We start from the raw sequence: 123022 nt of genomic DNA, 5'->3' as shown, positions 1-123022 counted from the left end.
AAGAATAAACTGTCAACATTAGTTGCAGAGGACTTAAATAACATGACACATTTATGGACACACATCACCGATATGACAGTTCTTGTAATTACTGAAAGCTAGTTAAACCGATTAACAACTATTGAATAAATCATGATCTCCCAGACTAAAGTATCAATCAATGCACATCTAAAGAATTTAGTCTCAAAACGACATCATTAGTCTGAGAACCGCAAGACCTTATTACTGTCCTTATGCAATGGCAAAATATAAATTAACAGTAGGCAAAGGATCAAGGATCGTTATATAATTAATACTCATAACTGCACATACATTGTATGTATCAATATTTGGACGACTACTTGAGGAACAAACGTCGATTAGAGGCCGGACGGCGATCTAAGTCTAACATATATATGAACCAAAATTATAAAAAAAACACGCAAGACTAACAATCAGTTACACACAGTAACACGCAGTGAAATAAAGTCGGAGTCTTATACTAGAATATGTAACAGAAGCAACTAAGAAAAGGTGCAGAGATCAACATATAAAAACAAAGGACTACTAGCACTTACTGACATTTCAGCTCCAGACTTCGATCAATCAAACTATATAAAAGAGTTTGTCTTCATCATATAAAAAAAAACACACTTCCTGCTAATACGGGTTTATAATCATACCATCATAACATATACGAGAAAATTAAACTTTTTTTTTAAAGATTATCATAATCCGTACAATGCCAACAACTGGGTTAAAACATTTCTTTTTCATTTTCGGAGAAAATACCCAATGAGTGAATCAATACTAATTCCAAAACATGTCATCTTTAATGACCTGAAAACAGAATGTAACAATAATAACTTTATCCCTTCTGCATGGATAAGACTGTTTAACGGTTTCGTTTACCTTGGGGTGAATGACGACATTTTTGTGTTTTGTATAGAATATTACCAAAAAAGATTAGATTGAAATACCCCCACGTATGAGATGTATGTTTGTTGATTTATATTTTTCGAATGATGTCCGTGTACTGAAAATAAAATTTAGTAATCGTTTTACAGGTTTGTGATATCGGAAAACGTGGTGTAACTATATATCTTTCAGGAATACATAAATTTCTTTCGTTTAAATCAAATGTGTTACAGTACATACTTTTTAGTATTAAATTTGACTTTTAAGCATCCCGTTAATGGTATAGATATCAAGATCTTAAGAGCCAATACGTTGCATATCATCCACATGTTAAATTCTTGTATCAGGTATTGTTTCGATGTTAGTCACAAATTGTAACTACAATTTGGAGTTGAGTATGGCGTTCATTATCACTAAACTAGTATATGTTTTTTTAGGGGCCTGCTGAAGGACGCCTCCGGGTGCGGAAATTTCTCGCTACATTGAAGACCTATTGGTAAACTTCTACTGTTGTCTTTTTTATAGTCGGGTTGTTGTCTCTTTGACACATTCCCCATTTCCATTCACAATTTTATTGTAACACTATAGAAACAGGTCCGCAATTTAAGTATGTATGTTTATATAGTTTGTAATTCATTTTCTCTGTTGGTGATATATATCTTCAGAGACAAGTAGTGACGAACAAAATATGAACACGAACAGGAGTCTATGCATGAAAAAGACTATAATAAAAAAAAAACTATAATAAAAAAAAAAAGAGACTATGATAATAATAAAAAAAACTCCATTATGTTTCATTTTGTTAACGATGTGTTGCAACTATGTTTTCCACTATCATAGTTGTTGCCTGTTGTTTTATATTCTTTAACAAGGTTGACTTCTTCAATTTTTAGTCAAACAGCTTGATCTGTAATCAGAAAAATAAAGCTTTTTTTCTGGTAAGTGATGCGTTTTGCGATCTTTTAAGATATGCCTTTTAACAGACTCAATAAAAAAATGATAACATATAACGTAGCACAGTCTTGGCATTCTAAAAATATACCTGCTTGATAATCGTTCAATGCAGAATAATTGTTCAAATCGGTCCATTACAGAGAGATGTCATTCATGATTTATAAGTTCAAGATAGTGACAAGGGTATCTCTTTTCCTGTTTTCCTTGTATTCGAATAATTTAGAAGATCTATTTCCAAGGAATAATGACTTGGATCTTACCACAGTGGTTAATGAAATAGAATTTAAAAAATAAGCACTAACCATTCTATTTATTTTTCAATAACTAAGTGACAATATATATACTTTATTTTAAATATCACTTGAAGGGTTTGAGTTGTTCAATCTTTAGTTTTCTGTATGTTGTTTTATGAACTGTTGTATATAATAATATTAAGAATGGGGAATGTGTCAAAGAGACAACAACCCGACCAAAGAGCCAAAAAACATCAGAAAGCCACGCATGGGTCTTCAATACAGCGACAAAATACCACACCCGGTGTGCCTCAGCTAGCCCCGAAATAAAAGTGTGTACTTGTTCAGTGATAATGGACATCATTCTAAACTCCAAAATATATATAAATGAACTAACATTAAAATTCTTACAGAGGCTCTTGACTTGGGATAGGCGCAAAAATGCAAACTTAAAACATGTTTTGTGTCAGATGTGTTTTTCTGTTTTCTTTTTTGCGAATTTCTTTTTCTTCGACTAGTTTTATTTTCTATTTTTGCCATATTGAGTCCATATTGGTATTTTCTATTGATATCATTTTGCTTTAATAAGCCTGTATGCTACCTTGCTGATAAATACGGGTTTAATGTTGTTATTTGTTATTTTTTTCAATGTTAATGTACATGTAGTACTGTCCAAGAATGTTTATTTGATCTTGATATGACCTTTTTCATCGTCTGCAGCATATGTGCAAATCATATGGAAACCATTCATTTGATAATTAAGAGTAAAATAAGCATTAAAACGGTATCACACATGTGCAATACAATGTAGGGTTATTATATTAAAATTAGAAACAAGGTTCACTTACCCGAGACGCGCATTAATATAAATTGTAACTGGTGTCAAATTGCTCAACCAAAGCAAACGCGAATGTGATTATTTAACTGTGTATTCCGAATAACTTAAATATTGCGTCAGGAATTAAAGAAGACACTACGGAAACTGAAATTTTCGAGCAATTTTAAATTCAAAGGACAACAACTTCAGAAAATTTCACTCAACTTTGATATTTTACGATCTTTTACTTCTACGGAAAAAAATCGGAAAAGTAACAAGACTGACAGACGTTCTGACGAACAGATTAGGTGCTTTGCTTAATTCTAAAACAAATTCTGGACACTGCGGTATGAATTGTGTTCATTGTTGACGACCGTATGGTGACTTATAGCTGTCAATTTCTGTGTCATTTTTGTCTCTTTCTGTGTCATTTTTGTCTCTTGTTGAGAGTTGTCTCATTGGCATTCATACCACATCTTCTTGTTTATATTATGTATATATCATTACAGAGGTAGATAAAAATTGATACTATAAATCGTGCACCTTCATATCTTGTCCAAGGTTGTAATCTAATATACGTAAATTAATTCCTATGTATGTATGTTTGTGAAACCAGCACGCAAATCAACATTAAAAACAAAAATTTAAAATAAACAAATCAATAATGTGTCCTAAGTACACGGATGTCCCATCCGCACTATCATTTTCTATTTTCAGCGGACCGTAAAAAATGGGGTAAAAACTTTAATTAAAATTATAAAGATCATATCATAGGGAACATGACTGTGTACTTAGTTTCAAGTTGATTGGACTTCTACTTTAAAAAAAAAATACCTTGAACTTGAAGCGGGAAAGACGGACGGACGAACGAAATTGCATTTTATTGATAAATACAATAATGACATTGAAGACCTGTTGGTGACCTTCTGCTGTTTTTTTTTATTTGGTCAGGTTGTTGTCTCGTTGACACATTCCCCATTTCCATTCTCAATTTTAATAATACTTATCTTTATCTTTATGTATTTGTTCGTTGAATAATCAAGAAATTCTAAATCATCACTTGAAAATTGACCAACGAAATAGAAATTCATGTCTTCTGAATTAAAATCATTAACAGTAACATTACAGGTTATTTGTAAACTATTTTATCGTAAATAAAAAATGCAACATATACCACATGAATAATATTATCGACAAATAACTAGGATATTACTTTCAATGTTTTCCCATGCTTTTGGGTTGTTTTGGTCATCGGAAATTAATCACAGAAAACAGCTGTATTGTACAAAGAAACAACACAACCGAAGTATATAGAATAATAATTGATTTGGTATCAAATTAATGAAATAATATATGACAGTACAATCATATTTACAAGCTGTTACAAATCAATGTAAAATTAATTTTTAAAATAAACAATTATGTTCAAAACGTCATAAAAACTAATAGTAGTGGTATAACATGATACGTCCCATGACAAACGTAGCAATGTAATGTTAGTTTGTTATAGTAATAACGATTTGATTTCTTGTACAATGATCAGATATCAATAAACTCATCATAGATACCAGGATCAACTTTTGTTTTTACGCCAGACGCGCGTTTCGTTTACAAAATACTCATCAGTGACGCTCGAATAAAAAAAAAGTTTAAAAGGCCAAATAAAGTACGACATTGAAGAGCATTGATAACCAACTAAAAGTTTTGCCAAATACAGCTAAGGTGATCTATTCATAAAGTAAAAAAGGCTTAGTATTTCAAAAATTCAAAAGTTTTGTATACGGTTAATTTATGAATATGAACATATCAATGATAATTCATGTCATAGCACATAAGATAGAGATATATGTAAATAGTTTGAAATATAGGAAATATTGTCTATTTTTCTCTTCTATCGTGTTAATGAAGTATCTTCGGGCTGTTAAGCCATGCCCCCAAAGATTCTGTCATGTAATATAATTGAAAAGTTCTTACGAAGTACTATCCATTTTTCAACAACAATGTTACTGCGCTTTGTCTTTCAAGAAATCATTACTAAACACTTTTGCTGGGTGAATTTTGGTAAAATTTTATCACCAGGTTAACTGGGAAGGGTTATTATTTACACCCGGATAGTTTACCATTCAGATTGCGAGATTCATCCTTTATAAGAGTTAATTTAAAATAGAACACAACCATCTTTGGTAACAGAAATAATAACTGCCACTGGGTCGATTAATCATATGGTGGACTGTTAGACCCATAGTTATAACTACCCTTGAAGCCAGATCTTTTGAACTGAAATGCAAATACAGATATTGTGTCATTAAAATTGTTGTTGAAACTTTTTGAAAATTATAACAAATTAAGGAAAACATCTCTATAACTCAAAACTCTGCTTCATTGACCCTCTTTATCATTTTTTTTAGTAAGGCCTTAGTTTTTGTAATTTTCAAATATGTGGTCCTTAATTATCATTTAAGAGACATTTATTGTGAACATGTACAATTTGTGCAGGAACTTTGGTACCGTTAATATGATTATGTACAATTTTAACACTATTTATCTTTGAAAGAAGATGTTAAGTCTAATTAGCAATTTTCTCGATTATATAATAGAAATGCGTACTAGTATCTAAGACTTCGATAAATTAAAAACAAATCGACTAACTTTGATAAGAAATCATTATACTATACATATACATGTAGTTATAATCATTGATTAATCTTTTACACTTCTCAGTAACCAACGTGGTAATGAATTTCATGGAACAGTTACGTATTGTCACCAAAATTCCATGTAGATGGTCTGCATACATGTATAAATAAAGCCACATTATCATATCATAGAAGCTCCTGGCATCATGAAAATTTCTGCATTCCTAACTACAGCAATTCTGTTTTGCGTTGCAACTCAAGGTAATATATTTTTCTTCAGTCTAATATAATTATTTCTATTCAAAGATGGAATGTGGAACATGCTTATATAAATAATGTAGTCATCTATACAAAAAAGGTGGTACCATATTCTACTTGTTTTACTAGTAGAATTGAAAAGTTTCTTAAATAGAAAAGAATCAGTTCTTTATATCTTTTTACAGTAAAAAATAGAACTAAAGCTTAAAGGAAAAATTCAAGATAGCAGTAATTTTGTTTATAAACTGAAACTTTGTGGTTTCTTTTATTGTTATCAAATATGGCTTTAAACAAAACTGGTTTAAACATAAATGGGGTGTCATACATGACTTTTTTTTAAACCATGTTGTAACTATGTTTGTGAAATATTTCTCCCCATTCCCCCACCCGAATCGTCTAAATGCACATTTGGTTAAAGAACAGCAGTATACAGTATTAGGTACGACCTGTTTTTGTGTAAATATATTCCCATAAAATTGACGGTAAAGTTAAACCGAAAATTTCACAAATAGTTAGGAAACTAAATTTACCAAATCACAGGAACGGAGTAAATTCGTCCGTATTACCGGAGCGAATGCTTAACTAATGGTATTTGTTTAAAAACGAGAAAGTCCATTTACATGCAAGTACAAATAAGCCATGCCTAAAAAAAATCAAGTCACACAGATTCGTTTGTACTAGTAGTTATCAAAAGTACCAGGATTACAATTGTATACGCCAGACGCGCGTTTCGTCTACATAAGACTCATCAGTGACGCTCATATCAAAATAGTTAGAAAGCCAAACAAAAACAAAATTGAAGAGCATTGAGGACCCAAAATTCCAAAAAGTTGTGCCAGATACGGCTAAGGTAATCTACTCCTGGGGTAAGAAAATCCTTAGTTTTTCGAAAAATTCTAAGTTTTGTAAACAGAAAATTTATAAAAATGCTATTCACATTTGTAGTGTAAATATGGCTGTATTCAACAAAAGAATATGACGAACAGTTAAGTGGTTTAGCAGGTTGTTGCTGTCCATTCGCTTGGTGTGTTTAATCTTCTGATTTTGTCATTGATAAGGGAAATATCTCAGGCATGGATTACCTTAGCTGTATTTGGTAAAATGTTTAAGAATTTTGGTCCTGAATGCTATTCAACTTCGTACTTTTTTGGGCCTTTTTAACTTTTTTGGATTCGAGCGTCACTGATGAGTCTTTTGTAGACGAAACGCGCGTCTGGCTTATATACAAAATTTAGTCCTGGTATCTATGATGAGTTTATTTGCACTTAGAGGCTCATACAAACCTGTGTCGCTCACCCTGGTCTATGTGCATATTACACATAACTTTCTTTTTTGAATTTTCCTCGGTAGATTTTTACTATTTTACTTTTGTGTCATATTGATATAATTTTGATATGGTTACAATTATAAATTAACTGTTAACAAAATTTAGAATTTTGGAAATACTAAGGCTTTTCTACATCAGGCATAGATTACCTTAGCTGGATTTGGCAAAATTTTTAGAAATTTTGCTTCTCAATGCTCTTCAACTTCGTACTTTATTTGATCTTTTTAACTTTTTTGGATTCGAGCGTCACTGATGAGTCTTTTGTAGACGAAACCCGCGTCTGACGTATAAACAAAATTTAGTCCTGGTATCTATGATGAGTTTATTTTGAACCGACAAGCCTGAACACAATTTAACCAATCGTGCCGAGATCATTACAGGTTTTATTATGATATGGTGGTTGTGTGTGTGTGTGTGTGAAAACGCCCCTGGCCATATGATCAACAGACGTTGTAGTTAGAAATATATACGTACGAATAGTATAACTATTTTCAACAATAATGGAACATAACATATTTTCTTATGATATTTGAAACACACCTTAAGAAAACCAATTTAATTATCCAATAACTGTATATGATAGCGTTCATGATCAAAATGAAAATAAATTTTGGTCACTAATATCTCTAAAATAATACGGTCTTATAATAAACATGTATTTAAAATATACGCATCGGGTTGTTAAAAGAGGGACGAAAGATACCTAAGGGACAGTCAAACTCGTAAATCTAAAACAAACTGACAACGCCATGGCTAAAAATGAAAAAGACAAACAGAAAAACAATAGGACACATGACACAACATAGAAAACTAAAGAATAAACAACACGAACCCCACCAAAAACTAGGGGTGATCTCAGGTGCTCCGGAAGGGTAAGCAGATCCTGCTCCACATGCGGCACCCGTCGTGTTGCTTATGTGATTACAAATCCGGTAAATAGTCTAATTCGGTAGGTCAAATTCATGAAAGGGAAGGGGATTGTAGTTACGACGTAAGGAACATATCCGATATCATTTGTGAAACGGTTATTCCATAACGGTCAACCAACTCGTGATGGCGTCCGTAAAATTTACGAAGGGATGATTTCAACTTCACCATTTGGAACTCTTGGTTTAATAGCTTCCTTGTGAGCAGTAACCCTCTATCAAGAAAATCATGATAGGAAATGCAAGCACGGGAATATCGTATCAATTGGGAGATATATACCCCGTATGCAGGTGCTGCTGGAATGTTGCTACTTAGAAATGGAAAGTTCACAATTGGAAAGCTGAAATCATCTCTTTTGTCGTAAAGTTTTGTCTTCAACCGACCCTCATTGTCAATTTCTAGATGTAAGTCAAGATATGAAGCCGACTTAACTGTATCTGTAGTATCCTTTATCTCCAATTCGATGGGATAGATGCGATCCACATATTCACCAAATTTTGAATTGTTTAGTGAAAGAACGTCATCAATATAGCGGAAAGTAGAGTTAAAGGATATTGCTAACTTCTTATCTTTCTTCCTAAGAAGTTCCTGCATGAAGTCAGCCTCATAATAATAAAGAAACAAGTCAGCAAGTAGAGGGGCATAGTTTGTTCCCATTGGGATGCCGACAGTCTGTTGAAAAACACGTCCTCCGAACGTAACAAATATGTTGTCAATCAAGAAATCAAGCATCTTGATAATGTCGGTTTCAGAGAATTTTTTGTTTGAATCAGAATGATTCTTTACAAAGTATGATTTATCCCTCCCTAAGACAAGATACGGACTGCTGGGCATTTTATATGCATGTAAATTATCGTTTAAGAACGTAACTGCTTTTACTTAATTTTGTTCCTTATTTACTGTGTGGGAGTTGCATAAATAAGTCCATTTATAAAATAAATGTATTATATCATCTTTAATCATAGTAAAGCATGTCAATATACATGTATGTATATCAATCAAATCACTTGTAAACAGAAGAGTTTTTTGTGTTGTTGTTATTTTAAATTCTGCTTGAAGAAGTTCAAAACAAGTTTTTGTCTATTTTATTGTTGAATCATACTAGGTGGTTCTCATATAACTGGAATACTATTGATGGTGAGCATCATGTGCCCTATCGTTGTTACATCATAATATATCCTGATAGTTTCGATTATGAATTTCTGTTACGTCACACCATGTTGTGATGTTGTGGTTATTTTTTAGTTTTGTGGTATTTTGTGGAAATGTTTCCTCTCCTTTTACTTACCTTATATGGGATAGAATCATATAGTGTGGTAATTGATTTCATGGAAATTCCATGACAATAAACTGCTTGTACGTATAAATTAAGCCACAATATCACATTCAAAGAGATGCTAGCATAATGAAGATTTCGATAATCCTTACTGCAACAATTCTTCTTTGTGTTGCAAATCAAGGTAAAAATAATTTCAGCTACAGTTTTGTTTTTCAAACTATTTTTTGGGACAATTGAACAGTGGTATACTTCATCGCACTGTTTGGTTTGTCTGTCAAATTCCGTTCAATACGTCATATTATTTATAATTTGTTAAATGAACTACTGTTACAATTTGAAATCGCATTTTGTTTTATTATGATAGTGAATTGATTCTTATTCATATGATTTGAACAAATCATAGTAATTTTAGAAGGGAATTTATTTTAAAATGTTTGTTCATAGTTTTTATATTAATTCACTTAAATGCAGATAGTCCATTTAAAGTTTTGTTTAAATTTCTTATAGCTACATTTATTTTCATTTTTAAGATTGGTAGATTTCGTTTTTCTTAATGGAAATATTCACCCAAATACATCTTATTAAAGATCAATAATGATTATAAAATTGCGAAAATACACTTTAAATTTCCTTATCTCTCAGTTTAACTGTTGTTATTTGTTTTGTCTCTTTAAATACTAAACACGGTGGGTATGGTTGTCCTGCGAGAGAACGTACTGTGCTGGTGATTCGGTCCTGACGGGTGCTGGTGATCAATGAAAAAATGTAAACAAAGACGAAAATGAAAGAAAACAGTTGAGATTTTAATTTTGTTTCTTATGGGTTCATATGTAAACCATTGAAAAGTTGACCCTCTAAACTGTTTCAGTAAGCGTAACACAAAAATGCTCATTTTCAGAAAATCTCGAACTGAAAAAATGAAACAAAAATGCTTATAAAGTCCGCTTTCTATACCGCAATCCATACGACATAACTATTTTGTAAAAAAAACATTGCAATTTATAAAAATTTAGCATTTTCTCAATTTACTCATGTCCTGATACTGTGCTGGTGGGTCCTGATACGGTGCTGGTGATTTTGGATTAGAAGTTGGTCATATTTGAAACAAATGTTACAAAATCAATAAAATTGGGCAGATAATTGTTGTCAATAGGATCTATTACTCCTATTTAGCTATTGTGCATCCATTTGGCTGTTTAATATGTGTTTTCAAATGATCGTAACTTGTATGACGTTACGCACAGTATTGGTGCCACTTAGCGTTACACGACGTTCCTAATAAAACGACGATTTCCACGTTGTTACAAGGAAAGTTTCAAATGTTGACCTCATTTTCTACTTATGTGAAATGCCGCTTAAAGTACAGAGATTTTCGAAGTTGCTTCTGTATATAGTTTTATTTTTTCAAGCCGGTGCAAATACAAAATTTCATTGAATTTTAACAAAATTTTAATTACATGAACAATTTTTTATTTTTGCGAAGAATTATATATGCAACAATAACACAAAATAACAATTTGATGTCTTGTTAAATGATTGAAATATATATAAAAAAAGATGTGGTATGATTGCCAATGAGACAACTCTCTACAAGAGACCAAAATGACACAGAAATTAACAACCATAGGTCAGTGAACGGCCCTGAAAAGCAAAGCCCATACCGCATAGTCTGCTATAAAAGGCCCCGAAATGACAACGTAAAACAATTAAGACGAGAAAACTAACTGCCTATTGTTTTGGCTTAGGAGGATAATAAAGAAGATCTCACTTTTGTTTGCATTTCCCTTTTCAATGTATCTTGTTTTTATAAAGTGGGGGTGGGTCAATAGTAAATTTTCTCTTTGTTATAGCTCCGGAGCATTGTCTTTTTGGAGTATCCAAGTTAAATATTTCGACATCTTATATCCTTGAAACAATGCAGATTTGCATTTTAATGCATATTAAACGAGAACTTTATTTTGTATAGATTAGACCATTTCATGAAATTATGTTATGCCTAATATGCAAGAAAAAGTCGTATACAGTTTAACGTTATTATAACGCGAACGTCAAATTACGGTTACGGGGACATTTCATTGGACATCTTAGATCGTTTCGGATTTTCTACCTGCAACTCAAATTAAAGTACATATCATATCATTTTAAAGGAAATTAAATGTATTTTCCATTCATATCAGTTACCAGGTGATAAAAATTTGAGATATAGTAGAATTTCGTTTGATAAAAAGCCTCTGAATTATTTTTTGTGTTATTTTGTCAATCGGGACATTTTATTGGACACGGGAAAAATGACGATGTTTTTAAAATAAGACCGCAGTTACATAATGATGTCTTCAGATAGCTTCTTCTGAACATGTATAATTTTTCTGATATTATTAAATTCCATTTTCGTATGTTATATATTATGAAATTGAAGACAGAAAGTTTTTTTACGGGTTGAGCAGCAAATTGGGACATTTTTTCTCTTTTTTTATTCAAACTTTTCTGACGATCTTCCTACTCTTATAGTTAAAAACGTCTATCACTTCATTTAACGTCAAATGTATACAATGTAGTTGTAAAATTTTAAACCATTCTACTTACTAATGAGACCGCACTGGGATTTCAAAGACGCACATAAAACAAAATTGTAACAGCGGGACAACCTTAAAATGACGTTATAGGCATCGAAATGAGCATTTTTTTTCATAAAAAAATAGACAAAACACAAATTCATCTATGTTATTGATTTCTATGGGTTATTGCCTTTCGAATGATATGCATAACATGGCTATTTATTGTATAGGATAAGAGCTTGAACTTGAATAACCCGCCATCTAACCCATATTTCCAAAGTGACACCAATATCGTGCGCAACGTCTAAACATAATTACATAAAAGGGCAACATCTTTCGTCCAATATCAGAGAACAGTATCTAAAATAAGAATAGTTTTATTAAGATAATAAATGCTCCTCACATTGATGCCTCAACAATGATCAAAGCCCATGCCGCATAGACATGTTTGTCAGTGCTTCGCATACGCCTCCCCGCTTCCACCCAACCAACCCTCCTCATTTCCTCCTTCATTGTTACAGTGGTGTACCAACAAAACAATTTATCACATTAAATAATTACACAAAGACACACATTATTGAACAACGAATGCTCGCAGGTACTCAAATCTAGTTCAAATCCGCATTTTCAACTAATAGATAAACCATGTTCTCATATACAAAAATCTCAATCGTGTCGATTAAAAATCTCAAAACTTAAGATCACATTTAAATGTTTGAAGAAGCAGAACTTTAAAAGTGTGCAGTGAATCTTGTGCTCACAACAGTTATTGTCATAATTATGTTTACATGAGACTTATAAAGGAATTAAGAAGGTACCAAGAAATGTTTTACAGTTCAATTTAATTATCATGAATGAAAGGTGAATGGAAACTGTGAGGGTCAAAATCTTAAATTGCTTATAAATGTTGCTGGACCCAGTTTCGTTGTCTGATATGAATGTTCTGAAATGTGCAAGGTAGAAAGACATTTTGATTTTTTTTACTCGGAAAGTTTTGCCCTAATTGCTTCAACTTTTGCAATATTAAAGCCGATTTCAATGAGTGTGAAGACAAAGGGAATATCTTTGGTTATATTGCTTGATGAACAGAAAAGTCATTGTTAGGTTATGTAAACTACCCTACTTTAAGAGTATACTAGTCCGACAAATGACACATCTTTCTGTCTGTAGGACCAGGCTACTTCGAAAGGAGGGTACGGTTTAGCTTAAAGCAAGCTAACCAAAGATATTATGTTTGCCTATATACTCGATGGAATCGGCTGTAACTAAAAACTCGAATACATTTTAACAGACAGTGGTCATGTTTGTTGATGAATATTGTTTTTCCTAGATTCACTCTTGAAAAATCATTTGGTAACATTTGGTCAAGTAATTTCAGAAAAGATCTTTTTGTAATTGCGGACGCCAAGACAATACATGAACCTCACACGACCCCTCGACACAGGTGAGCTTATATATGATCTTATAGCGATTCAGGTTGATAACCATTTGAAATTAAGCTAGTTTTTGTATGTGTGTAGATTTGTATTGTTTTAAACAGTTATGACCTTTTAAAGTTTAAGGTAGGTGTTTAATCTAAGAATTTCTTTTTTAAACTCAATTGGTAGTATGAAGCTATTGATTGATTGATTTTTGTTTGCTTAACGTCCAGTGGCAAATATTTCATGCATATTCAGGACGAGAACAAGTTCACAATAAATACAATAGGTAGGTCTTGTCATAAAAGAGGCCAATAGTCGTGGAATTTTGGACTGCCACTGGAAAATGAGGATGTATTGGATAGGAACAGAAATTTTGCCTTGCAGCAGGCCACCTACGGACCCCTCAAAGAGTTGCTGCAAGGGTTATTAACGTGCAAAGAGCGTGGCACTCTCTTTACACGAGACTTTTCTTCTAAAAACAGTAATGAACTATAAATAATAATGCTTTGTAAGAAGTTTCCCCTTGATATATGTACAAAATTATGTCTCTATTATTCATTGTCTGTGCTGTTTTGATTCTTAATCAAACATATTTATTTATTTTGGAATTTTGAAATAAAAAACTTAGAAATCTTAGTTTTGTTAGTGGTCTCTAGGTTATCTCTTCATTCATTCTTCATTCTCTGACATATTCTAGTCTGCCCTTTAAAATAGTGATTTGTTTAAGTGTTCTATCGAACTTTCGAAAAAAAAACCTGATAACCGTTCAGACAAAAAAGTTATGTTGTAAAAATCTTACAGATACAGCAAGTGATTCTTAATGGCTATAAGATACATTTTTCTTTTAAAAAACAACTTTTTAATCTTACGGAAAACTATTCCAAGCTTAAAACTTTTACCGCAATCTCACTCTTACCTATCCCCCCCCCCCCCCCACCCCAAAAAAAACCAACAACAACAAACAAACAAACCCGCAATACTGTTGTCATTCTTTAATATAGTCAGCACTCAATTGTTCACACAAAAATGTGATTTAAGCTGCTAAAGACATATGATTCAAACGCTCAGAAAGTCCTTTGTTCTATATTTTTTCTCTCCATTTTTATGCAAAACGGTAACCTTATACATTTTTATTTAATGGGTTATTGTTAAAGGTATTACGATGACGTATGGTTTTTAACACATACTTCCTTTGGTTTCTTCAGGAAACTTGTCCATTGACAACAAACATACCACATCATCTACTTTATATAAGTATTGTATAAATTACAACGTATTTTGGTGATCTTGCAAAATAATCGTAATCCCGAAAATCGTAAACATATTTTCTTATCTTAAAAGGGGACAAGAAGAGTTCCATTAACAGGCCAATAAATAAGATTACAGTTAATTTAAAAAAAAATAAAAAATAGGGATATTTTTTCTTGCATAATAACAGTAAACGGATTCAAAACAATGTCAATTTCAAGAAAGCAGGCAACAGTTAATTAGTCAATAACAGTACAGCATCGATGATCTTGAATATATACCACTTTTAACTAAAATATAAAGGCACAGAACCAGGACATCGGAGCACAGAACCAGGACCGTTTTTCTTATCACCAGCACCGCGTCAGGACAATTCCGTTAAACGAACTTGTACGACTTTTGCAATATAATATTGTTGTCATATACTTTGCATGGAACTTATGACGCATCAGAGAAAAATTAAGCAACAAAACAGTCGTTTTATTGCCGTTCTGATACAATGTAAACAAACCCACCAGCACAGAATCAGGACCCACCAGCACCCGTCAGGACCGAATCACCAGCACAGTACGTTCTCTCGCAGGACAACCATACCCACCGTGCTAAAGCTCAAATGGACGCATTACCTTTGCATAGAGGCATCTTTTACCGTTTCGTTGGATTTGCTAAACACATTTACCGTTTTATCTTAAATTATTGCAATTTGATTGCTGATATAAAGTAACGTTTATTTAAGTGTTTATTCAAGCGATGAACATTTATTTGTAACCTTTGTTTGTTAATTTATATGACACCCTGCCTTCGCAATGTTTTTGGTAAACATAATCAATCAGTGTATGTAAAGTGCGGATCCTAAAATATCATTTTTACTGTATATGCCATAAATGTCTACTGTAGAATGATAAATAAACAGACGAACTTTTTTTAATTTTTGAAGAAAATCAAGAAAATTAGTTAAAATGTATATGTTCAGAAATACATAATACTAAAAAAACAAAGTAAGAGATGCGAGCGGGGTTTTATCGCGCCTAAAGCCATCCAGTTGTGAAATATATACCAAAATAGGTGAATATTTAGGACATTTCACGAACAGATCGTGCAGATGCTTTATAACTAACAGGTTAGATGTTGTTGCAGTAAAAAATATTCATTTTAATACAATTATTAAAGTTGTATAACGTAGAATATGTTTTGTCATTCAGTTTCTTCATATTTAACTAAATTCCACTATGATGATTTCGTAATGCTAGTCATGTTTACTGTCGAATAATGATACTTTTCTTTCATTTTCACTGTGGAGCGAATCATTATTATTGTATATGCGGTGCATTTTCACTGTATAATTTTATTTTTTTTAATCTATTACAGCTCATTTCTTTAAGCATGTAGAGCAAGACTTTAGTTGATTTGCTTGCTTTTTTTTATTTGATAATCATTATGATAACACCCAATTTAATTCAAATATTAAAAATACAGGTTAAACTATGCCTATTCATATTGTTTAAAAATGTTAATCTTATTTACAAAGTTTGTATAAACAATTATACAAACAAAGCAAGCCAACCAAAGTTGTGCTTTACATGCATTAGGTAATTAGCTGTAAAGCCTTAATTTAGCCGACTTGCTCAAAAAATAGATAAAGTAAGAGAAAGATTTGATAAAAATTAACTTACGGATGAAAGTTTGGTTTTAAAACACTCTAATAAATTCAATAGAAATAACATTAATTTCAAATGTATTCCATTTAGTTTCTTATAAAGCGTATAGGGATCTTTATCCTTATTTTTTTTTATCCATTTCCATGACACTTCACCACTAATTACGTACATCTTGATATAGATTGCACCTTTGTTTTCCCGTTTAAAAGGTTTTACACTGGAGTCCTTTATAACTTGCTGTTCGGTGTGAGCCAAGACTTCATGTTGAAGACCGTATTTTGACGTATAATGGTCTACTTGTATAAATTGTGACTCGGATGGAGAGTTGTCTCATTGTCACATACGACATCTATATATGGCTCAAAAACGAAACGAGACGAGATAAAAAGGGATAAAAAAAATCTACGCTACTTTTTTAATATATTTATAATGGGCTTAATATGAGTCAAAATAGAGTAAAATAGTGGGTCGCATTTGGGTATAAGCGTCACGCCGGATTGCCGATTTTTTGCAAGCGTGACGGGTGAAAGTCAAATGATTGTGTAGTGAAAAACGGGAAATGAAGTCTAGCGGGACACGGATAAAAATTAGAACTGCATAGTATAAGCGGGATACGGGAATCTGACAAAACAATAATCTGAATACGGGAATCTGACAAAACAGTAAGTGGGATCCGGGATCAGAACCCCCCAATGAGACCCAAGAATAAGATATTTTTGTATATTCATCCTATTGTTGCAGTCATGCCTTCAAGAACAAATGTATTTTTTTATATATTTTTGGTCCCTTTTTCAATTTTGTGGGGTCCAAATTTATAGACAAAAGTCCTTTAATATAGATATTTGGAATTCGTTGACATGCTGAATCTAACCGTGTATCTAGTTAAGGGATTTTTTTGCCTAGTTGCTGAAATAGCCCACATAGAGTTCCAAAGGGTGTAAAATCACGAAAATGAATTGTAGCATGCATTTCGCGTACAATAACCCAAATGTGCATGGTTTTACCTCTGCGGTAGTATCCATTCCCGGATCTAGAATTTTTCATAAGTATGGGGCCCACTGACTGCCTAAGAGGGCCCGCTGCTGTCACCTTCCAGTGATTCCCTATATAAGTTAAATCAAGGAGAGACGTAATCTGAAGAATACAATATGACATTTTGAGAATCGCTTTTGTTACAAGTTTGAAAAGCTATATATTTGATGAAGAATGAATGAGGAGTTTGTATTTCAATTTGAAAATACATGTTTCATAAATCCTAAAGTCATCAACTAAGTTTTTTTTCATTTGTTGCAAGTGCATTTATCACATAATTCTACAATAAAAATTCCTCGCATCTTTGAAAATTCTACATTAATAATGACTGCACTAACAGTGATAATTCATCGCATCTATAGTTAAAATGGATCGCTTTCAATAATCGATATGCTATATTATGATGCTTTTATAACACTTATTTGAACTTTAATGCTATGTTTGTTTATTATAAAGACATATCACAATGAAAATATGTTAAAACTTAACTTAAAATCCTTTAACTTGATATTTTCAAAACGTAAACAAATACAGTTTTCCCATGATCCTTTATTCTACAATAGACATACCCGCATATAACAGTAAAAATGAACTAGCTGGATTCGCACTTTATATACACTGATCAATGGACGATGAACAACCAACAATCAATCAATTCAATAACAAAATGCAAAGGCGTATATATTGAGGGATATTTCAGATATCATGACAAGATTATCATCATCATTATAATTATTACCGATATCTTTATCTTTATCTTTATCTTTATAATTATCATTATCATTATTATTATTATTATCATTATTATTATCAATTGTTTATGTTATTATTAGTTTCAGCATGGTGGGGAGGTGGTAGTAGTAGCAGTTCGTCACGTTCTAGTAGTGGTAGTGGTTCCAGTCGGTCAGGTATGACATTCTCTTTCAGAAATACTATTATTAATAAACATCAATTTTCTTAATTTCATAACGAACTTGAATGGAAGATGTAATGTATAGATGATTTAGGACAGGCCCCTACGGAATGTACCGGCATTGAGCTAGTTTGCTGACTATAAATCCTCCCTTAACCTGTGATAGTTGTGTAATAGTATAACTTTTTAAATAAGTTGAAGCAAACATACTAATTTAGACACAAAGTGTAGATGTGAGAGATCTCGAAGTTTCTGACAGCTAGGTCACAACCAAAAAAACTAAAATACCAATATTTTCCTTGATAAAGGCACGTTCACTTAAACATACGTTCGGTACGGATCTTTCATGATATACATCCTTAATATAAAAAGGAGGCGAATGGATGAATGTGAAAACTATCTAACATATGAATAAAATATTAAGATATTGACTACCAATGCACATTCTTTCGTCACTTGTTTAATTTTTGTAAATCTTAATGCATTACTAAGAAAAGGGTACTCTTCTGATATTTTGATAAATTCGGTTAAACGTTTTACCCGGTGCAATTTGAATACTAGTACATGTTCCTGTTGTAAAACTATTTTTCAATGAACTAAAATGTATTTTTTTACGTATTTTCATTGTAGGATGGGGTTGGGGAAGTAGAGATTCAAATAGAAGTAGGTATATTCTACATTGCTTTTTATGTCTTTTTTGTTATGATGTGGCTTTATATGTTAGCTATTTGTGTACAGTAGGAAGTTGTTTTTACAAAGAATAATACACAAGACATAGCTTTTTTTGTAGAGCTTCGTCTGACGTGGTCGGCTATCGGTTGAATGACATTCAAACAGAGAAAAGTATTCTTAGATTCTCAGAAAATTCGAAGAAAGTTATTAATATTCAAATGTCAACATTTTTAGATAAGTTTATTAGATTAAATGATATGATTATTACTAACATTTTAAAACATTATGTATATCGGTGTCTGATTTTTCTTTATTCCAAGCAATATATGTAATAAGTTTTTCATCATTTGAGACAATCCTAAAACAAACATCAAAATTTAAGTACACGTCTGATATTTTAAAATTTTATATTTGTACACTTTAAAGGAGTATCAATATCAAGACCGGCTCCTAGGCCTAAACCTGCACCAAAACCTGCGCCCAAACCAAAGCCGTCGGGAGGTAAGTTATAAAATAAGCTTTATTAAATTATGAAAATAAATGTTCACACTTTCTTTATGCATACATTAGTCTGAAACGGTCATTTTGATCGTAACAGGATCTGAAAAAATTGAGTCATATTCAGCTTCTTGATTATTTTCAAACTTATACGTTGCGGAAAATAAAATATGTTGGTTTCCTTAACAGATTGTGATAAATAGGTAGTATGGGGCTCCAAATGGTACTCTTATGGTTTTGTACTCCAAATTCAATTTTGTACGGACAAAAGTGACTTTTGTCCAATCACTTTTGTCCAACTAAAATGAGTTCAGTTTTAAAAAAATTGTAACATAATTTAAAATTTTGTCATACAAAAATATCTTTCAGTGGTGGACAAAAGTCACTTTTGTCATGACCAAATTCATTTGTGTTACGCAGACTTTACTTTTGTTACCTTTTTGAAAATTGGGCGACAAAAGTCAATTTTGTATGCAAATTAGTTTTGTTTGTATTCTTTGAACTAATTTGCATACAAAATCGACTTTTGTTACACAAAATTGACTTTTGTGAGACAAATTTGACTTTTGTGAGACAAATTGACTTTTGAGAGACAAAATTGACTTTTGTGAGACAAATTGACTTTTGTGAGACAAAATTTACTTTTGTGAGACATGGTATGGACTTTGCTCAATGGTGAAGGTCGTGCGGTAACCTAAGTTATCTTGTGAAGAGTTGTCATATGGATAGTCATACCTCGTCTACTTTTATATATTAGTAGTAGATTATCACTTATCAAGGTTAACCATTTCTAAAAGGTATCGTGTATGTTACAGTATCTTGAACTACAGGAGACATACCACATATTCCTATATCTATATATATATATAAAATGATATAATATGAAGATGTCGAATGAAACTTATAGATTTGCACCGTGATGCCAAATAACTATAACATTACCAACGTACAAGATAAGCCTTACATTGAACCCCCGGAATGCAACCAAATTGATTCAATTTATATTTTGCAGGGTGGTGGAGGTCAAGAACACCAGCTGTTAGCAGTGAGTTCATTTTGCAATTTAAATAATAATATGTCCAACATTTTACGCGGTTGTTGCAATCAAAGGTTTAATGATCATTTAGAAAAGTTTATTTTACATACGTTTTCATTTCATGTGAACATAAATATTTTGTCCATGTGTTTTAGCAACTGTATTACCAAATGTTAATATTTTAAATAGAAATGTGAGTCTGCAGCAGATAAACAAAAGGGGTTAAATTCTGTTACCTTTGAGCATTCCTTCAAATATTTGTTTACAAAATGTTTGTGTACTTTTTGGCTGTAGACAATGAAACAATTTGATCAGGTAGAAATAAATCCGGAAATACGATGTTCTGACGTTATGCACCGACATTATTGTTATTATCACTCAAATTAGTTAAAATAAGGTCATATTCTTTTATTCTTTTTTGTTTGTTTGATGAAACAGTTAATCGCTATACGTTTTTAACTTTTATCCTGTTGCTATATATATAGCATGTATCTATATATGACGGGAATCAAATTGTAATTTAAGTGTTATTGTATTACTCAAAATGATTGACTTATTACCAATCTGCACAACACTTCATTGATTAAAACTTAAATTTCATTTTCAGGGAATCCAGTGCCAAAGCCAAAACCGAAGCCTCTACCTACACCAAAGCCATCAAAAGGTAAGTAGCATTGACACAGAGTAGAGCATTTACGCACTTTCTATGGAACTTTTCATAACATTTATATTTATATTCATAATGATTTTCTTTTATCTAAACCTGGACTTTTAGAGCAAGCAGTCAATAAACAGAGCTGTCTTTTTTTTTTAATGTGTAGTTTGTACCATCTGCTACTACATTCTGAAGTTACACATGCCTCTGATTTTCAAAACATGTATGACACTTTTTTGTTGTGCAATTGAGGTGGATACTTTACAACAGCTTGTATTGTATTACGTCTATCTGAGGTGACCAAAAGGTTCAAGTGAGCTATTCACAAAACTTGGCAATGTCGTCTGTTCAATTTCACAAACATTTACTATTTTGAAACTACTGTGTCAATTGGATCTATGCTTGAAAACAATCATTATAGGGGTATAGGGTTGTTCTATGATTCTTTCTAATAATTAACGAAATCGCCTATAATATACAGTAGGAAAATGTTGTAACGTTTTTCTATTAATATGAAAACCTCTTCCGATGTTGAAAACCTGACATAGCCGGATCTAGGTCTATTTAAACAAACAAAAATTACAAACAGTGTGTAATTTTGTCTATGAAGTTGAAAAAGAAACTACAAATTGCTCAGTTCAGTCAACATAGCTGAAATCATCGTTGAATACTTATTTTTGCCCCTGAACTACAATTTTTATCTTGTTTTGCATTATTAACCAAAAAATAATTTAAAAAAAAGCACAATTACGATGCAAACAGGACCAGATCTACTATTAATTTTGTATGGCACAGCTTTTTTATTCGATTTGTTAAAAGAGTTATATTGCCTTTACATTCTGGTCTGTATCTATCCAATTCTTGCAGATTATTGATATAATTCAAATACATTGAATATATAAAGGTAAACTGCAATAAAAAAAAATGATGAGCAAGACAATTATATGTATACAATTATTAAGTCATATTCGTATAGGCTTAGTTATGTGTTTTATTTAATCACGTTACAGCGAAACATAGGGTTTTCAACACACAATTAAACACATTATAAATAAAACAAAATGGAGTCCTTAATTTGTACCTTCCTTATTTTGATAAACATTCAAATACACTTTTAAAGTAAATATTATAAAACATTCTTTCCTTTATCATCGACTTTCGTTTACTTACACTGTTATGAAAAATTGTAGATAAATCGAATCAACAAGGAAAAAACACGGCTATACTTATATTATTTTTATTCTTCAGGATGGTTGTGGTCAAGGAAACCAGTGAACAGTGAGTGCATAATTGCAATTCAAATAATTGAATGTTCAAGTTGATTTTAGCGGGTTCGTCACTATCAAAGTAAAAATAAGCCATAAGAATGAGTTGTTTGCAATTGACACTTGAAGACAAACTCTCTTAACTAAGGCAAACCAATGTCAAATTGTTAGTTTAACCAACTAGCACCAATTATGAATTGAAAATTCAGTTTAATGTCATATACAACTTTGTTTATCAAATAATGAGTAATATGCTAGTATGGTTTTAAAGCAGATATTTGACACATACGATTTATCTCTTCTACTGTTACATGCGTAAGCCTTTCTTAAAATATGATTTATAAAGAGAGTGAGAAGTTGTTTCCCTGCAATGTTAATTTGAACAGAAGTTAATGCATTGTAGGAAACTGAACATTATGGTTTAAATATTATAGTTAGGATACATATGTTTGGTAATTTTTTTTATCAATTTAAAATGTTATAAATCAAATTCATACTAAATAAAGGTAGAACTGGATATTTTTTTTCTAAATCTTTCATCTTATTTTTAGGGATACCAGTGACCAAGCCAAAACCTAAACCACCAGTTGGTAAGCTTTTTGACATGACACTACTTCTTATACAATTTCAAGTTGTTTTCATTTAGCAATATTTTTCCCGGTACATATTCATCATTACAATTCTATATTTGAATTCTGCAGTATACGTAAATTCTATCAATATTGAGCTTTTTGACACATGCAAGTGGATTTTTAAATCGTTAACGACATATTTCTTGGAGTGTGACTGAGATGAATACTATATTAGAAATTCATACATTCCTGGATTTAACAATTCCTGATGAAGGTATATGTAAATCATAAAAAGCGCTAAGGACGCATCTTGATCAGACCACATCTGTCTATATCTTTGTTATAACTATATCATGTGATTGAGCATTGATTATTTTATGTCTTTATTTATTCACATAGTTTCCTCCATTAAAAACCCGAACTACATACCATATAAAGAGAAAACATTTAAGCATCCAGAAAGTAAGTATGCTATCTATGAAAATATTTTTTAAAAAAACAAGAAAGATCTCATGACACTGAAACATTTTCTGTACCATCACACAATGATTAAACTTTTGTTACGATTCCGCCAAATTTATACGCTTTATTCCTTCATTTTTTATAAGATTGTTAAGTTGTAATACCAATTTCTCGAAACTGTCTTAAGTTTCATTGTATGTACATGTACAGCAATTTAGAGCTCAGCTTATGCTATACTTCCATTTGTTAGTCCTATTTAAGAAATAGTCCATGTTGGAATGCGTAGATGTTAGGTGTAACTTTTATACAAGGATTAATGCAAACATTAATATAGATTTTTCCCGTCAGTTAATGTGATTTTCCAGATTTTATCAAAATACCCGTTGGGATGAGGTATTTTCATGAAGTTTTTTTATTCCATAATTTTTGGTGTAAACGTTTGATTTGAATTACGTAAGGATTTTGAAAGATGTTTATGCTGGGTTCCATTTTAATTTCCATTGATATTTGGATTCAATAGGGAAAACAGAACTTTTGTACTGCGATGCAGATAAATGAGACACATTCGAAAGCAGCAAATTCTGGTCGTTGAAACAAGCCAAAAACAATATTTTACCTCCGACCGTTTCAAATGCTATATTGGAGAATTAAAAAAATAATCTTTCATTAGTTTATTAGTAATCTCATTATACATGCTCTGCTTGTTTTACAGATACAAAAGATGTTATTAAAGCATTTGAAACTCACGGTGGAGAACCAAATTTGAAAATGTACAATGCAAAGACAAAGGGAATGAAAAAAGACCCAACAATAGGTACACCTTAATGTATTCTTCTGCTTAAAGAAACTTCACGACTTTTTGTTTTCGACCTTTTGCAGGATTTAGGCAACACAAATATTTCCCTTAAAAAGATTGATCAGTGGTAGTGTGTATGCAACGATCAAGTAAATAAACGGCTAGTTCTGATTGCGGTATCTTTTATTTCAAACACAGTGCTATAGTCGAAAATATAATGGCATTTCATTCTTAATGAAAAATAGCAGTAGTAATCATGAAACACTATTGCCTCGACAAAAAACCAGAAAAAGCACCAAAAAACCTTCTTCTTAGATAAAGTAACACTCTGTTGGAAATCAGTTTTTTTGGAATGTTTTAATATTTTAGTAGGGTCTTAGTTGATATGTTTTTTTATAATGGATATGTTTAAAATTTTCACGTAGAACGAATCAAATGCAAAAAAAACGATCACAAGAATCCGTATAGTTGTAACACATCTGAAACATGTTTACTGCGGCAACTAATCAATTGCCCTTTATATGTTTGTATGTGGTACTTCAGATAAAATAAGCTTTTAAAAGTCATACACATTTTTACTTTTCTTTCCAGAGAATAAGTGTGTTTATAATTTAATAAAAACTTGAATGTATAATAACTTTCATAAATTTCATGACCCAATATAGGTGAAATGCCAATAACTCTGTTATTTTCACAAACGTTAAACAAGACATATGTGATATCTGGATGGCCGGCACTAATTGGAGATTTTATTTTTAGGTTATGGATTTAGCTTAGATCGCAAGGATGCCCGTAAAACATTTAAGACCGTTTTGCCTGGTGTTGATTTCGATAGGGTAAAAGCTGGTACAGCGTCTATCAAAAAAGAAGATGCAAGGAAATTGTTCAATGTGAGTTTTATCACCTTTTTAGGAAGATTGCAACATAAATGTGTTGTAAGATGAGATATTTCTAGATCGGATTGAATGAAATTAACCTAATATGTGTTTTTTCAAACCTATACCTCCTATAAATGTTGATTACATGACCTTTTTTATTCGAGTACAAGTGCTTGGCCCAAACATAAGTCGCATTGATGTTTTCTCAATAATTTTCATTTTTTAAAGGGGCATTAGTTGTCTAATCCATGTTCAACGACTTGACTCAAACTCACATATTTGATTTATAACCATGTTAAAAAAATTATCCAAATTGTAAAAAGTATAATATAAACCTGGCCTTGATCCAAAGTAGCTTCGTTTTGTGTGTATTTTAGTCTTGACACCATCTTATTATTAATAGAGTTGACCTTCGAACACCTCCGATGGTCATATCAGCAATTTAAACATAAAAAGAAAATATAGATGTTCCAAACCATATGAGTAATTGGAATGTACGTGTACGATCTGGACCGTATGCATACTTTTTCAAAATATTCACACGGTCTGCCTTAAATAAGATGTCAAGTTTATTAGATAGCATTATATATTACTGATCATCATATGAAATCTCTAATTAATCTAAAAAGTTTAAATGTTACTGAAATTAGAACTTAATTAATAACTTAACTACTATGGATTCATTTATTTTCGTGGGTACCAATTTTCGTGGTTTGAAGAAAACTTACATACTCTTGGATATTCGATTTCGTGGTTTAGGCAAAGTCTACACTCATTCCTTTAGAAAATTTGTAATTCGTTGAACATTTGAATTCGTGGTTCTCCTGTACCCAAGAAATCCACGAACATTAGTATCCAACGAATATTAATGAATTCACAGTATACACGTTAATTCAACCTGTTTAGCTGCTGCATTTATCATGTCAGTAACACATGATATTTAATTTTGCTCACTGAAATTGAAGTTATCAGAGTGTTTGAAGAAAATATTTTTCCTGATTAGTGTGTAGGGTTGATGACATATTTCACGTTATTCATCAAATTGCCAAAAAATAAATTTGTAAATTTGATAAAAGAATTTTGATAAATGTTTATCTATAATTAACCCATATTGTTCAAATACATATATTGTTTAGTTCGTCATAGACCGTATGTGTATACTCATATGGTCGTACTGTACGCGTATGGTCGGACCGTACGAGTATATGCAGATGGTCCGGACCGTACGCGTACAGTCCAAATACTCATTTGGTCTGAACCATAGATATAAATAGAAAGCGTACTCGTCTGATTGATTTTTTTTGTGGATCGAACCAGTCGATCAATGAAATGATTGACTGTTTTTTTTCACTTTCAATGTGGACATTTGTGGACATTCTTTGTCTTTATATAACAGAACAAGCACAATGCATGCGTTATCCATATCTACCTAAGGGGTTAATTGAAGTTCATATGATTACGTATTCAATGAGGTCAAATTATTCACTTGTAAGCCAATAATTCATTGTAAATGTTTATTTGTCTAATTTGACAAAATTTAACCATTCTGGCCTCTAAAAGCGAATTACAATTCTCATAATATCATTGTCATTAATGATTGAACAAAAATAAAATCATACTTTAGATTTTTTATATATATATATCTCGTAGCTAGTGTCCCTCTAAAATTTTCAATCATGTACTGTGGTTGTTTATTCTAGTTTAAAGAAAATTAAGAAATTTAAGATAGAATCAATTGAGTATGCATTACCTTTCAGCATGACGTCGACAAGATTTATCAACCACGGGCTAGAAACAAGCTTGGTGCTAATGTTTTCGATAAATTACCGGCTAATGTAAAGACAGCTGTAGTTAATGCCCAATACAGAGGTGACCTTGGACCAAAGACCATTGGCTATATGAAGAAAGGGGAGTGGAATAAAGTTAGCACTGAATACCTTAATCACAACGGTTACAAAAATGCCTCTAAGAATAAGATGAATGGAATAGTGCAGAGAATGAATTGGAATGCCAAACAATTCGACTCAATGTCTAAAAATGGTTAATGAATTAATGTTAATTGACGAAAATTTTTCGTCAATCGAGATATATGACAATAAAAAGTCCAGAAAACAACTGGTTTTGTTCTGTATTTCACCCATGTAATTTTTCTTCATCAAGTGTAGTAGAATAAAAAGTTATCAAAGGTACCAGGATTATAATCTGAGAGACATAAATAAAACCACACAATTTAACCAAGGTAAAATGTTTCCAACTTGTGATCACAAGTGTGAAATACTGCATTATAGAGAAAACGATATCTGAATAATTTCTTTTCAACTCCCTCAGGCAAAATAAAAAGATTGAGAATGGAAATGGGGAATGTGTCAATGAGATAACAACCCGCTCAAAGAAAGTTGGTTTTATGTAAATTTGGCCATTTATTTGAGGTATTTTTTACATATAGCTCTTCAATGGTATCGGTACTTATACATCTTCGGATTTCAAATGTTTAGCTTAGAGCGTTCATGAAGATGGTAAATCCAGAAAAGTGCCTCGGACGCAAGAACTTAATAAACGTGATTTTTTCAAAACATTTAATACAATATATAAACTGCTAGCGCTGAAACATTGACATGTTTCACTTGTTTATAATTTCAATAGTATAATGCAACTGTTAAAATTCAAAGGTCACATTTTGATTTATAAACAATACACATTTCAAATCTTATGGTTTATTCTCAGGAAGCTTTTAAATAATATTGGAAACACTGTTGATGTGCAAGATTCATTTAAGTCCGTTTTGAAATTGTAAAAAAGGGCGAAATATACCAGAGGGACAGTCAAATTCATAGATCGAAAATAAACTGAAGGCACCATGGTGAAATCAGGAAAACAGACAAATAATAGACAACACACAACATAGAAATCTGACTCAGCAACACAAACCCTAAGAAAAATTGTGGGTGATCTTGGGTGCTCCGGAGGTACATGCTGCTCCACATATTTTACCCTCTTTTTACAAAGCCGAATAAGACATGTAATCTAAGCAAAACTTTCGAAGTCAATATACCATGACTGAGAGGTAAGAAACAAATATTCTCCATGGACATGATATGGCTAATGCTTTAAGTTATACAACTGCATACCAAATACGATTGAACTATCATTAATTGATTCTCTTTAACTGAACTAATACATGTCAACTAAGTAAAAGTTTCAGCATCAATAGAACATGACTGAGGGAGGAGGGTCAAATAATTAAGATATGTCGACGCGTTTATTACTGCATAAAAACATCATCGACCTTCCACTAGCAGTAGTAGTGTTTCCCCATAAACTGACCGAAAAAAAGGGTTACAAGTTAAAAGACCATGACTGAATGGGTTGGACCAACTAATCTCCTTGAATATTAGATGTACCATGTCTTATACAGCTGCATACCCCAAATCATTATTTAACCTTCCACTAGTGGTTCACAATAAACTAGACCAAATCACAAAATAATACATAGTTGACGACTCCACCTCTGGAAACAGCATACCTGTGTCCGTCAAGGCAAGACAAAAACTAGTCAAATGAGAACAAGTGGATGGAGATTTTTCTCTGTTAGGGAGGATTCTATAGACAGACAGGGTGATTTTTGTCAAGTTTTTGTTCGATTGGCCAACTAATTTTAGAAGATATATTTGCAAATGGCAAATGACCCAATGATTTACCTTCTTTTTTCAATACTTAAAAAACTTGACTAATGGAAACCATTGAAAATGTAGCTAAAACTTTTTTTTGTACAATTTATTTCCATTTAATGCCAAACTATCTTGTATTCTGCATGGATAATGACAATACATCTGCATAATTTTAGTTCTACTTTCAGCCTCATCATTAACAAAATGTTTTGGTTTTTTTTAAAGGTCTTTAACAAGGTTTTTATATGAAAGTATAAGCAGCAAATCCAACAAAATAATAAAACAGGATTTTATTTTTCAAATTGCACAAAAGATTTGTACACACACAAGCTGACAGAACATCAACAATACAATATATATATAGAGAAATAACAATAACAAACGGAGTATCTACCTGACAGATGATATTTCTAACCTCCTATTTACTACCTAGTAAAACCATGGGATCATTTAACATTTCAAATGAATACTGTAAAACTCGGAAACTAATGCAATGTTTATTTTAATGCCAGTACTGTGACTGAGTGAATGTTACAATAATAAGGATTCCCATTGTGATATCCCATGCATATGTATTTATGCAGCTTTTTCAGAAACTAATTAATAATCTCACATTTTTTTTTTGAGAGTTCTTGAATAATTGCAATAATAAATGCATGCAATAATTTATGATTTTACATTTCTAAATATATGATATGTACAACTGCATGGAGCTCCTCTAGACTGATTAGAAAAATACAATGTTTGAATGTTTTGAACTATATCTCCAGATTGGTTGATTGCTGTTTGCCTAATATCCAGTGACAATCTTAATTGTTGAAATTAGTATCAAGTTTTTAGGTTCTTACATTTTTACTGTAATATTTATTAAAATTGAAGTTGCCTGAAGAAAACTTTAAAAATAAGAAAAATAAGATTAATAAAATAAAATTCATAATTCTGAACAATGTTTCCCCAAAAAACAAAAAAAAATGTAAGTAAAATGGACCTTTTTTTAAATATTCGAACAGTTCATAATATCCACAAAAAATTGTTAGCTCTAAGAGTTTTTATCCCTCACCAGTTTCCATTCCATACTAATTTTAAATATAGAATTATACCCCAGTCAACAATCTAAATATACTTAAAATGTAAGGATTTCATGCCCAAGTTTTCATATGAAAAGATATCAAAAATGGATTTTTACAGTAAAATATGGAAAAGAGTCCACAAATTCCGTCATGAAGTACAGAATATATAAAGAATAATAGTGGTTTCGTTTCAGATACTGACTATATCATGTGGAATATCTAGACGAGCCCATTAGGGCGAATTAAGATATTCCACATGATATAGTCAGTATTAAAAACGAAACTACCTATTATTCTGTTTATCGGTAATTATGACGTCACACAATGTATTGCCTTATATTTTCAGTTGGTCTCGAAAATATTAGACAGTAAGATCAAAGGGAAAATATAAGTATTACCGATAAGTGAAAATACTTAAATTTTAAGTCGGTTTGCAACGGTAACAATAGGTAAAAATTAAAAGTTTTCTATTCTTTTAGCCTCACGACATAAAGCGTTTAACATTTAGACCAAAAGGGATAAGACATTTGATTATCTAATCTTTGAACTACACGTGCTTAAACATTACACAAAGAATCCTACCCTAATTGCATCAAAAAATAAACTTCTGCATGAAGGTCATCTCCCTTATACGGTTTTAGTTACACATGCTATAAATACTTCCAACATTGAAGCTAATACTGAACATTGAATTACAAAATCTTCAACTTCTTTTTTTTCTTCATGTTTTTCTTTAAACATTAACCCTCTCCTCCATAGTGACGCCTTTCGACGCCACCCCCTTTACTCCATAATGACGCCTTTTGACGCCTGTGTAGTACCTCAGTTGAAACGCTTAGACTACACATTGTCTGCTTCTTAATAAAATTTGTATCCAATATGAAAAGGATATTTATAAGAATATCTGACTTGAATTTATTTGATGAAATATTTTTATTTTTGCAATTTGTTTATACTTTAAAGCATATTTTTAGCATTTCATTGAAAAATCCTATGCAAATTAAGTATGCCAAAAAAAAAAATGGCAACCAACAATCAATCAATCGATGTTTTTCTTTTTGACAATTCAGTAATGTGTTGAATAGCATTAGTTAGTATTTCAATGCATCATATTCATATTTTGATATGTAAGAAGCATAAGAAGCAAAATTTTATTTTTATATCTAATACCATCTTATAAACTGTTGAGAGCTAAGAAGCAGAAGATAAACCTAGCTACCACAACAGAGCTTTGCACAAGTGAAATTTTATAATAAAAAGCGTTAAAACCTTTTTCTAATTATATAAGAGGGGGGATAGGAGGGGTACTGATCCCGAAATCCAAGACATAAAAACACGAAATCCTGAAATCCCAGACTAGAAAATACAAAATTCCAAGGTCCCGAAATCCGAAAAAAAGAATTCTAGGATCCGGAAAGGGTCAATCCAAAAATCGCTTAAAAACACCTGATCCCGGAGTCCCGATAAAAGTCCTATCCCCCCTCATATAAGGGTTGTTTTTCTAATTATATAAGGGTTATTAACAAAATTTACAATTAGATTACAAATCTTATCTTTTGCAAAGAGCACTACCCGACATGTCAACAACATTGTAAACATATATTTGAATTATTACACACAATTGATCTAATCTTAAGATGTATGAATCTCAAATAATGAGTATATATAGATGGCGATGCTGAAACATACTATATATACTAAAAATAACTTTCCACAAAACATATATTTTATCTCGTTTAACTATTTTAAAAGAGCACCTACATAATTTTTATGGGACTAAATAATAATAAATTTCTCTAATAAATAACAATAGCAAGAGGTAATTAAGAGTTCAATTAGTGTACCAGTACAATAATACAGTAGAAATACATTTCTTCAAATAATCACAAGACTAGTTAGAAATAAAATATAATAAAATCATTTGACATTCATATAAGTATATAATAAATTTTAAATAAATAAAAATCTGTGGATTTCAGTGTGAGGATTTGTCATCATGTGACCTGATCTTATTTGAATCATGTGACCTGATCTTATTTGGCATCATGTGACCTGATTTTATTTGAATGGGAACAGAAGCTAATCTTGATAAAAAAAAAAAACCTGCCTTGGAGATGTTAGCTGCTCTGTTTAAAATAACAAGATTTGTATTAATTTTTTTTTTTAAATAAACCAGATATATAAGTAATAGAACCCAAAAAGCAGAAAAGTCAAATAAGGCTGAACATTAAGTTGCCACACTTATTTTATGTGTGGAACTTTTTGGGGGGATGGGGGTGGGTGGGGGTAGAGATCACATCAAATTAAGTCCACTGGAAGTTAAGCAACCAGCAATTCATCAATCAATCAAATTAAAATATTCAAAAACAGCATTCAAGAGATATTTTTTAAACCAATCAAAGACCTAGTACTATTCATGTGACCTGATTTTATTTGAACAGGAAAAGAGGCTAATCTTGATAAAAAAAAGAAACCTGCCTTGGAGATTTTAGCTGCTCTGTTTAAAGTAACAAGATTTCTATTAAAAAACACAGCATTCAAGAGATATTTTTTAAACCAATCAAAGACCTAGTACTATCCAGTGGCATGAGTGTAAAAGTTGCATATAGGACTGGTTAAGATTTCTATAGATCAATATTGTATTGCAGACATATGTAGTACACAAATTTGCACCACTTAGGAGGAGTAATACTTAGATATGAATTATGACCAGTAGTAAACATTGTATAGATTTTATATAGATTAGACCGTTGGTTTTCCCGTTTGAAGGGTTTTACACTAGTAATTTTGGGGCCCTTTATAGCTTGTTGTTCGGTGTGAGCCAAGGCTCCGTGTTGAAGGCCGTACTTTAACCTATAATGGTTTAATTTTTAAATTGATATTTGGATGGAGAGTTGTCTCATTGGCACTCACACCACATCTTCCTATATCTATTGTGATTGGTACTGAAAAATGTATTAATGTTCATGACATCAACAAAATCAATAAAAAATATACTCAACAAAAAAGAAAACATAATTATAATCAATACATATTTCAAATGGAAACAAAACAGTTTCATGGTTCACATATGAAAGATAGTTCACATAATTTGTAAAAGTTCAAAAAAAAAAGCCTTCAATCCGTCAACAAGAACATCCAATTAATAAAGCAAGATTTGCATTTTTCAGAATGAGTCAAAATTACCTAAACAAAATAAATGATTTACCGATCATCTTAATTTTAGAAGCAAAATAATAACTCCTGGTAAAATCTTATGAACATAAATTATCATTCTTTAACAAAGTAGGTAAAATTAAATATCTGAAAAATGTAAAGCAAGTACCAACAAAAATAAAATTACAAAACTACAGGTAGTTTCATCATAATTAAAAAGCTTCAGAAAATAAAGTTTGGGCTCAGAAAAAGGACAAATATATATAAAACAAGGGACTAGGGTGTAGAAAATAAAAATGTAAAATAATACATGTAAAAGAAGGATTGAAAAAAGTTAATACTGGTGAGACAAAAGTAAAGCAAATAGATAACTGTTTCAACTACTCTGTAATACAATCAAACATGGAAATCTCCAATAGGAAATAAACCATGTGAGAAATAAGAAATAATAAACAATTCTTTGATTTGTAATGTATTAATAGCATCTCACTAAATTGAAATCATTGGGATAAAAAAAAAATATTGAAAAATTTTGATAGTATACGTATGCTTCCACATATAATTTCTCATGCAAGATGAACTTAATTTAATAACTGTTGCAGGCAATATAAAAAATATAAAAGAAAAAATATAAAGAGAGACAAGACTAGGACTTATAGGAGGCCATATAAAATACATTATCTTCTTTCAAAATACCACATCTTTTTCAAAAAAATTGAAAAATAATTGTATCTCCTTTTTATGTCAATTTTATTTATCTTGTTTTTCTTCAGAAAGATAATAAATTTTACATGGCCAAATACTTATACAGTTATAATTCAATAACCGTATCAAAATAAACATAATAAAAAATTTATACAGGAACTGTTACAGTAAATGGATTTCAGATGTTAATTAGCATACGGTGGATCATTATATTTGTTATAATTCAAATTTTCTGTCAATTTCGTAGGATCAAATTTATTGTTATAATTCAAATTTTCTGTCAATTTCGTAGGATCAAATTTAATAATTTCAAATGGATTGCATATTTTCCTTTGGCTTGTACACAGAATTTGGCAAAGCTTAGAAATTAAATATCCAGGAAAGTGTATGGTTCCACAATCTGTGAACATTGGTACAAACGAAGAATAAATTAACCCACAATACATGCATGTATATCCATATATAGTGAATGCATTTGTATAACACTTGCATTTTTCATAATATTATGCACTCTTTTTTAAAACACATTTTAATCTACAAGTAAATAAACATGAATGTTACACTTCAAAATACAGGACAAACGAGGTACTAAAAAAAATAACAGTATAAATATAGGAAAAGTACTAAAATAAGAAAATTTGAATTTACCCTTGTTGTAAATGACCCAGACGTTCAAAGGTTAATATATGGAACTATTTGTTCTCAGCGTTGTCAACTTTGAAAACGCCTTGTCTGATAACATAAATTTTAAATAAACATTATCTCAAAACCTGAATTGGTTCATTTGAGCACTTATTGCTTCAAATAAGATTGTGCCATCATGCGTTTTAACACACCTTTTCGCTATTTGTCTTCCATTAATACTGTACATCACAGAGGTTCCTGTTAAGTTTTGACATCACACTAGAAAATCTTACGCCACTATGGAAAAGTGATAGTTTTATGACGTCAAAAATTCAAGTGGCGCAGATTCTCTTGTCAATCGGCACAGACTCTCAAATATTGATTAGGTGTATAACAATTTATCAAAATTTGCCAAATATGGCTACAAACTAGTAACAATTCCATGATGTATTGCTAAAAATTTTTTTTTTTTAAATCCACTGCATGGGACCTAAGATTCTTATTTCTTAATTACAAAAAAATCTTATTATTATTTTAAAAAATAACAACTAACAAAGTTTGAATAAGCTTGTTTTCAAGTTTAAAATCCTTATTGTACCATAAATTAAACAATCTTAAACAATAACAATTTCATCACTATTAGTAAATTAATAATATAAAATGTCTCATTCAATTAACAGAAGATTTATCATAATATACTGTTCACATTAACCCATCATGTAGAATAGGTTCACATTATTAACCTCCATCATGTAGACTAGTTTCACCAGACTTCACATTTATGGACTGGGTTCATCCGAGAATTCTTTGCACAACCATAATTTTCAGCAAACTCCTTAGAGTTGGATAATGTCCCTATTACTCTGTAAAAAAAATATAATCTTATATATAATTTTTCATAAAATAAAGCAAGATTTTATTTTTGGTGTTTTAATGCCACTTTTAAGCATTGTATTTAGGCTATTTCGTAGCGGTTAGTTTTTATTAGTGCAGGAAACCGTAGTGCACGAAGAAAACCACCGACTTTAGACAGGAAAACTGAAAATCCTAGTCAATTCAGATTAAGAGTCAAGTGCATCTGCATGAGCAGGGTTAGAACTCACAATCAGTGTTGACTGGCTAGTAACTACAGTAGTAACTACTTAGACCACTCGGCAACCGAGGCCCCCAAATAAAACCAGAAATAACACATACAGGTGTAAGGAAAACATTCACCACTGTGAAATATCTAATTATAGCCATGTTATTGCATAACAGTAAAGGATAATTCAGAAGTTAATATGATCCCTTTCACTTCAAAAATGAATTAAACCTAGGCTATTTTTATGAATCTCCCATAAAATTTACCCCCCTTTTTATAAGATTAAAATTCCATTTAGTGGCTATAATACAATTTCAAACTTTTTTCAAAATATTTGATGTGCGTTTGAAAATCCCTTTAATACTTGTTAATTATTATAAATTTCCAGACCAAATATGAAATCATTCCATAGTCCCATCAAATTATATCAAATAACTCCTTGCTCAATGAGAACAATAAATTTTAAATATTCTCATTAGTAATTGACTGTTAAATCTTTATAGAATTTTCAATATTTAGTTTAATATTTCGTAAATCGGTGTAACATCACTTCTTTTGGTAGTAACTGTGGGTTTCGTATAATTTACCATAATATTACAAGATTTATAAAAGTATGTATGTTTTTCGCTATTATACGAAATTTCCCTTTGATCTCACAGACTGACAATTTCCTTTCTCAGCACAGTAAATTGATACGAAAAATTACAGCTAGAAACCAAGGTATCGAATTTAAGAGAGTCGTCATACTGTGGACTCATTATTATTCGTTGGATACCAATTTTCGTGTTTTTCGCTGGAACAGACGAACCACGAAATTAAATGTTCAACGAATACCCAATTTTCTATAGGCTTGTATGCAGGTTTCTCCAAAACCACTAAATTAAATATCCACAAACATGTAAAATTTCCTCAATCCACGAAAATTGGTACCCCGAAAATAAATGAATACACAGTAGATAAAATAGCAATAAACAGAATATCATTGGTCATCTCAACTTAATTGCTTTTCTCACTTTCACAGTACAGACTCATGCTAGAAAATCAATTTCTTTGGCCTGACTGTCGATAATCTATAAATATACATAATATACCTGTATTTTGCTGGACTATGAGGATCAGTTAATATCTGTAGGTGATCTGCTTCAGCCGTACTAGACGAACACCATACCTGAAATAAAATTGGGAATCATAAATCTGTTAACTCAAAATTTTTGCAAATGAATTATATCTCAGGATTTTTCATTGGGGAATTTTGAAGGTATTGAAATGCATAAAATGTGAAGGAATATATTATTAAAAATAATTCCACACATACATTTGTAATACATGTATATGTATATATATTCATTAAATAAAATAGTAAAATAAGTAAAAAAGTTAACAGTTCCATTCAATCAATTTCATCCTTCCATTGGGACTCTTTAGGATAACTGTGGTTGAAAGTTGTCTTGTTAGCAATCATACTACATTTCCTCATTTTAATAGTAATGCTATATTTGAGACAAATCTTGAATAAACATACCTGAGCAAATCCTAGGAAGAAAAGTTGTTGATGTGTAAGGTTTAACGTGGGTAGAGGTCTCTCGGGTGTGTGATGACCTACCCAATCAAGATATGCCTGTGAAGAAATGTAAAATAATAGAAATGTAGAATACAATTCCTCTAACCACTTAAACAAAAATCAATAATTATATCTTGATATAACTGAGTTAAAGTGTAAATATATAAAGCATTCTTTAAAATGAGTCCATCACATAAAAAACCAGAATGTGTCCCAAGTAGGATGCCCCATCCACACTATCATTTTCTATGTTCAATGGACAATGAAAATGGGATAAAATCTCTAATTTGGCATTAAAATAAGAAAGAGCATATCATAGGGAACATAATTTAAAAACTTCATCAACAACCACCTTGACCAAAAACTTCCTGAAGCAGGACAGACGGACGGACGAACAGACCAGAAAACATAATGCCCATAAATGGGACATAAAAATAAAAATTAACATAACTCAACATTAACATAACATAACATGCTAGCTTTAGTTACAATATCAAAAATATCAGTTGGCAAATTTATATCTTTTCCCAGCAGAAAATTCTGTATTTACTGTAAAGTGGAAGGGACTGTTTTCAACAAAAAAATATTTCATTATATAATAGCATATGGAAAATTAATTTAAAAATTTGGCTGTAATCAGAATAACAAAATATTCTAATACCAAGGCTATATATACTATATACATGTAACAATTTAATTGTTTGCTGCAACTGATTATAATTGCTGTGTTCTGAGAATTCAAGCATCAACAGAACTAACTGATACTCAATATTCATAAAATGCAAGTTTTCATGTCAAATTTATTCCATACAAATGAAATCTTACTGTGCCTATCCAATAAGCTTTGTGATAGTGAATTACCTATTGCCTGACCAGTTTAAAAAATTGACAATACAATTTGTCCATTTAAATTGTACAATAGGTATTGTGAGAGCTATTATCAACAGGTGGTCATTTAACTACCTGTAGATTTACCTGGTTTGTTTTTGACAGAGCTAATTTAAATGAATTTAAATGAATGATATGTAGCTAGCATGCTTTCCTCATGTCCAATGTCCTGAATGGACTATTCTATATAGGTATGGGACATTTTACATTAAATACACTATTTGTTCTTTCTTATAAAGATATTTATTGTAAATTTATTCATTTTGCTTACAATCACAAATAAATCATTGCTGGTAAATCCCACTTTCATAATGAAGAATAAAGCATTGAAATTTCTATTCACTAAAGCCATTTGTACTTTTTTTGATATATTGAAAATAAATTTTTAACAGTAATTCCAATTGAAGTAGATCCTGAATATTAAATGAAACTTAGCATCACTACTATTCCATTTCAGGAATCTTAATATAACATGAAAATATATCCCATTAGAAAACACTACGCCACACATAATTCATCTTGTAGAATTATTCACAAATAGACATGATAGATGGGCTATCCAAAAAATTCCATTTCACAAACACTTTAATTCCATTCAGGAATCAAAAATTAAAATACATCCCACATTAAAAACACCACGAAGCAAACATATATCTCCCTTTTTATAAACTGAATTCACTGATTGAAATTTCCATCTTGACTATTTAGAGACTCAAAAAGAAATGACTTAAAATGTCCCATATCTAAATAGAAAAGTCTATTCAGGACATTGGTCATGATGCATGAGGAAAGCAAGCTAGCTATCAGTCATTTAAATTTTATCTTTTAGGAATAGTGAAGATTTTTTTACTGGGTAGTTAAATGACCACCTGTTGATGAGCTCTCACAATACCTATTGTACAATTTAAATGGACAAATTGTGTTGACAATTTTTTATTCTGGTCAGGCAATAGGTATTTAAATACCTCAAAGGTGATGGGATACTGACAGTAATAACAAAATATTTTTTGCACAAGTTCTCAGTTAAAGTAGGTTGACCAACTATTATCCATTCCATACATATGATTTTTTGAACTTACATGATATGCAGATTTTAGCCCTCCATTATCTGCAATATTTTCACCGAGTGTCTGCTTCCCATCAACCTGTAATACAAGGGAGATAATTAAAAATGTGGGGGAAGTAAAAAACTAGAGCCTCTAAAGAGCCTGTGTCGCTCACCTTGGTCTATGTGCATATTAAACAAAGGACACAAATGGATTCATGACATAATTGTATTTTGGTGATGGTGATGTGTTTGAAGTTCTTACTTTACTGAACGATTTTGCTTCTTACAATTATATCTATCATGAACTTTGCCCATTAGTAACAGAGAACTATATTTGGTAAAAATTTACATAAATTTACCAAATTAATGAAAATTGTTAAAAATTGAATATAAAGGGCAATAACTCCTTAAGGGGTCAATTGACCATTTAGGTCATGTTGACTTATTTGAAGATCTTACTTTGCTGATCATTATTGCTGTTTACAGTTTATCGCTATCTATAATAGTATTCAAGATAACCAAAAACGGCAAAATTTCTTTAAAAATTACCAATTGGAGGGCAGCAACCCAACAACCAGTTGTCCAATTCATCTGAAAAATTCAGGGCAGATAGATATTGACTTGATTAACAATTTAACTTCTTGTCAGATTTGCTCTAGATGCTTTGGTTTCATAGTTATAAGCAAAAAACTGCATTTTACCCCTATGTTCTATTTTTAGCCGCGGCGGCCATCTTGGTTGAATGGCCAGGTCATCGGACACATTTTTCAAACTAGATACCCCAAAGATGATTGTGGCCTAGTAGTTTCAGTGGAGATTTTGTAAAAGATTACTTAGATTTATGAAAAATGGTTAAAGATTGACTATAAAGGGCAATAACTCCTAAAGGGGTCAACTGACCATTTTGGTCATGTTGACTTATTTGTAGATCTTACTTTGCTGAACATTATTGCTGTTTACAATTTATCTCTATCTATAATAATATTCAAGATAATAACCAAAAACAGCAAAATTTCCTCAAAATTACCAATTCAGGGGCAGCAACCCAACAACCGATTGACCGATTCATCTGAAAATTTCAGGGCAGATAGATCTTGACCTGATAAACATTTTTATCCCATGTCAGATTTCCTCAAAATGCTTTGGTTTTTGAGTTATAAGCCAAAAAACTGCATTTTACCCCCATGTTCTATTTTTAGCGGTGGCGTCCATCTTGGTTGGTTGACCAGGTCACGCCACACATTTTTTAAACCAGATACCCCAAAGATGATTGTGGCCAAGTTTGGATTAATTTGGCCAAGTAGTTTCAGAGGAGAAGATTTTTGTAAAAGATTACTTTAATTTACGAAAAATGGTTAAAAATTTACTATAAAGGGCAATAACTCCTAAACGGGTCAACTGACCATTTTGGTCATGTTGACATATTTGTAGATCTTACTTTGCTGAACATTATTGCTGTTTACAGTTTATCTCTATCTATAATAATATTCAAGATAATCACCAAAAACAGCAAAATTTCCTTAAAATTACCAATACAGGGGCAGCAACCCAACAACCGATTGACCGATTCATCTGAAAATTTCAGGGCAGATAGATCTTGACCTGATAAACATTTTTATCCCTGTCAGATTTCCTCAAAATGCTTTGGTTTTTGAGTTATAAGCCAAAAACTGCATTTAACCCCTTTGTTCTATTTTTAGCCGTGGCGGCCATCTTGGTTGGTTGACCAGGTCACGCCACACATTTTTTAAACTAAATACCCCAAAGATGATTGTGGCCAAGTTTGGATTAATTTGGCCAAGTAGTTTCAGAGGAGAAGATTTTTGTAAAAGATTACTTTAATTAACGAAAAATGGTTAAAAATTGACTATAAAGGGCAATAACTCCTAAACAGGTCAACTGACCATTTTGGTCATGTTGACTTATTTGTAGATCTTACTCTGCTGAACATTATTGCTGTTTACAGTTTATCTCTAACTATAATAATATTCAAGATAATAACCAAAAACAGCAAAATTTCTTCAAAATTACCAATTCAGGGGAGGCAACCCAACAACCGATTGACCGATTCATCTGAAAATTTCAGGGCAGATAGATCTTAACCTGATAAACATTTTTACCCCATGTCAGATTTGCTCTAAATGCTTTGGTTTTTGAGTTATAAGCCAAAAACTGCATTTTACCCCTATGTTCTATTTTTAGCCGTGGCGGCCATCTTGGTTGGTTGACCGGGTCACGCCACACATTTTTTAAACTAGATACCCCAATGATGATTGTGGCCAAGTTTGGTTTGATTTGGCCCAGTAGTTTCAGAGGAGGAGATTTTTGTAAAAGCTAACGCCGGACGACGGACGCCGGACGCAAAGCTGTTTTGCAGTTGTCTCCCTTTAATTTTGTTTATGATCAGAATGCAAATGTCAAGGTAATGGTTTTCAAAATAATTTAAGAAGTTCCCTTGATATCGCCATGTAAAACACAATTTAAACAAAAGTAGAGAAACATCTCAATTAAGTTGCAGACAAGCAAACATTTTAAAAAGAAAAAAGAAATTATTTTTGTAAATTAACTGTCTTCTAGATCTCTTTATGCAAGAAATGCTAAATTCTGAGTGTGTAACTATATGAAATTTTCTTTTTAATGTTATAAATGAAAAGGATTTTTTTTTTAAATCCTAAATATTGTGATTTCTGTAATAACATTACTGTAAATTGCTGAAACTGCACATTTTTTAAGCATAGAAAGTTTATTATGCACTCCTCAAATTTTTGTTGTAGGTAGTATGCAATATTCATATTTTTGTAAATAAAATTTCAAGTTATACTACACATGATTTCCTACTTCCATAAGTACTACTTACATGATCATCTTGAAGCTTATAACTGGAATACTGATTGATAAAACATTTTGTCTGTACATTGAAATTCTCTATAGATCTATTGTTCCACCACGGACGCAAATTACCGAACTTGTCATATTCTCGACCTTGATGTACAAAATAAGAATAACACATCATTTAATTATTAAACTCAGTAAAAAAGTCAGTAAGTTTTAATACAGCGAACATTATATTGTACATTTAGCATTTTCTTCATGCGATTTTCACTGATATTACCAACAAACTAAGCAACTTAAAGGAGCACTAGCTGTCAAATTCGTGTTCACCGATATGGCTCAAATTCTCATATTTGATTTATAACAATGTATAACATTTATCCAAATTATAAAAAGTCTAAAATCAAACAATATTTTTGTGGATAGAATCAAGTAAATCAAATGATTTACCTTTGCTTCACTTTCAATGTGGACATTTTTTTCCTATAAAAAACTTGACACAACTATTCATGCCTTATCCATCTCTAGCTAAGGATTTAAGTTCCAAGTTGAAGTGAATATGGAATCAATGAGGTCAAATTTTTCACTTGTTAGTGAATAATTTGTCAGCAATGTTTCTTAGCTTATTTTGACATAATTGAACCATACTGCTTGCTAAAAGCTAATTATTATTTCACAATTTCACTTTCATTATAGATTAAACAAACAAGAGGCTCTCAAGAGTCTGAATCACTCACCTTGAAGATGATAACCAAAAACTGCCAACTTTCCTTAAAATTACCAATTTAGTGGCAGCAACCAAACAATAGGTTGTTAAATTCATCTGAAAATTTCAGGGCTGATAGAACTTGACCTAATAAACACTTTAAACCAATGTCAGATTTGCTCTAAATACTTTGGTTTTTGAGATATTAGCCAAAAACTGCATTTTACCCATATGTTCTATTTTTACCTATGGCAACCATGTTTTTGACAAAACCGAAAATAAAACACATACATTGTTCTTGATACCCTAAGAATCATTCAGCTTATAAGGACAATAGTTCTCTTTAAGGGGTCAATTGACAATTTTAGTCCTATGAACTTATTTGAAGATCTTACTTTCCTGAACATATTTGCTGTTTACAGTTTATCTTTATCATAAGTACTATTCAAGATAATAACCAAAAACTGCAAAATTTCCTTAAAATTACCAATTTAGTGGCAGCAATCCAACAATGAGTTATAACATTCATCTGACAAATTTCAGGGCTGATAGAATGAACACAGTCAGATATGCTCTAACTGCTTTTGTTTTTGAGATATAAGCCAAAAACTGCATTTTACCCCTATGTTCTATTTTTAGCCATGGCGGCGAAGTTTTTTGACAAAACAAAAAAAAAAATCTTTATTCTAGACACACTTACTTGTATTGTTCAACTTTCCTATAGGCCTATAAGCACTTATGTAAACTTTTGTAAACCCTCAACCAAACAATAAAGTTTCAAGCAAACCTTTATTTTTCCAAACCAAACCATAGATGAATCCACAGCTTCTTGTAACAAAGATTATTGCTATTTTGTGCATTTTTCCTTTGATCTTTTTTTGTGATAATCTTTCATATCATGCTACTCGCTTGTGATGGAAAATTATTGCCAAAAACTAAGGAGGCATGTGGCGTTGCTAATGAAAATGACATGAAATTGACAAAGTCGTCATAGGTAAAATAGCGATAAACAGATTATCATTGGTCATCTCAACTTAATTTTTGTTCTCGTTGAGATGATCAACTATAATCTATAATTATAGAATTCAATTTATAAGTTTGTACCTTGATCATCAAAACCATGTGTTAGTTCATGACCCATCACCACACCCATAGCTCCAAAGTTTAATGATCTACAAGCATACCAATTATATATGTCAATCAAAATTAAATCATGCAAATATGATTATTAGGGAATTTCCATTTCAGAATCTAATGCATTTTGGGTAAGATTTTTTAAAAGTGTATACCAAAACATTTGATTAGTTTAAAACCTTCTAAACAATAAAAATTGGGCAAATGACAAAAGGTTATTTTCATTTTGGTGTACGAACAATGAGATTACCCATAATCCTTTAGATTCTGAAAAGGTGGATTGACTTGCTGTGTATTCTAGATATTTTGTCTTAATTTCATATGGGAATCCAAAATGAACCTTTTTAAGAGAAATAATCACTTTTAAGTAGTGATGTATTTTCAGTAGTGTACACAAATTTATAACTTTTAAACTGAAATGGAAAAAAAACTAGAAATTCATGGATCAGTGAGACCATAGGTCTTTTTAATAACTCTTTTTATAAAATTGACACACGCAAAATACAAGTGTAAGCCTCTAGAATTGCTTTCTTCTTTATAAAATAAATCAATGTTTCAAAAATTCAGAAAGGGGAACATTCTATATTTTAATAGGGTTTGAATCAAATCCTTGTTTCAAAAATTATGATAGTTCTCCATTAAAATAAATTAAGATAAACAATAATTAGGTCTAAAAACTTAGTTTTCAGAAAATCTTACTTGGGATATTCTTGGTCATAGAATGGAGCTTGAAGTATTCCTGCTGGAAATACAATCTGGTTTTTAGAGGGAGTGTAGTATGCATTCACTGTTGGTGGTGACATCCCCCATCTGAAATGTACAATACTAATAATTAAGGATGTACTTAGGTGAGGTTAGGTGAAAATTAATAAATCAAGAATTTAAAATTGATACTGTAAGCCTGTAGAGCATTCATTGAGGATAAAAATAAGCTAAAAATATTGATAGGTCATGGACCTCCTTTTCGAAATATTTGAGATTTAAAATATGGTGGGAAAAGGCTGACTTGACTTTTACCTTATATTTGCATTGGTATTATTTGGGTCCCAAACAAGAGAAAGAAAATTAATAATCTTCTAAAATTTTGGTAAATGAACTTTCATGTGCTATTAAGTCTTATTTGAACAAGAATGTGTCCATAGTACACGAATGCCCCACTTGCACTATCATTTTACATGTTCAGTGAACCGTGAAATTGGGGTCAATACTTGACAGTAAAATTAGAAAGATCATATCATAGGAAACATGTGTACTAAGTTTCAAGTTGATTGGATTTCAACTTCATCAAAAACTACCTTGACCAAAAACTTTAACCTGAGCTTCACACTATTTTTTTCTTTGTTCAGTGGACCATGAAATTGGGGTCAATACTTTAATTTGACATTAAAATTAGAAAGATCATATCATAGGGAACATGTGTACTAAGTTTCAAGTTGATTGGACTTTAACTTCATCAAAAACTACCTTGACCAAAAACTTTAACCTGAATTGGGATGAACGAACGGACGAACGAACAGAGGCACAGACCAGAAAACATAATGCCCCTCTACTATCGTAGGTGGGAAATAAAAAATAAATGGGTGTTATATATGGGGCAAAATATTTTACTTTGTATTGTATGAAAAAATAACAAGGAGTACGAACATTTGATGCGAATCCCAAATCCTCACACCACTGGACGTTAAGCAACCAAAAATCAATCAATCAATCAAAACCTCACCAAAAAGTACATCCTTAACTATGTTCTAGTGAAATTTCTGAAAATGGAAATAAGTTTTGTGAGCAATAAACTCCCAGTCTGGTATATTGCTTATAAATTCTACCACTGCTAAAGTAGTCAATATAATGAAATTCTAACAGACTGTCACAAAAGAGAGAGATTTAGCAAGTAATCAAACCAGGTTTAATATCTATTTCTTAATAAGGAAATGTATGTTCCAAGTCAAGAATATGGGTTGTTTTCCATTTGTTTGATATTTTGATTTTGCTGTTTAGGTAAAGGTTGTTCAATTTTGAATTTTTCATGAATTTTGGGGGTTTTTTCTATTTCACTTCTTCCAGCTATATCAAGAAAATACAGGATGCTGAGGAGTTCTGTAAATGCAAAACACCAAAAAGAAACCCAGGCACGGATCCAGAGGGGGGTTCCGGGGATTGGAACCTCCCCTTTTTTTGGAAGATCAATGCATTTGAATGGGGACATGTAATTGGAATCCCCCCTTTGTCCTGGGTTAGGAACCCCTCTTCTTAAAATGGCTGGATTCCCCCTGAAACCTGAACAATGTTTGTGTATTTGAACTTTCAAGACAATCCTTTTTCTTTTGTTACACACTTTCTTAAAAGTATCCTCAATTAAAGCTTAAAAGTGTCCATGAGATCAAGAGGAGACCATTTGTTAGATGCAATGTACAGACTGAAGGACTATATATTAGCTTATTACTATAGGGATACAGCCATGAATTTTGGAACCAAAGTAAAAGTACTTACGCATTTGACTCTGGTGCTTTTCTCAACTTTGCCAGATCTTTCTTTTGAATAAAGTACAAATTTCTTACATTGTTCCAAAAATATTCGTCCCCATTAATTATAAGCTGAAAAGATAAAAATAAATTACCTTCGAAATGTCAATTTCTTAATTAACTGTACATTCTTCAAATTCAACTAAAGTTCTAAAAGTTGCATTGATTCATTTCATTCAGACACAACACACATGCATCTTTGAGTATGTAACATACTTTATTTAATTTAACACTAAAAAAAATCCGTAGCAATATATAAAGACCCTTATTTAAAACACTTACATGTAACTTTGACAAGGTCAATGTATCATTAAAAAACAATTTTGTACATAATTGAGGCTGTTTGTTTTCTCGTTTGAATAGTTTTACATTGTAATTTCAGGACCTTTAATAGCCGACTATGCAGTATGGGCATTGCTCGTTGTTGAAGGCCAAAAGGTGACTTAAAGTTGTTTATTTCTGTGTCATTTTGGTCTATTGTGAAGAGTTGTCTCATTGGCAATCATACCACATCTTTTTTTTTAATATTAAAAACCTACTTTTTTTTAAATATTTTTATGTTACTTTCCACTATTGATATCAAATCCAATGAAAACAAATTCATAATACATAGAAACAATGTTAATATATTTACTGCTTTCTAATAAGATTTTAAAAAAATCATTTAACAAATTGATATTTTATTTTTAGAATCATGTCAAGCTATCTAAACAAATTGTCTTGTCCATTTTACATTTGACATTTCAAGGCCTTTTTTGTAGCTTACAATGTAGTATTGCTTTTGCTGGCATGGTAACCTTCAGTGGTCTCCGAAGGAGACTTGTCTCATTGGCAATCATTTCACATCTTTTTTTTATCACACAACATTTTAACGTGTTGGTAAAAAATACACTCAATTACTTGCATTTTATATCATCAATACACAATATATTTACCCCACTATATTCTTTATCTAGACGAGTTTTGTTGTTGATAAAAGCTGGGAAACCGATCATATCTATCACAGCATTTGCCTAAGTAAATATAATAAAATACTTTTGAGATCAGAGAGAAAGTATGAAAAGTTCACTTTTTTTAATAATCATTCAGAAAACTCCAAGCTAGGTAAAATCAGTCTATCAAATGACATCTATAAAATGTATGTCAAAAATAAGTATTTCAGTAAGTATATAGTTGGAATTTTGTTTCATGTATTTGCAAACTGCATGCATTCAAAAAATGACAACATTGATGCAATGAAAAAGGCAATTTCTATCTAAAACAAATTGTATAGAATTCCAAGGAACCATGTCATTCCCCATGCTGTCCTTGTTAAAATGTATGCTGACTACCAAAACAATTACAGTTGCTCACATTCACTTCATTTGGACTTTGATGGATAGTTGTCAGTGTCAATCATATTAGATCTTATTTTCATACCAAAAAAGACCTTATTCATTTTTATGTAATTTTCAGATAAATGAATAAAGAAAAGTAAGTTTGACTGAGCTTGCTGCTTTTTTACATACTTTCGAAAAAATAAATAAATCATAAAATATTAAGCAAGTAAAATTATTGAAATCTTATCGTTATCAAAGAAATTCTATTGGACACTCAGTTGAATAAATGAGGCTAAATTATAGCAAAAGCTTAAAATGAATTCAAAAAAAATCCTCTGAAAATTCTGCTTTATTTTATACGCAAATATTGTCTATTAAAGATAGCACTATCTGTGTTACCTTATCAATGGCTGCCTTCCTTGTAAATTCATCCATCCATTTGAGATTAGGTAGATTGTTAATAAATGCTGTTTTTACTTCAGCAATCATAGCTTCAGCCTGCAAATACATTTAAAGATAAGATACAGCACACTAAAGATGAATTTAATCAAAAAATAAATCCATATTAAATCTATCTTAGACTTCAACAATCAGTAAAGTAGTTATGAAATGATATACAGTTTTATAACCTATATATCAATAAGGAGAGGGGCTTTAAAACATGAAATCCTGAGTTCTCGAATTTTTTAAAAAAAAATCCCAACATCCAGAAATTTGAAAAAATTAATCTGGGAATTCCAATAGGGTCAATCCCAAAATCTTAGCTTAAAAACACCTGATCCAGACATCCCGAAAAAGGTCCTGCCAGTTTCTAACATAGCACAGAGAAGGTTTATTCTGAAAAAAATAATCTCTCACTGCAGTATTACACAATACTTAAATAAAAATTAAATCCTACCTTATCCTTGCTGCGACCATTAAATGCCTCCTTGACAAACATTGCTCCTAAAGCGAATCCTAGAACACTGTCAGTATCAGATATACAGTATCTCCACAGTTCATCCCCACCTGTCACACCTGTAGCCAAAATAGTCATGGTGTAAACTTTATATCAAAATTGCATGTACATAAGAGACTAAAGGATGAGTGCACTACTACAATCTGTATGTGCCTGTCAAAAGCCAGGAGCTGGTCTAGGACAATAGTTTTTGGTTAATTGTTTTAATGGTTTACAGCTCTTCCACCAAGCTTTTGATTTTCAAATATTTTGGCCTTGATCATAACTGAAGAGGCATTGACGCATCTGGTGCAGAAAAATTGGTACTGTTTGCTATTTCAGTTGTTGTTTTTTGTCCTTTAGAACATTTAACATTTTGTCATTCTTTGGGCCCATTACACATGTTCTGGCTTGCAATATGGTAAAAGTTTTTGCTCATTGTTGAACTCTTATTGAAATATAGAGGCAGTTTTTGACATTTTTTCTATGGCGTTTGGCGATAACTGTCTCGTGGTTATTATGCCACATTTCCTTATTTTCAAAAATTATTAAGACAAGTCTATTTGGATGTTGCAAAAGTAACTGAAATTCTGACTTTTTTTCATATTTGTGTTAAAATATGTTACAGAAAGGTCCAACAATACTAAATAAACAGCTGCACCATGAGCACATGATACGCCCTACGCCTTATGTTGAAGCTATATGCAATAATCATAAATAGTTTCTGAAAAAGTTTAAAGCAATAACCATATATAGTTTTTGAGACACGGCTGGAAACCCCCCACCCTGTTTTTTTTTTACAAAAAACTAAATATCACTTAAATAAAATTTTGAATCAAAACCAAAAAGTATACAGATCTTTAGATTAATAAAACAAAGAAGTGTGTGAAGTTTTAAGCAATAATCATAAATTATTTTTGAGATACGGCGCGACATGTAAAAAAAAACCTCCCCTGTTTAACAAAATACTCAATAACTCAAAAATAAAATTTTAAATCATCACCAAAAAGTATACAGATCTTTAGAACAATATAACAAAGAAGTGTGTAAAGTTGTAAGCAATAATCATAAATTGTTATAGAGATACAGCACAACATGTAAAATAAACACTGTGCCATGAGCGCATGATACGCCCCACGTCTATTGTGGAAGTTTTATGCAATAATCATAAATAGTTTCTGAGAAGGTTTTAAGCAATAACCATATATTGTTTTTGAGACACAGCGGGACATGTGAAACCCCCAACCCTGTTATCTTTTTTTACAAAAAACTAAATATCACTAAAATAAAATTTTGAATCAAAACCAAAAAGTATACAGATCTTTAGATTAATATAACAACGAAGTGTGTAAAGTTTTAAGCAATAATCATTAATTATTTTTGAGATACGGCGCGACATGTAAAAAAAAAAACTCCCCTTTTTAACAAAATACTCAATAACTCAAAAATAAAATTTTAAATCATCACCAAAAAGTATACAGATCTTTAGATTAATATAACAAAGACATGTGTAAAGTTTTCAGCAATAATCATAAATCGTTTTTGAGATATGGTGCGACATGTAAAAAAAAAAAAACCCCTTTTTTACAAAATACTCAATAACTCAAAAATAAAATTTAGAATCATCACCAAAAAGTATACAGATATTAAGATTAATATAAGTAAGAAATGTTTAAAGTTTTAAGCCACAATCAAGAATCGTTTTTGAGATACAGTGCGACATGTGAAAAAACACACCCCCCTGTTTTAGTTACAAAGTGCTGTAACTCAAAAAGTTTTAATCTTATTTTCACCAAAAAGTATACAGATCATTTGACCATCATAAGAAACAAGTATGTTTAGTTTCATGAAATTTGGATAAGTCGTTCTCAAGTTACAGTGTGACATGTTTACGCCGGACAGACGGACGGACGGACACCGGACATGTGTATACCATAATACGTCCCGTCAAAATTTTTACGGGCCTATAAAAATCCTTAAATCATTTTTGTAAATCAAGAGTTTTCAAGAGTTTTACTCTACATAAAATAATTTGACTTTCTATTTTGCAAGGTGATGCATTTATATAAGGATGTATTCTTCTGACATTAATGTAAATGTTGAATTTTTTTTAATATTTGATTGCTTTTTTGTTCAAATTGAACATGCTGATTTCTTTTATAAGGACTAATTTGCTCATTTCATTTAGTAATACTGATTATTACACTCCCTGGTACACTTTACCTGAAAGAGCTTCAGTGAGAATTTTCCTGGCATCTCTAAATGGTCTAGATAAATAGTTTGCCATAGTCTTTATAACATGGACAACCAAGTAATTCTGTACTGTTCTGGAAAGAGATGGAGTATATATTCAATAATCCTTGTACATCCTTGCTATTTTGCGATAGCTTTTCCTTCAAGGAAACTTACAAAAAGAAATTGTACTTACGGTTTACATTTCAACAGTCAAATGGTGATATCTTTTTACTTCAGGGAAAGATGCTAAAGCAACAAATATTATACATTTGTTTTCATCATATTCAGTTTTTCTTCATATACAAATCAAATATTAGAACAAAATTATTAAATATTCAAACTCTATCCGAATCATATGGACCATCTTCGTAAACTTTTTTTTTATCTATTACCTCTACTGGCAAATAAGTGTAGTGTTTATTGTTTGATCATGCAAGTAACAAATTACTACAAAAAATCTGAATTAGCTAGACCCCAGGATGACAAGTATTTTACAAACCTCCTTCCTTTCTCAGTTTTCATGGTATCCTCCACAAGATCAGAAATCTCCTTTAAAAACTTTGGTGAGTAAGCTACTATTGGCTCTGCAGGCGTCAGTTTTATATTAACTGCCGAAAATAGCTTGTTGAAAAACTTATTCCAATTCACCTGTAAGATCAAATAATCATATTATCTTAATTTGTACATTTATCATATATTTTCTTTGGACTCGTGTAACTTGTGTGATTTTATCACTTGGTCAAATATAATTGCTATATGTAAGGTCAATTTGTTTTGAAAAGATTAAAATGAATCCAGTTGCAACTTTCAAGACTTAATGTAAAAAGATTTTTTATTGTGCTGGAAACTTTAGCGATTGCAATGGAATTTGTCTTCTTGATCTTATAAGTGTTTTTGTTCAGATCTATGACTTTTTTCTTCAGTCCCTTGTCTTTCAATCAAAATGAATATGCATAAAAATGATTGCCACCTGATTATGAATATTAAGGTGGTACCTAACACTACAGGGAGATAACTCTGTAATATCAGCTAAACGTTTTAATTACGTTGTGTTGTTATAGGAATATTAAGCTTCTCAATGATCAAAATTAGAGTTTGTCAAACTGCTATGTAACCAGTGTAATTTTTCTGAAAAATTGGTTGGTTCAATTTTTTTGAAATTTTTATATTTTTGTTAAAGGGTCAAAGTAAATACTTTGTCAAAATTTTATGAAAATTAAACGATTTTAGTGAAGGTGTTGGGTACCACCTTAAGCAAACAACAATCAATCAATCATTTTTTTCAATACACATCCACAAGATTTCAGATCTTTTTCAAAGTGTTTAGCACTATAATGAGAAACTTTTTTAAAAGTAAATTTACTTTCAATATCATTTATACATAAAAATAATCTATGTCCTTACAAAAGTAGAATTTTCCTGTAGTTTTGCTATTGTAATTTTATGGTATATCTTTTCTTCATCTCTTCTCTCTTCCCTGGGAATTGTGATCTAAAAATATAAAATTTTGTAAACTGAAACATTTGCTATTTTTTTAAGACTATATTATTATTATATCTTTATGCCACCTTTTTAAGGGATGACATCAAAAGTCCAATGAAGGATAAAAAAAAACTTAATTCATATAGTTTTTTCACTGACACCCCTATTACCCCCTCTCAACTTAATTTGGGAAAAATTGATTGACCAATTAGGATGTATGTAAAATCGATGTCAATTTTAACAAAACTTGAAGCAGTTTGACCCCCACCCCCAAACTATTTGAATTAATTTTTTGATGTCCTCCCTTAACTCTTTAAAATTTGTGCAAATTTAGACACATCTTTTAATGATTTTAACATTAAATTTACAAATACATTACATTTTAATTCTTCATTTTCTCAACAATACAAGACATTCATCCAAATTCCCCTTTCATATGGAATAGCTACAGAACCATTGTGTATCAGACATTACCCTAACTTTGATCTCAGCAGTAACAACTAGAGGCTCTAAAGAGCCTGTGTCGCTCACCTTGGTATACACAAAGGAAGCAGACAGTTCATGACAAAATTATGTTTAGGTGATTGTGATGTGTTTGTACATCTTACTTTACTGAACACTCTTGCTGCTTACAATTATCTCTATCTATAATGAACTTGTCCGTGTAGTTTCAGCGGAAAATGTTAGTAAAAATTAACAAACTTTGTGAAAATTGTTAAAAATTGATTATAAAGGACAATAACTTCTTAGGGGGTAAATTATTTTGGTCATTTCGATTCATTTTTGAGTCTTAAATTGCTGTACGTTATTGCTGTTTACAGTTTATCTCTACCTATAATAATATTCAAGATAATAACCCAAAACAGCAAAATTTCCTTAAATTACCAATTTAGGGCCAGCACCCTAACAACGAGTTGTCCCATTCATCTTAAAATTTCAGGGCAGATAGATCTTGACCAGATAAACAATTTTACCCCTTGTCAGATTTGCTCTAAATGCTTTGGTTTTTGAGTAATAACCAAAAACTGCATTTAACCTCCATGTTCTATTTTTAGCCGTGGCGGCCATCTTGGATGGTTGGCCGGGTCAAAAAACACAAACTTAAAACTAGATACATCAATGATGATTGTGGCCAAGTTTGGATTTATTTGGGCCGGTAGTTTCAGAGAAGATTTTTGTAAAAGATCATGGATATTTACGAAAAATGGTTAAAAATTGACTATAAAGTGCAATAACTTCTAAAGGGGTCAACTGACCATTTTGGTCATGTTGACTTATTTGTAAATCTTACTTTGCTGAACATTATTGCTGTTTACAGTTTATCTCCATCTATAATAATATTCAAGATAATAACCAAAAACAGTAAAATTTCCTTAAAATTACCAATTTAGGGGCAGCAACCCAACAATGGGTTGTCTGATTATTCTGAAAATTTCAGGGCAGATAGATCTTGACCTGATAAACAATTTGACCCCATGTCAGATTTGCTCTAAATGCTTTGGTTTTTGAGTTATAAGCCAAAAACTGCATTTTACCCCTATGTTCTATTTTTAGACATGGCGGCCATCTTGGTTGGTTGGCCGGTTAAAAAAACACAAATTTCAAACTAGATACATCAATGATGATTGTGGCCAAGTTTGGTTTAATTTGGCCCAGTAGTTTCAGAGGAGAAGATTTTTGTAAAAGTTAACGACGACGGACGACAGAGGACGGACAACGACAGACAACGGACGACGGACGCCAAGTGATGAGAAAAGCTCACTTGGCCTTTGAGGCCAGGTGAGCTAACAATACAGTAAAAGAAAATTTGTGAATTTCCAAAATATCGTATAACTTACAGGATGATACAGAAATCAACAATGAAATCAAATTTTAATAAACTCCAATAAAAAATTCATAATGAAGCATAAAGATATTGATAAACTTAACATATACAGGCATCTTCTATTGAAATTTTAATAATGTTAACTTCAACTCTGCTGTTTTAGCATATTCCTATTCTATTAAAAATCCAATTGACATTTCTATCTATTACATTAATAAAATCATCCAAATGATATGAAATGCATTGTTATGCTTGTTTGTGGGTTTTTATGCTACTTTCAGAAACCTAATATTCCATGGCTGGCAATTTTTATTGATGGATTCCAGAGTTTTTGGAGAAAACCAACGAATAGTTTGTGCAAAACATTACAAATAACATGTGTATCCAATTATTTCAAATGTTTTCACTTGTAATCAAATTAACGGTTCCAATTTTCTTGCACCAGATGCGCATTTCAACAATACATGTCTCTTCAGTGATGCTCGTGGCCAAAATATTTGAAATCCAAAGCTTATATAAAAGATGAAGAGCTATAATCCAAAGGTCCAAAAAGTATAGCCAAATCCATGAAAGGAATCAGAGCTTTGCATGAGGGAGATACATTCCTTAATTTATAATAATTCCTCTTATATTAATAGCAAATTTTGATAACACAAAAAATCCGTATTTTCATGCCAGTACTGAAACACTGGCTACTTGGCTGGTGATACCCTCGGGGACTAATAGTCCACCAGCAGAGGCATCGACCCAGTGGTAGTAATAAAATTAATGGTACCAATTTTCTTGCACCAGATGCGCATTTCGACAATCCATGTCTCTTGTAACTTACATTAGCTATTTGAGTTTCAAACTCTATGACGTCAATCATCTGTTGCCTTGTACTGTTTTCCTCCTCTCCTAGGAGAACACCAACCTGGGTCAAATACTTCAGATAAGCCTTCAATACCTACAAATATAAAACAATTCAAAAACCATTATTTTTTGTATAGAACCTACATTGTGCATTTCAAAATGTTTTTTGGTTTAGAAATGTATTAAAGGTTCCTTAACTCTTTAGCAGACATTCAAACAATTTCAAAGCAGCTAATTTTACAAATTGATATGAATATGTAAGGAGGTGATGTATTCAAGTGGAGGTAACTACATACTCTGAGAAAATTTAAAATGATAAAGGGACTCAACCCTTGAACAGCAAAAATGAAATGTATCAAGGTCAAGATTCAATTTTTTTTTATATATATGTATATATACTATATGGTGCCTTACACTTTAATATAATTAGGAATACTAAGGCTGAAATATTCAACTGAATAGAAGCCCTTAATTCTTGCACTGACAAATGTTTATTTGTTGAACGCTTTAATCAAGGTTTGCTATTTAGAAATATAACATATGTTATCACTATTAGGTAATTTTATATTTCTTCTTAAAAATTCTTAATGTGTATTGACAGTTGAAAGCTTGATAAGTAAAAAAAAAAATTGACTGATTTGACTAAATCACTGCTGTTAATTGGTAAGTCTGTTTAAGATTCTTTCAGATAAACATTTCAATAACACTATATTCGTTTGACCCTACGGTAGTAAAACATATTGATTGTTTAAATCCAGAAGTTTGCAGACAATAGCTGAAATTTCCTTCTAAAATTCTTTTGCAGAGCGAGTAAAAGATCTGATGTTTTGCAAAGGACTGATTCAAGTTTTTTATGTGGTTAATTAAAAATTAGTTCATGGTGTATGTGAACTGGGAGATGAAAATAACTTCTGAATCACTCATTCACCAAGACCATACCAAATATAAAAATATCATATGAAGTATGTAACAATGTTCATGCTACATCACCTTATCTTCTGTGATTGACTTGTTCAAGTAGTAGTCTCTTTCTGGTAAACCTAGCCCTGATTGGTCAATCTGAAATAAATCACTCATTAATATGTTAATCTAATAAAAAAGTACCTTTGAAATGAGTTTAAGATCAATATTTGAAATTCATCATATTTTAATTGAACATCATAAAACAATTTTGAATACAAAATTTGTTTTCTTCTTTTATGTAAGTTTTTTTTTCTTTTCTATATCAAAACTTTATAAATATAAGTTCTTTTTTTAAATTATTGCTACTGAAACAGATGTGATATTAGATTCTATCGTAGGTTCATAAACCAGTGTGTTGTCATAATGAAATTGTAAACTGAATTGAGTAGGTAAACACACATATACAAATGTAAGATCAAAAAAATGTTGTTGTTCATCTTGAAGGTAAATTATTCCAGGGTCATGGAACTTACCTGTAATATATTAGCAGACGAGTTTCTATCATCTTCACCAACCCAGACAGAAAAGAAAGCATTAATTCCTAACATCTTAAGGTTCTCTATATATGTCTGAAGATCAAATTTACTGGTACTTTGATTTGAAATGGACCAATCAGAGAAGTTTAACTTCAACAAGTCCAGTAAAGGTTTGGCACCAAGTTCCTCTATTGTTTTATTTTTATCCATACAAGAAGCGAAATACAGCTGAGATTTTCTCTCTGAAAGACTTGAACCTTTGGGTAAATCCTTATCTGTAAATATAAAATATAAAAAAATCAAAAATCAAAAATTTGAACAAAACAATTATTATGTTTATAAGACAGATGTTCCTTTTTGTCAAATTGTATTTTTAGATTATCGTTGATCATCTCAATGAGATTGATTTCCTCGCTTGAGCCGGGACACTATTTTACCTATGATGACTTTGTCAATTTAATGTCAATTTCGTTAGCAACGCCTTGTACCTGCTTAGTTTCTAGGGATAGCTTTTCATCTCAAGTGCGTAGCATGATATGACAAATTATCACAAAAGAAGATCAAAGGAAAAATGCACAAAATAGCGATAGTTATGTTTATATGTAGTGTGTGACACCATTATAAACTTAAACCAATTTTATAACAGAAGATCTGCATTTTGACAATAAATATCTCTTCAGTTATACTCAAGGTCAAAATCTTTTGAAAAGCCATATTTTGTCAATGTTTATTGCCTATGTATATGTGTTCTTTGAGGATCACCCTGTGTAAGCTGCTCAGATCACATAAAATGTTCATTTTAGGAAATTTCATGATCAAATTTAATGAGTTATAAGGCTAAATCATAAGATTCTTACAGTTACAAGGCCGTCTGATTTATACCAATTGTTGTTATTGTTTTGTTGAGATACTACATTAGGACCTTGGATTTTATCTACACTTAATGTAACATTAGTCTACTGTAAGTATGGAAACTAATGGGATTCAAAGCTATATATTGATTACTTTGGGGAAACAGCATATCACATATCTTATTGACGAAATAAAACATAATATTCATCAAACAATTTGTTTACTATATATACATAAAAAACCCACAACCACCACACCATATGTATGTGTGTTTATAATGTTTTAGGACTACTGTTGTTTTTTTCTTCAATTTCAATTTTGCCAGCATAATTATGTGTTCTCTGTCCATTTATTTAAGAATTGAATGCTTCTTTTTGTAAATTTATTGGGGTGTAAAAGTGACTGAAGCACGGAAGTGCTTCATTTTAAAAATGTGTGCACAATCAACGTTTTACCCTATGAAGTTACAAAAAGAAGCATTCAATACTTATAATTACATTTTTTAGTTAGATTCATGAAAACACGATTTACATCAACTTTTTATTTAATTTACCTGTGCACTTTTTTATGGGACCTCTTGTCATCATGAATGATAAGTTTTATTGTGTAATGCAATTGCTAAAGGAATAACATGTGATGTGCAGTTAGCCAATCAGAATAACGTATTATAATGAAACATACATCTAATGTAATTATTTACTCATGTGCTTTTTGCATTGTTGTGATTTTTCAATCAAACTTTGTAGCTTTTTTTTAACAAGAACATATAACAGTTGATGTCAATAAAACTATAATACAAAATATAAAATAGCCTACTATCCTTTTTAAAAAATATATAAAACCTACGCAAGACTAATATTAACATGTGTGTTTACAATTTCTATTCCATTTCTGCCTTATTATATTTATTTCTTTTTCATACTTTTGGTCTTATAAACCTGATGAAGGTTATCTAAAAACATGCATTCTACACTAGTGTATTTTGTTCAAAGCTGACAGTTCTCTCTTTAAAAATAATTAATCCAAATGTAACCATAACAAGTTAAAAACTTAATAATCTTCATACCTATTGCTTTTTTCATTACAACTTGATTTTCTTGCCAGAGAACACTAAATGTTCCCCACCTGGAGTGACCTGAGGGTATAGGGTGAGCGTCAATCCAGCCACCACAAGCATACTGATAAAAATCATTACAGGGGTCTGCTTTTAGATCCATGGCATTTATCATGGAGCTGGCTACTGTAACACAAGCTGGGGTCAAACATACAGCTGAAAGTAAAAAATAATATATAAGTACAAAACAAGCTATATACTGTAAATTCAGAAATTATTGCGTGCACTTATTATTGTGAATTTGTCATTTTACACTTGAATGCGATTTTAATTTTTACGATTTTGAGAAAAGTCATGCTTACTTAATTCAGTTAAAATATTACAAAATGTGAGTTTTAATTATTGCGTTTACAACTCAGTCGCATTATTCGCAATAATAAGAACCTCGCAATAATTTCTGAATTTACAGTATGTATAAGTTACTAAATACACCTTATCGCTATTTGTCCGCCATTACTGGATATCACACAGGTTTCCGTAAAATTTTGAAATCATAAAACAAATTATCTGATGCAACAATGGAAAAGTGATTGTTGTATGCGTCAAAAGTTCAAGTGGCCAGGTCAGCCTGGATTAGTGATAAGGTGTATACAATACAATGAGATTTAATAGAGCTGAAAAATCAAATCCCCTTTCAAAATTGTATAATAAATCAAAACTGTTCTGATCCCAACCTTTTATATTTATGAATGGTCATGAGATTTGTATGCACTAGCTGCCATGTCTATATGGAGTTTTTAAGGTGTGTGCCAGCTGGGATGTCTATATGGAGTTTTTAAGGTGTGTGCCAGCTGGGATGTCTGTATGGAGTTTTTAAGGTGTGTGCCAGCTGGGATGTCTATATGGAGTTTTTAAGGTGTGTGCCAGCTGGGATGTCTATATGGAGTTTTAAGGTGTGTGCCAGCTGGGATGTCTATATGGAGTTTTTAAGGTGTGTGCCAGCTGGGATGTCTATATGGAGTTTTTAAGGTGTGTGCCAGCTGGGATGTCTATATAGAGTTTTAAGGTGTGTGCCAGCTGGGATGTCTATATGGAGTTTTAAGGTGTGTGCCAGCTGGGATGTCTATATGGAGTTTTTAAGGTGTGTGCCAGCTGGGATGTCTATATGGAGTTTTAAGGTGTGTGCCAGCTGGGATGTCTATATGGAGTTTTTAAGGTGTGTGCCAGCTGGGATGTCTATATGGAGTTTTTAAGGTGTGTGCCAGCTGGTATGTCTATATGGAGTTTTTAAGGTGTGTGCCAGCTGGGATGTCTATATGGAGTTTTAAGGTGTGTGCCAGCTGGGATGTCTATATGGAGTTTTTAAGGTGTGTGCCAGCTGGGATGTCTATATGGAGTTTTTAAGGTGTGTGCCAGCTGGGATGTCTATATGGAGTTTTTAAGGTGTGTGCCAGCTGGGATGTCTATATGGAGTTTTAAGGTGTGTGCCAGCTGGGATGTCTATATGGAGTTTTTAAGGTGTGTGCCAGCTGGGATGTCTATATGGAGTTTCTAAGGTGTGTGCCAGCTGGGATGTCTATATCGAGTTTTTAAGGTGTGTGCCAGCTGGGATGTCCATATGGAGTTTTTAAGGTGTGTGCCAGCTGGGATGTCTATATGGAGTTTTAAGGTGTGTGCCAGCTGGGATGTCTATATGGAGTTTTTAAGGTGTGTGCCAGCTGGGATGTCTATATGGAGTTTCTAAGGTGTGTGCCAGCTGGGATGCCTATATCGAGTTTTTAAGGTGTGTGCCAGCTGGGATGTCTATATGGAGTTTTAAGAATTGTGCACCTTAACCACAATTTTCAGATAATTTTGGATTTAGTAAACAAAACAGTAAATTTTGAAGCTTCTACCACTGACAAGCTCCATAAACATTTGAAAAGGTCATGTAAAACAAATATATAATAGATAAATTCAAAACTTTCAAAGTAAATCTGACAAGACCGCCAAAAAACACTACAACTTTTTCCTCTGAAAGTAATAAATTAACTGTCTGACATGTCCAGACTAACATGGTTTAAGGACTATTAGGTTTTTATAATTTTCAGTATTTTTACCACAAATACATTTAAATTACTACAAAACGGATGTTTTTCTCTCATATGAGTAAATCTAAGGAACAAAGTTAATGACAACATCTCTAATTATTTCTCGCTTGATTACCTGTCTTCAAGCATGTGTTATTAAACTGTCAACACAAACAATAATCAATCTGGTATCATTGTAATGTCTGTTTATTACATTTGGTGATATAATTCCCATCTCCGCGATTGATTTTACCATCATTACAGTGACTGATCCAATACAGAATACAAATGTCATATCCATGTGCGACACACAAATTAGCCTTCCATCAACAGCTTAGAGAAATGTAACTATCAAATGATTCAAATTGAAATAGGGTATTATCTTGTTTTGGCATTCAGAGTCCAGGAAACTTATTGTAGCCAAATTTTGAATTTGTATTTGTTAATGTTGTTAAAACAAAACCTAAAATGGCATAAAGTACATCAGTTCTTTAAATCTTGTCAATTCAATTTAAACATGTTAAAACTCATTGTAATATTTCACACTAATACTGTAAATTCAGAAATTATTGCGATGTTTTTATTATTGCGAAAAATGCGACAAGGTTATAATCGCAATAATTCAAACTCACATTTTGAAATTTTATTTATGAAATTTACAGGATGTTCTCAATATCGCAAAAATTTAAATTGCATTGTAAGTCTAAAATGTCAAAATCGCAATAATAAATGCACGCAATAATTTCTGAATTTACAGTACTAGATTTTAAGACTTAGTTACAACCATATAGACAGTAACTCATATTTGTTAGTTGGTGTTTAATTGCACTTTCAGCACTATTGTGCTATTTGCATGATAAGTCACTTTTTATTAGATAGGAAAGAAAACTGACAATAAGTTCAGATACATTTGTATTTTTCAACCCTCATTTTTGGTTCCAATTGCGATTTAGGCCCCAATCACAAACAGAAATATGCACATTTTTTCAAACTTTCAGCTCTATAATCTGAAATTGTAAATAGACATTGTTGCAAGATTTTGTTGGTGTTCAGTTGACCTTCTTAGAATGCTGAGTTATGTATCCAATTTCAAAAAATTTTCCCTCCATATAAAAGGACTTATATATTTTCTCCAAAGCCAATATTTCAATAAACATTTATTCCCAATTGCATGAGCCCTTGGCCACTCCCAAGAAAATCACTGTAGTCAATTAAGATTGAAGTTGAGCACACCTGCCATGTGTAGGACTCAAACAACCTTACTGTAGACAAGCTATTGATAGAATAGTTTTGACTAATCAAAAGACCAATCAGCCATCGAGGACCCCATTGACAATTCAATGCAAACATATCTTTAACAAGACAAATTTATGATATGTCTATTAGTACAGTACAATTTGAGACTTATCATTGTTTGAAATTGTGTCAGTGCAAAATTACCATATGCTGCGCATGCAAGAACATGTAACTACATTTAAACTCTGGTGGATAGTTGTCTAATTGGTGATTCTTGTCACATCTTCTAATTTTCATATATATTGAGAACATAAGGTTGATGTATAAGAATATCTAATAGTTATGTTCTAAGTAAGTAGAAATAGCTCGTGTTAAAAATCATACATTGACCTATAAATTGTTTTACAAATTGTGACTTGGAAGAGTTGTCTCATTGGCACTCATACCACATCTTCTTATATCTAGTAAGGCTTGTTGGCAAAGCGGTCTAAGTAATTCACTACTGTAATCACTAGCCAGTTAGCACTGAGGTTGTGAATTCGAACCACACTTGTGCAGGTGTACCACTTTGCACCACTCGAATCCAATCTTAATTGACTAGGATTGTCAATTTTTCTATAAAATCAGTGGTTTTCTGCAGTCACTCAGCTGGCTCCCTCCACCCGTAAAAACTGACGACATCAAAAAGTGCAAAGTAGCACTTAAAAGTGGCGTAAAAAAGTAAGTACATTTACCTTGTTCCTTCATCTTTATAATCTGTTTATGTTTCGTGGCCACCAGTATTGCTAGAATGATAACTGTAATACAAAGGAGAACATTGAATACAAACAGGAACCTCTCTAGTACAGTTTTCCTCTGCCATAACGTCAGACCACCCTTAAATACTACACTGGCATTGAAGTCAATAGCTGGGGGACTGCCTCCATTTGATATGTCATCTTCTTCAAAGTTTGTTCGTTTGTAGCCCTGGCTGGACATCTGAAATATAATTATATATATATTAGATCAATTTGGTTCGTTTGTAGCCCTGGCTGGACATCTGAAATATAATTATGCATTTACAATATACATGATACAAGATCAATTTCAGAAAAATATAAACACCTAAGCTGTTTTCATGGTATTTGGCATAATTATTGGAATTTTTGGTCCTCAATGCAACCATATTTGTTGTATGGAAGGATTGAAAAGTGTAATGTCTATCTGGCATGTATCACCTGACCTTGGCATCATTTTACTCACAAATGTGTAATTAATTCACCAATGAAATTTTTAAATATTGACAGTAAGTGATGAAGAGCTCATTTGTATATATACTTACAGGATCTGGTTCGATAACCCTGCAGAAGAACATAGTCACAAGGTCACGGTGACAGGTCAACCTTTACAGGAGAATTGTGAGCAATTGGAAATATTGAAAAAGGGAGAGAACATAATAACTTTAAATGGATATGAAGACCCTGAGGTCAAAGTTAATTGTTAAACTGATTTGGTGATTGCTAAGTTTTGTTTTAAAGTAATAGTTTGATAGGAAATACTTTTTAGTACTTACTGTCCAAAAGAGTAAATTCAAAATTCAGAAAAGTTGCAACAATATGGAGAAGGGATTTGTAGCATATGCTTTCCCTATTAGGCAACAATTCATAGTTATCCAGAGGAGCTGTGAAAAGGAAAAGTGAAAGCAACAGTCATTATTTTTTGTAAGGAGGTACCATTTAATTTTCAATAGGGGAGGCTTAGGATGAAATATGAAAAAAAGGCTCTCAAGAGCCTGAATTGCTCACCTTAATTTTTTTGGTTAAATCTTTCATCAATGATTATTTTGGCTTTTCAATTTATTTGAATGTTCTTTGAATTGTCCTATTTTCTTCAAAGCCAAAAAAATAATTTTCTCCTATGTTCTATTTTAGCCATAGGAGCTATGTTTCTTGACATACAAGGAAATGAAATATAAAATTTATACTAGATACTCTGAAACTCATTTAGCCCAAGTTTGGCTGAAATTGATAAAGCAGTTTCAAAGGAGAAGATATTTTAAAGTAAGTCAACATGATGAACAAATTGTGAAAAAAGTCTTTAAAGGGCAATAACTCCTTAAGGGGTCAATTGACAATTTTGGGCAAATAGACTTATTTTTAGATCTTACTTTGCTTAACATTTTTGCTATTAACAGTTTATCTGTATCTATAATAATATTCAACATGTTCAAGATAATAACCAAAAACTGCAAAATTCCTTTAAAATCATCAATTCAGGGGCATTATACCTGAAAAACCAGTTACCCAATTCGGCTGAAAATTTCAGGACAGGTAGACCTTGACCTAATAAATACTTTAACTTCTTGTCTTATTTGCTCTAAGTGCTGGAGTTTTTGGGATATAAGCCAAAAACTGCATTTTACCCTGTGTTCTATTTTTAGCCATGACGGCCATGTTTTTTGACGAAATAAAAAATAAAGCACAAACTTTATTTTATTCACCCTACTGATCATTCAGTTGAAGTTTGGTTGAATTTGGTTGAGTAGTTTTAGAGGAGAAGATTTTTTAAAGTTAGCAAATATGATGAACAAATTGTGAAAAATTGTCATTAAAGGACAATAACCCCTTAAGGGGTCAATTGACAATTTTGGTCATATTAACTTATTTGTAGATCTTTCTTTGCTGATCATTTTTGCTGTCTACAGTTTATATTTATCTATAATAATATTCATGATAATGACCAACCAGATGCTCCGCAGGGCGTAGCTTTATACGACCGCAGAGGTTGAACCCTGAACGGTTGGGGCAAGTAAGGACACAACATTCAAGCTGGATTCCGCTCTAAATTTGGATTGTGATTAAATAGTTGACACAGCAAAGGTTTCTGACACAGAATGAATGTATTCAAATGAACTGAAAATTTTTGTTTTCTCTTTAATAGAGCAATTCACTATGCTGTTGAATATTAATCCTCTCAAAAAAATGTTTGAAGAAATTTTCTTTTTATTTATGAAATTTCAAATGAGAAAAATTTAACCCAATTTTTTATTCACATCCCCCTTTCCCTTATTCCAAAACTAATTTCAATTAAAATATTCTAATGGAGTTTGCAACAATTACTACTCATTTAAATACATGATGTAAAAAAACTGCTTGTTATCACTGAATGGTAAAGATTATTTAAATTTATCAGTTGGTAGTAAAAAGTGAATATACATTGTATATTGTATATAACAAAGATTTAAGTTGATTCTGGACAAAGAAAGATAACTCCAATTAAAAAAAATTCTTGCAGATATTTCTTGCTTACTATACTGGACAAAGAAAGATAACTCTTAATTAAAAAAAAATTTGCTATTTCACAATATTGTGAAATTAGATATTTCTTGCCATTGCACAATACTGTGCAATTGAAAAGACTTGCTATTGCACAATACTTAATATAATAATTTTAGATCCTGATTTGGACCAACTTGAAAACTGGGCCCATAATCAAAAATCTAAGTACATGTTTAGATTCAGCATATCAAAGAGGCCCAAGAATTTAATTTTTGTTAAAATCAAACTTAGTTTAATTTTGGACCCTTTGCACTTTAATTTAGACCAATTTTAAAACTGGACCAAAAATTAAGAATCTACATACACAGTTAGATTTGGCATATCAAAGAACCCCAATTATTCAATTTTTGATGAAATCAAACAATGTTTAATTTTGGACCCCGATTTGGGCCAACTTGAAAACTGGGCCAATAATCAAAAATCTAAGTACATTTTTAGATTCAGCATATCAAAGAACCCCAAGGTTTCAATTTTTGTTAAAATCAAACTAAGTTTAATTTTGGACCCTTTGGACCTTAATGTAGACCAATTTGAAAACGGGACCAAAAATTAAGAATCTACATACACAGTTAGATTCGGCATATTAAAGAACCCCAATTATTCAATTTTGATGAAATCAAACAAAGTTTAATTTTGGACCCTTTGGGCCCCTTTTTCCTTAACTGTTGGGACCAAAACTTCCAAAATCAATACCAACCTTCCTTTTATAGTCATAAATCTTGTGTTTAAATTTCATAGATTTCTATTTACTTATACTAACGCTATGGTGCGAAAACCAAGAAAAAAGCTTATTGGGTCCCTTTTTGGCCCCTAATTCCTAAACTGTTGGGACCGAAACTCCCAAAATCAATACCAACCTTCCTTTTGTGGTCATAAACATTGTGTTTAAATTTCATTGATTTCTATTTACTTTAACTAAAGTTATTGTGCGAAAACCAAGAATAATGCTTATTTGGGCCCTTTTTTGGCCCCTAATTCCTAAACTGTTGAAAATAAAACTCCCAAAATCAATCCCAACCTTTATTTTGTGGTTATAAACCTTGTGTCAAAATTTCATAGATTTCTATTAACTTAAACTAAAGTTATAGTGCGAAAACCACTAAAATGCTTATTTGGGCCCTTTTTGGCCCCTAATTCCTAAAATGTTGGGACCAAAACTCCCAAAATCAATACCAGCCTTCCTTTTATGGTCATAAACCTTGTGTTAAAATTTCATAGATTTCTATTCACTTTTACTAAAGTTAGAGTGCGAAAACTAAAAGTATTCGGACGACGACGACGACGACGACGCCAACGTGATAGCAATATACGACGAAAATTTTTTCAAAATTTGCGGTCGTATAAAAACTGCAAAATTTCCTTAAAATTACCAATTAAGTGGCAGCAACCCAACAATGGGTTGTTTGATTCATCTGAAAATTTCAGGGCTGATAGATCTTACCCTAAAGAACATTTTTAATCCATGTCAGATTTGCTCTAAATTCTTTCGTTTTTGAGATACAAGCCAAAAACTGCATTTGACCCCTATGTTCTATTTTAAGTAACAGCCGCCATGTTTTTTGACGGATCAAAAATCGAAGCACACACTTTGTGCAGGATAATCTAAGGAACAATCATGCTAAGTTTCATCTAAATTCATTCAGTAGTTTCAGAGGAGATTTTTTAAAGTTAGCAAATATGATGAACAAATTGTGAAAAATTGTCATTAAAGGACAATAACCCCTTAAGGGGTCAATTGACAATTTTGGTCATATTAACTTATTTGTAGATCTTACTTTGCTGATCATTTTTGCTGTTTACAGTTTATCTTTATCTATAATAATATTCAAGATAATGACCAAAAACTGCAAAATTTCCTTAAAATTACCAATTAAGTGGCATTAAGATGAGTCAAACAACCCATTGTTGGGTTGTTTGAATCATCTGAAAATTTCAGGGCTGGTAGATATTGACCTAATGAACATTTTTACCCCATGTCAGATTTGCTCTAAATGCTTTCGTTTTTGAGATACAAGACAAAAACTGCATTTGACACCTATGTTCTATTTTAAGTAACAGCCGCCATGTTTTTTGACAGATCAAAAATCGAAGCACACACTTTGTGCAGGATAATCTAAGGAACAATCATGCTAAGTTTCATCTAAATTCATTCAGTAGTTTCAGAGGAGATTAAAAGTTAGCAAATATGATGAACAAATTGTGAAAAATTGTCATTAAAGGACAATAACCCCTTAAGGGGTCAATTGAAAATTTTGGTCATATTAACTTATTTGTAGATCTTACTTTGCTGATCATTTTTGCTGTTTACAGTTTATCTTTATCTATAATAATATTCAAGATAATGACCAAAAACTGCAAAATTTCCTTATAATTACCAATTAAGTGGCAGCAACCCAACAATGGGTTGTTTGATTCATCTGAAAATTTCAGGGCTGATAGATCTTACCCTAAAGAACATTGTTAATCCATGTCAGATTTGCTCTAAATTCTTTCGTTTTTGAGATACAAGCCAAAAACTGCATTTGACACCTATGTTCTATTTTAAGTAACAGCCGCCATGTTTTTTGACGGATCAAAAATCGAAGCACACACTTTGTGCAGGATAATCTAAGGAACAATCATGCTAAGTTTCATCTAAATCCATTCAATAGTTTCAGAGAATTTTTTAAAGTTAGCAAATACGATGAACCAATTGTGAAAAATTGTCATTAAAGGACAATAACCCCTTAAGGGGTCAATTGAAAATTTTGGTCATATTAACTTATTTGTAGATCTTACTTTGCTGATCATTTTTGCTGTTTACAGTTTATCTTTATCTATAATAATATTCAAGATAATGACCAAAAACTGCAAAATTTCCTTAAAATTACCAATTAAGTGGCAGTAAAAAGGTTTGTTTGATTCATCTGAAATTTCAGGGCTGATAGATATTGACCTAATGAACATTTTTACCCCATGTCAGATTTGCTCTAAATTGCTTTCGTTTTTGAGATATAAGCCAAAAACTGCATTTGACCCCTATGTTCTATTTTAAGTAACGGCAGGCATGTTTTTTGACGGATCAAAAATCGAAGCACACACTTTGTGCAGGATAATCTAAGGAACAATCATGCTAAGTTTCATTCAAATCCATTCTGTAGTTTCAGAGGAGAAGATGTTTGAAAAATTGTTAAGGACGACGACGACGGACGCCAAGTGATGAGAAAAGCTCACATGTGGTGAGCTAAAAAAGAACTTTACCGTTAAAAATCCCCCAATTCAATTGTTTTCATTCAACAATTTTTCAATGTTTTTACATCAGTTTCACTTTTGCAAGAGTTATTTATCATTAGTTGCATATCCAACTATTCATATTCTTTATCTAATAGCAAGATCCATAATGGCTTTCATAAGACCAATTTCTCTGTAAGTGGTCAAAAACAATTTAATTTGATGGTATCTAATCAACAAATTAATGTATTGATTATGAGAAGGTTGAGTGTTAGCTCAGCTTTCATCAGTGACATTGTGTGTCCTTGGTTTCACATTTCTTGGCCATTACAGGAAATAGTTATTGAGTAATATGCCACAATAAAAACAAGGAAATCACCAGTCATAAAAAACATATTTATGGACTACATGGACTATGGCTTGGAATTTAATGGCTACTGTTGCCCATAACTTTAGTCAAATATTTTTTTCACAAGTAACAGTCAAATTTAATACAAGAACATAAAATTATTAAAATAATATAAGCAAAGATGAAATACAAGGTTGTCATATTTATGCAGAGTACAAAAACATTCCTTTGGGTGCAATTCAGTGGTTGGTATATTTTTTAACAAAATTAAGGTCTTATCTGAAGAAATTTCTTTTACAGATAATCAGAACTACTATTTAAAATAGGATATTTAAAGAATACACCTACTATTTAAGGAAAGGTTAAACCGTAGTGAAAAATGTCAAGCAGCCGGAAGAGAAAAAAAACCACAGTAAGCTAACATAAACTACAAAATTAATAAGCACATATACCAAGAATACAAGGATTATCACGCAACATTGCCATATATAAATATTCAAATAATGTCAGTGATGTGAGCCAAAGACACCCCCCAAAAAGCAATATATAGTCATATATCCATACAGAGGCAGCTAAAAAAAGGCCAGCTCAGAAGGTTACGCATATTGATCAATTCACTGTTTTCCAGCATGAATATTGATGGACATTGTTGTAAATTTTGGCTGAATTTAAAGATACATATAATTGGCTTAGATTTACAACAAGATGTATCAGTCATAAATGAGAGTCAACATCTTCCTAGTTTAAATATCTTTAATTATTAGGATGACTGATACCTAAAATATATATGTTCACAGCGTGACAGGACATTAGTAAATGATAAGTTACCCAAGAGAAGACCCAACAGAAAAGTGCTATTAAGGCCACACCAATTTAATTTCTTGTTCTACAGATTTTTGGACTCCAAAAATTGGGGCGAGCGAGCGATTTGAAAATTTTAATAAAAAAATATTGAATTTGCAAATTTTAGAGGCGAAGCTTAAAAAGTAAAGGCGAGCAATTATAATTTTTTTTTGTAAACATAATAGGTATGGTTTTGACTATATTAAAACTTGATTTATCACTTGTACCTTGACATTTCTTTAATTTATGAAGTATTTTTTCCCTGTTCAACAAGAAATAATTGAATAATTAAATCTGGTCTATGTATGTAAGACTGACAATGAGACAATTCTCCATCCAAGTCATAATCAGGTTCAGAACAACCCCTTAATGTTATGAATATCCCTTTTATGAGGGGTCAAAATATTAAAGTTACAATGTATAATATATTATTTTTGTAAAAACACTTTAAGTACTAAAGGGCTTATATTTTCCCAAAGAACTATAATATTTGGTATTAAATGGTCAAAACATGTCCAAGAATTTTGTAATATTCCTGGACTTTAACCATGTTAACACATTTACTTTAACAGTTTAATATTATTCAAAATAAGTGGACCCATCCCTCTTTAAGCATGTTTAGAAAAGTTGTTTGAAATATAATGTATTTCTCCTCTTTTTGAGTAAAAAATTCTAACTTGTGAAAGGTTTTGTATAGTAGCACTGTACAAATCCTTAGTATTTCTATTTTCTTTTCTACAACAGACTGAACAGTAAACATGGTAAAATGACCCCTTCAAGGCCCTTGTCTGAGGGAGGGTTGGTCCCAACCTGATAATAACAAACATAGGTCAAATTATGGCCTTTTACACAGTACTTTGATCAAGACCAACCAGCAAGCTATAAGGGACCACAACTTAGTATTGTACACAATTCGAACAGGAAAACCAACAATCTAAATTATATTTCCAAACGGGAAAATACTAATGAACCACATCAACAAACGACAACTGCTGAACGAACTTAGGTTTCTGAATCAACCAGGACAGGTGCACAAACCTGCAGCGGGTATGACCGTCACCATACATTATAATTGTAGTTGAAGGCAAATCCTTCAGAAGTTCTTTGTACTTTATTTTAACAACGAATTTTTTTTTTATAGGGAATATAAGTTAGGGGGAAAGAAACCAACGTTTTGTTCTGTACTGGTATTTCTATTTATATCGGAGCACTCCCGCTTGGAATAAATTCAGTGGTTTCATGCTGAAACAAATATTCTCGTTGTGGGGTGCTGATAGGTTAAAATTCGTTATATAAAAGGTTAGACTGTGATTTTAAAAAACAAATGTTGAGATCTTTATATAATATTTACAAAAAAAAACGGTGCGGGAAATGAACATGATTTCATTTCCGGATGCGGGAAGCGGGAATATAATAAAAATTAAAAAAATCTGTTTTGAAAAAAATAGATGCGGGCGGGTCCGTCGAACAAGGAATCAGATTGGTGTGGCCTAAAGAGAAGATGACAATTAAAAAAGATGACAAAAGATATCGATGACATGCATTTGTACCTTTGGCTTAATAGATAAAGTGTCTTACCTAATACCAAAGAAGAATTGGCTAAAAAGTAGCTTTCAAATATATGTAAAGTAAGATTTGTTATAATTAACTATAATGTTATAAATTATCGAGCAAGAATGTATTTCTAAAGTAATTAACTCATAATGATGTAAGAAACTAGCTTACTTTGAACATATAATGCACTCTTCATGAATAAAATCTTGTTATATATTTTCAACCAATATAAAAGCCAATTATATTAAAAGGATTTAAATAATAAACAGATGTTTACTTCTATATCTTATATAATACTTTTAGATCAAAAACATTCAAATATATTGTATTGAGATAATCAATATGGAATGTGTAATCAACAAGTTTTTTTGTACGTAACATGTATATGCAAAATTTTTATTGAACATTTAAAACAAAAATGATTTATTCATTTCTAAAAAAAAAAAATAAAAAAAAAAAAAAAAAAAAAAAAAAAAATATGGCTGCATTGATTGCTCGGGACTTAAGTATAATCGGACAAGAAATATATTGGATCATCTCTTGATCTGACGAGAAATTATTTTATAGCTTATTAACAATTACATTATTGGTGAATATTTGGTCCATTTATATGTGTAATGGCAGCTAATATGAAATAATGATGCAGGGAGACATTAAATGAAGAAGTTTGGATGCTTCTTTAAGAAGATTAAATGCTTCCTTTATTTTTTTGTTGGGTTCCTTATCTTATAATTGCTTTATATAAAATAAGATTTTTGAATGGTGAATATATTTAGAGTAGGCAGATGATAATCCATTGGAGTTTAAGTTAACATGTAGAAAACCTTTCTTTCCTGGCATTCATTTACCATGTTTACAGATATTGCTTTTGAACAGTATGGTACTAAATCCAATATTTACAATACAATTTAAAATGAAGCAATAATCAAATAATGTTATTTATTGTATTATTGTGTTAATTGTATAGTGTGTCTTTTGATGTTACTTATCTACTGAAGAAGGTTATAAATCCTTTATACGCAAACTCTGTCTGTGTTATTAATATGAATGCATAACTTTTATATATATATGACGCCCGTCAAGCAAAAACCACCCTTATCGCATTTGACGTCGTTATCGGTAGTCAACGCTAGAATGTAACGTAGAACAAACCGATAAATTGCACGTTGAAATCGAGATATTTTTTCTAAACATAGAGTTATCCATGTGAACTGAACAGTCTATTCTTATATATACTTCTGTAAAATAATGCCGTATTTACGATTTTAAATTAAATTTTGTGATAAATTTCTATTAACACTTTACAAATGCTTGTTTTGACACGCTGTATATATATTCTTACTGTTTTGAGAGGAATTATTTATAAACAATATAATAAAATCCCACACATCAGCAAGTCTCATTATGACATAGGACCACAATATGAGATGATTTACGTATTAACCTTCTATAATATATAAGTAATACCAATGTTGTGTGAAAAAAAAAACCACTAAAATATTTTCTAAAAAACACTAAAAGTTGTTTTCCGCAGCTAGATTTCTTTTATACTTTTAATACGGCAAGTTATTGTATGAAGAACCCAAGAAAATAATATTAAATATTTGGCACAACATCAGTATGCATGCCAACTGCGGAAAATCTTGCATGGTTAATCACACGAGAGAGTTTGCTTACAAGAAATTAAGTACGACAGAGAAGAAAGTCTGTCTGAAATTTTTCGTCTTTTATTTTGCCACGCTCCGCAATTTTAACTACTGTATATAAAACAATAAACCATGTGTTCAATGAAATCATTCTATGAGTATTTTATCAGAATATATATCAAACAAGAATGTGTCCCAAGTACACGGATGCCCCACTCGCACTATAATTTTCCATGTTCATTGGACCGTGAAAATGGGCTAAAAATTCTAATTTGGCATTGAAATTAGAAAGATTATAACATAGGGAACATGACTGTGTACTTAGTTTCAAGTTGATCGGACTTCAACTTCATCAAAAACTACCTTGACCAAAAACTTTAACATAATGACCTTCTACTATCGATCGTTGGTGGGGCATAAACATTTGCAATGCGTTTAAAAGCGGTAAGTATGAAACAAATACCAGTTCATAATTATATCACTCACTTTAAAAAAAAGTGGGGGTAAAAGTGGGGTATACTGTTTTGCCTCTGTCTGTCCTTTAGTCAATTCATCCTTCAGTCCGTCCGACTCCGTTTGTCCCATGAATATTTTCGTCGCATTACAAGGATTTCTATAATTTGGTTTCAGGGTTTTTATAATTCAGTTATATCGTGCGATGCGTTTTCAGATTCATCACCCAACAACTTCCTGTTTACCGAAATATTTCGGCGGGGGTATCATCAGTAAGAAGTAACTCAAAAGTTTCACTTGTTTTAAATGCTTTAAAATTTACTTAAATCTCCTACTAGAATCGCCAAAATCTGCTTTAGAGGTCCCGGCCACTCATCTTTTAAGTGGAAAGGGGATGGAATTAGCTCGGCTCATACGGCACAAAAACTATATTGAACCTACAATTCGATTCTTTGGCTAGGATGTTGTCTTTTTGACAGATTCTGCATTAATTTTCCTTTGTCAATTTTATTCAGTTTTATCGTAATTATTGTTTTACATTTTCTAAAAGTGAACAAAATATAGGTGTTCTGCTTCCATTCGAAAAAAAAATCTTTTAATCTTTTATTCTTAAATGGTCTGTGTGGTAGGCCATGAAGAAACAAAACAACAAAGAAAGGAAGAAAAAACGAACGAAAATAAAAGATGCTAGAGGCTTGAGCTTATTCGAAAAATGATTAACAATTTTGGATGCATACACGAGATTGCTTGAGCTGGTTAATCATTGTTACAATGTTGTCAAATATATGTATACTTTTTAATGGTCGCAGTTCAATTTCATTTGCTTACTTGTAATACATTATTTTTCCTTATATTTACGAGATGCGGGATATTGTTTGACTTAAATTGAGTTGTTAACTTTGTTGAATTAAATATGCAACTCCAGTACGAAAGGTTATACAACGACGAGAATACAATTTTTAAATTGATGTTTTTGACTTAATGATCAGAAGTCACTGACTGTGTTACCCATTGTGTAAATCTCTTAATTCACGAATAGATAAGGTTAACAATCCTTTGATAAATTTTCAATGGAATTTTTAAACGCCAAGTAAAAATCAGAAACAGAAACAGAAACAAATGCAATTTTGCAATGTTGCGTTAATTTTCAAAAAAGATGATGCTGGATATATTACAATGATCTGTAAACATGAAGCAAGGACTAATTGAGACAGCACAAGCTGAAAAAAACACCATATAATTAGATCACATCAAATAATCTTGTTGTTCTTCATTTTTTTTCAATCTTGAAATGTCATACTTTAGATGTTAAAAAACGATCTATTTTACTTTTGCATAATATTGAAATATTCAAGTTCACTTCGAATCGATATTCAGCAAAATTTATTATAATTATAGTAATACATAAAAATAGTTAATATTTATTACGAAGACGGACAGATTAAAATTTCGCACTCGAGATATATTTTTAATGTTATTTGATAAAGTTTTTAAATGTTATTTTTCGTTTAAATCACTTTTAGTTAAACGTGCGTTACAGTTTGTTTTGTAAACATTTACATGCGTATATATATTTATTGCAAGAAATATATCTGAAACGGACGAAATTGCACACGCAGCTGCAGTTCTCATTTAACGATAACATTGAAGATAATACATGTAGAAATTAACTATCCAAAGAAGACAAAGATACGTATTTATTGGGTAAATTAAAATAAAAAGGCGTAGATAAATCCCGTTCTAGCTACGGAGAGCGAAAGCGAACAAAATTTTACATAAACTTTTGACAACAGGTAAGTTTGTCGAGATGTATTGCTGTTACCTATAGTATTCTAGAGTCCCGTTTAAAATCTTTGATAAAACACATCAACAGTTATAGAAATACAAAGAAAATATCAAAGTTGTAATAGACGTTTGAGGGAATTTTCAAATATGGTACAATATTTGAAAAAATAGGCTAGTCTGCATGGTTTACCACAAACAGTACCTCATAACAGACATGACTCTGAACATCAGATTGTGTTATCTTCTTGTGAATCAAAACAGTCGGTTTTTGACACATATGTACCAGCATTTTAGAACTGGATGTAGATATAAGAAGGTGAAAATGAGTGTCAATGAAACAACTCACCATCCATGTCATAATTTAAAAAGGTAAACCCTTATAGGTCAAAGTACGGTCTTCAACACAGAGCATTTATAGACTAGATATGTCCACTGAACAGAATGAACAAATGTCTGGTCGCCTTGCTGTCCGCACATAATGTTTGCATCTATATATTCTTATGTCGTAGGTGGGACTCTTATACTAGTATAATAGTCCCATGTCTTACGTATATGCCTTCAACATTGAGATAAAACATGCCGTATTGTAGGCTATAAAAGACCCCGATATGAAAAATCTGAAACAATTGAATTAATTACAGCCGATTCCATTGAGTGTGTAGACAGGGTAATAACTTTGGTTAGCTAAGGTATACGACAATCCGTTCGGAGTAGCCTGGTCTTATAACAGACAGATAGATTGGTTATCTGTCGGATGAGTTTACATTTAAAGGAGTGTAGTTCACCTGAACTAAAAATGACTTCACGGTTAAGCTAGTCGCGAATCAAGCTAACCAAAGATATTACCTTTGCCTTCACACTCAATAGAATCGACTGTAAATTAATACCAGTAATTAACGCCTAATTGGCAAAATACATTCCACTCCGTTAGATTAAATGTTCAAATCACTGACCTTCCACGACAAATTCCCACATTGAGCTCCTGTTCATTTCTAATTTTATTGTCAATTTGAATATGAATGGACAAAGTGTTTAACTTGCATTATGAATTTATTCAATCTGAACCTGAGAAAGTTCAAATAAGAGTAAAAATGAGTCACGTTGATCCTTAATATCACATAAATATAAACAAACACCACCCGTGCAATCATAAATTATAAACAGAAAACTCAGATGATCATGTCATAAAATCAAATGAGTGATACAAAAAATAACACAGAAATTTAAAGTTTGAGCAACACGAACCCCATGAAAAACAGATAGTGCCCTGTAAGAATCAGGAGTTCACACTTCAGTGTTTTTTTTTATTACATTTGAGATAACGCTGAAATTTATACCAAAATAAAAAGAATTCTTTTAAATTTGGGATCCAACAAATGAAAGTCTTTATTGTTCTGTTATTGAAAGAGAAAAAAATCGGTATATGACTGACTATCTTGCTTTGTGTGTGCTACATGTAACTGGACAATATTAGAAAAAATAATCCTTTGGTCATACTAAACGTTTGTTGATTTTGTCAAGCTAAAAAAGATATTGACGATCAAACTGTGATACTGTATCGCATATGTGACAGAATTCTTCCAAAAATCATCATCAATAAGTTAAGTCGGTTAACATTGTAAGCAAGAGAACGATGACACTACTTAGAAAATGGATAGATTAGAAACTAATTTTATCTGTTTAGATTAAACCTATTCTATGGTATCAGACTGAAGTACCATATTATTTCATCGTTGCTCATGATAAATCAGAATTTAATTTTGCCAAAAAAAAATGCACAAAATAAAAGAAATAGATACTCTGCATCATCCTTGATAATAGTTCGATAAGTTGGCTCGTTCTGTAGATATTCATGCAGCCAGAACTGCACGTGTTAGGTAGGAACATCTATACATGTATCAAAAAAAATCGTCCATATGCTAGGAAGGGATATCCGGTTACATTTTGTCAAGCACCAGGAGAAGAGTAAAGTAGTAAATTGCAGCAAACTTTAAATCGACGTCAAAGTGCATGATTTCAATGTTACGTTGAATTTTACGTTAGAACACATTTCATGTGTTACCAAAATTGAAATTTCTAAACTAATTTTTCACCGATCGTTTTCAAATTTTTTACATTGTGTTGGCATAAGTATTTTCTGTTTAATTAATTAAAAATCTAATAACTCATAATTTTTGCCATAAGGGTCGTTTTTGCTTGTCGGGCGTCATATATATGCCAAAAAATATAAAATTGATTTTTTTTTTTATAATAGAGAGAATAACTGTTTATCCCTGGACGATGGATCATAAACACTGCAAGGGCCCCTTGTGTATACATTGTACTTCCCTGGGTTATACAAGGTAAATTATATTCAGGTGATTTTCAATAAATGTATTTTAAGTAAAAAAATACTTCTTAATTATTTGTTACTCCAAATTTGATTGACCTTCCCCTTGTGGTTCACCATAAACTAGAACTTATCACAAACTAATACATTGTTGATGCCATCCCCAATACCAGAAACAGCATACCTACATTGTGTATCTCGCTTTTTGACTCTGTCAAGGCGAGACAAAAACTGATCAGATCTGCAAACATATATATTGAATGATTGGCATGATATGGTGTAGCTTTATGATATACATGTACATCAAAACAAGAATGCTGACCACTAAATTACAATTAAGGGACATTTAAATTTGTTGTCCAATTTAAAGTTCATTTTGATAAAGCAGATCTTCAACAGGTTCTATTTGTAAATATAGAATTGTGATGGTCAGATGATGACTACACAGCCAACTGATGCTATAATAAAAATCATTAAGTAATAGCTTCATAGGTTCCTCAACCTAATCAATACATCAGCAGCTTTCAATAAGTAATAACAGAGTCAATAACCTTAAACTAGCATTGAACTCATTAGAGATTAAATAAGATAGTGTGCCAAAAAGATTTTATAAAAAATTAGACTTTGCCAAGGTCACATTAGTTAAAAATAGTTAAAACCAGTAACATTCTATTACATCCAGTAAATTTATAATAGATCTGTTCCTTTTAAGCATATATAATTACTCAAGGAAGTCTCCTTCAAAAGAGTAGTTAATTATGAAAGGGACACCTTTTGAATTTTGTCAGATTTTCACTTTACTAGCAGAAATACATTTCACCCCAACTACAAACATTAGTTTAATAAGTGGCAAAAGTATAACATGAATACACCCCATATTATTAAGTCTTAGGTTGCTCTGACATCCAAATGTTCCCGTCAGAACTTTGGGAGTGGGCAAACCACAGCAATATTAGACTAACTAGTACATGTAATCCTAAGCACTTCTTATGCAAGAAAGCCTCAGTCTGGGTAATCATTCTTTTATTTCAAATCATTGTATTGTATTGAAACAAGCTGATTCATTTATGTACTCCAATATACAATTACATGTATGTGATATAACTATAAATTGACCTAAAATTTGCTTTATTAATAAAATATCTTGACCTTAAATTATATCAACAAATATTTTAACCCATACAGGTCTCTGCAACATGCTATCATTGTTGGTTCCTTTGCATAATATAATTTGTAAACAAATTTACCATTACAATTAAATCAATAGAACTGTGAAATAATCAGCTTTAACTATTCATAATAAAACTGATTAAAAAAATAACAAAATCAATTTACCTTCCATAGAATTTTTGTTTTGACATGGAACAAAGTGATATAATACCAATAACCCAATTACAGAGACTGCTGTATTGTTTAAGTTCTGTCATCGATCATTCTCTTTTACAGCTGATTACAAAATGTGTGCCATATATATCAACAGAAACTGGAGGCATAATGACCATTTCAACATACTTCCAAGTATATATGTCCCCATTCAAATGCATTGATCGGCCAAAAAAAAGGGGGTTTCCAACCCCCTGGACCCCTCCCCTGGATCTGACAATGAAATGGACTATTGAACTCCCCTTAGTGTATTTTATGATTTATCTATGGTTATTTATCAACGTGGGGGTTCAAAACAAAGTCTTTTCAATTATAACAAATCATAACAGACTAATGACTGAAACATTGGAATATAATTAACTGTACAAATCAATTCAATCATCTAATATTAAAGTCTTTTATTGAATATCTAATTATTCTTTTTCACGGTTTTATAATTAGGTTTTATAATTATGAAAAACTTGCGAGTTATGATAAGACTGCTGCAGGCCTGTATCCCATGAATAACAATGCAAACGTGTACATTATCAATTTACAAATGTACCAGCATTTCTTAATTGGTGGTTGGAAAAACACAAAGCAAAGCAAGTTTAAAATTAGTAACTTTAAGTTAATTTTGGCATAACCCTAAGAAATTCAGCATGGCATGAAATAATTATGCAATCAAAAATTTAAAAAAAATTAATATATATGCAAGTTTTTTGTTTTCATGAATAGAATCCAGTCACTATTTTCCCATTAATAAATTATTTTAGAATTCAAATATTTCTGTGATTTTGTAAAATAATGACATATTATAGCAATTGATTAGTTTTGGGGTTCCAATTAAGTTATGGAGTATGACACAATTTTCTCCCTCAGTTTATAGTTCTGTGGTGGATCCAGAACTTTTCATAGGGATGGGGGCTGAATGACCTAAGAGGGCCGCTCCAGTCATGCTTCAATGATTCCCTTTATGCAAATCAACCAAATTTTTCCCACAAAAGGCACCCCCCCCCCCCTTGGATCCGCCTATGGTTCTTATAACACAACTTGCATGCTCACTGTTCCATGCTGCTATTGAAAAACATATTTCAAATTCATAAGGAAAAATATAATCATGATAATATTCTTATAGACATCATCATAATTGTGAAAAATGAATTAACTCCATCATACATTTGAATGGATACTACAGAATTATCGAACATAATCTTGTCAAAGCTTAATCAATGATATAATTCCTGTCATATTCACTTCTCATTATGAGAGTGACAAGGAGAAAAATGATCATGCATGGAAAAAAAAAAGAAGACATAAATGAAAAGTGAAAAGAGAGACCAGAGTTGTCAACAATGTTAACCTTACCTTGTCAAAGAGTCAAGTATCCCATATTGTCCTCTGTTAAAGTATTGATTTCCTGACCAACATCCCCTTATAACAATATTGATAAATACTTCAGATGGAAATTTAATCCCAATGAATTGTACTCACTGTTCTAACAATTATGTAACATGTTAATAAATTGCTTTAGAACAGCAAATTTGAATTTTAAATTATCTAAATTTATGTTTCATAAATAGTGCACTTTTGGATAATTGAAACCTTGTCAGATGGTAAGATGTATTCAATTAAGATTCTGTTATCCATGTATAATTTACGTATGATCATGACTGCATAATATAAAGCTCTCATTAAAATATTTTGAGATAACCTAATAAAAAAGGCACAATTACAACATTGTTCATAGTAAAACTTAATCAGATAAGACAAGGTTGACATAGAAAATTACAGTTTTCTTAATTTTTCTCCCCATCTGTAAACACCATAAATAATACACAGTAAATAAACTCATCATAGATACCAGGACTAAATTTAGTATATACGCCAGACGCATTTCGTCTACAAAAGACTCATCAGTGACGCTCGAATCCAAAAAAGTTAAAAAGGCCAAAAAAAGTACGAAGTTGAAGAGCATTAGACCAAAATTCCTAAAAGTGTTGCCAAATACAGCTAAGGTAATCTATGCCTGAGGTAGAAAAGCCTTAGTATTTCAAAAAATTCTAAAATTTGTAATCAGCAAATTTATAAATATAACCATATCAATGACAATTCATGTCAGCACAAAAAGTGCTGACTACTGGGCTTGTGATACCCTCGGGGAAATAAATCTCCACCAGCAGTGGCATCGACCCAGTGGTTGTAAATAAACTCATCATAGATACCAGGACTAAATTTAGTATATACGCCAGACGCATTTCGTCTACAAAAGACTCATCAGTGACGCTCGAATCCAAAAAAGTTAAAAACAGTATATAATGTTAAAACAGCTATATGTCCCCATTCAAATGCATTGATCCGCCAAAAAAAAGGGGCTCCAACCCCTGGAACCGCCAATGGTTATGCTGTAAATGGGAGACCAATAATGTTTCAACCTTCACTTTCCAAAGCTAAGAACTTAACACCCGTTATTATTCTGAATATCTAACCTTCAACAGTACATTTAAATCCATATTACATCCAACACTTTCAGTCCAGTTAAAGCCAGCAGACCAAAGGAAAATAACCCCATAAACACCTCTTCACCAAAAAGTATATGAAATGTACATTGTAGTATGAACAACCAGATGCTCCGCAGGGCGTAGCTTTATATGACCGCAGAGGTTGAACCCTGACCGGTTGGGGCAAGTATGGACACAACATTCAAGCTGGATTCAGCTCTAAATTTGGATTGTGATTAAATAGTTGACACAGCATAGGTTTCTGACATAGAATGAATGTTTTCTAATGAACTTAAATTTTTTGTTTTCTCTTAGAGCAATTCACTATGCTGTTGAATATTAATCCTCTCAAAAAAATGTTTGAAGAAATTTTCTTTTTCTTTATGAAATTTCAAATGAGAAAAATTGAACCCAATTTTTTAATCACATCCCCCTTTCCCTTATTCCAAAACTAATCTCAATTAAAATATTCTAATGGAGTTTGCAACAATAACTACTCATTTAAATACATCATAAAATATTAAGATGTAAAAAAACTGCTTGTTATCACTGAATGGTAAAGATTATTTAAATTTATCAGTTGGTGGTAAAAAGTGAATATACATTGTATATTACAAAGATTTAAGTTGATTCTGGACAAAGAAAGATAACTCCAATTAAAAAAAAATTCTTGCAATAAGATATTTCTTGCTTACTATTCTGGACAAAGCTCTATTTAAAAAAAAAATTGCTATTTCACAATATTGTGAAATTAGATATTTCTTGCCATTGCACAATACTGTGCAATTGAAAAGACTTGCTATTGCACAATACTTAATATAATAATTTTAGATCCAGATTTGAACCAACTTGAAAACTGTGCCCATAATAAAAAATCTAAGTACATGTTTAGATTCAGCATATCAAAGAGGCCCAAGAATTTAATTTTTGTTAAAATCAAACTTAGTTTAATTTTGGACCCTTTGGACCTTAATGTAGGCCAATTTGAAAATGGGACGAAAAATGAAGAATCTACATACACAGTTAGATTTGGCATATCAAAAGAACCCCATTTATTCAATTTTTGATGAAATCAAATAAAGTTTAATTTTGGACCCAGATTTGGACCAACATGAAAACTGGGCCAATAATCAAGAATCTAAGTACATTTTTAGATTCAACATATCAAAGAACCCAACCGATACATTTTTTGTCAAAATCAAACTAAGTTTAATTTTGGACCCTTTGGACCTTAATGTAGACCAATTTGAAAACATGACCAAAAGTTAAAAATCTACATACACAGTTAGATTTGGCATATATCAAAGAACCCTAATTATTCAATTTTGATGAAATCAAGCAAAGTATAATTTTGGACCCTTTGGGCCCCTAATTCCTAAACTGTTGGGACCAAAACTCCCAAAATCAATACCAACCTTCCTTTTATGGTCATAAACCTTGTGTTAAAATTTCATAGATTTCTATTTACTTATAATAACGTTATGGTGCGAAAACGTATAAAAATGCTTATTTGGGTCCCTTTTTGGCCCCTAATTCCTAACTGTTGGGACCTAAACTCCCAAAATCAATACCAATCTTCCTTTTGTGGTCATAAACATTGTGTTTAAATTTCATTGATTTCTATTTACTTAAACTAAAGTTATTGTGCAAAAACCAAGAATAATGCTTATTTTGGCCCTTTTTTGGCCCTTAATTCCTAAACTGTTGAAACCAAAACTCCCAAAATCAATCCCAACCTTTCTTTTGTGGTCATAAACCTTGTGTCAAAATTTCATAGATTTCTATTAACTTAAACTAAAGTTATAGTGCGAAAACCAAGAAAATGCTTATATGGGCCCTTTTTGGCCCCCAATTCCTAAAATGTTGGGACCAAAACTCCCAAAATCTATACCAACCTTCCTTTTATGGTCATAAACCTTGTGTTAAAATTTCATAGATTTCTATTCACTTTTACTAAAGTAAGAGTGTGAAAACTAAAAGTATTTGGACGACGACGACGACGACGCAGACGACGACGCCAACGTGATAGCAATATACGAAGAAAATTTTTTCAAAATTTGCGGTCGTATAAAAAGGGAACCGCCATTACACCAGCAGTAATTTATTTAGCATACCAACAAAACGGAACTTGTGTTTATTAACTTCAAATTGTAGAAGCATCAAAGACTTGAGTTTGTAGCAGCAGAAAATTATATGAAACCAGACCTTAGACATCTGAACAAAGAATCTAATGGCTTAAAGGAATAAATCCAGAAAAAAAACCTACAAAAGATGCAATAAAATCCAGTGAAGTATTCCCGGAAAAACTATGCAGCATACAGAAAGGGCAAGGGAACACTAGGGGAGGAGTATTTGTACTTGTCTGCATTGACATTATAGCAGTAGAAAAATCTGCAAGATTGAGTGCAAGTGCAAGACCAAAAGAATAGACTATATCATCATTGACTACATGTACATACCACACAGATATTTGTATGAGATCAAATAATTTGATAAATCACAAGATCAGATAACTGTAGCAACTAAAGGATTTAATTCTATTTTATGGCTTCAGAGGAATTGTGATCCATTAAACATGTTAATAAAACCATTCACTTCTTTTAATTCTATTTTAGAAATTTTTTAGATACAGTGTTTAAATTGCTGTTCTTCGTCTCAAACTCAGTTACAGTAAATTAAAGGCCTTCAACACAGAACTTAAATATAACTGAAACCACACTGCAAGTTAAGACTGAATCCTAGCACCAGTTGAAGCTGAATTCCTAGTTTGCAAAATATTTATCTTTCAAACTATGTATACGAAGAATACTGTGGTTTAACCAAATATATACGAATACTTGTAATATCTTACCAAATGAGAATCATTTGCCTCTGAAGCACATCTTTCTATTTCACATTTCATGGTTATTCAAATACTTCCAATAGGCCACTGCTTTGAACTTCCATCATGTTTACTTGGCAATGAGTGAAATGTTTATTTACATTTTGAAAATAAAAATATACAGCAGCAGGCAGCTAACTGTTTTCATGTGCTTAATTGCATTTTTAAGCATTTATTTATAAATAGATACATTAATTTGTTCAAAGTTCACTGTACAGTGCTCATGTAAATAAACAAAAGATAAATAGGGCAGTTTACTTCTTGAAACAGTATTACTGACATACAAAGATTTGGTTTGATTGCAAATTGCCAATGAGACTGACTGCGAGCTCTCCACACAGACAGGATAAAAAGGACACATAAAACAATTTACATTTAGGTCACTGTACTACCTTCAACAATGAGCAATACTCTTGTACCAAAAAATAATCCAACTTTACAGTCATATATATATACATTACATTACAATAATAATCTTGTTTCATAGTCACAAGTATGTTGAATATATATATACAAGTTGAACAAAAACTATATATCAATGAAAACTTTAACACTGAACATAAGAAGCTAATGTAAGCAAATTAAGAGAAAAAGTGCCAACATAAAATATCTATAAGATAGTTTTTCAAGGTATACATGAAGAAGCAACACATTTATAAGACTATTCAGGGAAACAACAGATTTTTACCTTGTAATTATCCATTCTTATTCCTATCATTCTTCACCTAAAATAATATATAGGAACTGATGTACAAAAAAATTAGGAATCACTGTGCAGTATACCATATTTACATACAAAGTTTGTATTAAATATATATTCTGTACCTGCTATTAGCATTCCAAGTAAGTTGGTTTACAGTGAATCAAGAAATCTTAAAATAGTAGCTTATGGTGCCTTCTGTGTACATGTACATTTTAAAAACTTTAAAATCACCTTATCATCATGATCATGATCATATTACAAAAGAGCTTGCAATTGATAGACATGATATATCGATGACAAAATTGCAATTGATAGTTAAAAGCGAAAAATTTCAGACTTCATGTGCACTTCCTTTACAAATTCGGAATGTTATTGCAAGTTCATTTTACTAATGTGAAATTGTTACTACTTGCAAACTTGCAATTGAGTATTGCAATATATAGAAATTGCATACTGGTATCTGATCATATGATTATAAGATACATGTACATTCATGTATACATTATCATGATGATGAATGTACATTTAACACACACCTGTATCTGTATGTACGTTTTTCTAAATTTGCCATAATGTGACTTTTATATGAGGAAAAAGCTGCAAGGTATTTCAATCTTTCAAATGTACTCTATATATCTAATAAATCTAGTTTGGTTTTCATCTGTGGTGATTTAGTATCTTAAAATGAAAAATTTGTAAGGGTTCCGCGGAACCCAGTGTCTCGCCTACTATTCTGTAAATCGCAGGCTCAACAAAAATGAGGAAAAAAATCAATAAAAATATTCCTCTTGATACAATCTTTTGATTGTAAGAAGCTTCTGTCCAAATTTGGTAAAAATCTAGGATAGTTATTGAATCTAATAAATGTTTTGAAAACTTTAACTGCAGACTGTATGTAATGTTTCCCCGCAGAAAAGTCCATTTATAAGAAAAATACGGAAAAAATGGAATTTTATTTTTACAAAATTTACTTCTGGATACTATCTTATGATCATAAACAAGCTTCTGTCCAAGTTTGGTACAAACAAAGGATAGTTTAAGAAAGTTATTAAAATTATAAAAAATTTAACCACAGAGTGAATGTAATGTTTCTCGCAGAAAAACTAAGTCAATTTAAAAGTAAAATACAGAAAAAAATGAGTTTTATTTTTACAAAATTTACTTCTGGATACTATCTTATGATCATAAACAAGCTTCTGTCCAAGTTTGGTACAAACAAAGGATAGTTTAAGAAAGTAATTAAAATTCTAAAAAACTTTAACCACAGAGTGAATGTTATGTTTCCCCGCAGAAAAAACTAAGTCCATTTATAAGTAAAATATAGAAAAAAAGGAATTTTATTTTTACAAAATTTACTTCTGGACACTATCTTATCATCATAAACAAGCTTCTGTCTAAGTTTGGTACAAACCAAGGATAGTTTAAGAAAGTTATTAAAATTCTAAAAACTTTAACCACAGAGTGAATGTAATGTTTCCCCGCAGAAAAAACTAAGTCCATTTATAAGTAAAATACTGAAAAAATGGAATTTTATTTTTACAAAATTTACTTCTGGATACTATCATATGATCATAAACAAGCTTCTGTCCAAGTTTGGTAGAAATCCAGTATAGTTTAAGAAAGTTATTAAAATTTCAAAAACTTTAACCACAGAGTGAATATTTGTGGACGCCGCCGACGACAACGCCGAAGACGGAAAGTAGGATCGCTTAGTCTCGCTTTTTCGACTAAAGTCGAAGGCTCGACAAATAGAGATCAAAATGGAAAGAACATTTTTGGTGAAATTAAGACTTGTTAATGTGAATGTTAATTGATTTTGGAATAATTGGGCAGATATCATGTATATTATTTTATAAACATTCTTCCTGGTTCAAGGTGGTAAGTGCTCGAGTTGAAGGTGTAAACAAGACACACAAATAATGTAATCTTCATCCTATTTGCTCACCCAATGGCACTAAATGATATACACACAAATGGAGCATGTTCATGATGTTAGTTAAAGATAAAAGAATGGTCTAGTCGGAAAAGATTATCTTCGTACCACACTGACTTCAATGGAATAAAATTGAGAATGGAAATGGGGAATGTATCAAAGAAACAACAACCCGACCATAGAAAAAACAACACTGAGCAGAAGGTCACCAACAGGTCTTCAATGTTGGAAATTTATACCACTGGCTATTATCATAATACAGAAGGAAATAAAGGAACAGTGGTTTATGGAGTGACAATTCAGAAGAAATCCTTTTATCCTAATCACCAGCCCAGTCTCTTCATTAAGCACCAAGTTTTCACAAAATGGTACATTGACATACATGAAGGGTGAAAAAGTACAAATATTGTCAATAAGCTATAAAAGAAATTCGAATATCTTGTGAGCACATGTACGGTTGATTTTCGAAAATATCAGATGATCCACGACTCTTAATTCTAAATATTTTTGTTCTGCTATCAATACAATCCATGAACCTTCATCAGAAAATCACAAACCTCACCAGAACATAGAAAAGCCAGGGATATATATAGAAATGTAAAGACTAAGGACTAAAAGGAACCTAAAAAGAATAGCCAAATTCAACTAATGGTGTTGAATGTAAGGTCCTTGAAACCTTAATTTCTTAAAAGAGAGAGAAAGTAATGGTTTATTTGTCAACAGAGAACATGTACAAGTTAGATGTGTGAAAGGTATCGCTGACAAGTCGTACAAACAGTGTGCAGGTTTGTCATCAGTGTCATTGCTTCATTTGAAGGGTATTTAACATTAAATCTGTTTAGAGATATTTGCAAATGTTATATATCATGTTAAGATTGTAAAAATCCACCATTTTACATTTATATTAACTTGAAATTAATTTGAAAACAGTAAACTATAAGCTGAAGATTATCAGGTTTTTCTCCTGCTAATGAAATTGAAATTCGACTTTATATTTATGAAACAGATTAGAAGTCCATGAATATATAGTGCAAGTTCATTTACTGGAAAAAAAGAAATTTATAAATCTCTTCATTATGCTTAAGCTTCTTATATTAAAGATACAGACGATTTCATTGAGTTTGTACTTTACGTAGGTACAGGTAATATCTTTTGGTAGCTAGCTTGTTAGCTGAACCAGTGAAGTCATTATTAGGTAATGTACATCTTTCAAAATAATCTAGTCCTACAGATAGACTGCTTGATTGGTTATCTGTTGAACTAGTAAAGGAGGGTAGTTTACCTAACCTAACAATGACTTCACAGTTCAGCTAGCAAGTAAGCTAACCAAAGAAATTATCTTTACCTACACACTCAATGCAATCGGCTGTAAAGGTAATATTATGTAAAGTTTTGATGGCATCAATTGAACCTTAAATAATGTTTGTCGTTGTCTATAATGTTATGCTAAACTTTTATCAAGCTTTGTTTAATTTATGCCTCATCGTAAATGTTGATATTGCAATAGAAGTACATGTATGTTCTATTATTACCAATGCAAAAGCTGTATTTTTTAAAATCATATATATCAATATCTCTGATTGGCAATTTTTCAACTGTTACACATGTAATTGCAGCTTTAGAAACCTACAAATGTGTTTATAGTAAACATCAAAAACATTAATATGGAAGATTACATGTAAATACATGATATAAGCTTATTTCTCTAATTCTATGGAAATTTATCCCTTTTCGAACCCATTGTATAAAAAAATTTAATCAACGTGTGGTTGCTGGTGATCTCAGAAGATCATTGGATGATTTTAAGGGTCATGACCTTTTTGGCTGACTGGATGAACCAAAATATGATAACAGGTGTTAATGAAATTGACAACTTCGTGCAATGTGAAAGGCACTCGAAGGGGATTTTCGGTAAACAAAAAATGGAAATGTCTTTTTAATCATTAGAGAAACAGATTCTTACATAGTTACTCGTGGATTATCGGATTTATCCAATCTCGATAGTTAAATTATAAATGTTAAAGTACTCGCCGAGGCGGCTCGAACTTTAAAATTGATAATTTAACTATCTCGAATGGATAAATCCGATAATCCACTGGTATCAATGTTAGAATCTATATTTAACACTTGCTTATATCTCCACAGTATGAAGAACTCATCACGAGAGGGTTTTGTATGAAATAAAATTTTAAAAAATAAAATCCTCCCACCCGCCAAATTTTTTTTAAAATCTGGATGAAAATCTACTTATCAATTTTAGTTGGCCTTATGTCAGAATTTAGGAACTATAGCTTTTGCAAGTTGGTCAAACAAATGTCATACAAATATTCTATTGTATTTCAGGACTATTAGGTTACAGATTTAGAGCTAGCAGTTAAAAGATCTCTCCAAAGATGAAGCTCTTCGGAATAGCACATCGTCTATACTAATTAAAGGAATGCAATGTTTATCATTGGGGGAAGGTGCTTTAAGTTCAACTAAAAATATAATGTACTCAATTTATTGTATTCATACACATTATAAATTTATTGATGGTTTATATTTAGAACTTAAGAAAAGTACTTGTATGTATAAAAAAAACTGTTAAACCAACTTGTGAACACCAATTCAAGAACAGGAGATCCAATGATAATAGTCAATAATGGGATGCAGACACCTACTTAGCTTACCATCTGGCAATCACACAATGTTTTTTGAAACCCGTGAGAATCCATCATCCGCTCTGACCAATGGAAGGAATGCCACAGTATCAAAAAGAAACTGCAACTTAATCATGCCATGGTTAATCACTTTGTCAACCCAGAAACATGTACACACATACACAAACTATTGAATATATATTGCTGGGCCAAAACAAAACAGAAATTCAAAATAATGAAAGTGGTTTCAAGTGGAGCACTAGCACTGTGCTTAAACGGCTGTGGGTAACTTAAGTTACCCCACAGCCCAAGATGGAGCCGCCTGGCTTCGGTTAGGAAGTTTGCTCCTATATAATTACAATACCATGAATACAAAAGAAATGTTCAGTAATTAAAAAGTTATATAAATCTTTTAGGGAAACTCTGCAATGTAAAACGTGGTTAGTAACTACAAAATAAACGATTACAGCACGATTTGCCAAAACACTTATGATGTCCGTAACTTCAAAACAACTTGTCCGTAACTTTTTTCCTTATACCAATAGGGATGTCCGTAACTTTAGCATGATGTCAGTAACTTTCAAAGAGGTCAATCCTTAGCAGAAATACAGATGAATCAGTCCAAACCTCTAAAGAAGATATGTATGATTTGATTCCCGATCTTATTGAACCCCTGAGGTCAATGAAACTGTTAGAAGATTTTAAATCTACCTTTATTACTATAATAAACTGACACATGTTCAATAATATAGCCTTCCATCTACTCCTAGATATTGGCATTTTTTTCTCACAATCAACAACACATCACACTAGATATAGTAGAGACCATACCTTTTTGGCTAACAATTCAGAATTATTTAAAGGAAAGAATATCAATTTTTTCTGACAAGGACTCATCAGTGAACAATCTATAAAGCTAGAAGAATGTTAGATAAATTTCGCCGTACTGTCAGATCCCGTTTTATTCCGGGAATATTTTTTTCAAATTTAACGGAAAATCCGTGACACTCTGGTTTACTTTTTCTCTTGTTTAGTTTGAAGCATTTCGCTATTGTATAAATCTATGTAAAAATTAAGGGGTTTGATAGTGTTTATTGTCCTTTAACTGTTGAAATTGTTAATCTTACAATTTTGAAAAAAAGTTACCCACATCCGAAAATAAAGTTACGGACAGTCTGATTATTTTTAAATTGTAAGTTACGGACATCTTATACATTTTTTAAAAGTTGGCCTTGCGCTAAAGTGAAGTCAAAATTCAAGAATTGAAGTGATGGTAGGTGATTTCTTTATTCAAAAATCCTATCAATATTTACATAGATCATGAAAAAGGTTGCAACAAGTATATTTCGTATCAACTGCCATCTCAACGAGTTTAGAGTCCGCCATCTTGGGCTGTGGGTAACTTAAGTTACTATGCTGTTGAATATTATTCCTCTCAAAAAAATGTTTGAAGAAATTTTCTTTTTATTTATGAAATTTCAAATGAGAAAATTGAACCCAATTTTTTTAATCACATCCCCCTTTCCCTTATTCCAAAACTAATCTCAATTAAAATTTCTAATGGAGTTTGCAACAATTACTACTCATTTAAATACATCATAAAATATTAAGATGTAAAAAAACTGCTTGTTATCACTGAATGGTAAAGATTATTTTAATTTATCAGTTGGTAGTAAAAAGTGAATATATACATTGTATATTGTATATATAACAAAGATTTAAGTTAATTCTGGACAAAGAAAGATAACTCCAAATAAAAAAAAATCTTACAATAAGATATTTCTTGCTTACTATTCTGGACAAAGAAAGATAACTCTAATTAAAAACAAAATTGCTATTTCACAATATTTTGCAATAAGATATTTCTTGCCATTGCGCAATACTGTGCAATTGAAAAGACTTGCTATTGCACAAAACTTAATATAATAATTTTAGATCCTGATTTGGACCAACTTGAAAACTGGGCCCATAATCAAAAATCTAAGTACATGTTTGGATTCAGCATATCAAAGAACCCCAAGATTTCAATTTTTGTTAAAATCAAACTAAGTTTAATTTTGGACCCTTTGGACTTGAATGTAGACCAATTTGAAAACAAGACCAAAAATGAGGAATCTACATACACAGTTAGAATTGGGATATCAAAGAACCCCATTTATTCAATTTTTGATGAAATCAAACAAAGTTTAATTTTGGACCCCGATATGGACCAACTTGAAAACTGGGCCGATAATCAAGAATCTAAGTACATTTTTAGATTCAGCATATCAAAGAACCCAACCGATTAATTTTTTGTCAAAATCAAACGAAGTTTAATTTTGGACCCTTTGGACCTTAATGTAGACCAATTTGAAAACGGGACCAAAAGTTAAAAATCTACATACACAGTTAGATTCGGCATATCAAAGAACCCCAATTATTCAATTTTGATGAAATCAAACAAAGTTTAATTTTGGACCCTTTGGGCCCCTTATTCCTAAACTGTTGGGACCAAAACTCCCAAAATCATTACCAACCTTCCTTTTATGGTCATAAACCTTGTGTTTAAATTTCATAGATTTCTATTTACTTATACTAAAGTTATGGTGCGAAAACCAAGAAAAATGCTTATTTGGGTCCCTTTTTGGCCCTTAATTCCTAAACTGTTGGGACCTAAACTCCCAAAATCAATACCAACCTTCCTTTTGTGGTCATAAACATTATGTTTAAATTTCATTATTTTCTATTTACTTAAACTAAAGTTATTGTGCGAAAACCAAGAATAATGCTTATTTGGGCCCTTTTTTGGCCCCTAATTCCTACACTGTTGAAACCAAAACTCCCAAAATCAATCCCAACCTTTCTTTTGTGGTCATAAACCTTGTGTCAAAATTTCATAGATTTCTATTAACTTAAACTAAAGTTATAGTGCGAAAACCAAGAAAATGCTTATTTGGGCCCTTTTTTGGCCCCTAATTCCTAAAATGTTGGGACCAAAACTCCCAAAATCAATACCAACCTTCCTGTTGTGGTCATAAACCTTGTTATAAAATTTTATAGATTTATATTCCCTTTAACTTAAGTAAGAGTGTGAAAACTAAAAGTATTCGGACGACGACGACGCCAACGTGATAGCAATATACGACGAAAATTTTTTCAAAATTTGCGGTCGTATAAAAACTATCTTGTGAATGAAATCAGTGTTTCTCATCAAAAGATATATAAAGGTAAGCTGGGCCATAATTTATTGATATTAGTGTAATAGTCTAAGAGTTAAGCAACTTTACAATAGTTTACAACAATCCATATAAATTATAGGGAATTATATACACCAATCAATGATGAGTTTATTTAGATGGAACCAAAAGTCTTTTAATGCGTGTGGAATGCGTAATTTTTCCTTTTGGGATCAATTTTCTTCTGTCAGCTGTTCCATCCGTGCGTCCGTAGTAATTTTTGTAAAAATAAGGATTTCGGTCATAGTTGGTCCGTTTCCGATCCGTAGTTTAGAAATCGGAAAATGGCGGACGATTACAAGAAAATTTACAAAATAAACAATGTTTGACAAGTTATTTGGAAAGGATCATGACGTTTTTAATGCAATAAATGGATTGAACATTTACTGGGGGAAACTTTTATCAAGTTTAAATGAAGTAACAAACTTGTTTTGCAGCTGAAAGTTAGGTTGATGTACGTTTTCGAGTAACAAGCACCGGAACTTTCGGAAGTGCACCAAGTGATAAAATGTTGTATTTTTATCAAATTACTTGCTACACACTGCAAAAACGATGCTTCAACCTCATTTCATAAGATTATTAATCGTTTATGTCTAAATTTCTTTCAATAAAAAGTTGATGTTTCATCAACTTGGTAAAAATATAAAATGTCCGATGACGGAAGCGACTGAAAGCGAGTATCGTACAACAGAGCGACTTGTCTTAGCTTTTTGGGGTCGGGGAAAGCGAAGTGACGGTCGGGAAAGCGACTTCTTCGCCCAAGTCACCTGGTAGCGTGAGCCCTGATTTAGTTTTATTTAGTCCAATTTAAAAATATTGTTTTATTTTATTTTATTTCAGACACCCAGGACACCAGAATACTATCATGAACTGGGAAAATAGTGGCAATCAAATATCTTCATGTACACAAGTCAACATGCATAAGCTCTAGACTCAGCAATCCCATACAACATGTAGGCACATTGGCAACATTACTAACTGAGATGAGAAACATACCTGGTTAGATTTTTTTTTTTAAAAACATCTATTTAATATTAACTAAAAGTTTTGATATGATAGATTTTTCTTTTTTTTTAAATGATAATCTTTACTTTTTAGCATGATAAACAAGTGAAAAAAAAACAGATAAATTAATACATTGTTGAATTGTGTAATAACAGTTTAAGATCTTGTAAAATAAATATACATGTATGGCAACATTTCAAATGATCATGGTTAAATTAGGTGGATCAGATATATGTAAAATATCTTCAAAATCTTAGTTAATACATGAATCTTTTAAAATTGGTTTAATTTGATCTTGTTACTTGCTTCTTTAATTTTTAAATATACACCCAAGCTTTAATTAAAGTGGTTTTAGATATTTAAAAAAAATCATTTTCTGTTTTGCATTATAATACTTAAAATTTGCATTTACATTTTATCATAGTTTATAATTTTTATCAAGTTTTTCAAATTATTTTACAGGGACTGTATAAATATACAGTTTTATTTTCCTTCCGTGTGCATTTAATTTGCAATGTTTATTATGTATTTATATTAATTATCATCTAATTAATACAAATTGAAAATATAGTTTAGTCCATTCTCTTCACTAAATTTGATAACTTTAACACAATCCACAAATTGATGATAATTTCTGTATACGATCATGTTTTGTAATTTCATTAATTTCGGGATGTTTTTATTATTGTGACAAATGCATGGGACAGGGGAATAAGCGTAATAGTTGAAATGCTCATTTTGATTTTTTTTTTATCTGAAACAGGATTTTTCTCAAAATCGTAAAATATAAAATTGCATTTTAGTCTAAAATGACAAAATCGCAATAATAAATACATGCAATAATTTCCAAATTTACAGTATATATTTAACTTTTTAGTCCTGATCCGATGACATTTAATGATAAAACCTGATGCAGGGAAGTGTAACCTACAAATGCCAATTTAGCTGCGGGTCCCTGCATGCGATGTACAGACCCTGCCATATACATTTGTACCTTTACATTTGTAATGACATTTCATGTCATTTGTATATAATTTATCTGCTAGCCAGACAAAGAGCAAAGTTTTGTCTATTTCTATTCATTGGGAACTTTCTTTGTGTAGTATTCGATCCTTGGAGAAGGAAATTTTCTTTTAGCATTGGATAAAATATTATATAAGGAAACTCCCCAATGTTATATTTACTGTAAAATATAAAAGTTCTTAGGATCAAAATTCAAATATTATGGGGAACTTCTTTCATATTTCTATGACATAGATTTCAATAAACACAACAAAAAATAGTGTACATGCTTAATTCTCCTGAGTATAAGGTCAAGAAAAATATGTTTAAATAGTTAATACATGTATGTTAATATTCTCATAGTCATGAGGATGCAGCATCTGAATCCATTACATATTTGACTTCTGTCATTTATCGATCTATTTTGATCTATTTTCCCAGCGTTTGCATTGTCCTAATGATGACTGATTAGCAATGCACGGAATGGTAAACAGTGAACTCAACTTAACAGCACTTGAATTCTTACCTTTACATTCAAACTATGTTATGGGTTGGAGACAAACATTAGGTTTTCTTTCACTTCATCTATTTAGCGCCATTGTTTTGATAATGTCAGCGTGTAAAATACGAACCAATGTCGGAGAAGCTGTAATTTCCGGAAATCGATGATTGATATTTTGAATTTTGATCAATTATTTCAAAGCTTCCTATTCTTTTCTCATCTATTCTCTCTTTTTAAAGTATGTTTGAAAATTATAAAATGAATGATTCTGCTTTTCAGGGAGTGATCAATAAATAATTAATAATCATTGCTTTTAAATATTCTTATAAGTAAAAGAGGACCAACTCATTTAGCCCCAAACAGTAAGATATACACACCAACCATACATTGCAGCAGCTTTAAAATCTTCATCAAGTACACTTTCTTGGGCACGATGTGTTCGACTTCGTCATTTTAATGTCGTTTACGGCTTTTTGTAAATAATAACCAGATGCGGATTTAGGGGGGCAGGGGACCCCTTTTCGGAAAAAAATGGTTGCTTATAAAGGGCCTTGAACAACTGAAGCGTGACTTAAGTGAGACCCCTCTTAGGTAGTCAGTGGGTCCCGGTGCCCACTTATAAAAATTTATAGATCCGCCAATGATAACCGCCAGCTAACCAACAACATGGACACAACTGAGTACTCTCTGTCAGTTTACAATGATATAACGAATATCTTCGTAACTATTAATTAAGTATGTGGATTGTCAATATAGAGTCTATATAATTCTTGGCTTTATTTGCCACTAATTGAAGAAAAAGAATTTTGGAGACCGAGAGGAGGAACGAAACACCCCCTTCTTTTTTGGGGCTAGTAGCCTCGGGATAGTAAATGCATAGTCGTTTGACATGTTCTACCGTTGTCTACATAGGTTTTTTTTCTTCAAAAACTGAACCCACATATGAATGAAGCAAAAAATATTTTTCTGGTTTTGTTTTTGTTTCATGTATTGTAAAATTATTATGTTAATTTATGTATGCCTTCAACCCATATGGGTAAAATGTGCATTTATTCAATAAACTTATAAATATTCAAAGCCGAAGACTCAGTCTAGCCGAGGAAAGCCGAGAGTTACTTTTAAGTCTAGGTTATTCAATGAACAGGTATATTTATAATTACTGGTCAACAAAAGAAACGATACAAGACTTTTTTTCAAATTAAAGATAAAGTTTTCCATTCAATGGACCAATATTGAAGGTAGAAATACTTAATCATTATGGAAATATAAATCCGTTAATTTTTTTAATTTTTTTTCCTTTCGTGACGTTTTTTTCGCGATTTTTTCAGGTTTTTAACAAAATTTACATAAAACGACAATTTAAAAAAAAGAAGTTCCAAATAATGATGCCAACCTCTTATTTAAAGGTAAAGACAGTGTTTGCCATCAAGTTGTTTTTAAAATTCATACAGTTTCTTCGTTTATTTGTTAAGCAAAGTTTGTCCCCACGAGAAATTGTTAAAATGTATACATTATCAACTGATTTACCATGATAGACAGTATGTGTAAAGTGATATTCAAAAAGCGGTTACAATCTTAAAACTTATCCGAAAGGTTTTAAATTTACTGTGTGTTGTTTTCATACCTAAAGCATTGATTTGAGACGAAATTTTATTTAGAACTTAGAAAATTATGTGTCGATTTTTTATTCAACTTTCCCGCGCAAAACTAATTTGCACCCTACGATCGTTTACACTGAATTTAGATGCTTTCCGACAAGTTTTGATTTTCGTTATCACATGTGAATACATTGCAAATAAAAGCTTTTTAAAATAGTGTATCTCATTTTTTTTTTCATATTTAATACTTTTTGATAAATTTTATTTCAAAGTCGTGTATCGTTTCTTTTGTTGACTAGTATATATACAAAATGTACTATGAAATTTAGAGCAAGCGACTTGCCCGGAGCAATACTGAATATTTTAAAAACATAATCATGCACCCATTCTCGTCGAGTGGAAGCCAGTATTTACCCCTTCTATTTTTCATAGTACATGGCTTGCATGGCACCATAAAATGTTACACAAGAATGACTTTTCATTGCAAATTAATTATGAAAGTGAACTCTTAAAAATTTCACTTAATTTTGCTAAAACTGATGTCAGACATTATTGCTACTAATGATAGATTGCTGTTCTCTCATGCCCAATATATAACTACTTATGTGCTTGTCTCAATTCAATGACTTTTATAGTTCAGTTGTTGTCGCTCAGGTTCATGTCTATCATAGTTGGGTTTTTTTTTTTCGAAAATTGGCTTGTTATAAATTAAGCTGTTAGTTTTCTCAATTGAATTGATTCATATTTTCAAGTCGGGACTTATTGTAGTCGACTGTACGATAAGGGGTTTTCTTTTTGCACGGAGGCCGCACAGTTAAATCTTTGTTTAGCTCATAAGGTGACTGCCGACATTTTTGGTCTTTGTTTAGAATACTACCATAAAAAATTGGATGTGTAATGCCTGAAAGTATAAAAAAATGTCTGCGTTTGCGAACAAAGTCCGTAACCTATTAATGCTATTTCAGGATTTCAAATAGATATTTACTAGAGGCTCTCAAGAGCCTGTATCGCTCACCTGAAACAACCTGGTTTTGTATTCATCTAAAAAAAAAAAAAAATTTGGCTACAAAGTAACAACACTTGACCAGAACCTCATTAGGATAGGAACATTTATGCAATGTTTGGTTTCATTCAATTCAGTGGTTCTCTAAAAGAAGAAATTTGTATGTATTTACCACTGGCGACCATCTAGGAAGTTGGATTGGCGACAAAGTAACAACACTTGCTCAGCACCTGATAAGCAACAAAGGAACATTCATGCTATGTTTGGTTTCATTCCTTTCAGTGGTTCTCTAGAAGAAGTCATTTGTATGCGTTTTCCATAGGGTCCAATTTTTAAATAAGTTCCCTTCCGGCGGCCATCTTGGATGATGGATCGGCTACCAAGTAACAACAATGAGTCAGCATCCCATAAGGAACATTCATGCCATATTTGATTTTATTCCATTCAGTGGTTCTCTAGAAGAAGTCATTTGTAAGCATTTCCAATAGGGTCCTATGTTAAACTAAGCCCTCCCCCCCCCCGCTGGCGGCCATCTTGGATGATGGATCAGATACAAAGTAACAACACTTGGTCAGCACCCCATAAGGAACATTCATGCTATGTTTGGTTTCATTCCATTCAGTGGTTCTCTAAAAGAAAACATTTGTATGTATTTTAGCATTTATATATGTTATGTATTATCATAAAATACAACTTAGATTTCAATATTAAGAATGAACACGAATGCGGCCACTTTTATTTAAGACGAAAACCGTCTAAAAAACTAAAATGCTAAAATTGTGAAGGTTTCAGTAATTTGGCACGACTTAATGATGCTAGTACCCAATATATGTGCATTGTATTGTCAAAAGCAGCCCATATTTATGTAGCAGAATCATTATACTTTCCAATGAATAACTAAAAGATTACGTTTTAAAAATTTTGTAAAACTGCTATATTTTGGAACCAAAAAGGGGGCTTACTGAACCTACTCCTCTGTTTTATTAGTTGCATACACAAACAAGAAGGGGACGAACAGTAATATCGCCATATGTGAATAAATGAATGAATGAATCTTTATTGCATAAGCATATAGAGATGCTATGGCAAAAATTTTAATCAACAGCACATATTACATAATATAAAACATAAATAGACAGCAGAGAACACTTAGTATAATACAATGACATATAAAGTTATGAGACCTATATATCTAATTGAATATTCCAAGCAGCTTTTACATAATTTTATTTGATCGTAAGAGACTTACGAGAAGCTTGTAGTATATTTAATACTTTATTTCATTTTATAGGTTTGCGTTGGTTTTTTTAATCATTTATATAAAAAAATGATTTGATACACATGCCACATTTTGCTATATAAGTTTTTTCATTTGCCTTCATTTTCGTTTTACTTCAACGCAATAGTATTTTAAGATTTTCTGGTTCATTTGGCATGCCCACCTTTTCGTTTTATCATTTTTTACTATTACAGCTAATTTCCTACAGCTTGTAGAGTAAGGCTTTGGTTGGATGGATCACTCAGTTTGTATAAACATTAGCTCAAGCTCATTGACATCTGCAAACAATATAGACAGGCATAGTTAAACCTGTATGTATTATATTTAAATTTGCTTGAATGTTATCCCAATTACAATTGTGCAATATACAAACATAGTAAGCAAGCTAACCAAAGTTCTTCTCTACAAGGAAATTCGCTGTAATTTCACACCGTGCTGAAAACTACCTGTAAGTGCTTAACCTATAATATAGAACTTACGTATTTTTCACTCCATATACTCTGACTCTTCTTCACTGTTGGTTTCAATCTTTTAATAAGATTTCGATTAAATGTTGATTTAATTGTTACATTAATGCATAATACATGTCCGCACGTAAATACCTATAAAAGTTCGTTAATCTCGGGAAATTATCTTTTCAAAATTTATTACGAAACAACTTTTATTGTTTTTAAAATTAGGTTGATTTAACGCATTTGCATAGAATATATGAAAAAAAATGCATGAGATTACTTTTTTAGATTAATGTTTAGTGTGAAGTCCGATACTAGTGACAATGTTTTTTCGTTTACTGTCCTTGAATGTGTTTGCAACTTTTAGCATTCTACTAGTTGGCGTATCAGTAGGGGGATTTATAAAATCTAAATTTCGAGCTTCTTTTAAAAGAGAGCACGTCGGACGATTCGAGTTAAACGGAGCAATTCATACAGTAGTTGTGTTAACTAAAATAGGATGTTTTGAAACTTGTTTTCTAGACAACAACTGTTTGTCATTGTTCTATAACGATAACACTAAGCAGTGTGTATTGCATTCGAAGGATTTTTTGTTCAAATATCCACAACTTTCCGGTACTGGATGGACTCATTATGTCATCGATGGTAAATAATTGATGTTTTCGATCAAAAAAAAAAAAAAAAAGAAAAACACACACACAAACACACCAAAAAACTGAAAAAAAGCGTACGCTTCAAATTCAAATTTTCACTTAAATTAAGATTTTTTTTATGCAATAAATTATAAAATTGCGAAAAAAATGTGACATGTTCATTCTCTTTTATATAAATTGAAGAAGGCTTCGTACTTAAAATCATTTTCACCTTTTAAACTTTTTTTGTATTCGAGATGATTCTTTTGTAGACGAAACGCGCGTCTGGCGTAAATACCAAATTTCAATCCTGGTATCTACGATGAGTTTATTCGAGTAGTAAATGTTGTTTGTCAGTGAATCTGAATAACAAAATAGCTGATACAATGGCGGCATTATGTTTCAAATATTCAAATCATATGACCACTCTACGGGGCGCCGAATGGGACTCTTGTGGTTTTGTACTCAAAATTCAATTTTGTACGGACAAAAGTGACTTTTGTTCAACAAAAATGAGTTCAGTTTAACAAAATTTGTATCATACTACAAATTTGAAATTTTGTCATACAAAATTATCTATCAGCGGACAAAAGTCACTTTTGTCATGACAAAATTCATTTTTGCTACACAGACTTGACTTTTGTTACCTAATTTGAAAATTGAGCGACAAAAGTCAATTTTGTATTTAATTTAGTTTAGTTTGGTTTCTGTGAACTAATTTGCATACAAAATCGACTTTTGTTACACAAAATTGACTTTTGTTACACAAAATTGACTTTTGTTACACAAAATTGACTTTTGTTACACAAAAATTACTTTTGTTACACAAAATTGACTTTTGTTACACAAAATTGAATTTTGTTACACAAAATTGACTTTTGTGAGACAAAATTAACAAAATTGAATTTTGTCTCAACAAAATTGATTTTTGTCTCACGAAAGTCAATTTTGTCTCACGAAAGTCAATTTTGTCTCATAAAAGTCAATTTTGTTGTTACAAAATTGAATTTTGTCATCACAAAAATGAATTTTGTCATCACAAAAATGAATTTTGTCGTCACAAAATTGACTTTTGTCTCAACAAAATTGACAAAATTGACTTTTGTCTCAACAAAATTAACAAAATTGACTTTTGTCTCAACAAAATTTACAAAATTGACTTTTGTCTCAACAAAATTAACAAAATTGACTTTTGTCTCAACAAAAATGACAAAATTGAATTTTGTCTCAACAAAAATGACAAAATTGAATTTTGTCTCAACAAAAATGACAAAATTGAATTTTGTCTCAACAAAAATGACAAAATTGAATTTTGTCTCAACAAAAATGACAAAATTGAATTTTGTCTCAACAAAAATGACAAAATTGAATTTTGTCTCACAAAAGTCAATTTTGTCTCACAAAAGTCAATTTTGTCTCACAAAAGTTAATTTTGTTTCACAAAAGTCAACTTTGTCTCACAAAATTGAATCTTACCGTACACAATTGACTTTTGTGATTTAATTTCCATATCAGGTAACAAAAGTCAATTTTGTATGCAAATATGTTTATATTTGCATACCTTTAAGACAAAATTTACTTTTGTCATGACGAATATGAATTTTGTCTACAAAAATGAATTTTGTCATGACAAAAATGAATTTTGTCTACACAAATGAATTTTTTCATCACAAAATTGAAGTTCTCACAAAACAAGTCTGTAGCACATAGTTTTGTAAGACAAAAATGATTTTGTTATGACAGAATTGAATTTTGTACAAAACCACAAGAGTCCCATTCGGCGCCCCGTACACTCACCATTTTAGAAAATAATAACGAATAAATTCACAAATTATTTCGGTGATACTGTTGTAATGAAATTGTAAGAAAGGCAGTTGTTATTAAATGCAAAACATAAAAATTGTTGATGTAATCTCTTAGGCTAGTATTTTTAAAAAAAAGTTCGAAACCTAATGCAGTAAGACGGGCTTTTCGTCACTTCAGAATCAGTAAATGTTTAAGTGTTTTGTGAGACAGTTATAAATTTTTGAGTTAATAGACGTGTTTCCGATGAGATATCTAGTTTAGTTAGGGTGTTTTGGCTGTCAAATTTATGTTCACCGATTTGAGTCCAAAATCGCATATTTGATTAATAGCATACTAAAACGTATATCCAAATTACAAAAATCTAAAATAAATATTTTACAGGGTATGGGCTCGATAATTTGTATCATCGTTTCGTGTTTATTTTAGTCTAGACGCCATCTATTTAACTATCGCGTTGACCTGCGAAAACTGCCGACGGTCATGTAGGCGATATAAACTTATATATAGATAAAAAGATATAAATGGATAGAGAACTTGTTTAATTGGGTTTTTCTAGCTATACATGTCGGTTAAATTAATAGTAAAGGCTAAAGTATATGTTAACCATCGTTTTTACCTTCATAAGAATGTATAGAATCGGTCAATCAAATGATAAACCTTTGTTTTTCTTCAATATCGAAGTTCGTTTCCCTTTTATAACTGAAAACACATAATAAACGTCTCTAGTAAAGGGGTAATATTTAAGGTCACATGAACACGGATTCCATGAGGTAGAATTATTCACTTGAAAATGAATAATTTTTCATCGATATTTCTAAGCTTTGGTTCTTAAAGCGTATTATTATTTAAAAAAAAATCACATTTTAAATTTGTTTAGATATTTCACATTTTAAATTTGTTTAGATATTTCGTAGCAAGTGCCCCTTTAAATGGTTAGACTTCCCGCTCAATGACATGACAACACATTCCCAACTTCGCTGCATTTTGTTTTCAACCATTTAATAAATATAAGCGGTGACAATATAATTTTCCGACAAAATTTCAATTGAGTGTTTGTCTGGAAAAAATAGATTTATTTAGTTCTTAGGTCTTTAACATCTATAGATTACATCACAGACCGACGAATAAGCGGTTGTAAACTTGTTCTGTAGGTAACATTATGAACGACCATCTTAAAACTTTTTTATGTCAATGTTTTACCAGGTAAAAACAAGTTCAGTGGCATCGAAAATGCCTCCGCGGCTTGATGTTTGATTACATATAACTCATTTTCTAGTCTATAAAATAATTTAAGTCCGTAATGGGTGATTTCCATATTACAACCGCCATTATTTTAATATTTGTTTGAAGTCTTCAAATCCATTAACATCAAATATAGTCAAATTGACTAACAAAACTAAGAAAGTTATAAAATATGTTTTTATTAGTTTTATATAATCCTTTAACATTTTATAACAGTTAGCAGGACTAAACAAACAGCAAGAGAACAGCCATTTTGCTTCAAAAAGGATGGGGGGAGGGGGTTATGATTTTTTCCTAAAAACAAATATTCTGATTCCCAATCCGATAAAAGAAAAATTGTGGTAAAAAAGATGACAAAAAATATTGTTCTGAATCGTGATTTTCCCCATAGCTTTAAAGTGTTACATTTTGAAAAAAAAGTACCCCCCCCTTTTTTTGAAGTTAAATGGTTGCTCCCTAATATGTCCTATTCTCATGTTAAATATTTCTTCAGATTGGTTATTATCAGTGTTCCATAAGGAAGTTATCATTGTGTATTCATTTATTGTTATAGACAAACAACAACAACTGATCTGCTAAGTAACAATTATTACTAAACTATTTCATACTGAATTAAATTGAGAATACAAATGGGGAATGTGTCATAGAGACAACAACCCGACCATAGAACAGATAACAGCCGAAGGCTACCAATGGGTCTTCAATGCAGCGAGAAAATCCCGCACCCGGAAGCGTTCTTCAGCTGCAGCCTCTAAATTAAAATGCATACTAGTTCGGTGATAATGGATGTCATACTAAACTCCGAAATACATAAAAGAAACTAAAATTGAAATCCATTTACTACACAAAAGAGAATATTATGATTACAAACGAGACAACTATCTACCATAAAAAAAAAACATAAACAGAATCTTTAAAATGCTAAATACAGACAAACAACGTAGAAGAAGATGCATGTTTATCATAATGATTTGTATCCTTACAAGTCATACGTGTAGTTAATTTGACGGCTGCTACACATATATCAGCACTTTAGATGTCGCCTCACAACAGTGGGACAACAAATGACAAAACGGTTTATCTATACATATGAAAATTATGTGCCACATATATACAAGTTCAAATGGATTCAGGAAAGTGGCCAACTTTACAATGAACTATGCAAATGGAATTGTATGGTTTAGGCGACAAACTACGAATACATGTAATAATTCCTATTTCCATTTACGAACGAATTATTAACTTTAAAAATGTATATTGACTAAACTGTTGATGCATTTAACATATCTCCTGAAAAGTAGATTTTATTTCGATTTCAGGGCTAGGAAAGTGTCCATTGGGTGCGTTGTTGTACAGACCATTAGATTTTTGCTACACGGTAAAAACGGTTGGCATCATGAGATTTGACGACATGAAACAATGGTGTACAAATCAAGGAGCTTCATTGGCTGTAGTGGATTCTCCTAATAAGCAATTATTCTTTCAACGCATTTTTGGTATTGGTGATATAATCAAATACCTGGATTTCTTTCTTTCTTTCTTTCTTTCTTTCTTTCTTTCTTAACACATATTGCCATTTATTTCACAAATGTACACCTTTATTATCTAAAACAATATTAACTTGATATACATAAAATGAAAAGGCACCAAGTATGAAACAGCAGAAGTTTTTTCACGTACACTGAGATATATTTCATGCAAATTCTAAACGATTTTGAATTAAGGAATGCTCCAGTCCAAAGGAAGTTCTAGATACTTAACAGAGCATATCAAGAAGTTTTTTTTTCATTCAAGCAATAATAAATGTTCTTTTAATTCCAAATATTCACCATTAGCAACGTTTTCAAAGTTTTCTATAGAAAGGCGGGCCTTGTACATTGAAACGGGTAAATTCCATGCAAACAAAACAAAAAAATCGTATAAAAACAATGTACAGCCATCAGCATACAACATAGAAACGGTGTAATCATTATATACCGATCAATAATATACATTTTTATTTTCAGTTGGTCGACCTTTTGAACGAGTTTGCATTGCCGGTGAGAAGCAAGATGATTTATTAACCTGGAAATTAGATGATGGTACTCCGTTGTCATATTTTAATTGGGCCGTTACTGATCCAGATGGAGGTGTTGTACAGCGTTGCTTAGTGCTTACTGCAGATGACACGTGGTTCGACACTGAGTGCATAAGAAATGATCCATGTGTGTATGTGTGCGAGATTAAATGATGTACAAGTTTCGGATTTTTCATTGAAACTTTGTGTTATAAAACATTTTCGGATACTCCTTTTTTAACCAAGACGTCTTACTAGAGTCTTTTTATCACACCATTGATTAGAGAAGTGTAAGAAGAAAAATGACTGTGATTATAACACGGGTTTGTCTTTTTATTTTTGAATACCTGTGTCACAAGTTAAAAGAAAAAAATATATAATACTTTCCTAAGTTCCTATATTTTTCCTCAGTCATTATAACTTTCCATCATTACCGAACTGAACAAAGAAAAAACACGACGGGTGCCGTATACGCTGGAGGAAATGCTTACCCTTCCGGAGCAGCTGATTTAACTACCGGTTTTTAGTGGAGTACGTGTTGTTTTTTAATTATTATTTATAACTGTTTCAATGTAAATGTTCTTTGTTTTTTTTAGTCTTTGTTTACTCATTGGTTTTGATTGTTATTGTCTTATAAAGCTGTTTTGTGTTTTCACCGAACAATAATATTCTATTTCCTGATATTTTTTATATATTTTTTTCGCAAATCAGTATATCTGCTACATTAAAGGATGAAATGAATTACTTCTTAATTACAAAAAAAATACCATTTCTTTCATTTCTATTAGTACCAACATAACGTCCAGTTTCAAAACAAAGGTTATGTGAAGACAGACGAATCTTTGTTATACATTTACGAAAAAGTACAGGAATGCATTTCTCTGAAAAAAATTGCAAAACTACATTTTGTTACCACATACTAATGTATTTAATCTACATTTTGCAGAATAATCTAAAATAATTTATATTAAGAAACAGTTTATTGTAATAAAAGATATTTTGTGTTGATAAAACTCATGACTTCATGCATATTGTTAATATTGTTTGTAATATGCCATGTGTATACACTGTACATGTATTTGAAGACACTGATGATCAATGATCAGCTGTAAGGCTCGAAGGTGATAAAAAAAAATCGAGTAAATTATATGAATGTAAAAGGGACTAACTACAGCTTTCCCATAACAAACCAATATACCACAATAGTTTTTATATTTTACTTCCGATTTTACTTGACGAATTCTGTTTATAAGCAAGTTTGATAAAGCAGAAACGTATTTAACTGTGCACCAAGCTCCGTAAAAATAACAACACTTGACCGATCATTATACAAACTGCTAACTTCAACTGTCCTTACTTTTTCGATAATCTCAACCTATTTACGTACACTTGTTGTGCTGACATGAGTTTTCATTGATATGGTTATATTTATAAATTGACTGTTTACAAATTTTGAATTTTTTGAAATACTACGAGGCTTTTCTACCTCAGACATATATTAACTTAGCTGTATTTGGCAAAACTTTTAGGAATTTTGGTTCTCAATGCTCTTTAACTTCGTAATTTATTTGGCATTTTAAACTTTTTTGGATCCGAGCGTCACTGATGAGTCTTTAGTAGACGAAACGCGCGTCTGGCGTTTATACTAAATTTAGTCCTGGTATCTATGATGAGTTTATTCTCAACCTATTTACGTGAATTATCATTGAATCACCTGTTTTTGTATGATATTTATGTAACATCTTAAAAGACTACTAGTATCAGAAAGGAATTGCTTTTCAATAAAGCTATTTTTACTGTACCTTTTACTATAGAATTAGATTGTTTCAAATCAAAAGCATTCTGACAACACGTATAATAATAAGTTATACAACATTAAAGAATGTTAAAGTTCCTTAAAAATTCCATTAGAACGTAATCGGCTTATACGAAAAAAGTAAAATAACACAGATACGGAACCCAAAGAAAGTTTTACAACGGAAGTCCTTATCAAGTGACAAAATCAAAAGCTCAAACACATCAAACAAATGGAAAACAACTGTTATATTCATGACTTAGCATCATATTAATCCTTCTATTCTCCATACACTTCCTTTCGCTTCCTTGCTGATAAAGTTATCAGTGTATAAAAAGATGTATATTGCATAATCCATATCCGACTTGGCACCGATTAATGGTAATATATCATTTGAGAGAACCATCATAAGAGTGATTTTAAACACACATATTGTTTTTGGGCTTTAATCTGTATTCATTTATTTTGCCCACTGCTACTAATTTATTCCCATCACATATTTAGAAAATATATTGCTTTCATTTCAGTAGAAAGTTTATATTGAGATAAATGTGAAAATGCATTAGGATTCCATCGAAAATGAATATTTTCCCAAAATATTTACACATTTTACTTACTGCATTCATAAGTATTGCATTGTTTGACTTTTCATTATCAAACAAGCAAAATTTAAAATTTCCAGCTTTTTTGAAACCAGAAAACAGCGGACGGTTCGAGTTAACGGGAGCGATTCAGAAATATATCGTGTTCTCAAAGATAGGATGTTTTACCACTTGCATACTGCACATCAACTGTGTAACATTCTTTTACAACGATATCAATAAACAATGTATATTGCATTCCAAGGATTTCATCTTTAAACCTCCTAGATCTGGTGGAAGTGGATGGAATCATTACATCACCAATGACGGTAAACAGCTGTTTTAGATTTTGAAAATATATAGTAGTCAGAACTTTGGTGTTGACATGAATATCAATTATATGGTCATTTTTATAAATTTCCTGTTTACAAAACTATGATTTTTTCCAAAAAACTAAGGATTTTCTTATCCCAGGAATAGATTACCTTAGCTGTATTTGGCACAACTTTTTTGGAATTTTGGGTCCTCAATGCTCTTCAATTTTTTACCTGTATGGCTTTATAACTATTTTATCTTTTGTAGACGAAACGCGCGTCTTACGGGGCGCCGAATGGGACTCTTGTGGTTTTGTACAAAATTCAATTCTGTCATAACAAAATCATTTTTGTCTTACAAAACTATGTGCTACAGACTTGTTTTGTGAGAACTTCAATTTTGTGATGACAAAATTCATTTGTGTAGACAAAATTCATTTGTGTAGACAAAATTCATTTGTGTAGACAAAATTCATTTTTGTAGACAAAATTCATATTTGTCATGACAAAAGTCAATTTTGTCTTAAAGGTATGCAAATATAAACATATTTGCATACAAAATTGACTTTTGTTACCTGATATGGAAATTAAATCACAAAAGTCAATTGTGTACGGTAAGATTCAATTTTGTGAGACAAAATTGACTTTTGTGAAACAAAATTAACTTTTGTGAGACAAAATTGACTTTTGCGAGTCAAAATTGACTTTTGTGAGACAAAATTGACTTTTGTGAGACAAAATTGACTTTTGTGAGACAAAATTCAATTTTGTCATTTTTGTTGAGACAAAATTCAATTTTGTCATTTTTGTTGAGACAAAATTCAATTTTGTCATTTTTGTTGAGACAAAAGTCAATTTTGTTAATTTTGTTGAGACAAAAGTCAATTTTGTAAATTTTGTTGAGACAAAAGTCAATTTTGTAAATTTTGTTGAGACAAAAGTCAATTTTGTAAATTTTGTTGAGACAAAAGTCAATTTTGTAAATTTTGTTGAGACAAAAGTCAATTTTGTCAATTTTGTTGAGACAAAAGTCTATTTTGTTAATTTTGTTGAGACAAAAGTCAATTTTGTCAATTTTGTTGAGACAAAAGTCAATTTTGTCAATTTTGTTGAGACAAAAGTAAATTTTGTGACGACAAAATTCATTTTTGTGACGACAAAATTCATTTTTGTGATGACAAAATTCAATTTTGTAACAACAAAATTTACTTTTATGAGACAAAATTGACTTTCGTGAGACAAAATTGACTTTCGTGAGACAAAATTGACTTCCGTGAGACAAAATTGACTTTCGTCAGACAAAAATCAATTTTGTTGAGACAAAATTCAATTTTGTTAATTTTGTTGAGACAAAATTCAATTTTGTTGAGACAAAATTCAATTTTGTCAATTTTGTTGAGACAAAATTCAATTTTGTTAATTTTGTAGAGACAAAATTCAATTTTGTTAATTTTGTTGAGACAAAATTCAATTTTGTCAATTTTGTTGAGACAAAATTCAATTTTGTTAATTTTGTTGAGACAAAATTCAATTTTGTCAATTTTGTTGAGACAAAATTCAATTTTGTCAATTTTGTTGAGACAAAATTCAATTTTGTCAATTTTGTTGAGACAAAGGTCAATTTTGTCAATTTTGTTGAGACAAAAGTCAATTTTGTCAATTTTGTGTAACAAAAGTCAATTTTGTGTAACAAAAGTCAATTTTGTGTAACAAAAGTCAATTTTGTGTAACAAAAGTCAATTTTGTGTAACAAAAGTCAATTTTGTGTAACAAAAGTCAATTTTGTGTAACAAAAGTCAATTTTGTGTAACAAAAGTCGATTTTGTATGCAAATTAGTTCACAGAAACCAAACTAAACTAATTTAAATACAAAATTGACTTTTGTCGCTCAATTTTCAAATTAGGTAACAAAAGTCAAGTCTGTGTAACAAAAATGAATTTTGTCATGACAAAAGTGACTTTTGTCCGCTGATAGATAATTTTGTATGACAAAATTTCAAATTTGTAGTATGATACAAATTTTGTTAAACTGAACTCATTTTTGTTGAACAAAAGTCACTTTTGTCCGTACAAATTTTTATCAATATGATAAGAATTACGTTGAATTTTGGTTTCAATTGGCCCTTTATTTCATGGTTATTGCAGCCTTGTCGTTTAGGGGCAGATTTCCTCAATGGAGGTATAAATGGCTTGAGAAATAATGTAAAATATCATTGAAACAGAACATTTGCATGAAAAAATGCTTATAATTGGAGGGACGGGGGGGGGGGGGGGGGGGTGTATAATTGACAATTACTTTCATGCTATTTCCATCTCTATACAAAAATATGTCCCTATTCATTTTGACTGCAACAATCGTGAAGTGGCCTATTGTTTGTTTGAATGCAAATATTTTGAGAAATCAATAATTGTAATATTTGTTTCGTTAATCGATGGGTCAAATTGAGATACTATTAAATGTATGCTTCAAGGTCTGCATATGTTCAGAAATTGTATAAATGACTCTACGTGATAAGTGCATCGGAAGTACAAAAAAAAAAGAAGAATACAGATTCAATGTCTTTACGAAAATTGGATAAAGTCAATGTCATCTTGATACGATCTACTCGTGTTTCAATTGTTTGGCTAGTTAATTAGATTAAGAACTATGTCAACTAATGTATGACAAATCAGACAAGACTGTGAGCATATAACATGTGACAGAATTATTAATTCCTGTGAATGAAAACCAAAATCCGTTTTAAACGACATTACATTTTGAATTGAGGTTTTCGGACCATACCATTTTTGTTCAACTGGGTGCGATAAGAGGAAAGAATGTCACTTGTAGTTGGATCAGGTCGGTGTCAGACCCTCGGTTATTACACCGATGGACGAATTCATACTTTGATTTATGATAAACGTGATGATTTCAACTTCCCAATTATCTACAATCGCCAATTTCTTCAGCATTCACTTACTCTTGCCACCATCGTATATCGTTTTATTATATATCTTAATTGATAAGTTCCATCGTTGCATTTTTACAACATACGAACGTCTTTTGCAGTTTCATGCTCTTAAACAATAAACTGTTCTTAATTAGTTGTGACGGAGAACGACTATAGCCAGTGCTGAAATGTTTGGGTTTAAATAATAACCGAAATGCGTTGAAGAATTGGAAATTCATTGGGGTGTAAAAGCGTTGAGCGAAGTACATTTTGTATTAAGCACGGATGCGCTTCATTTCTTGTATCTTGTTTTATTGTATAGTTCGGAGTCTAGTATGACGTCCATTATCACTGTACTAGTATACATATTTTTTAGGGATCAGCTGAAGGACACCTTCGGATGCGGGAACTCTCGCTACATGGAAGACCCATTGGTGGCCTTCGGCTGTTGTCTGCTCTGTGGTCGGGTAGTTGTCGCTTTGACACGTTCTCCATTTCCTTTCTCAATTTTACGTAATGCTATTATTCCAAAATGACATTAAACTTTCGAAACAACGTTTACGACATAGCATCACTCCTGTACTTTGAAAGTGTAACTGTTTCATTTAGACAATATTCCTGAAAAAGCATAACCAGTTGGAAATATGTTGCCTTTGTAGCAGTATAGTGTTCCTGTTGTCCCATTGTTTTCGCTTATGGTTGATGTGTTTCCCTCGGCTTGGTTTTGACCCTGATATATTTCACTTAATCAATTTATTACTATTGAATATCGGTTTGCTCTACGGTTGCCTTTAATAACGAAATCTCAAATGAAATGTTGCCCGCTTAAAGATATTTTTCTGTTACTGACATCACTAGAAACGGTCAAACCAAAGCATTTATTACCCAAGGATCTAACAATACTCGAATACGGTACGCGACATGCCAAAAAACAGATTTAGGGCAACTCTGATTGAAGGAGTCAGAACCTTAGTTCCTTTTTTAAAGTAATCAACCGAACTTATTGAAATATAATAAACACCAAATGGGAGAATTTATGGTGCATTGAACTGAAAGTAGATGTTTCTTTTCGAGTTTAAAAAATTTAAGTAGAGCAATTGTAATACCGAACAAGCTGATATACCTACATCTTTGTTGTATGTACATAAATCTGATTTGTATTCTGTTCCAGGGACTGGACGTTGTCCATTTGGTGCCTTGTTATACAGACCATTAAATTTCTGTTACAGCGTGGAACGGTCTAATGTTGCTGTTTTCAATAACATAAAACAGAATTGTCAAAACAAAGGAGGTTCATTGGCTGTCGTGGATTCTCAACCAAAGCAATCATATTTTGAACACTTTCTTGGTATGTTTTCCCATAATTGTTTTCTACACGTTATTAAATTAAAGTAAAAAGAGGGACGAAATATACCAAAGGGACAGTGAAACTTCTAAATCGAAAATAAACTGACAACGCCTGGCTAAAAATGAAAGAAGACAAACAGACAAACAATAGAACACATGACACAACATAGAAAACTAAAGATTAAGCAACACGAACCCCGTCAAAAAGCAGGGGTGATCTCAGGTGCTCCGGAGAGGTAAGCAGATCCTGATCCCCATGTGGCACCCGTCGTGTTGCTAATGTTATAACAAATCCGGTAAATAGTCTAATTCCCGTCCAGTACTTAGGGGAAATATCATAAATTCTCACTCAACACTATGAAGAGACATTTTTTTACACAATCCAAAGTTCGAATAAATATTGAATGGACACAAACAAACGTGGAGACAACATTGGATTTTAGAATTACATTTTGAGTGTAAAGAGCGATAACTATCTTTTCATATACTTAGGCTGAATTTTTACCGTATGATACTAGCATTAAAATTACGTGAATTCCATATTTTTTTTCGAATTGGTGCTTAGCAGGCTGATATGAAAATTTTATCACATGCCTTTCCGTAACGTTATCGTATGACATTCCGGTGAAACTTGGCAAATTCAGGAAAATACATCTCAATGGTACGTTTTCAGTTAAAACCATTTGGTGAAAAGTAGGGTACAGCACAATTATTTACACACTTGAAAGAATATTGTGCAAAATGAAAATAGACCAAAAAATCAACAACAAACAAATGATAAAATAAACACAATTTAGAAAGTTACTTTAAAATGTTGACTTTTCCAAACAGTGTTCATTATGTATATTATTGAATTATTTTTTTACCGTCCATATTAAAATATATCATACTGCTGTTTTCTTCTCTGCTGAGGTTAATGATAAAAAGATTTCATATCGAATGTACAACATTTGGGGTCAGACGTTCGTGAACTGTTTAGACTTTAGACTTTTATTTGACAACCACGTAAAAGGATCAATATATTAATCTGTTATTTTTCTCCATTGTTGAAGCATACCCGGTATGACAAAAAGATCATACCCGTCCACGTTAAACGACACCCATATTCTTACGATGACATGGGTAAATAAACATTAAGTGTTGATCGTCGGGAGAAATAAAGGCATCAGTAGTATACCGCTGTTCTCTAGTCATAAATCGATTGAGAAACAACAAATCCGAGTTAGAAACTAAAACTGAGAAAAACACATCAAATATAATAGGAATACAAGGAAACAACAGAAACAAAAAACAAACGACAATGCAGACACACAGAAACGACCAATAAGATAACAATTGCCATTTTCCTGACTTTTTAATCTGTAATAAAGAGATAGCTAATTTCAGACATAAAAGATATTTAAAAAACTTGACCGAAAATTATAACGTTACTATATGATTTAAACCAAACAGACACAGAAGAACAAAACAAAACAAAAATGAAGGAAAACAAAAAAAACCATATTTAAACCATTTAGTTATAAAATAACTTTTTTTTTAAGCCGGACGACCCATTGATCGAGTTGCCATAGCGGGTGAAGCGCGTTATAAAAAGGAATGGACTTTAGATGACGGGACGCCATTGCAATATTTCAACTGGGGCCCTAAACAACCAGACGACATGAACCAACACTGCTTAGAGCTTTACACACAGGACAAGTGGTACGACATGTGGTGTAAGAACAATCATTCTATTGTATACGTGTGCGAAATAAAAGGAATTTAGGAGTTATATACCTTAGTTTTCTATTTGCTGTAAATTTGTACATGTTATATATATTTAGTAAACGAGTGTAAAAAATATTCAAGTATTTACGTTTTTTCTGGTAAAAGTTTTGTTTAATGTCAATATTAAAAACTTGTTTACATAAAAGAGGGACGAAAGATACCAAATGGACAGTCAAACTCGTAAATCTAAAACAAACTGACAACGCCATGGCTAAAAATGAAAAAGACAAACAGAAAAACAATAGTACACATGACACAACATAGAAAACTAAAGAATAAACAACACGAACCCCACCAAAAACTAGGGGTGATCTCAGGTGCTCCGGAAGGGTAAGCAGATCCTGCTCCACATGCGGCACCCGTCGTGTTGCTTATGTGATTACAAATCTGGTAAATAGTCTAATTCGGTAGGTCAAATGCATGAAAGGGAAGGGGATTGTAGTTATCCGATATCATTTATCTATTTTGTTATCATTGATGTTATAAAAACTATTCCAAAGATATAAGTTATACTAAATCTGCACACGTTTCAAGGAGGAAAAGAACCCGAGAGTATACCTAACATATTCTAAAAACAATGAAACCACTTCCGTGAATACCACATATATGGAACTGTAGCGATAATGATAAGGAAAAAACAAAAACAAAAAATACTGGACTCCGAGGAAAGATCAAACGGAAAAACCCTTATCAAATGGCAAAATCAAAAGTTCATACTCACCTATTCAATGGACAACAACTGTCATATTCCTCACTTGATACAGGCATTTTTTGATGTAGAAAATGGTGCATTAAACCTGGTTTTATAGCTAGCTCAACCTCTCACGTGTATGAAATTGGTTTGAAAGATATTCATGTTAATGATTACAAAATTACCATTTTCCTCTTGTTTTATGCGTTCTTTTCCGTTGTGATTTCATAATTTGTTAGTATCGTGTGTGTGATAAATAAATGGATTATAGGACCACTTTTTTGTTGTAGGTACCTGCATTTTTATTGTATGCATTGATTGTTATCGTACATTTAGGGATGACAGGCATAAGTTTGTCGCATTGTTTTCCCTGTTGTCAGATCCTACATATGCTTTTATTCACCGTCCTTGTTATTGTTTTCTATTCAAGGCTCCGTGTTGTGAAGACCGTACATTGACCTATACCCTGTTGGATGGAGAGTTGTCTTATTGGCACTCATACCACATCTTCCTATATCTTCTTGTTGATTTATTTTCGTAAGGGCTTTACATAATTTGAAATCTAGTCTTTACCATGTAACTGTTGTATTACATTTAGCATTCGTCTTATCTTTTTTCCAACTCACACAGACTGAAATATTGATAAACGCCATTCTTGATTTTATTTTCAAACTATAGTACACACATGTGCAAAGCATGATAATCACATTACATTGGGAACTCAAACCTATGAAATGAGATGTTGTATGATTGCCAATGAGACAACTCTTCACAAGAGAACAAATGACCTACAGATCATCGTACGTTCTTCAACAATAAGCAAAGCCCATACCAAATAGATGTCACTATGAGGATGTATCAACCCGTGCTTTTTCTGCAAGCGAAAGATTGCGAATCAGTACATGGAACTTTAAATTAAAAACTAGATTTTACAAGACCTGTTGTTCACTGCTGTTGTTAAATCAACAAGAGCGTTTAAAGCGCAACTTTTATAAACCATGATCAGGATTTAAAGATTCACTTTTATGCGTTTACTCTTATATATATTTTTCATTTTATTTTCCATACATTTCTACGAATTTTGCTCAATTGGAAAAATCAGATAAATGATTTGAGAGATATACACTAACACCTAAACGTTACAGATACTAAGAAATTTGATAATTAGGTTAACGTTTGCTGTGTCACTCTGGCACAGATGACCACGAATATGTCCCCCTGTCAAACCTGGAATTCGATCCTCTTCTTTCTCGATTGTGACTTATCATCTTGAGTGTTACTAAGCACTTACTAGAAAAGTTTGGCACTTCCTTTGTTAATTGTATTGTATTGTATTGGTTAGTCTTGCTTCATTCTTTGTTTTATTGCAATGTCTTGCAGACTTTCAGATTAATATTGGCGTGGTGTTGACACTTTCAACCTGCACAAACAGAAATGTGTTCATGTGTTACCGGCATTTGACATCTAGATGCATGTCTTATATGTAATTGTACTTTACACAGTGCTACGATCACCGTATCCTCTCTGTATAAGTTAAATCATCATGATAATATCAAAACAAAAGATGTTAAACGGAAATTTCCAAACACTTCCATCTGAAAAACCAACTTCGTCTATTGAATTGTTCTCAAACAATGTAGTTAATAAATATGCAATAGTTTGTTGATTGAAGTTTGATAATGTAAAGGTACTTGGATTTGTGCAAATAGAGATTAGAACAAAATAAAAAAAATATTCTTTCTATAACTATCCTTCATAAGGGTGATCTGTTGCAACAGTAAACCAAACGTTTTACATATAGGACAAAACTTAAAATATAATATAGTTATCTCATTAGTTTCAAAAAGTCAAGTTTAAGCTGATAGTGAAATCATCTTGAATGGCGCAGTCTCTCTGACAGAAGAAAAGACTCCAGATTGGTAATGCTTTACAAAATTGAACACGAAAAGGTTGCAATTCCTAAGAATAATAAATTAATTCCTCAAAAAAGACAAACAAGACATTATAATTCAAACAGCTTCCAAATTCCATCCTGCAAAACAGAAAAGTACAGAAAAGAATCATATTTTTCAAGAACTATTACCGACTGGAACAAACTATCGGATAGCATTGTAAATTGCACCTCAGTAGACTCTTTCAAATCTTCAATTTCAAAGCATCAATATTAATTACAACATCTTACTTTATTATACAAAACTTTTTATATTTTTAATTTTTCATATTTAAAAAAAAAAATTGTACATTTTTTCAATCTATGTCTTGTTGTAAGTTTCCTCCTGTGACATAATCTTCAATTTGTTGAAGGTGGTCACTATATGGTAGAAGTAGAAGTAGAAGCATAACACATGTTCTTTATATGTGTTTTATAACACAGTTTTGAACAATGCCTCACCGAATTAGCATGCAACTTGCTACAAGTTTTTAATCTCATCTCTCCTTTCACTCTATTCAACTTCTTTCGACTTCCTTATATTAATCTGTAAAAAATAGTTTGTAAGAAGATTATCATTTCTAGCCTTATAAATTTCCTGGCTTTACATCACTTTAAAATTAGCTTATTAACATCCAATACAATCTTGCTAAAAGGTTAATAACAAAAATACCGAAAAGACTACAAGGAAAATTCAAAGGAAAAGTTCTTGACCGAATAGAAATTTCAAAAGCTGAAATACATCAAACGAATGGAAAACAACTATTATGATAAGGTTATGTTTTAAAATATAATTAGTTAATAAAATTAACGGTATCAACTTTCCTGCACCAGATGCGCATTTCGACAACACATATCGCTTCAGTGATGCTCGTGTCCAAAATATTTGAAATCCAAAGCTTATATGACATTAAAGCATTATCTGTATAGAAGAATTGCATCTTATATATTTATCAAATAGTTATACTTAGTTGTTATGTTAAAAAATTGGTTCCACAAGAATAGTGATCTGATCTGTATATTTACTGATTACGTCCTATATCCAATTGTGAAAATTTTGCTAATACTGGATTGACTGGAGGGGTACGCATACATAGCATAAGACGCTTATACACACGTTCTTTGTCCATTTGAGTTTAGACGATATCCCAAATTTGTTTTTAATTGTTTGCCAAGATTTGTACCTCCTTGATAACATATAAACATTTGTAAACTGTTGTTGCCTTTGAATAAGAATCTTTAAGACGGATGACTTATGTATCATTAGATAGATGCTTATCATCAAGTCTGATCTAAAAAACATCTTTAAAGAAAAAAAATCAGAGTATCGTTGGGTTTATTCTACGAGGACATTTACCATGTTGTCAGTCCTTGGAGAAGAAAGTTTTTAGTATTGTTTTTCTTTTGTCATGATTTGCCATCTGTTACATAAGCAACACGACGGGTGTATCATGTGGAGCAGGATCTGCTTACCCTTCCGCAGAACCTGAGACCCCCTCCCCCCAGTTATGGGTGGCGTTCGTATTGTTAAGGAGTTCTCTATGTTGTGTCTTCTGTAATACTAGTATTATTTGTCTGTTTGTCTTTTTATTTTTAGCCATGGCGTTGTCAGTTTATTTTCAATCTATGAGTTTGACTTCCCTCTGTTATCTTTTGTCCCTCTTTTATACTATCTATCATCATAGAAATACCAACTTTTTATTTATAAGTGGTCTTAATTTGCTTGCATGCACAACATGTCTGATTTATATATATATATATCATTTGTCCTTGGAGTAAATTAAGTTGTCCCTTTGAATATCTTAATGCCTCAAACTTACAAGGTGTTTTATCTACTCTTTGAATCTTCACTCAGTCAATATTTCACAAATGAGAATAGGAGGTAATTTACAAACATAATAATAAGACTAATGTAGTGTTTGCCCTTTTTGCTTGTGAAAGAGTTGTTTATAGATTCCAATGATTTAATTCGTTATCCGATCTTTTGTGTAGAGTTGTCTCATTTGAAATCATACCATAATAGACTCTCTTTTTTTTTACTGCATTACTTATTACTTGTTCTGTTTGGATACAGTAGAGTGTGGCCCCGTCCTTGTATGCTCTTATATTTTATAGTGTTTATCTTCTTATTGTCATATCTAGTGTGTAGTACTGAAAGTAAATCAATTTTCCACTGATTTTTATGGTTCGTGATGTAACAACCACTGTCCTAAGGGATGATTAAACGCTCACATGAATGTTTAATTCCAATCTTATTAAGATTGGTTTAACTCAGTCACATTCTATATGTGAATGTTCCAAGTCTAGTGGTTTCTCATTGTTGAAGGCCATAGTGTAACCTATAATTGATTATAGATCCTGTACCAAGTTATCAATATATCAGTTGTTTTTCGTTCGTTTGATGTGTTATAGCTTTTGATTTTGTCATTGACAAGGGACTTTACGGTTTGAATTTTCCTTGATGCTTGTTTTTTTTTTTTTTACTTATTTTTACATCCACTTTATGAACATGGATGCATAGTTTTCTCATTGGCAATCATACCTTTTATAACACAGTTTTGAACAATGCCTCACCGAATTAGCATGCAACTTACTACAAGTTTTTAATCTCATCTCTCCTTTCACTCTATTCAACTTCTTTCGACTTCCTTATATTAATCTGTAAAAAACAGTTTGTAAGAAGATTATCATTTCTAGCCTTATAAATTTCCTGGCTTTACATCACTTTAAAATTAGCTTATTAACATCCAATACAATCTTGCTAAAAGGTTAATAACAAAAATACCGAAAAGACTACAAGGAAAATTCAAAGGAAAAGTTCTTTACCGAATAGAAATTTCAAAAGCTGAAATACATCAAACGAATGGAAAACAACTATTATGATAAGGTTATGTTTTAAAATATAATTAGTTAATACAATTAACGGTATCAACTTTCCTGCACCAGATGCGCATTTCGACAACACATATCGCTTCAGTGATGCTCGTGTCCAATAGTTATCAAAAGTACCAGGATTATATTTTTATACGCCAGACGCGCGTTTCGTCTACATAAGACTCATCAGTGACGCTCAGATCAAAATAGTTAAAAAGTCAAACAAATACAAAGTTGAAGAGCATTGAGGACCCAAAATTCCAAAAAGTTGTGCCAAATACGGCTAAGGTAATCTACTCTTGGGGTAAGAAAATCCTTAGTTTTTCGAATAATTCAAAGTAAATATTTGAAATCCAAAGCTTATATGACATTAAAGCATTATCTGTATAGAAGAATTGCATCTTATATATTTATCAAATAGTTATACTTAGTTGTTATGTTAAAAAATTGGTTCCACAAGAATAGTGATCTGATCTGTATATTTACTGATTACGTCCTATATCCAATTGTGAAAATTTTGCTAATACTTGATTGACTGGAGGGGTACGCATACATAGCATAAGACGCTTATACACACGTTCTTTGTCCATTTGAGTTTAGACGATATCCCAAATTTGTTTTTAATTGTTTGCCAAGATTTGTACCTCCTTGATAACATATAAACATTTGTAAACTGTTGTTGCCTTTGAATAAGAATCTTTAAGACGGATGACTTATGTCTCATAAGATAGATGCTTATCATCAAGTCTGATCTAAAAAAAACATCTTTAAAGAAAAAAAATCAGAGTATCGTTGGGTTTATTCTACGAGGACATTTACCATGTTGCCAGTCCTTGGAGAAGAAAGTTTTTAGTATTGTTTTTCTTTTGTCATGATTTGCCATCTGTTACATAAGCAACACGACGGGTGCATCATGTGGAGCAGGATCTGCTTACCCTTCCGCAGAACCTGAGACCCCCTCCCCCCAGTTATTTACAAACAAAGTAATAAGACTAATGTAGTGTTTGCCCTTTTTGCTTGTGAAAGAGTTGTTTATAGATTCCAATGATTTAATTCGTTATCCGATCTTTTGTGTAGAGTTGTCTCATTTGAAATCATACCATAATAGACTCTCTTTTTTTTTACTGCATTACTTATTACTTGTTCTGTTTGGATACAGTAGAGTGTGGCCCCGTCCTTGTATGCTCTTATATTTTATAGTGTTTATCTTCTTATTGTCATATCTAGTGTGTAGTACTGAAAGTAAATCAATTTTCCACTGATTTTTATGGTTCGTGATGTAACAACCACTGTCCTAAGGGATGATTAAACGCTCACATGAATGTTTAATTCCAATCTTATTAAGATTGGTTTAACTCAGTCACATTCTATATGTGAATGTTCCAAGTCTAGGGGTTTCTCATTGTTGAAGGCCATAGTGTAACCTAGTTGATTATAGCTCCTGTACCAAGTTATCAATATATCAGTTGTTTTTCGTTCGTTTGATGTGTTATAGCTTTTGATTTTGTCATTGACAAGGGACTTTACGGTTTGAATTTTCCTTGATGCTTGTTTTTTTTTTACTTATTTTTACATCCACTTTATGAACATGGATGCATAGTTTTCTCATTGGCAATCATACCTTTTATAACACAGTTTTGAACAATGCCTCACCGAATTAGCATGCAACTTGCTACAAGTTTTTAATCTCATCTATCCTTTTACTCTATTCAACTTCTTTCGACTTCCTTATATTAATCTGTAAAAAAACAGTTTGTAAGAAGATTATCATTTCTAGCCTTATACATTTCCTGGCTTTACATCACTTTAAAATTAGCTTATTAACATCCAATACAATCTTGCTAAAAGGTTAATAACAAAAATACCGAAAAGACTACAAGGAAAATTCAAAGGAAAAGTTATTGACCGAATAGAAATTTCAAAAGCTGAAATACATCAAACGAATGGAAAACAACTATTATGATAAGGTTATGTTTTAAAATATAATTAGTTAATAAAATTAACGGTATCAATTTTCCTGCACCAGATGCGCATTTCGACAACACATATCGCTTCAGTGATGCTCGTGTCCAAAATATTTGAAATCCAAAGCTTATATGACATTAAAGCATTATCTGTATAGAAGAATTGCATCTTATATATTTATCAAATAGTTATACTTAGTTGTTATGTTAAAAAATTGGTTCCACAAGAATAGTGATCTGATCTGTATATTTACTGATTACGTCCTATATCCAATTGTGAAAATTTTGCTAATACTGGATTGACTGGAGGGGTACGCATACATAGCATAAGACGCTTATACACACGTTCTTTGTCCATTTGAGTTTAGACGATATCCCAAATTTGTTTTTAATTGTTTGCCAAGATTTGTACCTCCTTGATAACATATAAACATTTGTAAACTGTTGTTGCCTTTGAATAAAAATCTTTAAGACGGATGACTTATGTATCATTAGATAGATGCTTATCATCAAGTCTGATCTAAAAAAAACATCTTTAAAGAAAAAAAATCAGAGTATCGTTGGGTTTATTCTACGAGGACATTTACCATGTTGTCAGTCCTTGGAGAAGAAAGTTTTTAGTATTGTTTTTCTTTTGTCATGATTTGCCATCTGTTACATAAGCAACACGACGGGTGTATCATGTGGAGCAGGATCTGCTTACTCTTCCGCAGAACCTGAGACCCCCTCCCCCCAGTTATGGGTGGCGTTCGTATTGTTAAGGAGTTCTCTATGTTGTGTCTTCTGTAATACTAGTATTATTTGTCTGTTTGTCTTTTTATTTTTAGCCATGGCGTTGTCAGTTTATTTTCAATCTATGAGTTTGACTTCCCTCTGTTATCTTTTGTACCTCTTTTATACTATCTATCATCATAGAAATACCAACTTTTTATTTAAAAGTGGTCTTAATTTGCTTGCATGCACAACATGTCTGATTTATATATATATATATCATTTGTCCTTGGAGTAAATTAAGTTGTCCCTTTGAATATCTTAATGCCTCAAACTTACAAGGTGTTTTATCTACTCTTTGAATCTTAACTCAGTCAATATTTCACAAATGAGAATAGGAGGTAATTTACAAACAAAGTAATAAGACTAATGTAGTGTTTGCCCTTTTTGCTTGTGAAAGAGTTGCTTATAGATTCCAATGATTTAATTCGTTATCCGATCTTTTGTGTAGAGTTGTCTCATTTGAAATCATACCATAATAGACTCTCTTTTTTTTTTACTGCATTACTTATTACTTGTTCTGTTTGGATACAGTAGAGTGTGGCCCCGTCCTTGTATGCTCTTATATTTTATAGTGTTTATCTTCTTATTGTCATATCTAGTGTGTAGTACTGAAAGTAAATCAATTTTCCACTGATTTTTATGGTTCGTGATGTAACAACCACTGTCCTAATGGATGATTAAACGCTCACATGAATGTTTAATTCCAATCTTATTAAGATTGGTTTAACTCAGTCACATTCTATATGTGAATGTTCTAAGTCTAGGGGTTTCTCATTGTTGAAGGCCATAGTGTAACCTATAATTGATTATAGCTCCTGTACCAAGTTATCAATATATCAGTTGTTTTTCGTTCGTTTGATGTGTTATAGCTTTTGATTTTGTCATTGACAAGGGACTTTACGGTTTGAATTTTCCTTGATGCTTGTTTTTTTTTTTTACTTATTTTTACATCCACTTTATGAACATGGATGCATAGTTTTCTCATTGGCAATCGTACCTTTTATTCTGCCTTTGAAGAGAAAAGAAAACAACAATGACTATAACCTCATTAAAGTTACTTAAAAACTTGATGGAAGTGTTTAATCTAAAGTTGGTAATCTTTCTAACTCCATTCAATCCATTCTTTTAAATTCGATTCATTTGAAAAAGTAGTTTATAAGAAGATTGATTATTGTTGTCTTTTAAGGATCATACATTTCCAGTCTCGATCTCAAGTAAGAATTAGCGTATTCACATTCGGATAAAAAAAAACTTTCTTACAGTCTACCATAAATTATATTTAATTAGTGATGTACTCCTTATGACGTAGTTGTAGTTTATGATAATTATATTTCATTTTCTATATAAAAGAAGCACTGAAATACATTTTCAATTTGAAACCGCTTATTACAATGATTTTAATTTCTCAATGCTTACATGTTTTGGTAGTTTTTATCATTTACTTAGTAGACATTTGCCTATCATTACAGCAAAGCAT

The 123022-nt window shown here is 31.5% G+C and overlaps 3 protein-coding genes across 7 annotated transcripts; 2 read left to right on the top strand and 1 right to left on the bottom strand.

Moving 5' to 3' along the window:
• Positions 1 to 5696: 5696 nt before the first annotated feature.
• Positions 5697 to 27104, top strand: LOC134692318 (uncharacterized). Its single transcript, XM_063552768.1, has 12 exons — positions 5697 to 5798; positions 18076 to 18150; positions 18786 to 18818; positions 19254 to 19328; positions 20338 to 20370; positions 20969 to 21025; positions 22265 to 22294; positions 22833 to 22871; positions 23253 to 23315; positions 24028 to 24129; positions 24871 to 25001; positions 26747 to 27104. Exons 1-12 carry the CDS (start codon positions 5744 to 5746, stop codon positions 27032 to 27034), a joined length of 981 nt encoding a protein of 326 aa, XP_063408838.1. The 5' UTR covers positions 5697 to 5743; the 3' UTR covers positions 27035 to 27104.
• A 7690-nt stretch (positions 27105 to 34794) lies between these two features.
• On the bottom strand, positions 34795 to 94626 carry LOC134693373 (endothelin-converting enzyme homolog). Of its 5 annotated transcripts, none has more exons than XM_063554156.1 (20): positions 84200 to 84232; positions 62016 to 62259; positions 57989 to 58192; positions 56068 to 56345; positions 55622 to 55690; positions 54609 to 54725; positions 51877 to 51963; positions 50972 to 51120; positions 50461 to 50564; positions 48199 to 48317; positions 47700 to 47798; positions 46917 to 46994; positions 45950 to 46053; positions 44162 to 44272; positions 43433 to 43500; positions 41648 to 41772; positions 38822 to 38887; positions 36816 to 36911; positions 36385 to 36461; positions 34795 to 35075 (listed from the first exon to the last, which is right to left on the bottom strand). In XM_063554156.1, the coding sequence occupies exons 1-20, from the start codon at positions 84227 to 84229 to the stop codon at positions 34976 to 34978; spliced, it is 2325 nt and encodes a 774-aa protein (XP_063410226.1). In that variant the 5' UTR covers positions 84230 to 84232; the 3' UTR covers positions 34795 to 34975. The 5 variants fall into 5 exon arrangements, with proteins under 5 accessions (XP_063410226.1, XP_063410225.1, XP_063410229.1 ...); XM_063554155.1 differs by lacking the exon at positions 84200 to 84232 and adding an exon at positions 83482 to 83549; XM_063554159.1 differs by lacking the exon at positions 84200 to 84232 and adding an exon at positions 79498 to 79683 and having other exon boundaries at positions 34796 to 35075.
• Positions 94627 to 103844: 9218 nt separating this feature from the next.
• On the top strand, positions 103845 to 104779 carry LOC134693372 (type-2 ice-structuring protein-like). The gene is made up of 2 exons (XM_063554154.1): positions 103845 to 104018; positions 104529 to 104779. The coding sequence occupies exons 1-2, from the start codon at positions 103919 to 103921 to the stop codon at positions 104750 to 104752; spliced, it is 324 nt and encodes a 107-aa protein (XP_063410224.1). The 5' UTR covers positions 103845 to 103918; the 3' UTR covers positions 104753 to 104779.
• Positions 104780 to 123022: the final 18243 nt, after the last annotated feature.

The sequence above is a fragment of the Mytilus trossulus genome, chromosome 12, assembly GCF_036588685.1.
Source record: "Mytilus trossulus isolate FHL-02 chromosome 12, PNRI_Mtr1.1.1.hap1, whole genome shotgun sequence".
Taxonomy (NCBI): domain Eukaryota; kingdom Metazoa; phylum Mollusca; class Bivalvia; order Mytilida; family Mytilidae; genus Mytilus; species Mytilus trossulus.
This window is presented reverse-complemented; position numbering and strand designations above follow the sequence as displayed.

Coding starts and splice junctions, on each gene's coding strand:
- LOC134693372 (XM_063554154.1), top strand. CDS start 103,919: ATGAGATTTGACGACATGAAACAATGGTGTACAAATCAAGGAGCTTCA. Junction 104,019..104,528: donor ATTCTTTCAACGCATTTTTG/GTATTGGTGATA, acceptor TTTTATTTTCAG/TTGGTCGACCTTTTGAACGA.
- LOC134692318 (XM_063552768.1), top strand. CDS start 5,744: ATGAAAATTTCTGCATTCCTAACTACAGCAATTCTGTTTTGCGTTGCA. Junction 5,799..18,075: donor GTTTTGCGTTGCAACTCAAG/GTAATATATTTT, acceptor TGTTATTATTAG/TTTCAGCATGGTGGGGAGGT. Junction 18,819..19,253: donor AAGTAGAGATTCAAATAGAA/GTAGGTATATTC, acceptor TACACTTTAAAG/GAGTATCAATATCAAGACCG.
- LOC134693373 (XM_063554155.1), bottom strand. CDS start 83,532: ATGAAATGTGAAATAGAAAGATGTGCTTCAGAGGCAAATGATTCTCAT. Junction 62,260..83,481: donor AGGCAAATGATTCTCATTTG/GTAAGATATTAC, acceptor ATTATATTTCAG/ATGTCCAGCCAGGGCTACAA. Junction 43,501..44,161: donor TATGACCAAGAATATCCCAA/GTAAGATTTTCT, acceptor GTATGCTTGTAG/ATCATTAAACTTTGGAGCTA.